General features: G+C 35.6%; 4 protein-coding genes across 6 annotated transcripts; 3 read left to right on the top strand and 1 right to left on the bottom strand.

The window, feature by feature from the left end:
- Nucleotides 1-8160: 8160 nt before the first annotated feature.
- On the bottom strand, nt 8161-40304 carry LOC138307796 (RNA-binding protein FXR1-like). 3 transcript variants are annotated; one of them, XM_069248681.1, is made up of 17 exons: nt 40061-40304; nt 31690-31742; nt 27940-28036; nt 27179-27336; nt 26517-26582; nt 26198-26291; nt 25491-25607; nt 23764-23931; nt 23381-23459; nt 21810-21919; nt 20911-20943; nt 16814-16900; nt 16177-16280; nt 15734-15852; nt 15268-15435; nt 14947-15057; nt 8161-10175 (listed from the first exon to the last, which is right to left on the bottom strand). In XM_069248681.1, the coding sequence occupies exons 1-17, from the start codon at nt 40109-40111 to the stop codon at nt 9610-9612; spliced, it is 2181 nt and encodes a 726-aa protein (XP_069104782.1). In that variant the 5' UTR covers nt 40112-40304; the 3' UTR covers nt 8161-9609. The 3 variants fall into 3 exon arrangements, with proteins under 3 accessions (XP_069104782.1, XP_069104783.1, XP_069104785.1); XM_069248682.1 differs by having other exon boundaries at nt 14956-15057; XM_069248684.1 differs by lacking the exon at nt 20911-20943.
- Nucleotides 40305-40313: 9 nt separating this feature from the next.
- LOC138307795 (WD repeat-containing protein 44-like) lies at nt 40314-67806 on the top strand. Its single transcript, XM_069248680.1, is given in 22 exon segments — nt 40314-40582; nt 42270-42318; nt 43709-43767; nt 45373-45445; nt 46501-47088; nt 47508-47660; nt 47781-47981; nt 48470-48606; nt 49247-49342; nt 50134-50207; nt 50922-50983; nt 51240-51320; nt 52069-52204; nt 54070-54101; nt 54103-54144; nt 58748-58849; nt 59132-59254; nt 61946-62131; nt 62544-62645; nt 62997-63112; nt 63487-63614; nt 64168-67806. Coding segments are annotated over 22 exon segments (2781 nt in total). The 5' UTR covers nt 40314-40520; the 3' UTR covers nt 64347-67806.
- A 9732-nt stretch (nt 67807-77538) lies between these two features.
- Nucleotides 77539-85991, top strand: LOC138307346 (uncharacterized). Its single transcript, XM_069248044.1, has 4 exons — nt 77539-77895; nt 78037-78212; nt 79319-79402; nt 80545-85991. Exons 1-4 carry the CDS (start codon nt 77778-77780, stop codon nt 80848-80850), a joined length of 684 nt encoding a protein of 227 aa, XP_069104145.1. The 5' UTR covers nt 77539-77777; the 3' UTR covers nt 80851-85991.
- Nucleotides 85992-90378: 4387 nt separating this feature from the next.
- Nucleotides 90379-93329, top strand: LOC138308139 (serine-rich adhesin for platelets-like). Its single transcript, XM_069249081.1, has 4 exons — nt 90379-90556; nt 90790-90935; nt 91144-91227; nt 91838-93329. The coding sequence occupies exon 4, from the start codon at nt 91983-91985 to the stop codon at nt 93327-93329; it is 1347 nt and encodes a 448-aa protein (XP_069105182.1). The 5' UTR covers nt 90379-90556; nt 90790-90935; nt 91144-91227; nt 91838-91982.
- The last annotated feature ends 23722 nt before the right edge of the window (nt 93330-117051 follow it).

Raw genomic sequence — 117051 nt, 5'->3', positions numbered from 1 at the left:
TTTTAAATCAGTAGGGAAAATTGTATGGGCTTTAACCACACTCCTGGAATACAAGACTTGGTTAGAATTGTTTAAAAACAAATAACTGTACTTAGCTTTTCTATCAAAATATATAACTTAAGTATCACTGCTGATGCCTACATACTTGTATATTGTGTCTTATAGGAGGTACATCAAAACTTGTAGGTTCTATAGTCCAAGGTAGATGCTTTACTTGAACATCTCTTATAACTGAAAAATATTTTGTCAATTGAATAGATTACATGTAATGGGAGACAATCACAAGGACAAAACATACCCAAGTACAACTTACTAACAAATAAATCTGTACATACAACAGATGTCAACGGAGAAGGAAAAATAACTCAAAAATACATGCAAAGAAATAAACCTAAATTTAATCATAACCATGTGTTTTCGACTTACTATCCAGTTGTACAAGAAATTCATATTTTCATAATATGGTACTAAAATTCCATAAACATAAATAATCAATGGTATTTAAACAAGCCAAGACGAATGAACAATGTACTCTACTGAGTATGACCGCTACTGCTAACTACCCACATTTCATTGGCGTTGAATATATCGTGGTAACTGCTGTTTTTGAGATTCTAATAGGATAAGAATTTGTTTCTTAAGAACTAGCTAAGTCATTGAAAAGAATAGAGTATTGATGAACAGAAATAAATAATAAGAATGTCATTGATGAAGGATAAAATACCGATCTGAATCACAACAACATGATAAATATTATCATAAAGAATTAAATGTGTTTTTATAGTAAAGAACACCAACAACAAATAAGTGCTTATGTTCAAGCAGGCTGCATAAAGGCAGCCAATTCTATCATACAAATCATCAATGAAAGCTTCAAGCAAAATAACCCAGTGGACATGACTGTCAACCACAGAGTCACTTCCCTTTGTAAGAAATAAAGTGAAAGTAAAGGAATATATAAAGATATATCTTAGAACTCTGAAATTTACATTTATGTAACACAAATGTGGCTGATCAAAATGTAACAGAATCCATTAAATTGATTCATAAAATTGACAGGAAAGTAAAACTCCATACCATACCGAATATGTGTAATAAAAATACCTATATGTAGGAACAGTCCATGTGTGGACCAGAAACAAGGTGACAAATGTGGGTAGTCAGTAAGATAATATTATATAACCCTCCAAAGAATCTCACAGATGTACAGACACAGGACGGGCTAGATACATGTAAAATGTCATGCAAAACATTGCAAGTTGTGGGATATGGCAACACATGTAAAATATTGTCCACAACACTAGAACACACAAGACAATTTGTTTAACGTTCATCAGGAACTGTAAGGACATTTTCTTTCAGCACACACACACACTCACACAAAGATATATACATAATAAAAATTGCTTAAAGTGATATTAACTAAAACCATTTAACAAATTTCAATGGTAAAATATGGCCTATAGTCACTAATTTGTCCCTCATTAGTAAATAATACAAACAGCAGAGTCTGTATCAGATACATGTGTAATATGTGTATCGAAGTGCTGCAAATGATGGGAGAAAGTTTCTGTTTTATGGACCATACCTGTAATGTATGAGACACATGTGTTATACACGTACAGGACCATGCTTGTAATGTACCAGACACATGTGTAATACATGTACAGGACCATACTTGTAATGTATCGGACACATTTGTAATACAGGTACAGGACCATACCTGTAATATATCGAACACATGTGTGAACAGGTAAAGGACCATACCTGTACTGTATCAGACATATGTGTAATACAGGTATGCGACCATACTTGTAATCTATCAGACCCATGTGTGAACAGGTATGCGACCATACTTGTAATCTATCAGACCCATGTGTGAACAGGTATGCGACCATACTAGTAATGTATCAGGCACATGTGTTATACAGGTACAGGACCATACTTGTAATGTACCAGACACATGTGTGAACAGGCACAGGACCATACCTGTAATGTATCAGACACGTGTGTAATACAGGTACATGACCATACTTGTAATGTATCAGACACTTGTGTAATACAGGTACAGGACCATACCTGTAATGTATCAGACACATGTGTAATACAAGTACAGGACCATACCTGTAATGTATCAGACACATGTGTAATACAAGTACAGGACCATACCTGTATTGTATCAGACACGTGTGTGAACAGGTATAGGACCATATGCTTGTACAGGTAATATGTCATCAACAGGTGTTCATGGTAACTGCCGTTAGAGCAAACATCAGACTAGCAATCACATAACTCGAAATGTTCCTACACCTTTGATTATGAGTTGATGACACATGATATTAAAGCTATGGTGTTAGTTCTAGTCTACTGCAGCCTTACATGCATTAGTACAAATTTCATTACAAATATGGAAACTCAACAATCAGGTCTACATACAAATCACATAATGGTGTTAGTAACTGTAGGAAAAAAATGATCATCAAAAGCTTTATTAATTACAGATACTCTTGTTTGATACTATAACGTACTGTAAAACAACTTATTTACACAGCGAATTAATTCTGTGTTTTACAGGTATTAAAACACTCTAGATCTGTTTTACTTGTAGTTGAAGCTTTTTTACAGCGATTTAATTTTGAAAATTCTGATCACTCACAAAATACACAAAATAAACGTGGAAATAAGTTGGTTTACAATGTCGTTCATTTCAAACATTTTATAACAAATCATGAATATAAGGTGATGTTTTATGGAACATGGATTCAATACTTGTTCACATGAGGTGGAACATTTGTCGGACATTTGCTCACACGACATGGAACATTTGTCTGACATTTGCTCACACGACATGGAACATTTGTCTGACATTTGCTCACACGACATGGAACATTTGTCTGACATTTGCTCACACGACATGGAACATTTGTCTGACATTTGCTCCACACGACATGGAACATTTGTCTGACATTTGCTCACACGACATGGAACATTTGTCTGACATTTGCTCACACGACATGGAACATTTGTCTGACATTTGCTCACACGACATGGAACATTTGTCTGACATTTGCTCACACGACATGGAACATTTGTCTGACATTTGCTCACACGACATGGAACATTTGTCTGACATTTGCTCACACGACATGGAACATTTGTCTGACATTTGCTCACACGACATGGAACATTTGTCTGACATTTGCTCACACGACATGGAACATTTGTCGGACATTTGCTCACACGACATGGAACATTTGTCTGACATTTGCCACATGAGATGGAACATTTGTCTGACATTTGCTCACACGACATGGAACATTTGTCTGACATTTGCTCACACGACATGGAACATTTGTCTGACATTTGCTCACACGACATGGAACATTTGTCTGACATTTGCTCACACGACATGGAACATTTGTCTGACATTTGCTCACACGACATGGAACATTTGTCTGACATTTGCTCACACGACATGGAACATTTGTCTGACATTTGCTCACACGACATGGAACATTTGTCTGACATTTGCTCACACGACATGGAACATTTGTCTGACATTTGCTCACACGACATGGAACATTTGTCTGACATTTGCTCACACGACATGGAACATTTGTCTGACATTTGCCACATGAGATGGAACATTTGTCTGACATTTGCTCACAGACAGCAGTGAGTGGTCAGTAGGTGGTCAATCTGATGGTGTGCACTTGATACAGTGGTGTGTTGGACCTCCAAATAAGGAGTGACCAAAATAAACCAGGGTCAGAGGGATGCATCTTAATCTCTGAGTGAACTATCCTACATCATATCAATGCTACGTTTCTGTCTAGATCTCTCTATGTGAACCATCCTACATCATATCAATGCTACTTTTCTGTCTAGATCTCTCTATGTGAACCATCCTACATCATATCAATGCTACTTTTCTGTCTAGATCTCTCTATGTGAACCATCCTACATCATATCAATGCTACTTTTCTGTCTAGATCTCTCTATGTGAACCATCCTACATCATATCAATACTACTTTTCTGTCTAGATCTCTCTATGTGAACCATCCTACATCATATCAATACTACTTTTCTGTCTAGATCTCTCTATGTGAAACCATCCTACATCATATCAATACTACGTTTCTGTCTAGATCTCTCTATGTGAACCATCCTACATCATATCAATACTACTTTTCTGTCTAGATCTCTCTATGTGAACCATCCTACTATATCAATCATATCAATACTACGTTTCTGTCTAGATCTCTCTATGTGAACCATCCTACATCATATCAATACTACGTTTCTGTCTAGATCTCTCTATTGTGAACCATCCTACATCATATCAATACTACTTTTCTGTCTAGATCTCTCTATGTGAACCATCCTACATCATATCAATACTACTTTTCTGTCTAGATCTCTCTATGTGAACCATCCTACATCATATCAATACTACGTTTCTGTCTAGATCTCTCTATGTGAACCATCCTACATCATATCAATACTACTTTTCTGTCTAGATCTCTCTATGTGAACCATCCTACATCATATCAATACTACTTTTCTGTCTAGATCTCTCTATGTGAACCATCCTACATCATATCAATACTACGTTTCTGTCTAGATCTCTCTATGTGAACCATCCTACATCATATCAATGCTACGTTTCTGTCTAGATCTCTCTATGTGAACCATCCTACATCATATCAATACTACTTTTCTGTCTAGATCTCTCTATGTGAACCATCCTACATCATATCAATACTACTTTTCTGTCTAGATCTCTCTATGTGAACCATCCTACATCATATCAATACTACGTTTCTGTCTAGATCTCTCTATGTGAACCATCCTACATCATATCAATGCTACTTTTCTGTCTAGATCTCTCTATGTGAACCATCCTACATCATATCAATACTACTTTTCTGTCTAGATCTCTCTATGTGAACCATCCTACATCATATCAATACTACGTTTCTGTCTAGATCTCTCTATGTGAACCATCCTACATCATATCAATACTACGTTTCTGTCTAGATCTCTCTATGTGAACCATCCTACATCATATCAATACTACTTTTCTGTCTAGATCTCTCTATGTGAACCATCCTACATCATATCAATACTACTTTTCTGTCTAGATCTCTCTATGTGAACCATCCTACATCATATCAATACTACTTTTCTGTCTAGATCTCTCTATGTGAACCATCCTACATCATATCAATCTACGTTTCTGTCTAGATCTCTCTATGTGAACCATCCTACATCATATCAATACTACTTTCTGTCTAGATCTCTCTATGTGAACCATCCTACATCATATCAATACTACGTTTCTGTCTAGATCTCTCTATGTGAACCATCCTACATCATATCAATACTACGTTTTCTGTCTAGATCTCTCTATGTGAACCATCCTACATCATATCAATACTACTTTTCTGTCTAGATCTCTCTATGTGAACCATCCTACATCATATCAATGCTACTTTTCTGTCTAGATCTCTCTATGTGAACCATCCTACATCATATCAATACTACGTTTCTGTCTAGATCTCTCTATGTGAACCATCCTACATCATATCAATACTACTTTTCTGTCTAGATCTCTCTATGTGAACCATCCTACATCATATCAATATACTACGTTTCTGTCTAGATCTCTCTATGTGAACCATCCTACATCATATCAATACTACGTTTCTGTCTAGATCTCTCTATGTGAACCATCCTACATCATATCAATACTACTTTTCTGTCTAGATCTCTCTATGTGAACCATCCTACATCATATCAATGCTACGTTTCTGTCTAGATCTCTCTATGTGAACCATCCTACATCATATCAATACTACTTTTCTGTCTAGATCTCTCTATGTGAACCATCCTACATCATATCAATACTACTACTTTTCTGTCTAGATCTCTCTATGTGAACCATCCTACATCATATCAATACTACTTTTCTGTCTAGATCTCTCTATGTGAACCATCCTACATCATATCAATACTACGTTTCTGTCTAGATCTCTCTATGTGAACCATCCTACATCATATTCAATGCTACGTTTCTGTCTAGATCTCTCTATGTGAACCATCCTACATCATATCAATACTACTTTTCTGTCTAGATCTCTCTATGTGAACCATCCTACATCATATCAATATACTTTTCTGTCTAGATCTCTCTATGTGAACCATCCTACATCATATCAATACTACGTTTCTGTCTAGATCTCTCTATGTGAACCATCCTACATCATATCAATGCTACTTTTCTGTCTAGATCTCTCTATGTGAACCATCCTACATCATATCAATACTACTTTTCTGTCTAGATCTCTCTATGTGAACCATCCTACATCATATCAATACTACGTTTCTGTCTAGATCTCTCTATGTGAACCATCCTACATCATATCAATGCTACGTTTTCTGTCTAGATCTCTCTATGTGAACCATCCTACATCATATCAATATACTTTTCTGTCTAGACTCTCTATGTGAACCATCCTACATTATCAATGCTACTTTTCTGTCTAGATCTCTCTATGTGAACCATCTACATATATCAACCTATCCTCTATGTGAACCATCTACATCATTCAATGCTACTTTTCTGTCTAGATCTCTCTATGTGAACCATCCTACATCATATCAATATACTTTTCTGTCTAGATCTCTCTATGTGAACCATCCTACATCATATCAATGCTACGTTTCTGTCTAGATCTCTCTATGTGAACCATCCTACATCATATCAATACTACTTTTCTGTCTAGATCTCTCTATGTGAACCATCCTACATCATATCAATACTACTTTTCTGTCTAGATCTCTCTATGTGAACCATCCTACATCATATCAATGCTACGTTTCTGTCTAGATCTCTCTATGTGAACCATCCTACATCATATCAATATCTCTCTATGTGAACATCTACATCATATCAATGCTACTTTTCTGTCTAGATCTCTCTATGTGAACCATCCTACATCATATCATACTCCAAATGCTACGTTTCTGTCTAGATCTCTCTATGTGAACCATCCTACATCATATCAATACTACGTTTCTGTCTAGATCTCTCTATGTGAACCATCCTACATCATATCAATACTACTTTTCTGTCTAGATCTCTCTATGTGAACCATCCTACATCATATCAATGCTACGTTTCTGTCTAGATCTCTCTATGTAAACCATCCTACATCATATCAATGCTACTTTTCTGTCTAGATCTCTCTATGTGAACCATCCTACATCATATCAATGCTACGTTTCTGTCTAGATCTCTCTATGTGAACCATCCTACATCATATCAATGCTACGTTTCTGTCTAGATCTCTCTATGTGAACCATCCTACATCATATCAATACTACTTTTCTGTCTAGATCTCTCTATGTGAACCATCCTACATCATACCAATACTACTTTTCTGTCTAGATCTCTCTATGTAACCATCCTACATCATACCAATACTACTTTTCTGTCTAGATCTCTCTATGTGAACCATCCTACATCATATCAATACTACTTTTCTGTCTAGATCTCTCTATGTGAAACCATCCTACAGTCTTATGACATCACATCACAATCTACTTTCTTGTCTAGATCTCTCTATGTGAACCATCCTACATCATATCAATACTACTTTTCTGTCTAGATCTCTCTATGTGAACCATCCTACATCATATCAATGCTACTTTTCTGTCTAGATCTCTCTATGTGAACCATCCTACATCATATCAATACTACTTTTCTGTCTAGATCTCTCTATGTGAACCATCCTACATCATATCAATGCTACTTTTCTGTCTAGATCTCTCTATGTGAAACCATCCTACATCATATCAATGCTACTTTTCTGTCTAGATCTCTCTATGTGAACCATCCTACATCATATCAATCTACTTTCTGTCTAGATCTCTCTATGTGAACCATCCTACATCATATCAATGCTACTTTTCTGTCTAGATCTCTCTATGTGAACCATCCTACATCATATCAATGCTACGTTTCTGTCTAGATCTCTCTATGTGAACCATCCTACATCATATCAATACTACGTTTCTGTCTAGATCTCTCTATGTGAACCATCCTACATCATATCAATACTACTTTTCTGTCTAGATCTCTACTCTATCTATGTGAACCATCCTACATCATATCAATGCTACTTTTCTGTCTAGATCTCTCTATGTGAACCATCCTACATCATATCAATACTACTTTTCTGTCTAGATCTCTCTATGTGAACCATCCTACATCATATCAATGCTACTTTTCTGTCTAGATCTCTCTATGTGAACCATCCTACATCATATCAATACTACTTTTCTGTCTAGATCTCTCTATGTGAACCATCCTACATCATATCAATGCTACTTTTCTGTCTAGATCTCTCTATGTGAACCATCCTACATCATATCAATACTACGTTTCTGTCTAGATCTCTCTATATAAACCATCCTACATCATATCAATACTACGTTTCTGTCTAGATCTCTCTATGTGAACCATCCTACATCATATCAATACTACTTTTCTGTCTAGATCTCTCTATGTGAACCATCCTACATCATATCAATACTACTTTTCTGTCCAGATCGATATCTCTCAAACTAATCTTTCTTTCCTGATCATAATCTAACTGATCTTTCTCCTCAAGCCAAAGATTCAATACATCTGCTAAATTTTTTTTTTGAAAAAAACATATTTCATTCAGATCTGTAAATCTTCACAAGAAACTACATAACTGGACAATCGCCCTATAAACCGTTGTAAACCAGTCGTTCAGTTAACCATTCCCTAGGACTCTTGAAGGAGACAAAATAGCTGATTTTTCTCTATCCATGGAACAACAAAACGGGAGCAATTATTCATAAACCCTAGCATTTCTTAACAAATCGGAACAAAATACTCTGCCAGCCTATATATCCTAAATCTAGTTTACATAAAACCTTCAGGATAAGAAACTCTTAAATTTAGAGGAATCAGACCTCACAAGCAGGGGTTCACACAACAGTCCAAACACCTTTAGAACAATTATCCGTCTGGTTTAGTCTGAATACGACTATTTGGTTATGCTTTTACAACTCGTCTACACTTCCTCTGGACCAGAAGCTTCCTCAGGTATCCTTGCACAAGGAAAGGAAACTGTACACATTTCTACTTCATTCAGATTGGAGCTCAGATGACCCATGGTTTACACATCACACTGTAAAGTTCATGACCTCTATCAATATTACTATTAAATAACACATGTAATTAAGAGTTAATGATGTCAAGCAAGTGTGTCACTGCAGTCATTATAAAATCCTTCATTTTGGGGTTCATATATCAATTTTCTATGAGAGAAAATAATACAGTCAGTCAGTTAATGCATCCATTTTGACACAATGTATCGATAACGGTGATTTCTGTCCAGTCTATTTATGTTCCCGTCCGGTGTTAAAGACTTGTCCGATGTGTCTGTCAACGCTAAGTAGGGAGGCCGCGACTAACGGGTGTGTGAAGCACAGGCAGACAGACAGTGATATGTGGAAAGGGCGGGGCACGAGGCCACATCCACTCCCAGCGACGCCCACTCAGGATTCTCCTACTCGCCATTCACCATATGCTCAGTAGACTTGTTACTGTTGCCGTTTTGATAGCTTCCCTTGCCTTTTGATTCTGTTTCACTACCACTTTGTAGATTGCCATTCCTTACTGCGGGAGGAAACTTTGGATTGTTTCCTCCCCCATTCTTTCTAGGCTCCCTCTGTTCCTTGGGAGCAGGGCCCTTGTTTGGTGTCCCCTGTGGCGCCTTATTTTGGCCGCTGGGCGTGTTGGGCTTGCTGCTGGACTGGGGTTTACCAGGGCCAGGAGACTGACGCGCTGGTGATTGTGTCTGTCGCCCAGACGGAGAGGGTGCCAAAGGAGTGCCAGCCTCCGCCTTGATGCGGGGAGGTTGATTAGAATTTTCAGTTTTTACCATGTTGTTGCCATTATTGGCACCAGGACGAGGACCACCAGGTGCACTACCCCCGGGGCGGGGACCACTTGGTCCACCCCCAGGACGGTAATTAGATACACTATTGTCCGTTTCAGTACCAGAAGCTGCACTACTACTTCCACGAAATCTGTTCTTCCTCCTACGTCGTCTTCTCTCGGGCCGTCGCTCTTCTGTCAACAACAATTTAAATCACAGCTTAGTGATCACTCCTGCTACTTTAAGCATTAAAGTGGAAAAAAAGGCAACTTTGTAAACTTCATACATTTAAAGACACATGCCTGTCTTTCATGTTCTATATGTGTAACAGTTTACTGGTAAGATGGTCACACAACAGTCATCACAGAATCTTTTAAGTGTTATAACGATCAGTATGAATAGTCAAAATACATTTTATACAGTTAGGTATTTTAGTTTTATTTAGGTAACATCTTAAATGAGTTGTCATTGATTACTAGACTTTTAATACTGGGTTGTACAAAGAGACTTACAGATTTTGACTAATAGATTTTTTCCCTACCTAGAGGGTGTGACAACAAAATCACAACCCGAAGGGTAATTCATGAACACCAGCCGGAGGCTTGCCGAGGGTTGGACATTCAGGAATTCCCCCGAGGGTTGTGATTTTGTTGTCGCACTTTAATAGGTATGGAATGATTATTTTTCTCCCCCATACAAAAGAAAACAAGAGACCCATGGGCCTTAGCGGTCACCTGAGTTCGGATACAGAATGAAACAAAGACACAAAAACACTATATATTGGCCCATCAGGCCCTTGAAACCAGTCAGTGATTTTATAACTGACTTTTCAATCTATGAAGAGTATCTGGTTCCATCAAATCTGTGAATTCAGAAGATTTTGTTTTCTTATTTTAGTCATTTTGACCCCTTTTGACCCCGCCCATCTACCCCTGGAGGTTTGCCAGGACCTATATGGATATGATGCTAAAATGCTATCACAGGGTAATAATTCTAACCAAGTTTGACCTATTGAAAATTAAGCAAATAATGCTCATAAAGGTGTTTTTCCAATATCAATTAAAATAGATTTGACCCCTAATCAGGGGAAAGTCTGAGATGCCAGGGCCATGAAATTCACAATTTTTGTAAAGGGCCTTAAAAAGAGTGTTTAGTTCCATCAAATTTGTAAATTCAGAAGGAGACTTTTGAAATTTTAGCCATTTTGACCAATTTTGGCCCTTCCCTCTGGCCCCTGGGGGTCGGCCAGGACCAATATGGATATGATGTTAAAATACTATTTCAGGCTAATAATTCTAACAAAGTTTGACTCATTTCCTATCACACATGACCAAATAATGCTCAAAAATGTGTTTTCCCTATATAAACTATAGTAAACTTGACCCCCCTCCCCAGGGGGGAACGCGAGACCCCAGGGTCATATAATTCACAATTTTTGTAAAGGACCTCAAGACCTTTCAATCTATGAAGAGTATTTGATTCTGCCATTTCTGGAATTTCAGAATAAGATTTTTGAAGTTTTAGCCTATTTGACCCCTTTTGGCCCCACCTCTCAGGCCCCTGGGGGTCAGTCGTGGAAAAATTGTTAATAGGATTCAATGGCCTTCTCATACTGATAATTCTGACAACATTTGACTTATTTCCTATTACAAATGACAAATGACCAAATAATGCTCAAAAACCCGTCTTTTCCCTGTATAAACTACAGTAAAGTATTTGACCCCCTCCCCAGGGGGGAACGCGAGACCCCACCCTCAGGGTCATGGGGGGCTGGGCCATAATTCACATTTTTTGTAATTTTTGTATTTTTGCAAATTTGGTTCAGTAGTTTTGGAGAAGAAGTCGAAAAAGTAAATTGTTTATCGCCATTCGACGCACGACGACAGACAAAAGGCGATTAGAATAGGTCACCTGAGACAAAGTCTCAGGTGACCTAAAAAAAAGAGATAATAGCCTAAACAGAAGCATTTTCACCGCAACATGAACATGGTTCCATTGTCTGTACGTCAATATTGAAGACGTCATCGACAATGCACGCCAACCTCACACTGCATGAAGTCACGTAATTGTCTTCAGGTTCAAAAGGTTAGTGTGCGCAATCTGTCATACCCTAGGGGTTGGCAGAGAAATCTCTCATGGCTAAAAGCGGTGACAAATCAGTGAATGGTGGGAGAAAAGAAAATCATTGATTAGCATGATTAAACAAGATTGTACAATGACTTATCATAGATAAAGACGATTATCATCAACAAAGTGAACGGTTATTAATTATTAGGAATTTGAATGGGTTGTATAACATAAGGGTTATCAATTGTTAGGAGGTTGAATGGGTTGTATAAAGAGAAGGGTTATTAATTATTAGGAGGTTTAATGGGTTGTATAAACAGAAGGGTTATTAATTATTAGGAGGTTGAATGGGTTGTATAAAGAGAAGGGTTATCAATTATTAGGAGGTTGAATGGGTTGTATAAAGAGAAGGGTTATCAATTATCAGGAGGGTTAATGGATTGTATAAACAGAAGGGTTATCAATTATTAGGAGGGTTAATGGGTTGTATAAAGAGAAGGGTTATCAATTATTAGGAGGTTTAATGGGTTGTATAAAGAGAAGGGTCATCAATTATCAGGAGGGTTAATGGATTGTATAAACAGAACGGTTATCAATTATTAGGGGGTTTAATGGGTTGTATAAACAGAAGGGTTATCAATTATTATGAGGTTTAATGGGTTGTATAAACAGAAGGTTTATCAATTATTAGGAGGGTTAATGGGTTGTATAAAGAGAAGGGTTATCAATTATTAGGAGGTTTAATGGGTTGTATAAAGAGAAGGGTTATCAATTATTAGGAGGGTTAATGGGTTGTATAAAGAGAAGGGTTATCAATTATTAGGAGGTTTAATGGGTTGTATAAAGAGAAGGGTTATCAATTATTAGGAGGTTAATGGTTGTATAAAGAGAAGGGTTATCAATTATTAGGAGGTTAATGGTTGTATAAACAGAAGGTTATAATTATTAGGAGGTTAATGGTTGTATAAAGAAGGGTTATCAATTATTAGGAGGGTTAATGGATTGTATAAAGAGAAGGGTTATCAATTATTAGGAGGGTTAATGGATTGTATAAACAGAAGGGTTATCAATTATTAGGAGGGTTAATGGATTGTATAAACAGAAGGGTTATCATTTATTAGGAGGGTTAATGGATTGTATAAACAGAAGGGTTATCAATTATTAGGAGGGTTAATGGATTGTATAAAGAGAAGGGTTATCAATTATTAGGAGGGTTAATGGATTGTATAAAGAGAAGGGTCATCAATTATCAGGAGGGTTAATGGATTGTATAAAGAGAAGGGTCATCAATTATTAGGGGGTTTAATAGGTTGTATAAACAGAAGGGTTATCAATTATTAGGAGGTTTAATGGGTTGTATAAACAGAAGGGTTATCAATTATTAGGAGGTTTAATGGGTTGTATAAAGAGAAGGGTTATCAATTATTAGGAGGGTTAATGGGTTATATAAACAGAAGGGTTATCAATTATTAGGAGGGTTAATGGATTGTATAAACAGAAGGGTTATCAATTATTAGGAGGGTTAATGGGTTGTATAAACAGAAGGGTTATCAATTATTAGCAGGTTTAATGTGTTGTATAAACAGAAGGGTTATCAATTATTAGGAAGGTTAATGGGTTGTATAAAGAGAAGGGTTATCAATTATTAGGAGGTTTAATGGGTTGTATAAAGAGAAGGGTTATCAATTATTAGGAGAGTTAATGGGTTATATAAAGAGAAGGGTTATCAATTATTAGGAGGTTTAATGGGTTGTATAAACAGAAGGGTTATCAATTATTAGAGGTTTAATGGGTTGTATAAACAGAAGGGTTATCAATTATTAGAAGGGTTAATGGATTGTATAAAGAGAAGGGTTATAAATTATTAGGAGGTTGAATGGGTTGTATAAACAGAAGGTTTATCAATTATTAGGAGGGTTAATGGGTTGTATAAAGAGAAGGGTTATCAATTATTAGGAGGTTTAATGGGTTGTATAAAGAGAAGGGTTATCAATTATTAGGAGGGTTAAGGGGTTGTATAAAGAGAAGGGTTATCAATTATTAGGAGGTTTAATGTGTTGTATAAAGAGAAGGGTTATCAATTATTAGGAGGTTTAATGTGTTGTATAAAGAGAAGGGTTATCAATTATTAGGAGGGTTATTGGGTTATATAAAGAGAAGGGTTATAAATTATTAGGAGTGTGTATTGGTTGTATAAAGAGAAGGGTTATCAATTATTAGGAGTGTGTATTGGTTGTATAAAGAGAAGGGTTATCAATGATTAGGAGGGTTAATGGGTTGTATAAAGAGAAGGGTTATCAATTATTAGGAGGATGTATTGGTTGTATAAAGAGAAGGGTTATAAATTATTAGGAGGGTTAATGGGTTGTATAAACAGAAGGTTTATCAATTATTAGGAAGGTTAATGGGTTGTATAGAGAATGTTTATCAATTGTCAGGAGGGTTTATTGGTTGTATAAACAGAAGGTTTATCAATTATTAGGAAGGTTAATGGGTTGTATAGAGAATGTTTATCAATTGTCAGGAGGGTTTATTGGTTGTATAAAGAGAAGGGTTATCAATTATTAGGAGGTTTAATGGGTTGTATAGAGAGAATGTTAATCAATTGTCAGGAGGGTTTATTGGTTGTATAAAGAGAAGGGTTATCAATTATTAGGAGGGTTAATGGGTTGTATAGAGAGAATGTTAATCAATTGTCAGGAGGGTTTATTGGTTGTATAAAGAGAAGGGTTATCAATTATTAGGAGGGTTAATGGGTTGTATAGAGAGAATGTTAATCAATTGTCAGGAGGGTTTATTGGTTGTATAAAGAGAAGGGTTATCATTGGGTAGAAAGGTTTACTGGGTTATATAAAGGGTTATTGGTTATCAGTGTGTTAAGACTATAATACAACAGACCCTGTATACCTTGATCCTGACTGTTCACACTGGCATTATCTAGAACAGTATCATCGTCATCCGTCATACGTCTGCGTGACCTTTGATCCCTGGGATCTTCAGAGTCGTAAGCTGTTAAAAATGAAATCAAATACACAATCATGGATCATTCTTTCTTGTTTTGTGACATAAGTTTAGTTTTTACATTAAAATTAAATCAGAACTTTTAAATAAAAGTCATACTGTGCATAAAAAAAAAACAAGACTTTCTTTTTGATATCATGGTAATATTCATATACAATCCAGAGTGTCTGTACGGACCCACCCTCCCCAAGTACTTACCAATAGTCCTATAGGATGGGTACCCATAGCCACGCCCCCGTCCTCGACCACCACGCCCTCCTCGGCCTCGCCCACTGAGAACACTGTCGGTAAGGTATCCTGAATGTTTCTGTTCCTCTGCGGTCACTTCTGCTGACCAATCTGTCACATTATGTCCACTTTCATCACCTGTGAACACACAGAAAACATTACATTGTTAAAAAGTTTTACTGAAACACTTAAAAGTAAACCTCTTACGTTGATATCATATTATATAGTAATAACAAAGAAATGTGTGATATAATGTGTCATTCATATCTAAAGACTAGTTACTTAATATTATTCAATCAAAGCTCATGACATATCTTAAAGTGGTTCAAGCCATACATTGAAAGGAATCAATGAAATTGTCAGATGTATATTATCTGCTGGGCTAAAACACCTTAACAGCAGCTATCTAATGAGGAGGGATAGCAAGGCGATATACCTGATATCAAGCTGCGTCTCTCATTAGCCCATCGACGGCCAGGCCCACGTCCTCTACCGCCCCGACTACCTGACAATCGCCGCCGACCACGCTCGTCAGAGTAGGGATCATTGCTGTCTCTATATTAAAGATATTTTACAATGAGAAAATTTCTGGAAATCAATTGTGGATGGATGGACAGACAGAAGGACACAGTGATTAATGTCTTTCAAATCTCTGGTGCATGGATCTTATATGTAATAGCTGCATAAAAACCATGTAAACGTATCTTTGTTACCATTAATTGATCCAGTTCACCAACCTTTAAGTATCCAAACATAGTATTTCCTTATTGATCTGATTGTAAACAGACTGATTATAAACAGTCTATCATTTTGAACTTGAATTACAGTATTAGCTATATCATGGAAATTTAGGCCTATAGATGGGCAGTTAGTGCTTACCGTCTTTCCCGCGGAGGAGGAAAATAGGGTCCAGGCTGGGCCCCTGATAAACTTTTTAACTGTTGATCTATTTCTAACTTTTCTTTGCGTAACAGTTCTACTTCCTGCAAGAAAACAAACGTTACAGATGACATGCATTACTAATCATTTGTAAAAAGTACTTATATAAGTTACATGAGCCGTCGGATTCTAACTTCTTCTGGTAATCAGTGGTTAAACTACAACCATATTTCTGGTAATCGTGGTTAAACTACAACCATATTTCTGGTAATCGTGGTTAAACTACAACCATATTTCTGGTAATCAGTGGTAAAAGTACAACCATACTTCTGGTAATCAGTGGTAAAAGTACAACCATATGGTTAAACTACAACCATATTTCTGGTAATCAGTGGTAAAAGTACAACCATACTTCTGGTAATCAGTGGTAAAAGTACAACCATACTTCTGGTAATCAGTGGTAAAAGTACAACCGTACTTCCGGTAATCATTGGTAAAAGTACAACCATACTTCTGGTAATCAGTGGTAAAACTACAACCATATCTGTTAATTGTACATGATATTGTTCAAACGGAAATAATTTATTCAAAAGAAACACAGGTTAACATTGAGGCCAATGATCAAAGAGCTACTTACTTTTAAGTGATCTAGGTGATATTCTAAAAGAATTTTAGCATTCTCTATACTTTCTGAAGTTCCAACAAACACAAAAGGCACTTGACCCTGTAAAGAAAGAACATTTATATTACACATTTCTTTGTTTTCCCTACATTTGTTATGTTGAAATGAAAATTTATCAATCATATATGTTCAATGTAAATAATGTAAATGATTGTTTCTTATACTGGTATTGTTAGATGTATGTCTATAAGAGGATAACTTACTCATTCTATATAGGTATGTGTTTGTGACAATTTGTGCATTAAAAACGGAAATATTTAAAAGAAGTTTAACAATCATCCTTTTTTTTTTTCGTTTTTCAATAAAGACATAAAATGACAGCATCACAACTTAGTAATAATTCTGTTTACAAATTTACAACTATGCTAACCAAAAATAGCTTATGGTATTTTATGTTTAAATTTTCTGTTTCCATGATAAAATATCTCCTAATGTTGAGTAAGTGTGTAAGGTGCATGGATTTTATAAAAAGATTACCCTGACTGTAAATAAAGTTAATCTTTAATTTACATATCTTTTTCATCTCTGTTAATGGAAGAGTGCATGCTGTGTGATTCCTGCTTATTTCATTTCATTATTTGTAATTATGATTGAGCATAACATACTGTCTAACACATCAGGTAGATTTACATTTGATTAAGGGGAGACAACTTGCTGTAAATAATGACATTCTTAGGTAGATAAATATAAGCATGCTTAAGAGAGGAAACCAAGGAAGGTCGAGGAAATATTGAGGGACGGATTACAACACCAAGGGGAGCCAATGTAAATAAGATGTTTAAATCTGACCACCACTTCACCTGTGTTTGTAATCTTTATAAGAATCTAGACAGGAGATCCCAGAGGGATCTTGGCGCCCACCAAAGAATGATCTATATCTGACAAAGAAAAGATGGATCTTTTCTCTACTTTTTAAACTTTTTTAAACATACTACATATAAAATTTGAGACAGATCGCTTCAGTACCTTTTGAGAAATAGCGGTAACAAACTTCAACTATCAAAATTAAAACTCCAAGATGACTCCTTGGCGGCCATCTTGTTAATCAATCAGTCCCAAATCACAATATGTACAACTAGGGCCCTAGGGTCCCAAATCACAATATGTACAACTAGGGCCCTAGGGGAACCTACATGTGAAATTTGAGAAAGATCCATTCAATACTTTCTGAGAAATAACGATAACAAACTTTGAAACAAAATCCAAGATGGCTACCTGGCAGCCATCTTGTTGACCGATCGGTCCTAAAATGCAATATGCACAACTAGAGTCCTAGGGGAACCTGTATATGAAATTTGAGAAAGATCCCTTCTGCACTTTTTGAGAAATAGCGTTATAAACTTTAACTATCAAAATCCAAAATCTGATCGGTCCCAAAATGCAATATGCACAACTAGGGCCCTAGGGGAACCTATATATGAAATTTGAGAAAGATCCCTTCAGCACTTTTTTAGAAATAGCGGTAACAATCTTCAACTGCCAAAATCAAAGATGGCTGCCTGGCGGCCATCTTGTTTTTCCGATCAGCCTCAAAATCTGTATGGCACAACTAGGGACTAAGGGTAACCTCCATGTGAAGTTTGAACAAAATCCCTTCAGAAGTTCTCAAGAAATATTGATAACAAACTTCAACTGCCAAAATCAAAGATGGCTGCCTGGCGGCCATCTTGTTTTTCCGATAAGCCTCAAAATATGTATGGCACAAATATGGACCAAGGGTACCCTTCATGTGAAATTTGAACAAAATCCCTTCAGTAGTTCTCAAGAAATATCGATAACAAACTTCAACTGCCAAAATCAAAGATGGCTGTCTGGCCGCCATCTTGTTTTTCCGATAAGCCTCAAAATATGTATGGCACAAATATGGACCAAGGGTACCCTTCATGTGAAGTTTGAACAAAATCCCTTCAGTAGTTCTCAAGAAATATCGATAACAAACTTCAACTGCCAAAATCAAAGATGGCTGCCTGGCTGCCATCTTGTTTTTCCGATAAGCCTCAAAATCTGTATGGCACAAATATGGACCAAGGGTACCCTTCATGTGAAGTTTGAACAAAATCCCTTCAGTAGTTCTCAAGAAATATCGATAACAAACTTCAACTGCCAAAATCAAAGATGGCTGTCTAGCGGCCATTTTGTTTTTCCGATAAGCCTCAAAATATGTATGGCACAAATATGGACCAAGGGTACCCTTCATGTGAAGTTTGAACAAAATCCCTTCAGTAGTTCTCAAGAAATATCGATAACAAACTTCAACTGCCAAAATCAAAGATGGCTGCCTGGCTGCCATCTTGTTTTTCCGATAAGCCTCAAAATCTGTATGGCACAAATATGGACCAAGGGTACCCTTCATGTGAAGTTTGAACAAAATCCCTTCAGTAGTTCTCAAGAAATATCGATAACAAACTTCAACTGCCAAAATCAAAGATGGCTGTCTAGCGGCCATTTTGTTTTTCCGATAAGCCTCAAAATATGTATGGCACAAATATGGACCAAGGGTACCCTTCATGTGAAGTTTGAACAAAATCCCTTCAGTAGTTCTCAAGAAATATCGATAACAAACTTCAACCGCCAAAATCAAAGATGGCTGCCTGGCCGCCATCTTGTTTTTCCGATCAGCCTCAAAATCTGTATGGCACAAATATGGACCAAGGGGACCCTCCATGTGAAGTTTGAACAAAATCCCTGCTTTCAAACTTTCTCATCCATTCCATATCGATTAATTCTGAATTTTTAAATAATCCTGAATATGGCATTTGCTTGAGAAATGACAAATCTAGATCATTCTAGCTGCATAATAGTTTGTACTTAACAAACTGTATAGGATTTTTCTTTCTTCAAATCAATGGCTGAAATTTACTAATGATTGTTTAAAATCACAATATTTCTATGCAAAAATCTGATTGAAGCAGTCAACCAAATCAGCCATCCAGCATGCATGCAAACAGAGAGACCATTTACAACAGTACAACATTATACAGAATAAGAAGTCTGATAATGATACATATACATGTAAGTTCTTGATCGGTTACAACTCACACACAACACAGATCTAAGCATTCAAAGTTGGTAGTTACCAGGTTACTATCTGACATTACTATCTTTTATATTGAGGTCATTGATTGATAGTTGATGATACAAGGCTAATGTTTGACAAAGAGGCCAAGGATTGGAGATTTCTTAACAGCTTGGACCACATACTAAGTGCAAGGAAAGGTCACCCAGACTACTACCGACGAGTGGGACAGTGTGCTCTCTTAGGAATGATGTTTAGAGTATCTGAGTTTGATTTCAACTGAAGATGTTACATTACTTCTGATCAAATATGCGTACATCCTCAGCTGAAGGAAATAGTGAGTGTGTATTAACATATAGCAGAGGTGAACACAACATGGTCAATGATACAATCATGCTATTCAACAATTCTGTTATTGATAAAGCCAATTAAGATTAAATATGAATTCAATGGGTATCTCCATACATGGACAGTGAAATTAAAAAAAACAACAAGATTGCTATAAAAAAATCCAAGTAAATATAATAAAAAAAAATGAAAAAAATAAACAATGGCACTACTTAAACAACACCACAGCTGTTGACTGTTTAAGCATGAGAGAGAATAAGCATTAGTTTCTGTATCAATCCAATCAAGCTAATAAAGAGAACCTTCAACCCAAAGTTTACTGTAAACATAAAGACATCTGTGTGAGAAACTATCTAGGCCAGTCACTAGTAAACAGTTCCTGGTCATGTGACTGGGAGAAATCTACAACATGTATTAGATATGTACCCTGGCATCACTAACAACACTTAGCCGATGTATCGCCATTCCATACCTCTGTCACAACCAACAGTCCAAACAAAGTAACCCACCACTTCGGTGAGCTAACAAAATGATTTCATCTTGAAACTTTTCACGTCTGAAATATGTGAAATAATGTGTTGATTTATTAGACGTGTGCGCGGCGACCAGTAGAGGCTGTGATAAAGGTATAGGATGGCGACGTGTAGGAGCGCCTGGAGAAAGTGGCAGTGAATACGAAGGGACTTACAGTCAGGGGGACCTGATGGCTCCAATCGTCATACTACAAAGGGAAAGGGTGGCCATAGTTTTAATTCATTGTGATTCATTGTACTCAATGAGACGGAACCATTCCTTCACAGACAGTATAATACATAGTAGTTATCTAAATGATCTGATATAAACAGGGCGTAAGACATGTGTTCACCCATTTACAGTGTGTTATATAACTATAGTATCGAGGCCTCAACACTAAATACACATTCAAAAGTTATGTGTTCACATATTATCATGTGTTATAAACATTTCATCATCTTAAGAAAAATAAAGAGATTTCATAAAAATGTATTTAAATACCAGAGATCTGCCAACTAGTGCTAGAAGCTGCTAGAAATACATCTGCTGTATTGTTTTTAGTTTTAATGGGTACAAGTCTTAGTAAAATCTAAAAATGACAATGCTTGCAGCGGTGAAGCAGGCCAACGTCATACTATCATCAGATTCACAGTAAAAGCAGAGTAAAAACCTTACAATATTAAACATTCCTAATAAATTCCATTAGCTTAATATGTAAAGAACCTTCTGTTATTAAATGTAGAGATCTTGAATCATGACAAAAAATAGTTACAAGTTAATAACAAACTGCTGAATGGATTAAAAAAACAAAGTTATCAAAACTTTTCAAATGTTCATAATTTATCGTACTGACAACCCTTATAATAAAATCACCATTTAAAATTTTTGTAATTTGCAGTACATTTTTAATGTGAATGTAATTATTTTCATTAATTTTGTCTTAATTTCAACATAAACAAAGTTTGGAGGAGCGACTGGGAAAGTTGAAGATGACAAATTTGGCAGCCTCACATCAACTCTATAGATACCACACAAGGCAGCAGTATGGAGCTGTACCACCCAGGAATAACTTACCTCTTCTCGTGGTGTTTCACTCTCATTGTCACCCTCAATCTTTACACGCACTACGCCAGATTTGTCTACGATATCTTGGATGTTTTTACCGTTCTTGCCTATGACTTTAGCTGAAACAGAACAAACACAGTAAATTCACCAAAGTTCTTGCCTATGACTTTAGCTGAAACAGAACAAACACAGTAAATTCACCAAAGTTTATATCATCAGATAGGATTTTGTTTGTTTGAGTTTTACAGCCCATCGACAACTAAGGTCATTTAGGATCACACAAAAAGTCATGCATTACTTTCATCAGATAAGATTTATTTGATGTCCTATAAACAGCAGGGTTATTTAATGACGTGCCAGAATTAAGAAGGCGATAAAAGTCATGAGTACCCCAATAAATACCACAGATCTACAATCAGTACCTGACAAATGCTCCACATGAGATTTGAGCTCAAGACCCAGAGGTGAAGGGCGATATTACGTTAAAATCTTTATCACTCAGTCACCATGACCCCATTAATTAGGGCTGAAACGATTAGTCGAATAATCGGAGGCGATTAGATTAATGAAGCTAATTGCTGATAATCGATTAAAGATTTTATTAATCGTTAATCGTAACATGCATAGCCAGTGCATTGTAAGCTGACTAAACACGTTGACAGATCATGGATTTCTGAGTAAGCCATTCCGACTGGAGTTTCATCTCTTTTTGTACATTTTTTGAACTCAACAAAGCATATATGATGTGAGAAATACTTGTTCAATTACGTCTCTGTGGAAGTTAAAGTCATTAATCATTGAAAAAGTGGATGTCATGAGAAAGCTTGCAACAGGCTGTTCGCCAATTTTCACTAGCGATCGACTCCATGTTGTTACGTCACGGAGGCCTAATCGCCGCCGGGACGCTCGGGAGCGGAAGGAGCAGTAATCTTGAACATTTAGATTTTACTATTGCATGTGTTTATCATATAAAAAGAATGTTTTTGTTCATATTCTAATTGAATATAAGAGTTGTTGATTTATTTTATTTTTTTTGATCATGGAAATAAAAAAGTTCATTGACGAAAATTTGGTCATGTCGCTCTGTGGCGATCCAGATTTGGTTGATTAGTCGTACGTGTGAAGGTCACGTCAAAATAGCGGGTTAGCAGACTTGATTTAAACGATGTTACGGAAGACAATACAGGAATGGAATTCAGAGCTTATTTGGGATAAAATACGTTTGTTTTGTTAATAAATCTATTCTTATTTGTTGGTAGGCTTATATTATATAAGGCATGTCCTCTGTCATATTATACGGTAGGTGTTATTATTAGTTGATAACAAAACATGGCGGACGTTTTCAGTAGTCAGTAGTGAAACAATATAGTTGCCTTCAATTCAAACGATTAATCGATTAGTAATCGATTACATGTGACCGAATAATCGAATACAAAAATTACTAATCGTTTCAGCCCTACCATTCTTTAGATAGTACATGTGTTTACCATCTCTAAAATTATGTTATTTGTTTCTGCTGTTGAGAAGAAAAGAAGCCAGGAATAACGGGTAAAATGATATGTTGACACTAAATATCTTACCAACTAGCTCTCGTGGAACTTGAAAGGTCTCCTCAGCATATTCTAGCATAGATCTGGCTTTTTTGACAGCCTCTTGTGACTGAAACAAAGATACAATATTGAAATGACATCTTTGTATAGTACCATTTCTCATATATTGTATAATTGCTAATTTTCTAGTAGGATTTAATTTAACTAAATTTGCTGATTAACCCTATCTCACAAAACTTAAAACCTTACAAAATTGTTAAAATTCCTGGTTTTATACAGCACATCATATAAAGTGAATGACATATTCAAAGACTACATTAGTGAATTGCGAAATTAATAAATTGCAAATAGTAAAATGCAAAAATGTCTGTATAACTTTTGGATAATTAGTGTGTGAAAAAGTATTCCCTTACATCTCCATGAACCTTGAATGTACATGTGTTTTCACAAAGTTCGATTGCTGAGATTCCCTCAACCCGTCGCGCGAGCTGAATGTTGGCTCCGTGTGATCCAATAGCCAGTCCCATCAGGTCCTCACGCACAGTAAACTCCTCCATGTACCCTGACCGGATCTTTGTATTCTGTAACATTATACAACTCATAATAAAACAGTCAGTTGAAAGAATTTGATAAATTTACATCAAGTATGAAATGACTTATAACAGTTATCTTATTAATACATATATACAATTTCACTTTTGTTAGCTGAAACTGGCCGTTAATCTGTGAACATTATTTTACATTAAATCTGTAACTATCTGTTTACCTTTATTGAGTTGCTTTTAAGTATTTATCACACTTTTTTCTCTGATAATGAACATTTAACTCATGAGATCCAAGCACTGTCTGTGCAGTCATATCAGCACGGACAAAATGAGTTAATAGCACACGCTGATATGAATTATCAGCCCAGGCTAATATCACGTAATCCGGATTTTTGTACTGTGGCTTCTATTTGGTTACCGGTGTCGATGATAAATTTAACCACAGAAATCAGAAATAGTGATAATTTGACTGGAGACTTAAAGGTAGGATTAGGTAACACAAGTTTTGTCCACTTTGTTGAAAAATTAATATTCATATTGATAACACAAAAAACCAATTATTTTGGATACACAAGAAATTAATTGCATGCTTCTGTCAAGAAGAAGAGACGCAGAAACAAATTGAACATTTCACTATATTTTTTCCTGTCAAATTCTTAATTCCTGACCATTCTAAAATGAACCCGTTTACCAAAATTTCTTGTTATAAAGTTTGATAAAGTGATAGTAAGCCTCCACAAGGATCTTGTTTACTTTGCTTAAAATACATAAAATCTTTCATTGATGATAAATGGATATTCTGTATATTTAACGCTTCCGCTAACTCATCATTAAATTAGCCTAGGTATTAAATGACGAAATTTTGTAAAATCTCACTATAAATTTAATTGTAAAGTAGAATCTGCTCAATACATTTAAAAAGATATCTTAAATTGTTAGAATTATTACTTTTTTCTTCAAAATTTGTGATAAAAAAAGTAATGATATGACAATTTTGATATCATATCATACCCTATAATAACTCTTAACCTGATATCAGCCTCTGGCATGCAGCCCTTGGGTTAATATGGCAGTCTCGGGCTCATAATGGTTGTGATGTAATTTTTTTATATCATAACCTCTATTTGTTAACCTCTAACCGTTCTTGTTCCTATAACTACCTATGTGAAATGACCTTGACTGATTATTTATCTGTAAATATGTTGTTAATAAAGTTTACCTGTAACTCTTTGTTATCGTTACTCTGTAACCAACTTGTAAGCATTTTTTTTTTACCTTTGATTGCTTGTATGTATAACTGTCAGTTTACCTGTAACTGCTTAACAGCTTTTACGTATAGCTGTCTATTTACCTGTGACCATTCAACAGCTTGTATGTATAACTATCTGTATCCCTTTAACAGCTTGTATGTATAACTATCATTTTACCTGTAACCATTCAATAGCTTGTATATATAACTATCAATTTTCCTGTAATCATTTAACAGCTTGTATATATGTCTGTCAATTTACTTGTAACCATTCAACAGCTTGTATGTATAACTATCAATTTACCTGTAACCATTCAACAGCTTGTATGTATAACTATCAATTTACCTGTAAGCGTTTGACAGCCTCCTCTGTCCTCTGTTTCAGCATTAATTTCTGTCTAAGATTCCTCAAGTGCATATCCCCTAACATTGTCGCCCGCTTAATAACTGAGTCACTTGTTGACTGAAATAAAAATTATATACCACAATGACTGCAACACAGCCTGACATTTTGTGAGAAACTACACTGTATAGAACTGTATTTGTCAGCGGCAATTTGAACATTGGGCCAAATTTGTACTGGCGAAGTAGTTTTATTGATGAGCATCTGTGGGCAATGTGGGCAGGATTTTAAATAGTGATGAAGAGCCCCATATATTAAAGATGCACCATCGCTGACAAAGCATAAATGATATTCATCATTTAAACAATAATTGGTGTTTAATCGTGTATATATATATGTATGCCTAATTAACACAAAAAATAGAATGAAATAATTTATTTCGCCATTGGTGCATGTACAATCATGTACTTCATTCCATATAGGATATAGTGCCACAGAATTTTTTTGGGACGCAATTAATTATTTTTCATATTTTTAATTTGAAGTAAAATAAGAAGCTCAGTCTTTTCAGTGGTGGTAATGGTGTTAAGTAAGTAACATTTGTAACTGAAGAACAATAATAAATTGTCTGTTCCCTTTTTGATAGTAAAAAAAAAATACCATTTGTCAGCTGTGGAGCATCTTTAACAATACAATTATAGAATACTTACCAACACCACTAGAGTACCATCATCGTCATTGTAGGCCACGGACACGGCATTACAGTGCTTCTTAAACTCTGTGTGAGCATTCTCATCTCTGCAGCTGTTATTACAGGAATACAATAAATAACCATTAGAAAATATCACAATAAATAGTCATGTTTTCACACACATGTATCAATGTAACAAGGATTTCAAATTCTTGAGATACTTTAAGATAAAATGTTTTGTTTACAAGCATAAAAGTTTCAAAGTATAAACATCTTACAATATAATTAATTTGTTTAAACATCAGTTTTATTTTTCAAAGCACAGAAATGTTACTTACATTTCGCGTAAATCCATGGGAACCTGTATGACATACTTGTTAAAGCTAGAGCTTGTTAAAGGTTTACTGCAAACAAAATCACACAGTTCAGTCAACTTTATCACATGAAAGTGCATGATTCTTAAAATTACAGAAATGATTTATTATCAACATATATATATATTCACCATTTTGTTAAACACTCCTAACATACATAAGTATGAGATTGGTAGATTAAAAACTCATTAATATCAATTGTGAATTCCTCTAATTTAACTATTTTGTAAATGGCGTTAGCATTTACTTCTATGTACCAGGTATGTAAAATGATTGTATTTTTGTACATTTAAGTGACTTATTGAGTGAAGACCCCTCTAGGTTATCTCTGTATGAAATGATGTGTCCAAGTGACTCTTTCCTGCTGAACTCCTTTGGGTGGATTTCCCTGACATTCTAAAGATGAACTGTTCCAGATGATATACATGACCTTATGACCTAGACCTATTTGGAGATGACCTACTTTATGTCCATTGTCCTATTCATCTCACAGGGAACTATTTCAGTATATATGTCCTAATGACCTTGATGACCTTTGAATATATTTTCCTAACCCTCTATTGAGGGACGTCTATTCCAGTGAGAAATATGCTTGTATGACCTTGACCCATTTGGTTATGACCTACTTAGAGTTCATCGTCCTGATGCGCTCCAGAGGGACTATTTCTGTATAAGATGACGTATCCCAGCCTATGAACTCCAACACAGCAAACTCTCCTTTGAGCATTTTTACACGGGCTTGCCACCAGCCATACTCCTCCGCCTCATTGGCACGGGAAAATACCTGGAAAAATTCATATAACCATGATATATGATACAGAAATGCACTCCAAAATGATATTGACATTTAAATTTATATACTTGTGAAAAAGAGTATTCATTTATACAAGACTCGAGGTTCAAACAATTTCGCTCTAGCTTTAATTAATTTTCATTTCAATTCAATTTTGCAAGAAATAATAATTTGGAAAGAATAATTGCCATAAAATGTTTCAACTACAGTATGACAAAGTTTGTTTTAATGGTGAAACAGATTGGCCAGGCATTTTTTCTGTGTGATAGGGTTTATATATGCTATACAGATCTCCTGCACAAATAACAGTAAATCCACTCTCTCTCCTGATATGACAAACATTAAGGTAACAAAATCTAGCATTGCACAACCGATAAAACACATGTCTACATACTTTTAGTGTATAGGATATACTCAACATATTTTCTTTAGCATCAATAGTAAACATTAATACCCCTTACCAGAGATATCTAACTCGTGTGTAATCGGAGATTATTAATGTAAGGGGGGAATTACTTAATAATCATAAGTAGAAATCCCACATTGCACCTAAACGATTGGCACTGGTACAGCTGAATGGTGTACTACACCTACCTCCACCATTTCTCCCTCCATGTAATCTGTCCTTTTTACAATCATCTTTGGAGGAAGTCTAGCACAACTGAATTTGATTTGTTGTTCTGGCTGCCAGCTGTTTAATCAAATACAATTATATATGCATTGATAATGTGATAGAACAAATATAATTAATTACTTTTTAAGACTTTCTCTTCTCGTTTTTTACTGATCTCTATAATATAAGTAATAAATATGGTAACCAATATATATATATATATATGTATGTAAAATCTTATTACATGTGGTGATATTTGATTGATTTATTTAATGGTGAAATGTGATATATAAATACTCAGACGACTAATCAGTATAAGACATATGTACATACGTCCCTGAGATTATAACTAATCAGTATAAGACATGTACATATGTCCCTGAGATTATAACTAATCAGTATAAGACATGTACATACGTCCCTGAGATTATAACTAATCAGTATAAGACATGTACATACGACCCTGAGATTATAACTAATCAGTATAAGACATATGTACATACGTCCCTGAGATTATAACTAATCAGTATAAGACATGTACATATGTCCCTGATTAAACTAATCAGTATAACATATGTACATATGTCCCTGAGATTATAACTAATCAGTAATAAGACATGTACATATGTCCCTGAGATGATAACTAATCAGTATAAGACATGTACATATGTCCCTGAGATATAACTAATCAGTATAAGACATGTACATATGTCCCTGAGATTATAACTAATCAGTATAAGACATGTACATATGTCCCTGAGATTATAACTAATCAGTATAAGACATGTACATATGTCCCTGAGATTATAACTAATCAGTATATAAGACATGTACATATGTCCCTGAGATTATAACTAAACAGTATAAGACATGTACATATGTCCCTGAGATTATAACTAATCAGTATAAGACATGTACATATGTCCCTGAGATTATAACTAATCAGTATAAGACATGTACATATGTCCCTGAGATTATAACTAATCAGTATAAGACATGTACATATGTCCCTGAGATTATAACTAATCAGTATAAGACATGTACATATGTCCCTGAGATATAACTAATCAGTATAAGACATGTACATATGTCCCTGAGATGATAACTAATCAGTATAAGACATGTACATATGTCCCTGAGATTATAACTAATCAGTATAAGACATGTACATATGTCCCTGAGATTATAACTAATCAGTATAAGACATGTACATATGTCCCTGAGATTATACTAATCAGTATAAGACATGTACATATGTCCCTGAGATGATAACTAATCAGTATAAGACATGTACATATGTCCCTGAGATTATAACTAATCAGTATAAGACATGTACATATGTCCCTGAGATTATAACTAATCAGTATAAGACATGTACATATGTCCCCTGAGATTATAACTAATCAGTATAAGACATGTACATATGTCCCTGAGATTATAACTAATCAGTATAAGACATGTACATATGTCCCTGAGATTATAACTAATCAGTATAAGACATGTACATACGTCCCTGAGATTATAACTAATCAGTATAAGACATGTACATATGTCCCTGAGATTATAACTAATCAGTATAAGACATATGTACTTATGTCCCTGAGATTATAACTAATCAGTATAAGACATGTACATATGTCCCTGAGATTATAACTAATCAGTATAAGACATGTACATACGTCCCTGAGATTATAACTAATCAGTATAAGACATGTACATATGTCCCTGAGATTATAACTAATCAGTATAAGACATGTACATATGTCCCTGAGATTATAACTAATCAGTATAAGACATGTACATATGTCCCTGAGATTATAACTAATCAGTATAAGACATATGTACTTATGTCCCTGAGATTATAACTAATCAGTATAAGACATGTACATATGTCCCTGAGATTATAACTAATCAGTATAAGACATGTACATATGTCCCTGAGATTATAACTAATCAGTATAAGACATGTACATATGTCCCTGAGATTATAACTAATCAGTATAAGACATGTACATATATGTCCCTGAGATTATAACTAATCAGTATAAGACATGTACATATGTCCCTGAGATTATAACTAATCAGTATAAGACATGTACATATGTCCCTGAGATTATAACTAATCAGTATAAGACATGTACATATATGTCCCTGAGATTATAACTAATCAGTATAAGACATGTACATATGTCCCTGAGATTATAACTAATCAGTATAAGACATGTACATATGTCCCTGAGATTATAACTAATCAGTATAAGACATGTACATACGTCCCTGAGATTATAACTAATCAGTATAAGACATGTACCTGTACATATGTCCCTGAGATTATAACTAATCAGTATAAGACATGTACATATGTCCCTGAGATTATAACTAATCAGTATAAGACATGTACATATGTCCCTGAGATTATAACTAATCAGTATAAGACATGTACATATATGTCCCTGAGATTATAACTAATCAGTATAAGACATGTACATATGTCCCTGAGATTATAACTAATCAGTATAAGACATGTACATATGTCCCTGAGATTATAACTAATCAGTATAAGACATGTACATATGTCCCTGAGATTATAACTAATCAGTATAAGACATGTACATATGTCCCTGAGATTATAACTAATCAGTATAAGACATGTACATATGTCCCTGAGATTATAACTAATCAGTATAAGACATGTACATATGTCCCTGAGATTATAACTAATCAGTATAAGACATGTACATATATGTCCCTGAGATTATAACTAATCAGTATAAGACATGTACATATGTCCCTGAGATTATAACTAATCAGTATAAGACATGTACATATGTCCCTGAGATTATAACTAATCAGTATAAGACATGTACATATGTCCCTGAGATGATAACTAATCAGTATAAGACATGTACATATGTCCCTGAGATTATAACTAATCAGTATAAGACATGTACATATGTCCCTGAGATTATAACTAATCAGTATAAGACATGTACATATGTCCCTGAGATGATAACTAATCAGTATAAGACATGTACATACGTCCCTGAGATTATAACTAATCAGTATAAGACATGTACATATGTCCCTGAGATTATAACTAATCAGTATAAGACATGTACATATGTCCCTGAGATGATAACTAATCAGTATAAGACATGTACATATGTCCCTGAGATGATAACTAATCAGTATAAGACATGTACATATGTCCCTGAGATTATAACTAATCAGTATAAGACATGTACATATGTCCCTGAGATTATAACTAATCAGTATAAGACATGTACATATGTCCCTGAGATGATAACTAATCAGTATAAGACATGTACATATGTCCCTGAGATTATAACTAATCAGTATAAGACATGTACATATGTCCCTGAGATTATAACTAACTAATCAGTATAAGACATGTACATATGTCCCTGAGATTATAACTAATCAGTATAAGACATGTACATATGTCCCTGAGATTATAACTAATCAGTATAAGACATGTACATATGTCCCTGAGATTATAACTAATCAGTATAAGACATGTACATATGTCCCTGAGATTATAACTAATCAGTATAAGACATGTACATATGTCCCTGAGATGATACATGATGTTCCTTTGTCCCCACACAAGTTCACATTTAACATGTACACAAGTACACTGATCCAGTATTTGGAAACATTAACAGACTTTATACAGTAAAACAGTTGGATTGAAATATGTTGAAACTTACTCATTTTCAAATTGCACAGTGATAGTTTCTTCATTTATGTTTTTCACAAAGGCCTGGAAAAGAAAATAATTTTTAAAAATTACAAAAACATTTGTGTCAAATAGTACCAAGACACTTGAAAGCATTTATATTTCTTCATCCTGCAAGTATATGACATAACTGTTTTAGTACATATAAACAAATAAATATCTTGGGAACACAGATGATGATTTCAGTTCTGTTAGTCTATTCTAATTAATATTAATTATCAACCCATTAATCATGAGCTAGGTCAATATGGTGTTTAATTAAACTGATGATAAAATCTATATTAAATCTTTCAGTTTTGTTGTCTTCTGATATATATGATGGAATTTATATCTGTAATGGATGGCAGAGTTCCACATGAATTGTTGAAGAGAGTGGATGGTTTGTGGGAGGGTATAGTAAAATATAGGTCAAACGATTGCCAAAAATAAGGTACATGTGTGTGTTATTGTGGCCTGGTATACATTGTATATGACATTTACTGATTTATTCCAGTAGTTTGTTAGCATTAGTTTCAGGTGCATGCACAGCAGACCTGCAGCTAATTTGAGCACACAAAATGTAGTTGAATTGGTTTGGCACATCATACAGATCACTGTTTAATTGGTTTTTAATGATGTGTGCCTCTTTTCTACAGAAGATGTGGGTGGGTGAGGTAAGAACTGAGTTGGTAACATTTCATGACCAGCATAAGTTTAATTAATTAAATACTCGTCTGACAATATGTCAATAGATAAATGGGGGGGGGGTAGAAAGTCTCTAAACATAAATAGTGACAGCTATATATAATCTGGGAGAGGGGGGGGGGAGGTCAGGGGGTTAGGAGGGAAATAGGGAGGTCAGGGGGTTAGGAGGGGCAAAAAGTCTCTAAACATAAATAGTGATAGCTATATATAATCTGGGAGAGGGAGGAGGTGGGGAAGGTCAGGGGGTTAGGAGGGGCAAAAAGTCTCTAAATACATCCAAATAGTGATAGCTATATATAATCTGGGAGAGGGGGAGGTGGGGGAAGGGTCAGGGGGTTAGGAGGGGCAGAAAGTCTCTAAATACATGCAAATAGTGATAGCTATATATAATCTGGGAGAGGGGGAGGTAGGGGAAGGTCAGGGGGTTAGGAGGGGCAAAAAGTCTCTAAATACATAAATAGTGATAGCTATATATAATCTGGGAGAGGGGGAGGTGGGGGAAGGGTCAGGGGGTTAGGAGGGGCAAAAAGTCTCTAAATACATCCAAATAGTGACAGCTATATATAATCTGGGAGAGGGGGAGGTGGGGGAAGGATCAGGGGGTTAGGAGGGGCAAAAAGTCTCTAAACACATAAATAGTGACAGCTATATATAATAATCTGGGAGAGGGGGAGGTGGGGGAAGGAATCAGGGGGTTAGGAGGGGCAAAAAAGTCTCTAAATACATAAATAGTGATAGCTATATATAATCTGGGAGAGGGGGAGGTGGGGGAAGGGTCAGGGGGTTAGGAGGGGCAGAAAAGTCTCTAAATACATAAAATAGTGATAGCTATATATAATCTGGGAGGAGGGGGAGGTGGGGGAAGGTCAGGGGGTTAGGAGGGGCAAAAAGTCTCTAAATACATCCAAATAGTGACAGCTATATATAATCTGGGAGAGGGGGAGGTGGGGGAAGGATCAGGGGGTTAGGAGGGGCAGAAAGTCTCTAAACATAAATAGTGATAGCTATATATAATCTGGGAGAGGGGGAGGTGGGGGAAGGATCAGGGGGTTAGGAGGGGCAGAAAAGTCTCTAAATACATAAATAGTGATAGCTATATATAATCTGGGAGAGGGGGAGGTGGGGGAAGGATCAGGGGGTTAGGAGGGGCAAAAAGTCTCTAAATACATGCAAATAGTGATAGCTATATATAATCTGGGAGAGGGGGAGGTGGGGGAAGGTCAGGGGGTTAGGAGGGGCAAAAAGTCTCTAAACATAAATAGTGATAGCTATATATAATCTGGGAGAGGGGGAGGTGGGGGAAGGGTCAGGGGGTTAGGAGGGGCAAAAAGTCTCTAAACATAAATAGTGATAGCTATATATAATCTGGGAGAGGGGGAGGTGGGGGAAGAATCAGGGGGTTAGGAGGGGCAAAAAGTCTCTAAATACATGCAAATAGTGACAGCTATATATAATCTGGGAGAGGGGGAGGTGGGGGAAGGATCAGGGGGTTAGGAGGGGCAAAAAGTCTCTAAATACATGCAAATAGTGATAGCTATATATAATCTGGGAGAGGGGGAGGTGGGGGAAGGATCAGGGGGTTAGGAGGGGCAAAAAAGTCTCTAAATACATAAATAGTGACAGCTATATATAATCTGGGAGAGGGGGAGGTGGGGGAAGGATCAGGGGGTTAGGAGGGGCAGAAAAGTCTCTAAATACATGCAAATAGTGACAGCTATATATAATCTGGGAGAGGGGGAGGTGGGGGAAGGATCAGGGGGTTAGGAGGGGCAAAAAGTCTCTAAATACATGCAAATAGTGACAGCTATATATAATCTGGGAGAGGGGAGGTGGGGGAAGGATCAGGGGGTTAGGAGGGGCAAAAAGTCTCTAAATACATGCAAATAGTGACAGCTATATATAATCTGGGAGAGGGGGAGGTGGGGGAAGGATCAGGGGGTTTAGGAGGGGCAAAAAAGTCTCTAAATACATGCAAATAGTGACAGCTATATATAATCTGGGAGAGGGGAGGTGGGGAAGGATCAGGGGGTTAGGAGGGGCAGAAAGTCTCCAAATATAAATAGTGATAGTTATATATATAATCTGGGTGAAGGGGGAGAGGGCAGGGAAGTGACAGGGGGTGGGGAGGGTTAGAAAGTCTTTAAACATAAATAGTGATAGCTATATAATTCTTGGAGAGGGGGGAAGGGGAAAGTGTCAGGAGGTTAGAAGGGGCAGAAAGTCCTTACACTTACAGATATAATCTGAAGTGTCAGGATACCAACTTAGGAGGGTCAGAAAGTCGCTATAATCAGGGAGAGCTCGTATATCAACATGATTAGCAATGAAACTGATTTCAAAAACACCAAAAACATAACCTTAAACTGAAGCAGCAATGTTTACGTACAAGATATGAAATCAGAGATTTTGAGTGATAAACATATATGACTGCATGAGTGTAAAAATATATCTCTGGTGATCAAGGCAGAAGGAAAAAAATGGAAGCTGTTCCACAAACCATGAAAGATAATAAAACTTAGGGTTACTCTAATATAAGCCTTAAAGCTTCTTGTTGTATATCATGTAGTGACCTAGTGTTGTACATGTATCTATGTAGGAGCAGCTTTCCTCCCCCAGGGGTACATGGGAGGAATCAGGAGCCAACACATGTGGTACAGTGACACACACAGCAGGCCTGATACACACAGACACCCCATAACAATCTGGATACTCCAGCTGTACAGACAGCCCAAAGTCTATTTATAAGGTGTATGCATATGGGAGATAGACACCTCTATAGCCATAACACTATACATACAGGCTACAGTGGTTTGAAATCAAAACGCATGGCTATTTAATGATTAATCCAGCTATTTATAGATCTACCAAATTCACATGTCATACCTTCTAGCGGCTTCCATCCCACTGAACAATACCAGAAACATCGAAGAGCTTAGAAATCAAAATTAGACTGTTAAAGCAATCACTCTATAGGCATAACTGTAATTCCTGAGAAAATAACCCCAGATATTATTTCATATAGGGTTAGCCTTTAAGCTAGCGTACATGATAATACATATACCTTGATTCTCCTCTCTATACATCTAACTGTTCAGATCTAACATTTATCCAACAAACATTTCAAGTGTACTACATATACAGGCCCTGCTGACCTATGATACCGTTAAGTTATTTACACAATCTAGTACTGGAAATGGGCTTCGAGATTGACCAAATTGTTGATTGTATGATTACAATAAAACATGATCAACAAAACACATGTAAACAAAACATGTAATAAGCTAAAACGTTTTATATCCTTAAACTATATCTGACTGTACATTTTAAATAATTACAGTACATAAAACATGGTTATAACGAACACGCTTACAATGAATTCATGGCTATTACTTAGTAGTTTTCTTGTCCCGTCAAGAATAATATAATATGTTTATAACATTATATAACAAGCTTATGAGGAAGCGATTCTGTTGGTCCCCGGCGGTTTTGTTTTAACCGTGTTTTACTGTAAATAGAGAATTATAACCCAATGTTTTTTATCAGAACGAAGTCTCTCAACAGTTTTCTTCATCTTATACAGTTTAACGACTTCTGTGGTCAGTTTGTTACACCGTCATGTAACTAGTAACATTCAATGATCTGACGGTAATTCATCTGCTGTGTTTGATACTATAGTTGTCTCTGGAATGTATTTACTGAGCTGATGTACTATAATCTGCTGTGTTTATCAGTATATTGCTCTACATCTGTATACAACTGTTGGTCATAAAGCATGTCATCATCCACTAATTATAACTATATAAAAGCTGTGTCTTTATCCTGTACTAAACACTTACAATCACTGATATTATATATATACAAGAATATAGTGACCATTGCATATGGTACTTACCAGGTATAATAACAATCTCCCATCCATTATACTAGTAATTTACTATACAGCAAAATCTGCCTTAGTGACCATGTGATGATCTCTGTACAATATATAAAGACCACCTGCTAAATATGATCACTTTTCCAAGATCACAAATGACCAATTTCAACAGGGCATTATTCAAATGTATAAAGTCCATCTGGCTATATCAAAAGACCACTTTTACTGCGGGCCTCTGTCCCTAGTAGCTCTAGCTGAAACCAATATTCAATATTTTCCTCTCTTCACTTATTATCAGAATCATTGCTAAACATAGACGGTTTTGGGGGCATTCCAGTTTTAATTTAAATCAATCTTCAGCAGAATGATGCAAGTTTATTGCTCATTGTTTTTTACATTCAAAGCACACATATACTGTGGTATGTTATTCTAGACCATCAGTTCATAACTTTGAGTTTTTTTCAAGTCGAGAAAACATATGCCCGGTAGTACTATTAAGTGTTAATCTGTCCTACATTCAGTTTAGTATATATATAAAATCACCTTTTATGAAATATCCATATTAACCCAAACAAGAAACAAATCATATGAATGGTAAAATGTTTCTAACATGATAAAGTGAAACTATGCAAATTTGAAATCTTATCTTTTTTAAATTCATATTCACTTTTAAATGTGTGTCTGTTAAAACTGACTACCTGGTAAATGAAAAATAAGTACAGGTTTAAATCATTTTCAAAGATCTTTGACATTAAGGTTCAAATATATTCCAATTCCATTCAAATACTCAAATATCAAAATCTGCTATTTGTTTCAGATCTATAGCTAGAGCTATATAAACTGACTGTATGACTTACACTATAGCTAGTGCTGTGTCAGATGGTCAGATTGTAGAGCCATACATAAAATTACCCCCGATAACCATATAAATATCATGAAATAATTCAAGTAAAGAAGAACATACATAAATGTATTGTTCTATGAAACATTATAAACAATAAACTTCCCATAAATTTCAAATATTTTGATCATACCTACAATATTGACGCTTTTTCATGAAAACAAATAATTCAAAAATCACCTTTTATGAAATATCCATATTAACCCAAACAAGAAACAAATCATATGAATGGTAAAATGTTTCTAACATGATAAAGTGAAACTATGCAAATTTGAAATCTTATCTTTTTTAAATTCATATTCACTTTTAAATGTGTGTCTGTTAAAACTGACTACCTGGTAAATGAAAAATAAGTACAGGTTTAAATCATTTTCAAAGATCTTTGACATTAAGGTCCAAATATATTCCAATTCCATTCAAATACTCAAATATCAAAATCTGCTATTTGTTTTAGATCTATAGCTAGAGCTATATAAACTGACTGTATGACTTACACTATAGCTAGTGCTGTGGTCAGATTGTAGAGCCACTTATTACCATAACCATATAATATCATTGTAAAGAAGAACATACATAAAATGTCATTATAAAAATAACTCCCATAAATTTCAAACTTTTGAATACCTAATTGAATTTTTCATGAAATAATTCAGGATTATTCCCTTTGATCACATATATATATTATATTGTAACTTTTTAAAAACCTTTCTATACAATATTGCACATTTGTTTCACAGCTCTAAGAAGCTGGTAAACAGCAATTAATGTAGGATGTTTAAAGATGAGTCCAGAACAACTAATTTTCAAATTTTGATCAGTCCCAGTACAAAGAAATAGGACTCTCAAAATTTTGGTGGGTCCCACATGAAAACCACGAGTCCAGGCTCCGATTTCTCGAAACAAAAGTTCAGACTTCAGTCAAAAGTTAAGTTTTTTTTACTTTATATAACTTATATAAATATTTTTGACTGAAGTTTCATCTAGGCTAATCCCGTAAATCACTGAATATAAGTGTATTTTACAGCAATGGAAATGTCATGAGCCAAAATTATTATCAGGTGTCGTATGATGAACAATAATTAATCACAGGTAAGTTTATCTGTTACATACCAGTATATGTCTTCAGAAAAGTGTAAATTGCATTCTAAGTGTTCACTATAGTATATAAATGTATCATAATTAATTGTAAGGTGTTGGTCGATGGTGGGCGTGAAATTGAAATTGTCAGATCTTTCTGCTAATTAAAATTCAGTTACATAAAAGAGTCATTTTGGTGTCGATCATGCCACATTTTTCTTTTAAATTAAGATAAAAACTTTGTTCTTTTATCATACATCTGTATATCAATATTACCGATGATATAACAATTGTTTGTGACACTGACAAGGAACTGATCATGATCAATGGTTATTTGCATAATAAATTTCAATAAAGGCAGTGCTGGAACAACTTTCACTTTCTCTTAAAAATTTTCCAAGAATTCAACAGCAATGTTCCTTATTCCTAATAGAGGACGCTAAGTCCATAAAAAGTCTAAAGAGGAAAACCATTAACATCCATAAAATTATGACAGCTATATTCTTGTAAGATATATGAAGCATCAAGAGCAAGGAAATTAATCCAGGCAACAAACTAAACACACATTGGTACAATAATGACTGCATGCAATATTACATGTTAAATGTTGAGGTGAGCAATACATTATAAGTCAGACTCATTTGATAACAAGACAAACAATTCTAAGCTTAGGAGACCCTTGGTCTCTATAAACAGATCTAAAGGTATCCATAGATGCTCTTCTGCATGATATTGCCAAATTGGTTAGGCAGCTAGGGGGAGATAATCAAACAGTAGAATATACTGGTGAGTACAATGGTTCTTATAATTACACAAAATTGATCTCATTTAGACTTTTCAATTTAAGGCAGAAGATACAAAACATAATTTTAATTCCAGCTATATGTTTAAAGATTACAAGAAACATTATAATTAGCTCAGTATATTGAGCTATATTCATACAAAAGCCAAAAAATATTATTCTTATGCAGAAAAAAAACTTTTAATAATCTATATAAAATGCACCAGTCAGGGACAAATCTAGACTTCTCTTGTCTAAAATCCCCCTCTTACATTAAAAATCCCCTTTTAAAGTAATAGTTATCAAAATTTTACCAATCTGATTAAAATACAGATCAGTGAGATCACCATTATACACTACGTTATGTAGTTAACATAATGTGAAATAGTGATCTGTATTTCGATCAGATTGTTAATTTACGACACTATATTTAGGCAACAAGAAACACATTGTGGACCAACTTTTATATGTCAAATTCACCTTAGTGTTAACAAACTTTTCCCCTATTTTGACAAAGGGTAGTTTTCCCTAAAACCTATATTGATCCATGTAAATGAAAAATCGTATGTTTCAGATTGTGACTTATAAAACTTAAGAGTGTCTGAGATCTAAAACAGGCTGCTGATCGATGACAAGAAAATGTTGGTGAGGCTGGATATCAACAGATAAGAAAGATAGGACGTGACTCATCATTTGGGCATGTTTCTATTCCAGCATGGAAACTACAGAAACTATCGTAAGAGTAAAATAGCATGAACATTCCTGTATATGATTATGTTAGATTTGAACCTTTAACAAAAGGCTATATTGTCCAAATCAGACCTTACCAAACGTTTTCTGAAAGTGAAACGAGACGCCGAGCCGGCCAGATAGAAACACCGTTATGCAAACAATGTTGTAACGGTATACTAAACGGGATATGGCGAATACAGTCAACAATACATCGCTGCATATAATCAAATGGGTATTTTACATACAAACCATATCGGTAGTTAAACAATGCACACTATAATAGTAGTCTATACCTTGTAATAAGCCCCGTTAGCGCCGCAGACCTCGACCACAAGGTCCTCCATTTTGTATGAGAGAAAGGAATTATGGGAAATTCGGATTTATCGGCGATGATATAAATAGTCTGGACTTGACATCGGGTGATTCACTGTCTGATCTTCCGAAACTCGCTTTAACAAAGCATATGCGATGATCGTTTTTTCACAAATGCGTCTAATTGTTGATTTCACGGAGGACACAAAGACACAAACAACAAATTTTCTTTCGTAATCCTCGGGGTTTACCATTCTTTTGAACTAAACTCTCGAGAGTTTCCGAAAAAACAAGTATGGCGACGAGGGAGGAAGATTTTTGACCAAATCAGAGATGTGTAACCAAATTTGGTCAACTTCACGTTTATTTAAATGTATTTTATTTTAACCAGCGTTTCATCATGTAATTTGTAAGTTGTGTTATTTGAGACATTCAGTCAGCATGTCGTCGGATAGCGAGTTGGACGAGTTCTACGATGCGGAGGACAGCACACCAAGAAAAAAGTATGACAGACAAACCTAGTCAACTCGGCCCATACCTGCCATTAGGCCACTTCTACAATAGCTATATACAACTCGTATATAATATGTCAGATATATTAACATATAAATATATATTAACAAGGTATCAAAATTGTCGGAACGTCGACTGGGGATACCCAAATGGCAGAAGCAGAAGAACATTTATATGAGAAACTGATTGATGCACAAGAAATTAGGAAATTATCAAATTTTTAATACACTGAACTGCTGAATAACTTGATTAATATGACACTGTGATTGAACTAGAGAGATCAAACTTCACATAGAATCTATATGTATAGACGATTTCTTAATAATTGGGAGCAATATATATATATTTTTTTTAATTAACAAATGTACGTAGATCTAATAAGCGAAACAAGGATGCAACCACAGGAGTTTAACGTTCTGTCAATAATATATAGAATATAAATATATAAAAGATACCCATATATACTTGTTTTTATATAGTATATAGGAGTATTTTTTATATATTTATACTATGTATTATTGACAGAATGTCAAACTCATGTCATATGTTACATTACATGTTAATTGAACAAATTATCAAGGATTTATAAGTGAGAAGGATTCGTGACTGTCTCTTTACATCACTAAACACCACGCGAGACGCCTATGAACCGAGAATAAAAACCGTTTTTCTCAACAAATACTTGTCTTATCGAGTCAAACGAAACACCATTGTAAACTTTATTAAATTTCACGACGTATATTACTTGCTTTAAAGACGAAATATTTAGAGGATATGTCTTAAATTTTCGTTAAAAATAATCGACAGCTCATGAAATGACGGCCCCGCTTCAGAAAGTAAGACGGTAACCCTCGCACCTGCAAGCTACATCAAAGGCTGCGCCGGCGGATATCAAAGGAAAATCAGTCGTCGCCCAACGTCTCGGTCAGTGCACAAACACAAAAGCACCTGCCTTGGACTTCCCCAAAACCCAGTGTGACTTATCCTTCTCATATACGTCCTTGAAATTATCAATCAATGAACCAATCTGGCAATCATAATCATAGAACATAATCATTAATGTAGCATTTTTCCAAGCTGGTCGTGGACTGGCGCGGACAGCCATCATAGTGTGTATCTCCGTACCTTTCTGCGAGTAGCCCTCTATAAATGCCATTTGTGGTAGCGCCGGACACCCGCCACAATACCTGAGTTTCGTAGAAGAATTATAATTATAATAGTCGTGGGTCGTCGAGAGAATAAATTATCCAACATATATAATAAAAATAAAAAATTATAATAAAAAATCTTTTGAAAAACTAGAAAATTTGATTTATAATCCAGAACAAATTATAAGCATTGGTTGCTTTTGTTAAAAAAAACCCAAATAGAACTTAGCATTTACCCGGTAGTCATTTCATTGACTCTAGCTACTGGTAGCTATTGTATCTTGCTCATGTATTCTTTATTGTACAAATGTACATATTGATCTTAAGAGCTATATGCATATATATACACCCATGATACTTTACGAGGGTTATTTTTCCTATGCCGGGTTATTTTCCTATACCATAAAATAAAATACTTTTACCAAAAATAGTGATAATCAATACATGTTGATACATGATAGTTAAATTAAAATAGCTTTATATCAACATTTTCATTGATTGACGATCAATTGTTTTGGTTCATTTTCAGCACAATGCCTCCAGGAATGGGCGGCATACAAGAGGAGTCATTTGGAATGGTAAGTTTTATAGATCAGCAGATATATCTAGTATATATTATAGATGGTTTAAATCCCATCTTCGATATTCCAGGGGCTACTAACGTTGTCATTATATTCACCCCAGATGAGACAGGTAGAAGTCAATGATAGATCAGCAGATATCTCTATCTGGTATATGGTTTAAATCAGCAGTACAGTACAGTCATTTGATGAGTATAGCGTAATGATCAATTAAATGTATGTATACCCTAGTTTGACTGTATCGTTATTTTATTATGCCCATGAAAAGTGGTAAACCAGCTGCATGTAAGATGTCCCCACATACATATATATGGATTGTATTAACACAATTAAGTCTTGCTCTGCCTCTGGTGCAGGGATCATTCTCAAATTTCATATGAAGGCTCCCCTAGGGCCCTAGTTGTGCATATTGCATTTTGGGACCAATCGGTCAACAAGATAGCCGCCAGGCAGCCATCTTGGATTTTGATAACTAAAGTTTGTTACCGCTATTTCTCAGAGAGTACAGAAGGGATATGTCTCAAATTGTATATGTATGTTCCCCTATAGGCCCTCCAGTTGTGCATATTGCATTTTGGGACTGATCGGTTAACAAGATGGCCGCATATATATAGTTAGAGTTTGTAATCACAATTTCTCAGAATGTAATAAAGGATCTGTCTCAAATTTCATGTGCAGGCTCCCCTAGCTATATATATATAGGGCCATTGTTATGCATATTGCATTTTGGTACCAATTGGTGGACAAGATGGCTGACAAGACGCCATATTGGATTTTGACCATTGAAAATTGTTACCGCTATTTCTCAGAAAATACTGAAGGTATATGTCTCAAAGCAGGGGTATCACTTTTGGCTGTTTTACAGCCACTCAGGGATAAGTAAAATATTTTGCATAAAGATACATTAGGGCCAGCTGCATATTGTATGCTATATTCAGAATATCCAATTTTTTCTGTGCTCATGGTAATTTCAGAGGTCAAAGGGTGAAAATTCACATTTTCATTTATTTAAGTCCTAATTAATTAAAAATTAGAATATAGATAACATTTTTTTGCAGGTTATGCCTGTAAATATTGGGTTTGTGAAGTTCAGTTCAGAAAACTGATGAAAAATTCAAAAAAGGTCACAGTGACCTTGTTAAGCATTTATTCTATTTTAGCATTAAAAACTTTTATATTTTTTCTGGGATCTCTTGTTTCCAGGTAATCTAGTTTTCCTCCACCATCTTAATCCAGCACATCCTTGTAAATGACCCTGGCTGTTAATATATGATAGGATATTTAACTAATCAAACCTAATAAAACCCATTAAAAGGACTTATATTCAGACAATCCGCCCCCCATGTTGTAACATCATGATTTATTTGAAATTTGAATTCTATTTCAGAGTGAGTTAGAAGCAGAGGAAAGAAAATTGCTGGAGTTGAAGAAAAAACAGGAGGAAAGGTAATTAATTTAAATTTATAATGCTGGAATTTCATATAATTAAAATATGAAGACAGGAAGTTTGAAACTCATCAGCGATTCCATAATAAGATGGGATGTTTGTCGGCTTGTCATACATGTACTATTGGGATGTTTGTCGGCTTGTCATACATGTACTATTGGGATGTATGTAGGCTTGTCATACATGTACTATTGGGATGTATGTAGGCTTGTCGTACATGTACTATTGGGATGTATGTAGGCTTGTCATACATGTATTATTGGGATCTTTGTAGGCTTGTCATACATGTACTATTGGGATGTTTGTAGGCTTGTCATACATGTACTATTGGGATGTTTGTAGGCTTGTCATACATGTACTATTGGGATGTTTGTAGGCTTGTCATACATGTACTATTGGGATGTTTGTAGGCTTGTCATACATGTACTATTGGGATGTTTGTAGGCTTGTCATACATGTACTATTGGGGTGTTTGTAGGCTTGTCATACATGTACTATTGTGATGTTTGTAGGCTTGTCGTACATGTACTATTGGGATGTATGTAGGCTTGTCGTACATGTACTATTGGGATGTATGTAGGCTTGTCATACATGTACTATTGGGATGTTTGTAGGCTTGTCATACATGTACTATTGGGGTGTTTGTAGGCTTGTCATACATGTACTATTGTGATGTTTGTAGGCTTGTCATACATGTACTATTGGGATGTTTGTAGGCTTGTCATACATGTACTATTGGGATGTTTGTAGGCTTGTCATACATGTACTATTGGGATGTTTGTAGGCTTGTCATACATGTACTATTGGGATGTTTGTAGGCTTGTCATACATGTACTATTGGGATGTTTGTAGACTTGTCATACATGTACTATTGGGATGTATATAGGTTTGTCATACATGTACTATTGGGATGTTTGTAGGCTTGTCATACATGTACTATTGGGATGTATGTAGGCTTGTCGTACATGTACTATTGGGATGTTTGTAGGCTTGTCATACATGTACTATTGGGGTGTTTGTAGGCTTGTCATACATGTACTATTGTGATGTTTGTAGGCTTGTTGTACATGTACTATTGGGATGTTTGTAGGCTTGTCATACATGTACTATTGGGATGTTTGTAGGCTTGTCATACATGTACTATTGGGATGTTTGTAGGCTTGTCATACATGTACTATTGGGATGTTTGTAGGCTTGTCATACATGTACTATTTGGATGTTTGTCGGCTTGTCATACATGTACTATCGGGATGTTTGTAGGCTTGTCATATATGTAGTATTGGGATGTTTGTAGGCTTGTCATACATGTACTATTGGGATATTTGTAGGCTTGTCATACATGTACTATTGGGATGTTTGTAGGTTTCTCATAAATGTACTATTGGGATGTTTGTAGGCTTTTTATACATGTACTATTGGGATGTTTGTAGGCTTGTCATACATGTACTATTGAGATGTTTGTAGGCTTGTCATACATGTACTATTGGGATGGTTGTAGGCTTGTTGGCTTGTCAAACACGTACAATTGTACTGAATATTTGCTATGTAACCTAGTGAATATACTTTTGGGGAAAATTTGTTTTATATTATGAATATTTTAACAGGAGAATGAAGGAGGATGAAGAATACATGAAGCGGCTGGAAATGCTGCAGAAAAAGAAGGAAGAAAAGCATCTGGTAAATTTAAAGATCAAATTTAAAGTAATCATATCTGAGAATAAAGTTACATGCCAAAGTAATACAGCAATACATGTATATTAGAAGTCTAATTACCAGGTACTGAAATTTTTAAATACAATTACCTGTATGTATATATAACTACTGGTCAATACCGGGGTAATTGATATGTAGAAAACCAATACTATTGTAATAAAACCTGCACAGTGGAAAGACAATATTGAAAATGTTATATTCTATGAATGTAAACAGTATTAATCAGCTTAATTGTGCTATTATTAGTCTTTCACTTGGGATTTTTTTTACATTTTTAGGCCACCATCATCAGATGGTGGGCTATTCAAATCGCCTTTCGTCCGTGGTTTGTTGTCCGTCCTACAGTCCCTCTGTTAACAATTCTTGTAACCGCTATTTCTCAGAAAGCACGGAAGGGATATTTTTCAAATTTCATATGTAGGTTCCCCTAGGCCCCTAGTTTTGCATATTAAATTTTGGGACTGATCAGTCAACAAAATGGCTGACTGTCGGCCATCTTGGATTTTGATAGTTAAAGTTTGTTAAAGCTATTTCTCAGAAAGTACTGAAATAATCTTTCTCAAATTTCATATGTAGGTTCCACTAGGGCCCTAGTTGTGCATATTGCATTTTAAGAACCAATCGTTCAACAAGATGGCCTACCGGCTGCAATCTTGAATTTTGATAGTTATCGCTATTTGTCAGCAATAATTAAAGGGATATCTCTCATATTCCATGCGTAGGTTCCGATTGGAATTTAGTTTTGCATAGTACCTATGGGACTGATCGGCCAACCGGCGGCCATCTTAGATTTCACAGCTTCTCATGATCAGAAAGTAATGAAAAAAAGTAACGAAAGTCTGAAAAGCAGGAAAAGATCCCTCTTTCCATTGTCAGACATAGGTCATTCTTTGGTGGGTGCCAAGATCCCTCTGGGATCTCTTGTTAAAGCTTTAGTACTCTAATAGATACTAACACTTCATTTTATTGAATGAAACAAAAAATGGTTACATCAATGGAGTTGTTTAATTATATAACAGGTGATTGATAGCAAAATTAAAGAGAATGAGAAAAGGAGGAAACGATTAGAAGATCTGAGACAAAGGATGACCGATGATAAAGATGGAGGAGTGTTAACAGGTATGGACAACCTCAAGCTTTATCACGATTCGGACACTGATGACGAGATGTTGAACACACCTGCCGACGAAGACTCAGATTCTTCTAACGGAAAACCATCATCCTTCACTGTTACCAAAGAACCTGAATATTCCTCAAATCGTCTGTCTGCACAAGGTTCAGAAATCTTAAATAGAAAATCACAAGACTATTCTGATAATATCACTACTTCATTTCCTGACAAGGAAAAGCCTAACAAACAGATTCCACATATACAAGTAACAGAGGAGCAGTTAGCAGAGAGGTGTGTCTCAGAAAGTGACGGCATTGTAGACAAACTAAATGTTGATGATACAAATGAACCTGATATTGTACGTAGTACAAAAACTAGAACTCCGCCCACAACACTTGTGGAAGGTGATTTACCAGAGCAGACACAATTTGCAGCCTTGGAGGAACCTAAAGCTCCACCTCGGAGGAAAAAGAAAAGTGAAAGATCTAGCGGAGAGGTAAGCAGTGTATATATATAGAGATATGATAATGTAACCAAGTCAATAAAACAATCAACGGCGAAGATGGGCTGAAGGCCTGAAAATGTTAGCGTTTGGCAGTTATTATACAATATAGATTATATAAATTCAAAATGTCTGCAGTGTGGTGGGCATTAATGTCAATCATATCAACAGGTAATCCTCAAGGTTTAAACATTGATCATTTAGTGTGTAACAGCACATGTTAATAGCAAACAATTTAGAATCTTTTAAATCTTTAATGCAGTGAGTGATTTACAAATGACTAGTGCTTACTTATGGACTTATCACAATACTTTGTGATGTATTATACGATGCATTATGAATATGATTGCACTGTGTTACTATAGGAATTGTAAATATAAGAACACATATATATTGGCTGGAGTTTGTTTTAGCTGAGTCAGACAGGTACCTCAGACTGGCACTCAGGGCCACAGGGCCTGCCTGTACCCACACCAACATCTACAGTAGACAACCTGACTAAGGAGCTGGAGTACGCCCTGGATCTACACAGTGCTCTGGGTGGGGCTCGTCACATCAACGCTGAGGTAAGTATCATAGGCTTTGAAGGGGCAGTTATGACAGATTAGCCATTACAATTACATTGATTACAGAAGTCCTAGTTTCAGTCTGCAGTACAATCAAGACTGTCCTTTATTTGTGAGCAGGATGCAGAGCGTGACGCTGTAAATTCTGATCATGATTCACCGAGACAGAAATATGACAGTCTGCCATCGTCTGTAGATGGAGAAGGAGCAGAGAAAGTAGACGGAGAAGGAGGAGCACGACTTCGTTCACAGGGCCACAGTTCTACTGGGGAGGAAACACTCCGGCCGCGATCTAACTCTGGTCGACTTCTCTCAGACAAGGTAAACTCAAGGGGTGTATTATCACATTTTTATGTAATTACGTTATACATATAGAAATGTGAATTATTATATCACCTCACACATTTAAAGCCTCCTACATATGAGGACCCTGCATCTCTGATATGTGATCCCCATAGGGACCACTTCCTTTCTGATTGTGTGTCTTGGTAGCAGCACAATTAAGTGTTTAAAGTTAAACTGTAATAGCATCAGGGCATTCTAAAGTTTTCGTAGAAATGTACTTTTCAGTTTTGAGTATCGATAGAGTTTATTCTTGTTAGACTTATGAATCATAGTGCAATGCACCATTTGTTTATAAATAGTTGAAATAAAATCACATATTACTCATTTGCTGCCAATAAGGGCCAATTTGGATTGGACAGGACCAGTTCTGAATGATTTCTAGGTTTTTTTTGTCAGCAATTGTGATATAATATTCTTTTCAATCTAAAAGATTTTCCTATTACACTTGTTTTATACACTAAAAGGAGATCCTGCAGGCCATCCGAGTACTGAACCTTGATACAGGGGAGAGTGTTCCACTAAGTATTGCTGAGGAGAAAATCCCCAAGGGGCTTAACCCACTGGACCTTCACCTCATCAAGAGAACGAAAGAGTACCATAGGTAACATATGACTGGTTCTGTAAAGGAAAGAATCTTTAAGTTTTATTGGTATTAATAGCTTCTGGAGAGGGCTTGGTCGTTCACTAGTCGGAAGTCTGCAGACAACGTTTCACACCCCACCTCCATTCATGTACCTGACAGTGTGAATTACAATCCATCTTACTGCCATTTCCTGTAGTATATAACGCTTTATAGTAAAATTTACCATAATGATTGTATATGTTAAGTTGAGTAAAGTCTTAATATTTTTTGTTTGTATTATATTCTGTTTACTTAGTCAGAGGGCAAGGTTATGTATCTGTCCAGAATATGTTTATTGTAACAGTGAGGGGAATCTGTGGTCACAGTACATCAGAGGTCAGCTTTAGGTATTGTGAATTTAAGGTCAGGTGATTGTATTGTTAGCTCACCTGGTCCGAAGCCGTGGCGTCCAGCGTCCGGCGTCCGTCCGTCAACAATCAACTTCTTCTCCATAACTGCTGGTCGATTTCAACAAAATTTGACTGGTAGCATCCTTATGGGCTACTGACTGAAAATTGTACAAATGATGGGGCTGACCCCCTAGGGGCCTGAGGGGCAGGGTCAAAAGGGGTCAAAGGTGGGCCTAATGTTGTATTTTAAGGTTTTGGTTTTGTTTCAGCGATGGGAGCCTGAAGGATGATCATCATCACCGTGACCAACTAGACAATGAGGATACACAGTCTCTGTCTGAGCAATCGGGTGTCAAGAAAAAGGGGTAAGTAACTGTCTGAGCACTGGGGTGTCAAGAAAGGGGGGTAAGTAACTGTCTGAGCATTCAGGTGTAAAGAAAAAGGGGGTAAGTAACTGTCTGAGCATTCGGGTGTAAAGAAAAAGGGGTAAGTAACTGTCTGATCACTTGGTAGTAAAGAAAAAGGGTTAAGTAACTGTCTGAGCATTCGGGTGTAAAGAAAAAGGGGGTACGTAACTGTCTGATCACTCGGGTGTCAAGAAAAAGGGGTAAGTAACTGTTTGAATACTCGGGTGTAAAGAAAAAGGGGTAAGTAACTGTTTGAACTCTAGGGTGTCAAGAAAAAGGGATAAGTAACTATCTTAGCACTCAGATGTCAAGAAAAAGGGGTAAGTAACTGTTTGAACACTGTTTGAACACCTGGGTGTAAAGAAAAAGAGGTAAGTAACTGTTTGAACACTGGGGTGTCAAGAAAAAGGGGTAAGTAACTATCTGAACACTCAGATGTCAAGAAAAAAGAGATAAGTTACTATCTGAACATTTTGATGTAAAGAAAAAGGGGGTAAGTAACTGTCTGAGCACTCAGGTGTCAAGAAAAAGGGGTAAGTAACTGTCTGAACACTTAAGGTGTAAAGAAAAAGGGGTAGATAACTCTCGTGACTCAATTATGGTCATACTGTAAAGTAATGGTAAAATGAAACCATTATCAAAAAATCATATTTTGTATAAGATTAGATATTTGAATCAATTGTTGACAATTTTTAATGTAATTTTATTATTTTCATATCATTGATACTATAATGTTGCTAATTCTTTAGGTCCCGACTGAGGAAGATAATTGGGAAGAAAGTTGGTAAAACCATGAGTAAAGTGAAAAATATGGCTGATACTGGTGAGAGCATTATCAAGTTAAAACAATAATATATTTACTTGTTATCATATTTATTGTTTATTCTACCAATAACTACATAAAAAGTAAAAAAAGTAGAAATAATGTAATTATTATTGGAAAATGATGAAAGAAATACTGAGCAGGATTGCTCAGAAAACTAGTCTACTACACAAGTTGTTAGCTTGGTTAAGCTCAAAGTAGTTGATCAAAGGAAAACAATAACCCACCACTAAACAATTAAACACTTATCTCTGACTAGAAACTTCATCATGATATAATGACAGCTAAAAGTGCTATTATGTTCCTACAAACATAGAGATAAAATTGACTTTTATATGTGCTGTAATTTCTATATTGATGAAGCAAGAACTTAAAAAAAGTTATTCACCATTTAATATTACCAATATTGTAAAAGAAAATTTTCGTCTATTAAAACATACATGATATATTTGAAACAAGAATTTATACAATTCCTATTTAATTCTGTGTTGTAACTATTGTTTTATAAACAGTTAGTAGCATTATTCACGTTTGCCAATGCCTTTTGATTATTTTTTTCCATCTAAATTCGTCAAAACTTGTGGGTGTCAACTGTTAGTTTTCAAAAAGAAAAAAATAGTTCCTATAGAAACATACGACCAGAGAGGTGAAGTTGATTTTCTGTTCATTTTACTTTGATAACTATATCTGTACATGTACCTGGTATGTTGACAGTGTTACACAGTGATGATGTGGCAGTGGAGGAAGAAGTCTCGGTAGACGGGAAGATCTTTAAGGTATGTCAGCAGTAGATCATCACATTAATTTTAATTGTCTCTTTTCATGTCTTTAATGCCAAGTAAACTCTGATTTCTGTCTGTAAAAAAATATCTAGAATCATGATTAAAAAACCTGAAAAACTCTACCTGGTATTCTGTTTTACAATGATTTAAATTTCATGACTGGTTTGGTTTTCTGTATTAGGCTATTATCCTATTAAGAGCATTTTAAGCAAATGAATATCACCAAAAATGATTGATTTTCTGTTATTAGATCAAGGCGTCTAACAACAACAAGGGGCCTTATGATTTTAAACAGCTACGAATGTTACAGGATCTTAGTGGAACCCATAGTGTAAGTTTGTGTGTTACATTATTTATTTAATTGTTCTCTTAGCAAGAAATCCAGGATAGAAAATACTGATCTTTTCTCCTGTTTACATCAGAATTGTTTTTGTTAACCTGTTATTTGATTCTGCTATGACTATAATATTAGAGGTATCTTCCTTGAAGCATCAGAAATTTCATGAATAAATCAATATATACTTGTGTGTTCTGTTTCAACTCCGATGTTGTCAGTAAAATTCAACGAGTGCAATTTACTTTAATTCTTGTTTATAAGAAGTAATTGATATTTTGATTACCTGTCTGTTTTTATTTTTGAATTAGATAATAATTTTGTATTCAGTCTGTTAAATAGACTGGCTATATAAACTAATACATGTAACTATAAACCAACTTTCTTTTGCGTGTGGTTTACTTTAATGAATATCGCGTTCCAAGTTAATTTTCAAAAGTTTATCTCTGCAAACTAAACTTTACATCTACCCTTTTAAGCCCCCCCCCCCCCCCCCCAAAAAAAAAAAAAAACAACAACCTCCGAACCAATATTTTTCTTAACCTTATGACCCACTGATGATAAATCAATATGTTAACATTGCATAAGTTGGAATGAACTTTCGGTTACGACGTCATCAAGATGGCCACCATCTCGAATTTCACTAAAAAATGAAAAATAGTCATAACATTGACATAATGATATGTATACTTTCTGTGTAAAGTAGAATATATTTGTATATTATAGTACATATGTATTTATACAGGGGGCAATCTGGACGATGAAGTTTTCTCCGTGTGGCCGTTTGCTGGCTACAGGAGGACAGGACAGCATGTTAAGGATCTGGGTCATCAAGTCTGCGTCCACTTATTTTGATGACATGCGGCAGAAGTATGCTGATGGTGAGTGCAGTCTGGCTAAACCATTGTATCCTCCCTACTTATTAAATATGTTTGTATACAGCACACATTGAATAATGTTATATTGTATCTAGAAAACATTGAATAATGTAATATTGTATTTAACACACATTCAATAATGTTATATTGTATCTGGCACATATTGAATAATGTAATATTGTTTTTAGCACACATTGAATAATGTAATATTGTATCTAGCACACATTGAATAATGTAATATTGTATCTAGCACACATTGAATAATGTTATATTGTATCTAGAAAACATTGAATAATGTAATATTGTATTTAACACACATTCAATAATGTTATATTGTATCTGACACATATTGAATAATGTAATATTGTATCTAGCACTTATTGAATAATGATATATTGTTTTTAGCACACATTGAATAATGTAATATTGTATCTAATCTAGCACACCTTGAATAATGTTGTAAGTACATATTCAATATATTGATATATGTTCAAACTCAGTACGATTGATGACCTGTTTCACTGCGTATCCTAAAACAGATATTTTTATCCCCCGCTTTCTCCGAAACAGGGGATATTAATTTGGGTTTCTCTGTCTGTCTGTCCGTCTGTCTCTGTCTGTAACACTTCGTTTCCGTGCAATAACTGTAACAAATGTAAACCAATTTTCTTCAAACTTGGTTACAAGTTTAAATGCCTTTAGGGCTCGGCCAAGTTTGATTGTGACTTCCAACGGACCTTATTTAGCGGAGTTATGGCCCTTTGCTTAAATAAAAAAAGTCAGTTTCTGTCACTTACATACAATAACTGTAATAAATATTAACCAATTTTCTTCACACTTGGTTTACAAGGTTGAATGCCTTAAGTGCCTGGCCAGGTTCAATCAACTCGTTCAGCAGATGGTATTTCTCAGAGTTATGGCTCTTTAATTTACTAAAAATGTCATTTTTCTGCAGTTTCTTTGTAATAACTAACAAATGTTAAAACTACTATTGTTAAAACTTGGTAACAATGTTAAAAGCAGAGTTATGTCCCTTTGATTCAATTAAAAAAAAAATTCATTTTCAGCCACTTCCTAAAATAACTGTAATAAATATTAATCGATTTTTCTTCAAACTTGGTAACAAAGTTAAATGTCTTAAAGGCTCGGCCAAGTTTGAATGCCACTTGCGACAGACCTTATTTAGCAGAGTTATGGCCCTTTGATTTATTAAAAAAAAAAATCATTTTCTGCCATTTCCCTGCAATAACTCTAATAAACATTAACCAATTTTCTTCAAACTTGGTAACAAGGTCAAATGCCTTAAGAGCTTGGCCAAGTTCAATTGCCACTTTTGGCCGACATTATGTAGTGGAGTTATGGCCCTTTGATGTGCTAAAAACGTCATTTTCTGCCATTCCCTGTGCAATAATTGTAACAATTGTAAACCGATTTTCTTAAAAGTTAGTATCGAAGTTAAATGCCTTAAGAGATCAGCCAAGTTAAATAGTCACTTTCAGCGCACATTATTTTACACATCTTACTTCCGAATAAGACTTCAGTTTATTTTTTCATGTTTCAACCAAGATTAAACCTAACCTCAATAATGTTTACCTACAATATGTCCTGAAGCGAGGGATAGAAATTCCACAAATTTGCTTGTTGCCATTTAATGAATAAAAAAAATATATTTATGTAAAGATTTTATCATTTACCCTTTTGCTAGAATATTACTGTATTTTCTGTCTATTTTCTAATTAATATTTATACATGTCTCCCTTCTCTCTCACACAAATGGTTTAAGAATAACCCCCTATGAATGGCACATAAAATAACTGTCCATGTAAGATTATTTTAGTTTTGAAATGTTTATTGGTGATTTTTTACAGTGCGGGTATCTCCAGCTCCATCTCAGGAAAGTCTTAAACTCAGCAACGTCTGAGAACTCAGCGTCTGATTTACTGGTAAGGAAGTTTGTAGTTCTCTGTGTCTCCTGATAACTAGGTCAACACAAACCATTTGATGTCAACTCCTATTGAACCAATAAAAAAAAATCCTGACTTTGTAACTGACAATGATAATGGTAACATAACCTTGTTAACTTGGAGTCAATTAGAACAACGTTTATCACAGTAGACTACTTGTAATTTGGAGTCAATTAGAACAATGTTTATCACTGTAGACTACTTGTAATTTGGAGTCAATTAGAACAATGTTTTATCACAGTAGACTACTTGTAATTTGGAGTCAATTAGAACAATGTTTATCACACTGTAGACTACTTGTAATTTGGAGTCAATTAGAACAATGTTTATCACAGTAGACTACTTGTAATTTGGAATCAATTAGAACAATGTTTATCACAGTAGACTACTTGTAATTTGGAGTCAATTAGAACAATGTTTATCACTGTAGACTACTTGTAATTTGGAATCAATTAGAACAATGTTTATCACTGTAGACTACTTGTAATTTGGAGTCAATTAGAAACAATGTTTATCACTGTAGACTACTTGTAATTTGGAGTCAATTAGAACAATGTTTATCACAGTAGACTACTGGTAATTTGGAGTCAATTAGAACAATGTTTATCACAGTAGACTACTTGTAATTTGGAGTCAATTAGAACAATGTTTATCACTGTAGACTACTTGTAATTTGGAGTCAATTAGAACAATGTTTATCACTGTAGACTACTTGTAATTTGGAGTCAATTAGAACAATGTTTATCACAGTAGACTACTTGTAATTTGGAGTCAATTAGAACAATGTTTATCACTGTAGACTACTTGTAATTTGGAGTCAATTAGAACAATGTTTATCACTGTAGACTACTTGTAATTTGGAGTCAATTAGAACAATGTTTATCACTGTAGACTACTTGTAATTTGGAGTCAATTAGAACAATGTTTATCACTGTAGACTACTTGTAATTTGGAGTCAATTAGAACAATGTTTATCACAGTAGACTACTTGTAACTTGGAGTCAATTAGAACAATGTTTATCACTGTAGACTACTTGTAATTTGGAGTCAATTAGAACAATGTTTATCACTGTAGACTACTTGTAATTTGGAGTCAATTAGAACAATGTTTATCACTGTAGACTACTTGTAATTTGGAGTCAATTAGAACAATGTTTATCACAGTAGACTACTTGTAACTTGGAGTCAATTAGAACAATGTTTATCACTGTAGACTACTTGTAATTTGGAGTCAATTAGAACAATGTTTATCACTGTAGACTACTTGTAATTTGGAGTCAATTAGAACAATGTTTATCACAGTAGACTACTTGTAATTTGGAGTCAATTAGAACAATGTTTATCACTGTAGACTACTTGTAATTTGGAGTCAATTAGAACAATGTTTATCACAGTAGACTACTTGTAATTTGGAGTCAATTAGAACAATGTTTATCACTGTAGACTACTTGTAATTTGGAGTCAATTAGAACAATGTTTATCACTGTAGACTACTTGTAATTTGGAGTCAATTAGAACAATGTTTATCACTGTAGACTACTTGTAATTTGGAGTCAATTAGAACAATGTTTATCACTGTAGACTACTTGTAATTTGGAGTCAATTAGAACAATGTTTATCACTGTAGACTACTTGTAATTTGGAGTCAATTAGAACAATGTTTATCACTGTAGACTACTTGTAATTTGGAGTCAATTAGAACAATGTTTATCACTGTAGACTACTTGTAATTTGGAGTCAATTAGAACAATGTTTATCACTGTAGACTACTTGTAATTTGGAGTCAATTAGAACAATGTTTATCACTGTAGACTACTTGTAATTTGGAGTCAATTAGAACAATGTTTATCACTGTAGACTACTTGTAATTTGGAGTCAATTAGAACAATGTTTATCACAGTAGACTACTTGTAATTTGGAGTCAATTAGAACAATGTTTATCACTGTAGACTACTTGTAATTTGGAGTCAATTAGAACAATGTTTATCACAGTAGACTACTTGTAATTTGGAGTCAATTAGAACAATGTTTATCACTGTAGACTACTTGTAATTTGGAGTCAATTAGAACAATGTTTATCACTGTAGACTACTTGTAATTTGGAGTCAATTAGAACAATGTTTATCACTGTAGACTACTTGTAATTTGGAGTCAATTAGAACAATGTTTATCACTGTAGACTACTTGTAATTTGGAATCAATTAGAACAATGTTTATCACTGTAGACTACTTGTAATTTGGAGTCAATTAGAACAATGTTTATCACAGTAGACTACTTGTAATTTGGAGTCAATTAGAACAATGTTTATCACAGTAGACTACTTGTAATTTGGAATCAATTAGAACAATGTTTATCACTGTAGACTACTTGTAATTTGGAGTCAATTAGAACAATGTTTATCACTGTAGACTACTTGTAATTTGGAGTCAATTAGAACAATGTTTATCACAGTAGACTACTTGTAATTTGGAATCAATTAGAACAATGTTTATCACTGTAGACTACTTGTAATTTGGAGTCAATTAGAACAATGTTTATCACTGTAGACTACTTGTAATTTGGAGTCAATTAGAACAATGTTTATCACTGTAGACTACTTGTAATTTGGAGTCAATTAGAACAATGTTTATCACAGTAGACTACTTGTAATTTGGAGTCAATTAGAACAATGTTTATCACAGTAGACTACTTGTAATTTGGAGTCAATTAGAACAATGTTTATCACAGTAGACTACTTGTAATTTGGAGTCAATTAGAACAATGTTTATCACTGTAGACTACTTGTAATTTGGAGTCAATTAGAACAATGTTTATCACTGTAGACTACTTGTAATTTGGAGTCAATTAGAACAATGTTTATCACAGTAGACTACTTGTAATTTGGAATCAATTAGAACAATGTTTATCACTGTAGACTACTTGTAATTTGGAGTCAATTAGAACAATGTTTATCACTGTAGACTACTTGTAATTTGGAGTCAATTAGAACAATGTTTATCACTGTAGACTACTTGTAATTTGGAGTCAATTAGAACAATGTTTATCACTGTAGACTACTTGTAATTTGGAGTCAATTAGAACAATGTTTATCACTGTAGACTACTTGTAATTTGGAGTCAATTAGAACAATGTTTATCACAGTAGACTACTTGTAATTTGGAGTCAATTAGAACAATGTTTATCACTGTAGACTACTTGTAATTTGGAGTCAATTAGAACAATGTTTATCACTGTAGACTACTTGTAATTTGGAGTCAATTAGAACAATGTTTATCACAGTAGACTACTTGTAATTTGGAGTCAATTAGAACAATGTTTATCACTGTAGACTACTTGTAATTTGGAGTCAATTAGAACAATGTTTATCACTGTAGACTACTTGTAATTTGGAGTCAATTAGAACAATGTTTATCACTGTAGACTACTTGTAATTTGAGTCAATATAATAAATGGAGTCAATTAGAACAATGTTTATCACTGTAGACTACTTGTAATTTGGAGTCAATTAGAACAATGTTTATCACTGTAGACTACTTGTAATTTGGAGTCAATTAGAACAATGTTTATCACTGTAGACTACTTGTAATTTGGAGTCAATTAGAACAATGTTTATCACTGTAGACTACTTGTAATTTGGAGTCAATTAGAACAATGTTTATCACAGTAGACTACTTGTAATTTGGAGTCAATTAGAACAATGTTTATCACTGTAGACTACTTGTAATTTGGAGTCAATTAGAACAATGTTTATCACTGTAGACTACTTGTAATTTGGAGTCAATTAGAACAATGTTTATCACTGTAGACTACTTGTAATTTGGAGTCAATTAGAACAATGTTTATCACAGTAGACTACTTGTAATTTGGAGTCAATTAGAACAATGTTTATCACTGTAGACTACTTGTAATTTGGAGTCAATTAGAACAATGTTTATCACAGTAGACTACTTGTAATTTGGAGTCAATTAGAACAATGTTTATCACTGTAGACTACTTGTAATTTGGAGTCAATTAGAACAATGTTTATCACAGTAGACTACTTGTAATTTGGAGTCAATTAGAACAATGTTTATCACTGTAGATACTTGTAATTGAGTAATTGACAGTTTATCACTGTCAATTAGAACAATGTTTATCACTGTAGACTACTTGTAATTGGAGTCAATTAGAACAATGTTTATCACAGTAGACTACTTGTAATTTGGAATCAATTAGAACAATGTTTATCATGTTTTATCACTGTAGACTACTTGTAATTTGGAGTCAATTAGAACAATGTTTATCACAGTAGACTACTTGTAATTTGGAGTCAATTAGAACAATGTTTATCACTGTAGACTACTTGTAATTAAATGTACTTGAAAATAAACTTTGGAGTTTGATCTGGACCTGCAAAATTCTTTTGAGTATGACAAGATTTTCCAGTTCAGAAAACATTCCATTTAGCAAGTTTCAATTGTAAGACGTTTTCTCATTATAAAAATAAATGAAACATAGGAAGATATAAAATTTGTATAATTATGTAACATTCAGATAATTCTATATGGTTTACATGTTATTGATACTTCATACTGTTCCCAGGCCTCAGGCAGCACAGAGGAGGAGTTAGCTCCCTTTATGCCGAAGCCTTTCTGTACGTACAGAGGACACTCTGCTGACCTCCTGGATGTTTCCTGGTCAAAGGTCAGTGATCTTAGTTTTCTACACGTTATAATCAAATATTTTATATATATACATATTTATTACCTTATACCAGAGAAGATGTATTGGTTAGCAGAGATGTATTGGCTATAGTACTACCAGGAAATCTTCTAAAATCTGTGGACATATTAAACTTTTATCAAGTTCATTTCTTGATTACAATATAAATATTTGATTTTCTCTGCTAGATTTATAACATAGCAAAAAAAAAAATACTTAATAGATATATTGATACATGTACTTATTTCTAAATTTTACTTCCAGAATTACTTTATTTTATCCTCTTCCATGGACAAGACTGTGCGCCTGTGGCACATATCTCGTCGTGAGTGTTTGTGTACATTCCAGCATATAGACTTTGTCACCGCCATCGTCTTCCATCCTCGGGTAGGTATAGAATAATAATAGACTTTGTCACCGCAATCATCTTCCATCCTCGGGCAGGTATAGAATAATAATAGACTTTGTCACCGCCATCGTCTTCCATCCTCGGGTAGGTATAAAATAATAATAGACTTTGTCACCGCCATTGTCTTCCATCCTCGGGTAGGTATAGAATAATAATAGACTTTGTCACCGCCATCATCTTCCATCCTCGGGTAGGTATAGAATAATAATAGACTTTGTCACCGCAATCATCTTCCATCCTCGGGTAGGTATAGAATAATAATAGACTTTGTCACCGCCATCATCTTCCATCCTCGGGTAGGTATAGAATAATAATAGACTTTGTCACAGCCATTGTCTTCCATCCTCAGGTAGGTATAGAATAATAATAGACTTTGTCACCGCCATCATCTTCCATCCTCGGGTAGGTATAGAATAATAATAGACTTTGTCACCGCCATTGTCTTCCATCCTCAGGTAGGTATGAATAATAATAGACTTTGTCACTGCCATTGTCTTCCATCCTCGGGTAGGTATAGAATAATAATAGACTTTGTCACTGCCATTGTCTTCCATCCTCGGGTAGGTATAGAATAATAATAGACTTTGTCACCGCCATCATCTTCCATCCTCAGGTAGGTATAGAATGATAATAGACTTTGTCACCGCCATCGTCCTCCATCCTCGGGTAGTTATAGAATAATAATAGACTTTGTCACTGCCATTGTCTTCCATACTTGGTTAGGTATTATACAGTTAAAGTATGGGGTTGAGGGATATAGCAAGTTTCTGGTTTCCCGAGACTTGTCTATTTCCCGAGGCCGATACCGATACATACAAAAGCTATGATTACACTAAAAATATATTTCTTTCATACGCTACATGTATATATTCCTGTCACGTATGGCAATGGCCATTGGAGATTGAGATAATTTTACATTGTAAACGATCTACGTAATCTTCAAACATACAAACTATTCCGAGATGATAACTGTTAATCCATGTCCGTTTTGTTTTGCTTCTATTCAAACCGCAGGTTAAAATTTGATTCCGCTATGATTTCTCGATATTTCAACATTTATACTACTAGGCATAATATTAAATTTATATATAAATATTGTTGAAATTCCGAGACGTTAACCACTTACAGGTAGCCTAAATATATACATAACAACTGTACGCACATGTAAAATGTATTGTCCTCTGACCCCATTACATTTATCACAAGCCTCTCACTTACAAGATAAACATGACGACGTGTTCGGTAACAGTTTCCGATCGATACTAACGTCGTCTGAGTACGTCAACGGAGATGTCGTGATCGGAAACTAGCTCTGTCCAATTGTTACGTCACCTAGCAACTGATGGCGTGATCGGAAACAAGTCCCGCCCACCTCAAATCTGATTGGTTAAACGGAAATATCCGAGTGCAAGGGTGTGCTAGCTTCCAAGGGTGTGCTAGTTCGATGACTAACACACAGCTTATAATGAGGAAAAACGGTATAAAGCTAGTATATTAATAATCCGAAATAAAAGGCCAAAATAAATTCAAAGTAAAATCTTACTTGAAAATGTAACACACAGCTGAGAGAGGTTTTTGGAAAAAGCAGGGAGCTAGTAAATTTAACAAAGTATCTTTATATAGTGTAAATAAAGTAGAGGTATATTAAAAAATAATAATAGACTTGTCTAATAGGCAAGTTCGAGGGAAACGGTTTCCAATCGATACTAACGTCGTCTGAGTATGTCAACAAAGATGGCGTGATCGGAAACTAGCTCCACCCAATTTTTACATCACCTAGCAACTGATGGAGTGATCGGTAACAAGTCCCGCCCACCTCGATTCTAATTGGTTAAACGGAAATAGCCGAGTCCGGGTGTGTGCTAGCTTCCAGGGGTGTGCTAGTTCAAAAGACTAACACACAGATGAGCGAGGGTTTTGGAAAAAAAGTAGGGAGCTACTCAATTTAATCAAGTAACTTTTATTTAGCGTAATTAAAGTAGAGGTATAATAATAGACTTTGTCATCGTCTCCTGTATAGAGTATACAGCTATCAGACTACCTTAAGTCTTTTTCATAGATGATCTGGGAATACCCCATGACAGGAAATATTTTGAAATACATTGCCGAGCTTTAAGTATTCTTTTTTGAGTATGTAGTCAGTTGCATAAGGAATATAGTTAGTTACATGAATGCTGAGTGTTCAGGGCTGATGTACATGTAGCTAGATGGAGAGTATGCAGTTGATACAGTATAAGTACAGGGAGAATAATTAAGAACATGTAAATAAAAAATTATAAAAAATGACCAAAAAATGAAAAATTTAAAACATGTCTTCTTATGAGATGTTGTTAGATCCTCTATGAAACATACCTAGTGAGAATATGATTTATGAGTGTGCATTTTCTAATTAATAAGCACTAGCATCCTATTTATCTTTTTGTAGAGCTGAGCAAACTATTCAGTCACCTATATCAAGATGACTAAACGCTGACAGTATGAACTGAATATAATCTAGTTGTAGGTGGAGGTATATAGGTGATAACAGTATGAATAAGTAGTTAAAGCTCCACAATAAAATAGAGATATAATGTCCCGCCCTTTTCCATTCTGATTTCATATGGAGACAGGAAAACTGATGTCTTGCTGGTACAGACATATCCAATAGATATTTTTTTGCTTTTTAACAGGATGACAGATACTTTTTGAGTGGATCACTTGATGGAAAACTCCGTCTGTGGAATATTCCTGAAAAGAAAGTAACAATGTGGAATGAGGCACAGAACTGTTTAATCACCACAGCTAACTTCTGTCACAATGGGAAATTCGCTGTGGCTGGCACTTACGACGGGAAGTGTATATTCTACAATACAGAGGTCAGTAAACTCATAGATCATAGGCTAATTTTGTTATCAAAACTAAACGCAGATGTGTCTGTAGGTTTGTCCGAAAGAGTTGTTATGCCATAAAAATCATATTATAGACTGCAATGTTTTATTTGTAGTCTGTAAAAATATTTTGCTGAAAGACTGACCGTAAAATGATTTATTACCAACTTAGGGGAAACCTGTACATGAAATTGGAGACAGATCCATTTAGTACTAAATAAAACTGAAAAATTTTGCTGATAGACTTAAAACATTGTACTAACTTATTTTATAAATAATGTTTTACTTAATTTGCATATTTAACAATATGTCAAAACATATATGATAGCCTTATTGTTTCAGTAACATCACACAGTACTGATGATAGCTTAACTGTTAAGTATTCATTATTTGTTTACAGCAACTGAAGTACTACACACAGATCCATGTACGATCCACACGGGGTAAAAATGCCAGGGGTCGTAAAATCACAGGAATCGAACCTCTCCCTGGTGAGGATAAGGTAAGTACATCTACATCTCCCCAAATAATGGAGGAACAAAATCTTGGGGGTTGGGGGGATAGAACCAAAAATCTTATGTCAAGTATTTTATGATCAGTCTGAGAGATTATTTGGTGGAAGGGCAACATATTTCCATGTGACGCATTGCATTAAAGAAAGTTTTTATTACTATATGGATATATCAATGATGTTAATAGTTTTACATTTCACATGAGATGCACAGAAAAAGTGATTGATGTAGGGCATCATGAATTGTACACATGAGTCATTTTGAACTCTGAACTGTGTTATACTTCCCTTATATACAGGTGACCTCTGAACTTTGAACTGTATGTGCTATACTTCCCTTAGGTACTGGTGACCTCTAACGACTCGAGGATCAGGATGTATGACCTTCGAGATTTGACCTTGACCTGTAAATACAAAGGTGGAGCTAACAATAGCAGCCAGATTAAAGCCAGTTTTAGGTATCAAATGTTATTGCTGTAATACAGTGTGCTTTTAAAACAGAAACAAGAAAAGTGGAAACCTCAAGGTCACATTGTGTAACTGATTACTGACTTGCATTAATTTGAATTTAGTAGATTATGTTAAATATGTCTCTACAGACTCTAAAGCCTATTGCCAAATTGCTTTCACAGAAATATATCCAGTTATCATGGTTATCATGCTAATTTTAAATGTCCTACTTTAATATTATGCAGGAAGTATTACGATGATATCATGTTTTGTATTCTTTTATTTTAAAATATTTTAGATGGCTGGTGGAGATGAATTGATTTATACATGTTCACAAAGCATATTATCAGTGAATATTTATATTTTGCATTATATTTTGCAGTCCTAAGTGCCGATACATTGTGTGTGGATCAGAGGACCATTTTGTTTACATATGGAAGACCCAACATGAGTACTACAAGTTCTCATCCGCTCGACGGGATCGTAACGATTATTGGGAGGCTCTTAAAGGTTAGACAAAACATCTTACAGTAGTCATGAATTCCTCGTATATAATGAAGATATGATTGCATGGTAAACAATTTAATTATTCTGACATATTTCTTACTTGAAATATGATGCATAAATATATTATACTGAATTGAAAAAAAATATTGAAAGAATTCAAAAAAAAAGAGAGAGAAGATAGGAAAAAAACTTCAGATGTATGTAACAAATTTATTTAAACTTTAAAATAATAAAATGTACTCAATTTGCTAACCATTCATTTAGTAATCTCCTTTACCTTTAAACCATACAATCTAAATTAAACATTATTACCATCAAAAACATTCATTAATTATCACATAAATATGTTTTGTTGAAAGCATATTTTCATTTAATAATTGATTTTAAATAAATAAAGTAGTTTATCTTTTCCAGGAAAAATTATATTGAAATTTCACTTCAGATTTTATTTCTTGTAATGTAATATTTTATTTCCAATGCAAAACGTATAATAAAAATGCTTCATTTTGGATTTAATTTTATCATTATTTAACCCCTGATCCAACATTGTTTTCAGTACATAACGCTGTGGTCACAGCTGCCATATTTGCCCCAAATCCTTGTCTCCTAATGGCACCGTCTCAACAAGCCAGTAAGGACGAGGATAACAGGAGCCAAGTGTTAGTCACGGCTGACTTCTCTGGGGCGATTAAGGTCGTACAGAACACCAGCTCAGTCACTCAACCATCACAATAATGAGGTACCAAGCCACTCCATTGTGACATTATAAAGGAGCTACAGAATGGTACCAACTCCACACTCTGTAAACTGCTACATGAGGAGTTGATAGTGTACCACGTCAGAATCAACAAAGCTTCGATTCAACAGCGACCATGATGGCATTGAACATTTTTTAACATCAAACTGATCTCTGAAACTGACCACCAGGACATACCATAGTGACCACCTCTTTTTAAAAAAAACCTGCTTAATAAGACCACTTTCTAGAGTCCAATACAGCCAATTGTAACACAAGTCACCTTGTGTATAGAGACAACCTGACTATAAAGACATTTTTTCGCTGTCCCTTGTGTGGTGTTTTACATGTTTTACTGTGAACCTTAAACAAGTGTGTAATAATTGATAGAATTGTAAAAGTGATGAAAGAGTGAACACATTACTGTCCACATCAGGTGACAATTTAACTCTGGTTAAAGTCTCAAAATGACTCGCTCATCTGATTAGTAAAATCTAACGAGTTACCCATATGTATCGGATAGTAGAATAGATATTCTTTTGGCATTATTTTTGCGTCAAGTTAATAGCTCAAATGTTCCCAACAAGGATTGATAAATCTAACAAGGATGTTGAAGTTCATTACTTTATTACAGGTTAGCATGATAATAAATTAAATGTACATATTAATATGCAAAACTTTTTATTAAGTGAGAGATATGTTTCAGTCTGTGATAGAATTGCTCAATACTGTTTTTTTGCCTTCAATTCTTGAAAATGCATGTAGTTAGAAAATGTATTTAAAGTGAAAGTTTAATTTCATGGGATTTATTTTAGAAAATACACCAACATGCTCTACTGCACCAGTAAAACCTCTAAACTGTATGCTTTATGTATATGATGTATATCCTCTGGCATTATTTTGCTCTGTGAAAATAGCGCTATAAAAATGAGGATTGTTGAATATGATAAATTTAAATAAAAACTAATTAAATAGTGTTATGGTACCACGTTTTTAGTAGTAAATAATATTATGTAATTATCGTGTAATTGTAAATGTTGCATAATGCATTATTATATGTCCATGTAAGGAAAATTAGGGTATAAGAAGCAATCATACTTAATTAGTAATGATTTATATGAATCAGATATTAATTGATGTGTTTATCCTGTGTTTTCTATTTATTTGAACACTATTTAAAATGAATTTGTAAAAAATATAATAACCTGATTCTTTATTAAATTATATGTTTTGGATTAAAATATGATTATGATATAATAGTTGAAGACCTTTCATGGTTAAACAATGACTAAATTCTTCCCAGGCATGCACTTAATGTTTTGTTCAAGCGAGACTAAGTAAAGATAAAAGTTGTCTATAATATGAATCATAATCTAAATGACAAAACAGGATAATTAAAAGTTGCATCATATAATTATATAAATAGCATTACTTTAAATGACCTAGTTTGGTCGGTGTGTATTATTATTACATTACATGTTGATTTATTTTTAGCTAGATAGAAATCCGATGACCTTACAATATTTTTAACTTTTTTCGTAATAGTTTAATTTCGTTTTAGCCACAAAATGTTATTATTATTTATCTCAGTGATATAAGTTTGTAATTAATGCACTTTTGTGTGTTTCTATCAACTCTGCAAAATAGTCGAAAAATATGTGGCATTTTATAACTATATAGTATTAAGTCATTCTTTTTCACTACGCCCTTGCAATTGGCATGCCGAGGGTAGAAAAACATAATCTCGCTCACCAGTGAGAGTTGGCCTCATTTGAAATAATTAGAAATGTACATTACTTAATGTGTCCAATATGTGTTTATTGGCAAAATTCATCAATTATTTTAAATAGGTATATTTTTTTGCACTTAAAATTCGAGTATTGTCATCAGTATAACAATTAAAGTATTTTGATTATCATTGTCAGCAGACTGACAGCATAATCTCGTTAACTACTTTGTAAGCTACTGAGGTAGTTATATATCCAAACAAACCTCTTGAATTTAAGTCATTACTTGAAAATTAAAACAGAAACTCTCTATCTGTATAATAGTGCTGTATATATGTTGCTTTAATTTAATATTTAGCGGGTGAGAAGGTCTATTCATAAAAAATGTAAACCCGAATAACTTGCAGATTTCTAAGGACTTAATGTTTCATTTCTATCCAAAGCCATAAATAGGTATTAACATTTCAATTTTATACATTATATGTATTTGTATAGCATTTCCTTGTCGAAATTGTTGATAAATGACAAGGAAAAAGGATGATGTGCAATATTTTCACTTTTCCCAAAGAATTGTATTAGTGTGTGTGTGACCGTGTGATATGTCTATATATTTATATACAACAGGTTTTGTACATGTATACTGAAAGAAAGGACTACTGACAGAAATTGCCATGCTTAATGTTAAAACTTCAATGTGTTAATTTGAAAGTTGTTTAATTTAAGTTGTTATGAAGTTCTCAATATGGTATTTTTCAGGCACAAGAAAACAATAAACGAAACCAGTTACAGTTCTCAATTGTTGGTTATATTACTGCTGAAGAAATTGATAAATTATGGTATTTTCTAAAATATATCCAGCTAATATCTTCCTGAAATTCAGCTTTTCTGTTTGTCTTTATTGTGCTGCTTTGTAAATAACATTTTGGATTAATTTCAACATGTAATCTACATGTAAAACAAATTCTAGTTAGACATATTGCCACCAGTATATCCTTATATGTTAAGGTTTTTACCATTTTGTACTATGTATTAGCTAAATGGTTTTATAGTTTTTACATGTCCGGCAACTGTGAACCAGCTGGTTCTTGCAATCAGACTGTTAAAAACTTACAAAACTAAAAAAAATGATAAATTATTGAACTAGAAATATCAATTAAGAATAGTCAATTTAAGAAATAAAGGACTATTCAAATTCATCAAATTAATGAACAATTAAATGCTTACAGGTAAATTCAAAGGTGTTTTGGCCAAAACGTGCAGATGAAATTTAAACCACACAATCCTGTAGACTTTAAATCAGATATTCCTTCATTTGGACTTTGGACTTCAGGACAGTGTTGAAATTCTTTATGATTTTTTTTATACAAAAATGACGACTACAGACCCACAGAAATATATGAGTAATAGAATCATTATTACTATTAATTGTGTTTTAAGCATATAAACATAATACTGGTAGGTAATGTAAACATTAGAAATTCCTGTCGGGTACATAGTACAGCAACCGTGTATGCTATATAGATTACACACTGTTTACAGCCTAGGTTTTAGTTATTTGTGCTTTATCTGTATGCAATGTAGTCCAATGTCTGTTTAGTATACCTAATAATATAAGAATGTTAAACAATATGAATGTTGGAAACATCAATACCTAAAAGTGAACATTTGAATTACAAGATGAATATATCGTTTCAACTTGATCATGTTTATATAAAGATTATTTCATTACCAATTTCACATTGTTTTGTAGTTATTAGAGTTGTACAACATAACACACATATATTGTATAACATGTCTAGATCTCTTACTACTCTTATTTCATTTCATGATTTGAAAGAAAAAAGACATATTTGTCAGGATTTGCGTTGAAGCCGTGCCCATATACTTTTTAAGCATAGCAAATAAAAAGGTCTCCACTTTTTTTTCTGAAAGCCCATTCCTATTACATAAGGGGAACTGTACTGTGCTGTACCGCCAAAGTGTAAAATTTCTAATCGATGTTGTCTTAAGGTGTTGATAGTCAGATCTGACCCACTAGGCTAAGTAGGGTAACGAATTTGGTTATGAAAAGCCCAATTATGTTTCGGTTAGAACAGGCAATTCGTGAGTAGCCCGTCAACCCTTCGGTGTGGCAGGGCCATATGTACATACATTAAGTTAATAAATGGAGTATAAGATATGGAGTATATGTTAACATTTCGGCTATACATTTATTTGTATAACCTGTATGCTTGCAGGGTATATTCCAAAGTATTTAAGGTGAATAGTACATTACATAAATGTACTTTTGGAAGCGAAGGAAATCTCCATCGGCAAGCATTCGTTCCCTTAGTAACATATTTTCATAATTTATCAACGAAATTACCAGTCTTTTCCACACAATATTGGAGGGAAATGGTGCTGTCTTGACATATTCAATCAGATGTATTTTTGAAGATTTAATCTTCTAAAGTCTTAATAATATCGGGTATAAATCCAGTTAGTACAGCTGAATTATCAAGATACTGTACTGGTATAAATGTGACAAAAATATCTGCTTTGTTAACTGTTTTGCTACATGGCAAACATGTCTCAGCCATTCTAAATCGTAATATATTTTTCCCGGTGAGACCCCTGACCCCAAACACCAAAAATCTCGCGCCTTTGGCGCTCGCACGCCGATTTGGCCAATTTGCGTATTCGTTAATTTACTGTTAGTGATGCCACTGTTTACAGATGTGTACAAGGATTATATGTACATGTAATGATATATGAACAAACAAATCCGTGGAATTTCCATCCACCGCTTTCAGGAAATATTGCAGGTAAACATTATTGAGGTTAGGTAGATGCTCCATCGCTGACAAATGGTATTTTTTCACTATCAAAAACAGGAGCAGTCAATTTAGTATTTTTCTTCTGTTGCAAAAGTTACTTACTTTACACCATTACCACCGTTGAAAAGTTTGAGCTTCTAATTTTACTTCAAGTTAAAAATATGAAAAATAATTAATTGCATCCCGAAAAAATTCCGTGGTACTATGTTCTATATGAAATGAAGTACTGATTGCGCATGCACCAAAGGCGAAATAAATTATTCTATATTATTTTTTGTGTTAATTAGGTTTATATATACATGATTAAACACGAGTTATTGTTCGAATGATGAATATCATTTATGCTCTGTCGGCGGTGGAGCATTTTTAACCTTGGTTGAAACATGAAAAAATAAACTGAAGTCAGATTACTGTCTTATTCGGAAGTAAGATGTGTAAAATAATGTCCACTGAAAGTGACTGTTAAACTTGGCTGGTCTATTAAGGCATTTAACTTCGATACTAACTTTTAAGAAAATCGGTTTATATTTGTTATAATTATTGCACAGGGAATGGCAAAATATGACGTTTTTAGTACATAAGTATATATTGTTGTGTGTTGAATCAATCTCCTCCTGTGGGTGCGGGGCGTGGGGGTTACCAATATTGAGGACCTTTGCCCCATCCCCCCCATTACGTTCCATCTTCCTACGCCACTGTATATGGACTATCAGAAGGCCTTTGACACCGTACCACATAGACATGAAGCTATACACATTTTCAAACCAGCAAGTTGTTCCGTGGAAAACAAGCTTCTGAGGACGTAAACTACGTGTTTCGATAAAAGAAATAAATTCTGAATGGACAGACGTAAGTAGCGTCAGACATTCCATAAGGTTCGGTTCTAGGTACTCTATTCTTTGTGATTTTCGTAAATTCCAAAAATAGTGAATTCGTATATCTATCTGTTCGCAGATAACACGCAGATTTTTTAAAATCATTATAAAGAGCGAGGACGAAGAAACACTGTAAGATGATCTAAATACGATGAAGACCTGGAGTGATACCAGAAAAGTTTAAATATATGCACATAGGCAAGAAACAAGGACCAGTAACCGGAGCATCAGGATCATACAAACTTCTTGGAAAAGACCTGAAGCGTACGAAAAAGGAGAAAGATATCAGTGTAATAAGCGATACAGAACTAACATAAAAAAGGCAAATCAAATATTTGGTATTTTACGAAGAACATTTAATTACATGGATGGAAAAATCTTTCATTCCGCTGTACAAAAGTTTAGTTGAAATACAACCAGACTACGCAAGTTTGGTGTGGGCTACCTACAAAATCAAGGATATCGACAAACTAGAAGCGGTGCAGCGTAGGGAAACAAAAAGTCTTCCGGGAATGAACAATTAACATTATACAGAAAGACTCGAAATATTAAAGCTCCCAATGCTGTCGTATAGACGAATAAGAGGGGACATGATTAAATTATACAAAATAACAGATGACATTTGTTATAAAGAAAGCTTTACTTTCTATAGAAAAGTCAGAGAGGATGTCACTCCTAGAAAACGCTCGACATATCCTGAAAAGTGACCAAACAAATACACAGCGAGAAGAAAGAAAGAAAAAGAGAGAAGAAATAGGGGCACCTAAAAAGCCTCCCTCTAATAGTGCTGAAACAATACCAAAAGATATAGAACTGTTTACACCGAGACGTCAATCTAAAGGCACTCAGGGTAGATAAAGACTGAACTTAATGTCAAATAGCACAACAAAGAGGTCCAGGACTACACTACTAAATATCCATCCTCCCCCACAAGGATCTGTCACCAAAGAATCCTTAGACACTATATCTATCATCCCTATTGATCCAACTATGACGACACGATTTTCTAACCACGATACCCCAATGTCAGATGATCTTTACTCGCAAGATACCCTACTAGATCATAGAGATGACGTAACCTTTCCATATACGGAATCATCAACTTTCGCTGACACAACAGGAAACACCACAGTTACTGAGGTCACAGATGATGAACCAACATCACCAACAGTAGAGAGGGCTTAGGATACGATTTTTACCAATTTTAACCGCTATTTTTATACAGTAATGTGGACATGTTAACACTATAAAAAAACTGACCTGGAAGTAGAAATTACAGAGAGAAACCCTGACATAATATGTGTAATGGAACTATATCCAAAATATTTCCTTGATGTCATCAACAACCAGTTATATTCCATAGACAAATACAGTGTTCACTTTGGAGGCGTGACCATTTATAGTGGCGTAGCGCCCGTGCATGCTTGCATGCAAGCATGCAAAAAATATCTGACTTACATTTTATACAGTCAGAAAAAACACAACATTTGAATACACGTAACGCTGCAGAATATAAATTACGTATTGTCCAACTGTATGCCTAACATAATTTTGTGCACATTTGAAAGACTTGAAGATTGGCCATTCTGGAAACTTATTAGAATAGTCTATATATTCCCGGTTACCAAGTTGTAAAATTTGATTATGTTTGAATCTTGTCGAAGACAATATTAGACTTCTTCACCAAAATCCATCAAGCAAATGTGGATTTTGAATCGGGTAACACTTACGAATACCAAAAAAAACAACATCGCATGAAAAGTTAGAAATATTCTAAAAACGAATAATTATATTAAAATGATAGCAAAACAACTAAAATAGCAATTGCAACATGTTCTTGGCCTTAGTAACGAAAAAGTGAATTTTTCAGTTTTGGTTCGCTTCCCGCCCCGTTAAAACGCGTGATAATCCATTTTGACAGTGGTCTTTGAATCGCTGTCATAAACAAAACAACACGTAAGCTTAATTTTAATTTTGTATAAAATATTCGCCATAAGTTTTTCATCAGTTAAAATAACACAAAATACTCCCATTGCTTACAAATTTGATTTTTACAGCCAAAATCCGTATTTTTTGTTCGAGCACTTGTCAGTGGAGTCTAGTATAGTACGATTATATGTATATAACAAATCAACACTGTTCTAATTTTGTGTATGGTTTTGCATGGTTGTCACCTAAATGTCGTGACCTCCATTTAACCATTGGTATATACGTTAAAAGTTACCATAGTTCTAAGTAAAATGGTTACTACATTGTAACTACATTCCCGTCAGCCTCTGTGGGGGCTTCGCCCCCCCATACCCCCTACCGGGGCTTCGCCCCTGGACCCTGAGCAAAGAGCAGGGGGCAACAGCCCCCTGCACCCCCAGGCATGCAGGCCTATCCAGACCAAGCTACGCCGCTGAATTTAATTTACCTATGATGCAGTAGACATGAACTACACATTCGAAGAGTTTGTTATATGTAGAATAAAACTGAGAAGAGGAGACAACTAAGCTATATGCTGTATTTATAGAAGTCCTAACAGTAATGAAGCTAACGATAATAACTAACAAACCTACTGGAAACCGTCTCTAGTGGTAGCTTCTCGTACATACTACTGGTGGGTGATTTCTACTGTAAAGAAATCGACTGGAATACCAACACAACCTCTGTAGGTGAGGCACACATCGCTACGAGGTTGTTGGAGGTAAAAAGGGACTGCTTTTACACCCAACATGTCAAAAGACCGACAGGAATTAGGGAGAATCAATTACCATCTTTACTCGACCTCATCCTAACAAATGAAGAAGGAATGATTGCAAACATTAACTTCACCCCAGGCTTAGGTAAAAGTGATCACCTACTGTTAATATTTGACCATTTACTGAAAACATGGAACAAAACATCGATAAACGCAACTTTCTTAAAGGTAATTATGTATCTATCAACAAAGAGTTGTCAGAACACGCATCAGTAGGTAATTCAAATATGGATGTGAATGAACATTGGAAACACCTTATGAATTTCCTATCTATCAGTATTGAAAACTGGTGATCGGGTGGTGTAGTGGTTAAGCCGCTCACCTTTCAACTAGCCGGCCGGGGTTCGATCCTCGGCACGGACGTGAAGGTTAGGGATCACCAGTCCGATCACGTGGGTTTTCTCCGGGCACTCCGGTTTCCTCCCACACTAAGACCCCTCGCGCGCTTACATCCGGGCAACCGAGAGTGATTTACATAAATTGTATAACATTTTCGTAATCGACGTAAAAGAAATAAAGTTTATATATTTATTGAAAGCCATGTACTATTATACAAGAGGCGATCCAATGAAATCCACAAACCATATATTGATAAAGATGCAATTTCTGCTGTAAAGAAGAAACACCAAGAATGGACAAAGTATCTCCACTGCAAAACAGTTAAAATTGTACAAAAGGGAACAAAGCCACAAGATTGTTGCGACTATCACAAAAATCTTATGAAAAATCCATAGCTTAAAACGTAAAGGACAGTCCAAAACTCTTCTGGAATTATGTAAGATCAAAAACAAAAACAAAATCTACGATCACAGTAGTCACTAACCTAAGTGGAGACCTTACAGAAACAGAAGAAGAAATCGAAGTTATCAACGGTTTTTTTGTCAGTGTATTTGTGGAAGACGGAAATACCCATCTACCCCCGTTACCCATGAGAAATATAACTCCACTGGTAAACTTTAAAATCATGGAGGAAATAGTACTGAAGGCACTATCTAAACAAAAACCAAATAAATCACCTGGTCCGGACGGAATTCACCAAAAACTTGTATTAGAAACAAAGGACACCATAGCAAAGACATTGACCTCAATATTCAAAATTCAATTGAGGAAAGCGTAGTGCCAAAACAATGGACCACAGCGAATGTCTGTCCAATACACAAGAAAGGTTCAACAAAGGATCCAAACAATTATCGTCCTATTAGTCTGTCATCTGTACCCTGTAAAATCCTGTAGAGGATAATACGTGACCATATCATGGAACACCTAAATATCAACAATCTACTGTCATCAGAACAACGTGAATTTACACCAGGCAAGTCTTACACAATGCAGCTACTGGGGTCACTAGAACACTGTCCAGACACATGACCTTGCCGACAACAACAACATGGACGTTATTTATTTGAACTTTAGCAAGGCCTTTGATAAAGTGTCACATAGACTCCTGATACATACATTTAAATCCTATATAATTGAGGGCAAAATTCTGTCATAGTTACAACAATTTCTATCGGGACTACAGCAAAGGGTAAATATAAATGGAACAAGCTTCAAAAATAAAAAAGTGAAGAGCGGTGTACCTCAAGGAAGTGTACTCGGGCCCATACTATTTCTTATTTATGTCAATGGCATCTCAGAGGTTATGAATTGTGTTGCCAAATTATTTGCGGATAATACCAAATTGTATTCGAAAATCAGCACCATACAGGATAGTCCGCTAAAACTGACCATAATCACAGGCTCAAAATTCTGATCGATCGCCTGTTTATGGTCAGCTACCTACTGCTCTTGAAAAGCCGGGGATTGTTACAAATCTGGCGACAGCAGTTATGGGAATTCTACATGTTGGTTTTGGGTCAAATTAGAAACGAATATACGTACCCGGCCTACTATACCTTTCGGCCGGGTACGAATTGGTCCCTATGTGACCTAGTGGAGCACTGCCTCCGAAAATCACTCGAGCTCAACTTTCTATACGTTTTTGTAGGTTTCCAGTTAATTTGTACGTAAACAAGCATTTATATATCTTTTTTGTCGAAAACAAACATACATACTATTCTTAATATCTACCGTACCGCTCACAAAACGTCAAATTCATACTTTATAGACTTGCTGTATAAATTCTCTTCAGAAAGGTCTTCATATGTACATATGTAAAACCAAATGTCTCGCCGAGAATTTGATATTTTATATGGTTCAGTTTTATTGCCTAGTGGGTAAGCGATATAAAAAGTACGATAAAATGCATGAAAACGTTTAAATAATGGTTTGTATAACCATTACTTTGCTCCATTAGCAGTAATAGGCACTAATTGTAGCTCTAAACATTTTCTGTCTAAAAGTCTTTTGGGCTACAATATTGCAGCTAGGGTCAAATATGCCTTTACAGTTAAAAGAAAACGTTTGGGACTCACTTTAATACATATCACATCCCAACGAATTACATTGACGATGCTATGTCCCTAGTTATGTTCGAGACGTCCAAGAATCATTGTTTCGGTAGCCATCTTTGAAGACCAAAAGTTAATTTTAACAGCCAATCAGAATCGCCGAATTTCACCGGAAATCGATCCCACCTGTCTGATTGGGTATTAAAATTAAATTTCAGTCTTCAAAGATGGCTACCCAAACACTGATTCTAGGATGTCTCGAACATAACTAAGGACATAACATCATTAATGTGATGAGTTGGGATGTGACATGTCTTAAAGTGAGTGCCAAATGTTTTCTTTTAACTGTCAAGACCTCTTTGGTCCCAATTCAACCTACAGAAATCCTACAAACGCTGTCGCCAGATTTGTAACAATCCCCGGCTTTTCAAGAGCAGTAGGTAGCTGACCATTAACAGGCGATCAGTCAGAATTTTGATCCTATGATTATGGTCAGTTTTAGCGGACTACATACATGACTGTGAAGAGCTGCAGAGGAATATTGATAGAATCTCCGATTGGACTAACATCTGGTTTATGAAGCTAAATAAAGAAAAGTGCAAACATATGGAAATGGGTAATATCCCCATTAACAGACAGTACAGTATAAAGGACGGCAACTACAGAGTCTAGAACGAATATACGTACCCGGCCTACTATACCTTTCGGCCGGGTACGAATTGGTCCCTATGTGTCGTAGTGGAGCACTGCCTCCGAAAATCACTCGGGCACAGTTTTCTATACTTTTTTGTAGGTTTCCAATTATTTTATGCATATAAATGCATTTACATATTATATTTGTCCAAAACAAAACATGATTACCATTCTTAATATCTACCGTCCCGCTCACACGACGTCATATTCACAATTTCTGGACTTGCCGTGTAAATCCCCTTCAGAAAGATCTTCATGTGTATTACGTAAAAAATAATGCCTCGGTGGGAATTTGATAATCTATGTGGTTCAGTTTTATTGCCTAGTAAGCAAGCGATATCGAACAAGTAAGATGAAATGCAAACAAACGTTTTATAATGGTTTGCATAATCATTACTTTGCTCCATTAGCAGTAATAGGCACCAATTGTAGCTCTAAAGACGACATCATTTTCTGTCTAAAAGTCTTTTGAGCTACAATATTGCAGCCACTACAGAGTCCAGCTTGAGAAAGACCTGGGAGTCACAATGGATAACACCTTGATATTTACAAATCAAGTCAATAAAGCTACATCAAAGGGAAACCAAATCATGGGTATCGTTTTCAAAACATTCACATATTTTGACAACGAAACCGGTTAGACCTCATTTGGAACACTGTTCTGTCGTTTAGTCCCCCTGGACAAAAAAAAAAGATATAAAAAACATAGAAAACGTGCATCGAGGGGGTACAAAAAGACTTGTTAACCTTAAGGATCTCTCCTATCCTGACCGATTAAAGACCTTGAGTATCCCAACACTTGAGTATAGAAGACAGTATAGCGGAGACCTGGAATTCTCTCCCTGTTGATGTGTTCAATGCTGAGAAATTGAATATTTTCAAAATTAGATTAAACAAGCACTGGAAAAACCACGCCACGAAATGTCTACCATCAACCTATATATATAGCTAGGAACAATAGTATATTATACAAACCTAGGACTTACTATTAAGGATTTTAAGCAATCACTTAAAATATTTTACCATTATTGTAAATATTACTATAAATCACTACAAGCCTGTTTTGGCTTTCCTAATGTTCAAATTATAACGTAAGACAGTTATGTGGGGATTACATTCCTGCTTACTATACAAGACATCCCAGTCATATTAAAATGGGGGAACGGGAGGGCAATTGCATGTTATCTAGACCTGGGGATTTGTTCGGTTTTAGTTTTTTCATAACTGAAATGATAGTTTCGCTTGTAATATTTAGTTCTGGAATATCGTTGATGGTGTGTTTCTCTACCAGCTTCGGTGTCTCTCCCTCCCCCCCCCCCCCCCCCCTTCACGAAAACGCTTTGGAAAAAATTGGCCAATATATCTGCATTTTCCTAATTAGCTGTTGTAGCTTTCATGGACTTTGTATCTCTTGGGTTTACGTTGAGGTCTCCTATTTCCACTATGAACTATACATATATATCATTTGGAATGCAGGCCTTTATCATAGAAGATTGATTGATTGGTAGTTGTTACCTTAAAATCATTCGAAACAAACATGTTTGTTTAAAGATGCTCCACCGGTGACAAATGGTTTTTTTTCTCTATTAAAAACTGGAGCAGACGATTTAGCAGTTTTCTTCAGTTAAAAGAGCATCCCGACCCGTGGCACTGTGTCCTACAATGTATACGGAATTTAGTACTGATTGCACATGCACCGAAAGCAACATAAATTATTTTAAATAAGTTTTTATGTTAATTAGGCATATATACGCGATTAAACACCAATTATTCTTTAAATGATGGGTATCATTTATGCTCGGTAGGCGTTGGAGCATCTATATGAGCTGTAGAATAGTGCTAAATCTATAGAAGAATTAATGTAAAATCAGTAGTTCCGATCCATCATCATTGCCCTCCGCTTCTGGGATGAGAGTACAAAACAGAATTGTGTCAGTTAGTAACGACTGCAGCTCTATCTCCTACAGCTGACCTGTCCGTTAATGACTCTAGCCGTTTATCAAATAACCAAACAATGCAGCAAAGTATGTGTTTTGTTGTTTACCCCTGTACACGGATGGCTAGGCTTCGGGTATAATGGCGGCGTTAGGGCTTCCGTCTGTCATTGTGTATATGATAAGGACGGATCTCGGCATACTTGTTACAATCGGATCAATATAACGACAGGGAAGATGTGGACGTAGAGGATGGAGTCGGCCTATTACATCAAGTCTGATGGTCATTACAACACCAGTAAACAACCGGTCCACCTCACAGTGGTAAATGATCGGCATTGGCAGGTACCGAGACAGATCCAAACTGAGGGTAGGTGGTTTTGTTTACTAACACAGGTAGGGATTGTTGTCTACCTGAACTTTCTCTGTACACATACACATTTACGTATCATTTTAGTGTGTATAATCAGCAGTAGAAATAAGGTATAACTATACATTTCTCACATTACAGAGGCATACAGAAAATATCGTCCCAAGCGAGGAGAAATATCGAGGAGGTTCAGAACCAGGGGTGTGATTCAATGTTTACTGGGCAGTCTATTGGGGATCATTGGAGCGATCGGTATTTACTATGGAGCCCCAGACGTACCATATGTTATACCTATACATATCATCACAGGGTTTGTGGTAGGCATTTCTCGATATCCCAGAGTTTACTTTCACTGTCGATATATACACGTGCATCCTCGATATCCCAGGGATCACTATCACTGTCTATATACACGCGTACATCCTCGATATCCCAGAGTTTACTATCACTGTCTATATACACGCGTACATACTCGATATCCCAGGGATCACGATCACTGTCGATATATACACGTGCATCCTCGATATCCCAGGGATTACTATCACTGTCGATATAAACAAATGGATCCTTGATATCCCAGGGATTACTATCACTGTCTATATACACGCGTACATACTCGATATCCCAGGGATCACGATCACTGTCGATATATACACGTGCATCCTCGATATCCCAGGGATTACTATCACTGTCGATATAAACAAATGGATCCTTGATATCCCAGGGATTACTATCACTGTCGATATAAACACGTGCATCCTCGATATACCAGAGATTACCATCACTGTCGATATACACACGTGTATCCTCGATATCCCAGGGATCGCTGTCACTATCGATATATACACGTGTATCCTATATATCCCATGGATTACTATCACTCTTGATATAAACACGTGCATCCTCAATATACCAGGGATTACTATCACTGTCGATATACACACGTACATCCTCGATATCCCAGGGATCACTATCACTGTCGATATAAATATGTCGGCGAGTTCCAGTTTTGATATAGCACTGTGCTCTGGCCCTACATCAGACATCTATCTGTCATAATTTCTAAGTCTGGTGTCAGGGCCAGAGTATTTCGGGCTACAATTGTAGCCCTAAAGACGACACCATTGTCTTTCTAAAAGTATTTTGAGCTACAATATTGCAGTTAGGGAAAGTGTATCAAACTATAATAATTTGTTTTTTTGTTAATAATTGTCTTCTTCCAACAAATGTTGCCTACAATTTCATAATCTATGTATTATGTTCTCATGTAATTACCAATAAAAGTCATATAAGATGTTATACGTTTTGAAAGTCAATCTCGATAAAATTAAATACACGTATATTGTTTGTCATTTTGAGAAATTAATTATGAGGAGACATATTCAGCCTGTGGCATTACATTGTAATGTTGTTTTTACTCCAGTTGATAGCCGCCGGGATGTGCTCGTTCCAGGGCGGTAAACGGATAGAAGATGAAAACACTGTCACACAGAAAACTAAGTGTCTCGTGAGTAAATACAATATCTAATAAGGCAATGGTTGAAAATATGGAATCACGGCTTTTCAAAAAGTTACCAACTTAATCGCTACCCTAGATCTATTTTTATCGCGAATTTGCTGCGTAATTATATTTTTACTAAATTCAGGGAGTAGATAATATAATAATTTATCAATCTTTTAAAGATACTCCAACGCTGACAAATGGTATTTTTTCACTATCAAAAACAGGAGCAGACGATTAAGTATTACTTTACACCATTACCACCACTGAAAAGTTTGAGCTTTTAATTTGACTTAAAGTTAAAAATATGAAAAATAATTAATTGCATGCCGAAAAAATTCCATAGCACTATATCCTATATCGGATGAAGTACTGATTGCGCATGCACCAAAGGCGAAATAAATCATTTTATATTATTTTTTGTGTTAATTAGACATATATATGCACAATTAAACACCAATTATTGTTCAAATAATGAATATGATTTATGCTCTGTCGGCGGTGGAGCATCTTTAAAAACATTTGAAGTTAGTACAGTAGAAATCATTTTGATTTGTAAATTTTCGTTCATCATTGCTTTTAAGAAACTTTTAATATTTGTTTCGCAAAGGTGGTCGGTCTTTAAGTATGATAAGTCTAATTGCCTTTTGAATAAGAGAGCCCAAAATATATAAAACTTATGAAACTTGCATGGTTTTCCCTCTTTCCTCTATACTTCACCATTTGACTGTATTGAACATTTCAATATGATTTAATTGGTACCTTCTGCTTTTCAATAGCAAATAAAATTCATTAAAACATAACTTAGCGTAATGCACATGATTTTATTGTATGGTGTATGTTTTCTCTCAGCAATCCTAATTGATCATTTACATAAACCCCCTAGATTAGCTTGTATCTTTATCCGTGACGTAATCATCCATCAGAGAGTGATCAGCCCATGACTATTGTGTAATCTGTTCTGTATGCATCCTTCTGTCCTAAATGGGATGGGACATGGTGTTATCCATGTTCATTCTGTATCGTCCCGATTCCCTATGAATGTCGGACATTTATACCTATGGTTATATTCTCTATTCTTGTGTTTGGATGTCGGACATTTATACCTAAGGTAATTATAATCTCTTTTCTTGTGTTTTTCTTTCCAGATGATTGCAGTATTCTCTCTGAACATTGTTGGAATCACGTTTAGTTTTCTGACGGCTGCCATAAACGGGGGTATGGGCGTCGGGTTCTGCCTTGGGACAGAATACTCACGGACAACAATTAATGGCCGAGTGTTTCAGACGGAGAATGACCAATGTACAGAGAACAAAGACGTAAACATTGCTATCTCAGCTACCTACATTGTCATCGGCGTGCTGGCAGGCATACACTGCATTCTGGGTCTGCCATTCTTTTGTATTTACGGCCCAGTTTTTGGAATTTACAATAATAAGAAAACATGCATGTAAAATGTTCTTCTGTTGGTGTGTAAACCGTTTTTCTACTGGTGTGTACAGCCAAGTCTAACATCGAACGTCATAATGTCAGGTGGCTTTTGGCAACTATATGGAAGAATGAATGCCAACAATTGGACAATGCCAGATTTAATTATGACGGCGAAATAAGTAACTGGCAGTTAAAAACTGAATAGGACTGCAATGAAAATGTCATTATACAGCGTATTGACTGTACTCAGTGTCGCATATATTTACGTTTACACGGCATTTGTTAGTATCACTTTTCTGCATTGTCGATTTTTTGTTTGTTTGTTTGATTAATTAACGTCCTACTAACAGCTATGGTCAAGTAAGGACGGCCTCCCATGTATGCGGTGTGTTGCATGTATGTTGTGCGAGGTGCGTGTTCTGGGAGACTGCGGTATTTGTCGAGTAGATAGACAGTCAGAAGATTAAATCCCGGTGATACTATCATCTTATTTGAGGACAACATACTTTTTTGTTCGGTATAATTTATTTTCCACGTGCACCAAATTGTTTTCGCAAATATATTTGTTCATGTGTTCAGTTGATTATTTAAAAACCGCAAGGACATTTTCTTTGCTTTGAAGAATCCTACTATATATTAATTTAGTGTCGACATGGTTGATTTATATATTTTAGCTCACCTGGCGCGAAGGGATGGTGAGCTTATGTCATGGCGTGGCGTCCGTCGTCCGTCCGTCCGTCAACATTTCCTGTAAAGGAACTAAATCATTAAAAAAATCATGTAAAAAAAGATAAAACGAATTGTAGAACTGAAAATGATTGTAAAAGTTGTGTACTTTGTGTTAATAACAAAATTTAAAAGTTTGTATAACAATTTTGTTCAAAATGGAGAAAAAACTGAAATAGATAGAAACGACCTAGTCACTATTTCATATTATTATCTTTCGGCGAGGTAAACAATCCCTGTGAGCATGCGCGATGTGGGAACATTCACCGAAGGAAATCTCATCTGTCTAATGGACATATCTGCTATCGACTGAAAACACCAATTTATCGACTACAAATTCCTCATTACTGTGTTCAATCTAATAAACGTTGAATCTTATGCAGAAGTTTTGTGAAGAGTTTCTCAGTGTAAATATTCATATATTGTACATGTTTTTGCAGCTATAAAGAAGAGTTTTCGTTATATTATATGGTTTTATACTTGCTTCTACCATTATTTTATTTTCATTTGTCATGATATTAGGTACTAGCCCGCTAAACCTGCCAATACTATTAGGTTTAAAAAAAATTGGTCAAATATATACACTTTATAATAAGGAGAAACTAATAATATAGGCATGTTTAGCGGACTAATGATGTACATGTATTTCTTTTATCATTATATCAATATTTGACAGTCCCTATATATCCTTAGTTATAGTCTCTATCCGTATAATGGACATTCCCTATATATATTCCTAGCTATAATATATATCCGTCTAATGGAATTCCCTATATATATCGCTAGTTATAATGTATATCCGTCTAATGGACATTCCCTATATATATCCCTAGTTATAATGTCTATCCGTCTAATGGACATTCCCTGTATATATCCCTAATTATAATGTCTATCCGTCTAATGGACATTCCCTATATATATTCCTAGTTATAATGTCTATCCGTCTAATGGACATTCCCTATACATATTCCTAGTTATAATGTCTATCCGTCTAATGGACATTCCCTATATATATCCCTAGTGATAATGTCTATCTGTCTAATGGACATTCTCCTACATGTATCATAGCGTATTTTCGTAAAATTATTATTCTTGCATAATTGTTTGTGATTTATATCTACCTGTACATGTTTTGATAGATCTACCATATGAACCCCTTATATAACGTTCAATTCTTCACGTGTCAATCAAAGTGCTTACAGTCGATATCTACCCGAGGCGATCGTGTCATCCATAGGCTTGGGCAGTTGTCTTGTCAAGTCTTTTAATTGTAATATGTAATTAATCTCACATCCGGATTTACCTGTCAAACTAACAATGACCACTTCTGTCATATAACCGCGTTTTGATATTTTGGAGGCAGTTGAGTTGGATTCCAACGATCAACCGGACAGGACGGTCCATCATCGGACATTTATTTCATATTTCAAATTTGGATTTCCAAATAGTGAACAAGTGTGAAACTGTGGACTTATTGATGGATTGCCATCTAAGGACATATTATACAGTGTCTACATTGGATTACCAATGTCAGTGAACTTTAAATTTACCTTCTAACCAATGTGCCACTATTTTGTTTATTTATGATATGAAAACCAATTCAAATTACCAATACAAGAAACCAGTACAAGCCAATCGAACTCTTTGTTTTGTGTCCTGCTAATTAAACCCAATATCAACGGTTCGAAAACAACCAACAATCATCATCAACAATCATACACAGAAAAAAAAATCTTATGAAACATGTCACTAGTTATAAAACCCTTTTCCATCTGATTTACTTAAGATGCTCCACCGCCGGCAGAGCATAACTGATATTCATCATTTGAACAATAATTGGTGTTTAATCGTGTACATATGTCTAATTAACACAAAAAATAGTATAAAATAATTTCTTTTGCCTTTGGCGCATGCGCAATCAGTACTTAATTCCATGTAGGATATAGTGCCACGGAATTTTTTCGGGATGCAATTAATTATTTTTCATAATTTTAGCTTGAAGTAAAATTAGAAGCTGCAACTTTTCAATGGTGGTATGTGTAAAGTAAGTAACTTATGTAACTGAAGAAAAACACTAAATCATCTGCTCCTGTTTTTGATAGTTTTTTGTCAGCAATGGAACGTCTTTAAAAAATCAACCTAACTATATATCTAAATTGTATGTGTATTTTTATGTATCCAAAGCAAAAATATATCTTACATAATATGTTTGCTTAATAAAGTACATGTACTCCTATTTACATGTATAATAAATACATAATTAACGGGTGAAAATACCTCTCATTTTTTGTCATATTTCCATCACATACTCTAAAACTTCATAGAACGTATGCTGATTTACTTGTCAATGTATGTATCGGCTATTTCACTGAATCAGGCCAATATAATCGATAAAATATAAGTGACTTCTTATAGTGGTGTTTTTACATCTATATCCATTAGCCGGATGAGATTTTCAGCGATCCCGATATTGAACTCAAAGCTGCACTCGGTTCTCTCCGTTGTAAGCAGCCAATGCCGACAGGTACAGTTTCTTGTTGTGTTTGGCGATATTTTAACGTTGATAAACATTGCCAATATTTCAAATAAGATGTTGTAATTTTGAAAACTTTCTAATTTCAGGTATAAGTACGTTTGTAGGAAGTCAAAAACCATAAAAAAATCTATGTAAATCTAATGATTTAGTCCCTTTAAACGTAGAGTTCAGCATGGATTGTTATCAAATTTGGCCAGAACCATCCTTGGGGGAAGGCGAACAGAGTTTGTTATTTGTATACATTTTGGCTCTGACCCCCGGCCGCAGGAGGGGCGGGGTCCAATAGGGGAAATAGAGGTTAATCCTTTAAATCGCTACCAGTCATTGAATTCTGCATGGATTCTAAACCAAATTTGGCCTGAAACATCCTTGGTGGAAGGGGAACAAAGTTTGTATAAATTTTGGCTCTGACCCCAGGGGCAGAAGGGCCGGGGACTAATAGGGGAGATAGAGGTTAATCCTTTAAATCGGTACCAGTCATAGAGTTCTGCATAGATTCTAACCAAGTTTGGCCAGAAAATATCCTTGGGGGGGGGGAGGGAACATATTTTGTAAAAAAAAAATGGCTCTGACCCTCTGAAGAAGAAAGAATGGGTCCCAATAGGGAAATTAGAGGTAACTCTTTAAATTCCTTCAGAAAAGTAACAATGATGCTGTAATCAGAACATTACTTGGTATTACAATAACCAGGTGAGCGATACAGGCCATCTGGGTCTCTTGCGAAGGAAGCGTTAAACTATCATTGTATGGAGTCTATGACCTGTATAGATGTCATCAAAATCTAAGTTTTTTATGCTATTAATTACAGACTTATAAATGGGGAGCTTTCGATAAATACTATCAAAGCTGGTCACTGTAATTGCTGACCAGTAAAGGTTTTAACGTTTCAGCTAAAAACAAGCTGTGAACTTGTGTTATAAAATCTTATGTGATGCCTGTCTATACATGTACGGTATGTATATTGTAGCTTTCATAAAAGAATACCCCTTAAGCTTGGTTACATGTGCTCCTACAATTATTCATTAAAATAAAAAAAAATTCAATATTCAAATTAACATTATCAGGTATAATACCTGCTACAAGCTAAAATAATATTTGGAATTTTTTTTTCAAATGTCAGACTTCACATATTCCAATATTTTTTTTACAAAACTTATATATGTATACATTATTAAAATAGCTCGTGTGTTCAAAACGTACAATCCGTCAACTAAAATTTGTCATGAGCAACTACTATATAATTGACATCAATTGATCACTTGTTTTTCAATTAATTATCCCTAAATCCAGCATTTTCCCGTTCTGTTCTACGCGTTTTTGATCCTTTACATATGCTGCCCAGAAAAAGGCGACTAAATTTGGGACTTTGCTTCTTTGCCAACATTGCATCTTATACCAATGAGCACTTTAAATCAATTTCGCCACACATTTGACGTCACACGTGGCACGCTTTCCAGTCATCGCTCCTATTCTTAGCGTTCTGCCAAACATCATTGATACATTTGTGTAGATCCGGCCTTCAGCTGCCACTTGCCGAAGGGTAAATTGCGCTCCATTGTGCTATATTGTTTAATATTTGTCTACTTTGTCCCGCATTACTAATCGTATCCTATTATGTAATCGTGTTCGTTTTGTATGTCTTGATAAAGGGCAGATCGCCTCGAAAATTTGACAATTTTGTTTTGTCCACACGGTTGGAATCACTTTCTTGTCCGATATTACTACTATATATACTCACCCGATTTCCCAAGTAGACCTGTATTTTAGACATCAGAACACATTAGACTAAGGTGTATCTGCCTGGATGATATGATATTAAACAAAGGTACACATACCTTAACCGAAATGGCCTTTGATTTTTGAAATGTAAATGTAAAACGAAAAAGTTCTACTCACCGTTATTATCACTTATCGTCGCTTCAAAAAATATATTAATGTTACATAACACAGGTCGACTTATGTTTCCTTGTGTCTGCCACACAGCAGTACTGGCTGAATGCGGAAATTACACAAGGCATTTGTAACTTTATCCTTGGTCTTCAATTGTAATATATTAACGTTATACACTTATTTGTTCTTGTTAAACTTTTATTTTAAACTTTTTTTTTCGGAAATGTAGTGGGGCTTTAAATGTAATCAGAATTCACCAAATCATTGAGGTAATCTGTTTAAAACTGTATTTAGAAATTTATATAAAAATTGTTAAGATATCAAATTATAATTATGAGTCAGCAGGCAGTTGGGTCGCAAGGATATTACATAGATAATTATTCAATAACATATACTGTAATCATTAATTTACAAAAGAAAGTTTTGGCAAATGTTCTATTGAAATGACACCGGTTGACTGCCACCAAAGAGCCATTTAACAGTGAATGTCTGTGTACATTCTGTGTATGGTCAGTAAGAGCATGTCTTAGTGATCTAGTATTTAATTTCTTGAGTTTGAAAACTTAAAAAACTCGGTATCTAATTACAAGTATTCATTAGCAAATAAATGTCAGGCAGCCTTTTCTATAAAAATGTCCCAAGTGAGTTTTGATTGATAATTTAATTTTGCAGAATGTGCACTAACTAGTGCAACTTCTGTAAAACTACCAGAGATCTATTATTAAACAAAATGTCTAAACAACAACGTGCACTTGTCTGTTGATCACAGAAACATTTACAAAGACAATATGTAATGATATCTAAAACATGTTGCTTGACACAATGATATATATATACATGTACCTATTAGAAGTAGCCTACTTAAAACAAGACTTCCCCTTTTTGTTTTAGGACATACAACCTACTCTGGTTAAACAACGCGATATAATCGTATATAGATACAATTGTCGGATAATTTCCGGAGAGGGTATATGTTATTTTCCTTTGTTTTAATAAAAATTACGGAACAAAAATTTGTCATTAAGAAAGCCTCTCTTCACTAACAAAAATCCCATAGAAAACAGAACAAGTAGATCGTTGTGAACCGTACATGAGCGGAGTTCACTGAATAATACGTACGGCGGGGATCGATTGAATTGGACAGTAATGTCATTGGGCTTGCTTTTAAACTTGAAAACTTCAAAATTGAAATGTTATTGGTTTACATTTTAGCCTTGATTTACAGAAGAATTTAATCAAATCAAAATAGTATCCCCTGAGCTTGCACAGTCTTTCAACTTTCTGTAAGGTATAATAACGATGATTTATTTCTAAATATTTTCATTTATCAGCCACTACATTGTATCATTATTATAAACTTCCACATGCTAGTCCTCCAAAGGGAGAATATATAAATGGATTTCACCTAGCTTTTCCTGTGGTTCTATGCACCCGAAGATTGCCAAGAGGCCGAAAATTTGTGAGAGAGACATTTACACTCTTTGAAGTTTATTACTATTATAAACTTATCAAATTAAGTGAAGTATATCATCCTAAAATTAACACCTAAATATAACAATTAGGACGTCACTAATTGTGATGTGTACATGTCTACTGATTACTGGTCTATGGCTGTCCCGTCGTCAATAAACAACCTGCTTGGTTACACCACACCATCTGTGAACCATAGACCTCCAGAATACCTAAATCCACCACCATTTTTATCAAATATATACTTTACTTTTGGCTTGTTTAGGTTATATCGATAGTAGAAGTGACAAGTTAATGTAAAATATATCGATTTTGATATATAGGAAAATGTTTAATTATCATGCTAATACATTTGTATGTTGGATTTCTTTAAACGGGCATTGGACGTCCACGTCCCTTAAGTTATTACTTGAGGCTTATTGAAGCTGATGAATAATGTCCATACTGCCGATTTTAATCTACTTAGTCTTAAAAAAAATCATTTATGCGACGTTATTTATTGGATTATGTGGACATGCACTTATGATATCACCATGGTGCTTTACCACGTGTCATTACGATACGAAATAAAGCCATCGCTTCACTAAATCATCGAGTATATTATATATAGAACACAGCCAAGAAACTCTCGCTATTGTTCACCTTACCTCCATCTAACTTTATATAAATCTGCATTGCAATGTATACTTCCTATCCGAGTTAGTATTGTGACACACATAAAGATTAAAGCTATGTACAACAGTAAGAGAAACGAAAAATTGCGTCGTTTTTTTAATTTTTAAGTTATTCTTAAAGGGACGATTCGCTCATGCAAATTCCCTTACATAACCAAGAAGCAAAATGTGTGGCATAAATGTAATTGTTTCTACATTTCATATGAAACATTTAACTCAATATATTGACAAATTCCTCGTCATGTTAAGAATTTTAATTGATACCGTTGTATTTACAAATCGTTGATCAATATGATTAAGCAGGTACAGTATGTACTCTGTAACCATATCCGAGCCAAAGTCACGCATGTTAAACACATGAACTAACATAACCACTGAGGAGGTAATAAAAATGACTTTTAGGCAAGACAATTCACCTAATAATGTAAACCACTACTGTCAGAGCGATTTGAGCAGTTCTAGACAAAAGTTGCATTACTCTACGAGCAAAGGATAAGAAGTTCGTCCACAATGTGTAATGGCGGACAGCGAGTGAGTTTGGACATCTGCACACATGTCACCACCATGGGCTTTTCAGGCATATCACAGTAACTGGTTTTTCCTCGATATATGTACAAATCTTAATGTTCTCTAAGATTGAATTGTCCCTTTAACTGTTACGTTATTTGTAACCTTAATGTGTTGACGTGGAACACTCTTAAGACCTAATCGGCGCTTCGGTGGAGCAGACTTGTTATTCAAAAGTACTAGTAAAAAAGTATTATTGAGATTATCGTCAGGTGAAATGTATTGTAGGTGTACACCAACAATCTTTCACAAAAAAATTTCTTGTTATTTACTTGTCAAATTACTGATTATTGTTGGCTAAAATGTGTCAAGGGATCCGTGGTTAAACAACATCGGGACGATACACGGAAGTTTAAAAACCTTTGCTGTGTATACCACAATAAACTATATCAATCAAGGCCATACCCGCTATTAATACAGGTATAACACATAACATTATATATTAGCAAAGATGATTCTAATTGCTCATTAACATTTGGTTAACATTCGTTTATCTTCTTCAGTGTACGATTTGTTTACTGTTGCGTTTTTTACTTAACATCGGTGAATTACCTTTTAATGTTCACCGAATACGTATACAAAGGAGCTTATTATGGTCGACTGTCAGGTGCTTCTATAGCGGAAATCTACCACCCCTCGACTCATTAGGTTATATTATTAATGGAATTTTACGAGTAAACAGACTGCGTAGAATATTGTTCTGGAATTAACTACTGCAGAGTAACACGAAATGTTAATTGTTAGAAGTATGACTGTGTAGCATCGAAATACCAAGAAAAAGAAAAGAAAGAGTGATACAAATAGTAATATTTTCAGTATTTTCTGGTAAATCTTAACAATCTTAACACACTATATATCTTATGGAATCTAGTTACAACGAGGCTTTAATCTCGTTTGCACCTACGTCAAATAACTTTCAGTTTTTTAAAGTAGAATTGTTCAAATTTATTGTTGGCATATGAAAACAAATACAAAAAATATCGATTGTAGATTAAAAAAATATTCAATTTGTTATATATAGATCATTTTTGACGACATGTGAAAACGCGTGTTATTGCGTTTTGTATAAAGACAATATCTCACTTAACATTTACTTAAATCTTTAAACATTTACACATATCAGGCAAGCTGATATCAGTAAAGAATTCAATTTAGTCAAAACTACAATATTTTTAACACTTCAAATGTAATGCAAATATAGCTACATCTTTCCTTAATTGAAAATAACTCAAACATCGAACACAAGAACTTGTAATTTTTTCTATCGTTCGACCATATGAAATCACATTTACAAAAAGCTACTTCTAACTATTTACCCTTTTGGATTTCACTTTGGACAGACATATACGGACACTCATTGCAGGACAGAGGTTTTGCTTAATTCTGATTGCTCCTTCCCTACGTGATTTAAAATCAAATCGAAACCGAGTCTGTATGCTTAAAATTTTGCACAACTATCCTAACAAAATCGTTTTTTTTTTAATATAGTAAACAACAAAATATATATTGTAAACCATAATAGAGGAAGCATGATATATTTTTCCAGAGAAATGTATAGGTTAGTGGACCATTGTGATTGGCTCCATGCTGTTAACCAATTCTGACAAGGGTAAAGGTTTCTAACTTCCGTGTCACGGTTCTGTTGTTACCGACAGTAATTTCTCCCCTAGACTTTATAAACCAGCGCATTAACAGAGTTAACCATAAATGATAAAGCTGGTGATATACACACACCTCGGTGTCCACGATACAACCAAACTCTTGGGTCAGGTCTCAGAATGAACTTCCGAATTCGTCTGAACAACAGACACAAAACCAAACAGTGTCGAATAGTTTCTCAGGGTGTACCACAACCGCAAAGTAAAGGTATTTCATAGATTTTTTTTTTTTCACGAAGTGGACAGAAAAATGTTTTTGACTTTGCTTCTAATGTTTGTATTAATGCTACAATGTTATATTATTACAGTATACTATTAAAACTTAAAAAACACACTAAGAAAAATCATCTCAATGCTATAATGTTATTATATTATGTATATGCATTCAAAGATGTATCTGTATTACAGCAATAATGATCGGGAAACTAATATGCATTTCAGAGTCATCTGAGAAAAAGCGAAGGGAAATATCGCGAAAGTTTAAGATCTTGGCTTTTAATCCAATGTATACTTGGTGGTCTGCTGGTGATCCTGGGAGCCATCGGTATTTATACGTTATTCCCCTTCATGTCATCACCGGAGTAATGGTAGGTCTTTATTTACACTTTGTTCTCATATCGTTATTTCTATCGTTTTCGTTATTCTATGATATTGTAATAGAGAGTATAAGTCAGTGGTGCAAGTACTAGACTTTTCTGATTATTAACATCCTAAGGTTATATCAGAAGAGATAATTTATTTGTATGGAGCCGGTTTACCAGAATTTTTTTCAAATAAAAGGAACTGCTGTTTCAGATGTTACCCGCTGCGTTGTTTTTGCGGCTGATCGGAAATCAAATAAATAAACTGGAGAGTGCGACGGGGACAACCATATGTTTTGTAAGTATACCGGAAGTCAGATAAAGATTTCCCAAAGTAATTAATGTCCGAACGGACATTTTCGAGAAAATATCGACGTCTTTTAACACTCACAGTACAACTGCGATGATTTTAGTTAAGTGAGGTACCGCTATACCATCGGCTTATATTATTGTGACACGATGTGAAGATTTAAGATATTTTAAATATTTTCAACCAAATTTCTATATATAGTTAGACTAACATAATCAATAAAGCAGATGGTTAATCTTTTGGAACATACAGTACTTCACTAACAGTTTTCTTTTCACGAATCTACAGACGGCTTTTGATTTTTGAAATGGGAGTGTAAAACGAGATTGGTAATATTTTAGAGTCGCACAAGTTGATACTAGACTATCATCACCTTCTGAACAAATTGTTGTAATCTCATCTTAAGCCATCGATATACTAATTTTTAACTGATGCTACTTTTTTTTTATTTCGGAATAATAGTTGGTCTTTCATATTTATTGATATCACATCAACAGAATCATGTGATAGATTATTATCGTACTTATTTAATCCGAATAATCGAAAACTCTAATTATTTGTAATATATGTGTATTTAAGGTTTCGATTCCGGTTTCAGATGGTAATGGCCTTCCTGCTGAACCTCACAGGAGTAACGTTTGCTCTGCTGACCGCTGGAATCAATGGAGGTATGGGGATAGCGTTTTGTCTGGGGACGGAGTACTCCACGTCCACTGTAAATGGTGTAGTGACCAACACAAAGAATGATATGTGTACACAAAACCAGGATGGCAACATCGCCTTCTCGACTCTCTTCATCGTCCTCGGTGTTCTGGCTGGGATACTCTGTACCCTGCTCTTACCATTCCTCTGTGTGTATGGGATGGCCTTTAGCACCAAAACTCGACAGAAAACATATCGGCCTAGTAAGTGGTCGTATAACGTTATCTGGTTCAACATCGCCTTCTCGACTCTCTTCATCGTCCTCGGTGTTCTGGCTGGGATACTCTGTACCCTGCTCTAACCATTCCTCTGTGTGTATGGGATGGCCTTTAGCACCAAAACTCGACAGAAAACATATCGGCCTAGTAAGTGGTCGTATAACGTTATCTGGTTCGACATCGCCTTCTCGACTCTCTTCATCGTCCTCGGTGTTCTGGCTGGGATACTCTGTACCCTGCTCTTACCATTCCTCTGTGTGTATGGGATGGCCTTTAGCACCAAAACTCGACAGAAAACATATCGGCCTAGTAAGTGGTCGTATAACGTTATCTGGTTCAACATCGCCTTCTCGACTCTCTTCATCGTCCTCGGTGTTCTGGCTGGGATACTCTGTACCCTGCTCTTACCATTCCTCTGTGTGTATGGGATGGCCTTTAGCACCAAAACTCGACAGAAAACATATCGGCCTAGTAAGTGGTCGTATAACGTTATCTGGTTCAACATCGCCTTCTCGACTCTCTTCATCGTCCTCGGTGTTCTGGCTGGGATACTCTGTACCCTGCTCTTACCATTCCTCTGTGTGTATGGGATGGCCTTTAGCACCAAAACTCGACAGAAAACATATCGGCCTAGTAAGTGGTCGTATAACGTTATCTGGTTCAACATCGCCTTCTCGACTCTCTTCATCGTCCTCGGTGTTCTGGCTGGGATACTCTGTACCCTGCTCTTACCATTCCTCTGTGTGTATGGGATGGCCTTTAGCACCAAAACTCGACAGAAAACATATCGGCCTAGTAAGTGGTCGTATAACGTTATCTGGTTCAACATCGCCTTCTCGACTCTCTTCATCGTCCTCGGTGTTCTGGCTGGGATACTCTGTACCCTGCTCTTACCATTCCTCTGTGTGTATGGGATGGCCTTTAGCACCAAAACTCGACAGAAAACATATCGGCCTAGTAAGTGGTCGTATAACGTTATCTGGTTCAACATCGCCTTCTCGACTCTCTTCATCGTCCTCGGTGTTCTGGCCGGGATACTCTGTACCCTGCTCTTACCATTCCTCTGTGTGTATGGGATGGCCTTTAGCACCAAAACTCGACAGAAAACATATCGGCCTAGTAAGTGGTCGTATAACGTTTCTGGTAACCTTACGACTTTCGTGTCCTTAGCACACTCGACAGACTATCGCTATGTATACGTTATCTGGTTCAACATCGCCTTCTCGACTCTCTTCATCGTCCTCGTGTTCTGGCTGGGATACTCTGTACCCTGCTCTTACCATTCCTCTGTGTGTATGGGATGGCCTTTAGCACCAAAACTCGACAGAAAACATATCGGCCTAGTAAGTGGTCGTATAACGTTATCTGGTTCAACATCGCCTTCTCGACTCTCTTCATCGTCCTCGGTGTTCTGGCTGGGATACTCTGTACCCTGCTCTTAACCATTCCTCTGTGTGTATGGGATGGCCTTTAGCACCAAAACTCGACAGAAAACATATCGGCCTAGTAAGTGGTCGTATAACGTTATCTGGTTCAACATCGCCTTCTCGACTCTCTTCATCGTCCTCGGTGTTCTGGCCGGGATACTCTGTACCCTGCTCTTACCATTCCTCTGTGTGTATGGGATGGCCTTTAGCACCAAAACTCGACAGAAAACATATCGGCCTAGTAAGTGGTCGTATAACGTTATCTGGTTCAACATCGCCTTCTCGACTCTCTTCATCGTCCTCGGTGTTCTGGCTGGGATACTCTGTACCCTGCTCTTACCATTCCTCTGTGTGTATGGGATGGCCTTTAGCACCAAAACTCGACAGAAAACATATCGGCCTAGTAAGTGGTCGTATAACGTTATCTGGTTCAACATCGCCTTCTCGACTCTCTTCATCGTCCTCGGTGTTCTGGCTGGGATACTCTGTACCCTGCTCTTACCATTCCTCTGTGTGTATGGGATGGCCTTTAGCACCAAAACTCGACAGAAAACATATCGGCCTAGTAAGTGGTCGTATAACGTTATCTGGTTCGACAAATATTGTAATAAATAATATACAACAGACGCAATAGACTCTGAGAAAACCGAGAGAAATGATAGCAAATCCTCCACATGCATGTACTTTTGTAAAATACTATATGCCTTTTGCACAAAAACAGTTTTGATTTATATATGTAAATGCGATATTATTTGATGTATTGTTTAAAACATTTGTTGTCTTTTCACTTATTCGTCATGATATATGTGTGATTTTTCAGTCGGACGTGTTAATAGTTTGTTCGTTGATCATAAAGTATAGTTCACTACCTCCATGAAGTTGAGGCCTAGTTACTAGTTTATCATTCCACTACTCATTCGATTCCCTGATTAAGTATTCAATTTCCTGACTACGTATTCGATTTTCTGAATCCCTATTCGATTCTCAATCACTTATTAACATGAAATAAACATAAACAAGAGACAACTAAGCACAATGATATCATATTCTTATACAATCAACAATACAATTGTATTTGCATACTGTTTTGATTGCTATACAATGAGGTAAAGTAAATATGATGTACAAATTAAATTCGACTCCCTTGCAAGGAAGTGACATCTAAACAAGATACATTATATTATTTCATTGCGGGACAATTTTATATTATTTCATTGCGGGACAATTTGTCAAGTTGATTCCTAGTTCCTTATTACATTTCTCATTCGATTCCCTAATTTCTTATTCTTATTACTTATTATGTATTATACCTACATGTACATTGTAAATACATTATATATATGCAATACGTACTGTGTCACCGTATTTTATATAACCAAATGCCTGTTCATGTACATTTTAATTGTCCGATTTTAATGAAATTTGTAAATATGATGTATATAAAAATTAAATGTTTTATTTCAAGTATATGATAATTCGATCACTGCTCTTGCACTGTTTGTCTATAACAACCAAAACAGATTTTTTAGTATTATTCTGAGGTTTTACTCTCTCGAAAATAACATAAAAGGTCTAATGAGTCGTTTAGTCCAACACATGTAAATCAGAGTTTAACGTAAGAAAATAGAAACATATGTGTATTACCTACATACACATTGTAAATACATCATTCATAAAGAATGTTCAAAAGTAAATAAGGTTGTACGGGCATTGTTAATTCCTTTGTCACGGCATGAGAAAAAGTATTTTACTGGTGACATTACATGAAGTAAGAAATAAATGAATAAAATAGTTTTCATAGCATTACCCCATCAGGGTATGGGACAGTATCGGGACAGCTGCAGCATTTCAACGGGCAGATTGCATTTATAATGGTTTGACTGCGGTAAATACACATATATATCATACACAAACTTTTATTAACAACACTCAAATCATATGCCCAAAGAACACATTATATTATACGGAACTGCATTTGCTAACTGATATTTAAAGCCAGTTTATTTAAAATAACTTGTGTTTTTAAAGTTTATTAATCAGTGCTTCAGCGATCTCTTGAATTTTAGGTAGAAAAAAATTAGCATTGGCGTGGGGCCCAAATACTCATTATATTATTAACTCTACCATAAGTATCTGAATAGCAATCATTCATTCATTACCAAACAGAGACAACCACGCACATGCTACAACTATTCAAAGTTGTAAACTTACATGTAGAAGTATTTTTTCTTACTCGTACCAACGGTAAGTTTAGCGTGATTGATGTTTATCATGGCTTAAACGGGTCACGAGTTCGATATACATAACATCAACACAATTATAATATCATGCTATCTATTAAATCAACTGAAATTCAGTCTTTGATTGTGTTTGATGCAAAAATCAAAATTTTACTCAAGCTCTGAAGAAATGTCCGCCATTATGGAATACGCTGGTTATGTTTGTTTTGTCAGGTCGCCCGGTGGTCACGTGACCGGCACCGGCGTTCGCCGGTAGCCGCTCTTCAGAACGAATCGAGCAGGGGTATTATACAAACAAAAAAGTGCAGTGTTAATTTTGACGATTAATCGTTCACATTCATTCATTCATTCATTCATGCTTTATTTCCTCTTAAAGAGATATAATAAATGTTCAATAAATTCAAAGGGAAAATGGGAAAAAAAGTTCAACACATTACGTTTTCGCGAAGGGAAAAGAGAATAAACAAAGTAATGATTTACACAGTCATTTCAGTTAGAACTTGTCCTCAGCCGCCAGGAATGCGTCGGACGCCGCTCTGATGAAGCGTGTGGCCATCAATTCAAAGCCTTTGTCAGGATCTGTGTTTGGGTCACGTCTTCCAAAGATAATTTGGACAATTCTTCATCTGAGGCATTATCTACCATTAAAAAGGTATCAATCCCACAGATATCTAGTACTTCTGTAGTGAATCTGTCCCTAACATAGGCGGTGACGTCACAACGTGTGACGTAATGGCGGATGAGATCTGTGAATATTTTACCACATTTTTACATGCTTTTTCTTGAGATTGCGGTGGATATGTTAATAATTTAGATACAAATCTTGCACAATCGAGATCTGCTGTGGATGTTGCGTTGATCCATAATCCACGGGGATATATACAATAAGACTCTTTCATATGTGCATATGAAGTATAGGGATATTATACCCGAGGGTCACAAAATGTGGTAAAACCCGAGGCTTACCGAGGGTTTTGCAACATTTTGTGATCCCGAGGGTAGAATATCCCTATCCTTCATATCAACTTATGAAAGAGTATTTTTCTTTCATTCCTCGACGTTTTATTGCAATTTTACAACTATAACATCCCGCCATTTTGAAATAGATTCGAAGAAATCCACGACTGGAATCCATTTTCCTGACATGAAAAATTACGTGATATTTTCAACCAGAATTCCGTTGTTTGCATCTTTTATAGTAAAACCAATCAAGTTTGTGAAAAAAATGTTGAAATTTTACCGAGGATATAGACATTTTGTTAAGACGCCGTGACGTCACGAGGCTTTATTGCATGGGTAGCCATGCAATACAGCCTCAGGCGACATGAGTGTATTGCCCTAGACCAGCCAGTATTGCATCCGTAGGTATGAAAGAAAATTGCTTGTATCTGAATCTGTCGAAGTCACTACGATTGTTAATTCTATCAAGCCACACATCAGTTTCACGGTTTCTCATTGTGTGCTTAATATATAGTTTCCAAGTCGATTTTGGTGGAAACTCTGTCTTGGTAGTGATATAGCTAGTGAATAAATCCATTCAGTTGTTCTTTGTTAAGATATCACAAATGTCTGGTATGAATCCTTTTTGTTCCGGAACATCGCTGTTCAGATAGGTATAAACACGCCCTAAGAATACTTTCTTGGCAAGGTAACCGTTCGTTCGGTAATTTTTAAGTCGATGGAGAAATTGTAGTTTTCGCTTATCAATTCCTGCTCCAATACGTCTCATTTCACTGTTTTCGTACTAGGACCATAAACCTTTTTGAAGATGTTGAACGTGGAGGTCCAGATATATGTATTTCATGAACTCCGGATATTACTGGTCCACTGAAATTAACATGCAAAATTTTATGAACCACATATATTTTCAGTGCAATTAATAGATCTTATTTCTCATGCATTTAGATAACAAGTCATATCAGTACTTTACATGGGCTGGACTTACACTATTTTTGATTTTGGTAAAAAAAGTAACAATAAATACCTTTAGCTATTAATTGATTGGTGGTGATGAATCTTCTGATGAAATGTCCAATTTTATACCATACAAAGACACGTTAGATGGTCTGAAGGTAGTCCCTTTGTCAGGTGTTGATGTCATATTGGATGCAGGGGCCTGTCTCACTTTTTTATAGCTATCATAGCTAAAAGAAAAAACATACATGTACATGAACAATTATGTATAGTATTGTAACAGGCCGAGAGTAGTGTGCGGCAGCGGGAATCGAACGTGTGACCCCAGACATACTGGTCCGCCGCTATACCGAATGAGCTAGGTAGATGGCAGAAGGCAACCGTATCACTATCCATATGTACAATAAAACCTGCTACAGGATTAAATATATACATGTATTTTGTAATGTAAATGAAAAGATGAAGAAATACATGTACATGTAGCAAAATATATGACATTACGTTAAAGTGATAATTACAGGGACACGCTAAAGATTTTAAACATTCTAATGCTATATTTTACATCTAAGAAAGTGTGATTGTGGATACTCTGCTCGAAGTAAACGTTGGCGAATACTAACTTGCTTTGGGATTGAGATTGGTCACTGTACAAAGTAATGGTGTCAGAAGCTCCAGAATTAGCGGTTGCCTGCAAAGGCTACTCTGGTTATCGGTACGGTGTGTGTGTCGCTGGTAGCTCCTGAGTAAGGGGTTGCCTGCAAAGGTATAGTCTGGTGGCGTGCACGTTGTATAGTGGTGTCAGTACCAGTGTGTGAACGGCCCTGGGTACGCCAGAAGCTCCTGCATAAGGGTTCGCCTGAAAAGGCTACTCAGGTACGCCCTGACCTGCAACATTCTGGTACTGGTGGTTGTATTCAGCAGAGGTCTGTAAAACAGGGCACTGGCGATTGCGCCAGGGGTTAGTGACAGCGGTATTGTATAATTACCTCGGAGCAGGACACTACGTCTTTCCGCGCTAAAATCGCTACTCCACCACTATTTAGATCATTGAGTCCTACATTAGGATAGGCGATGTATTCGGGATGCAGTTTATATAGGTACTCAACGGAAGTCTCGGTAAGTTTATGCTCCGCCAGTTGTCGAGAACAGGCTGATAAGAGACAAGTTGTACATCAGCTGTAGAAAGCGATGAACATATAAAACAAGAACAGCCAACGCAGCAGTACAACCAGACCGCCAATCCAGGCGATAGTCAACAGCGACACCACCATCTCTCGGACCCTCCAAGACGCGAACAAATCGACTATAATATATTACTTGGGTTGTACATATATCCCACCTGAAAATTCGAAATACTCGTCATCTGATGCATTTATGGAAATTGAGTCGGAAATGATCAACCTTTGCAATAATAGCACAAAGGTAGGTAGCCTTTGTGGGAGATTTTAACGCGAAAACCGAACAGAAACAAGATTATATTGTACCAGATCTTCATATTTTGAACATAACTGAAAATGATGATCTCCATAAAAGTATGGCTGTTTGAACAGAACATAAATAATCATGAGACGCCAAATGATAAAACCAGTAGTTATGTGAAATGGAAGGAAGAACTGAAAAATGATTTCACTAATTTCATAACAACTGACGAAAATAATCAATTCTCTGAGTTAGAAGAATCTTTAAAAGATCTTTAAACTAAACAAACTAATCTGGTAATAGGCACAGAAATTGATAATATTACCAAAATATTAGCGCCTTATTCACTCCCGCTGCTAACAAGTCATTTGGACGTAAACCAATACACAAAGTCCAAAGAAATGGTAATAATAAACCATGGTTTACGGCTAATTATAAAACACTTCGTAAAGAATTTCATACTGCCAAACAAAATTACAGTAGATTAAAAAACGCTGAGAATAAGAGTGAACTAAAAAGGAGAAGTCGTAATTATAGAAAGGTAGTAAATAACACATACAAAAATATACATTTAATACGAAAAAGAAATTAAGAGTTTCTGTGAAAATTAGTCCATAGTTTTTTATGGGATATGCTGAATAAGGCATCAGGACGATAAAAAACGCGTCATAGTAAAATACCAATAACTGAACTTTACAATCACTTCAAAAAATTTGAATTCGGCTAATTATGAAGATGGTCATACCGATATTACTTTTCCGGATAATGAGGATAATTTATCTAAACTCTTAATACAGAAATAACTGCAGAGGAAATAATAAACGCTATCTAAAAACCTGAAAAATAATAAAGCTAGTGTTATTGACGGAATACAAAATGAATTCATAAAAAAGTACTATAAATATATATTTGCCTCTACATACAGATCTATTCAATATAATCCTAATACCGGAAGTGTACCCCGTGAGTGGACTGTAGGTATAATTAAACCAATATATAAAAATAAAGGAGACCCTAAGGACCCAGATAATAATAGAGCGATTACACTAGTATCTTGTTTGGGAAAGGTATTTACTTCTATAGTTAATGATAGGTTGACCAAATTGGCCGATAAAATCAATCTTGTATCACCTGCTCAAGCGGGGTTCCGTAAAGGGTACTCTACCACAGAAAGTATTCTTATTCTGCACTCTTTAAATTTCGCGAAGGGTAAAAAACGATATTGTTCCTTTATCGATTTCAAAAAGGCGTTTGATACTGTGTGGAGAGCGGGGCTGTGGAGAAAACTACATTATAATAGAATAAGTGGGAAAATATTCAAGGTAATTTATAATATGTATAAGAATATTAAATTCTGTGTAATTAATGGAAATGATAAGTCTGAATTCTTCATGAGTGATGTCGGCTTAAAACAAGGGGAAAATTGGTCGCCATTTTTGTTTTCCCTGTATCTCAATGATTTAGAAAATTTTCTTGACCAGCGTAATGTCCCATCCTTGAATGAAGTAAATGTACTAAGTGAACAAAATCTGGATTTGTATGTAAAACTGTTTGTTATATTATATGCTGATGACACCGTACTTATAGCTGAAACACCCAATGGTCTTCAGAAAGCATTAAATGAATTTAAAAACTATTGAGATGAATTGAAACTTTCAGTTAACACACACAAAAAAGAAGTATTAATATTTGAAAAAGGAAAAAGCCGAAGAAACGTTAATTTCTTTAATTTCACAGGACTCCTATATATACATATCTTGGATTGATATTAAATTTTAAATGGTTGTTTCACAAAAGCCAAAAGTAAATTATCTGAACAAGCAAGGAAAGCCATGTACGCATTGTTTACAAAAATTAGAAATGTTTCATTATCGATAAATCTACATTTAAAACTACCTGGTGTACTTGTGATGGCAATTTTATTATATGCATGTGAAATCTGGGGTTACGAAAATATTAAGAATATAGAAAAAATACACATACAATTTTGTAAACGGATTTTAAATGTCCGTATAAGTACACCAAATTATATGGTATACGGTGAATTGGGCAGGTTCCCTTTAGAAATTGAAATAAAAACAAAAATGATTTTGTTCTGGCCTAAACTCGTAACGGGGGAAACGAAATTATCTACTACAATGTATAAATTATTGTATAAGTTGCATCAGGGGTCAATATTCAGTTCTAGGTGGTTATTATATATTAGAGATATATTGAATAATACTGGGTTTAATGATATTTGGTCAGATCAACTATCTTGTACAGTTAATAGAAATTATCTTAAAACAATTATTAAACAAAGACTACAAGATCAATTTATTCAACAAGAGGCCCAAAGGGCCTTAACGGTCATCTGACTACCTTCGCAATAGTAAAATTAATTTCATATGGTGTCACTTTGTCAGGACCATGTCAGGATCATTTTCCATTTCCTTCAACAAATTTTATTTCAAACAAGAGGCCCAAGGGCCTTAACATGTAGGAATTTAATTAGATATAGTGTCATAGTAGCCTTCTTCAATTTGGGATCAACCAGAGATGTAACAATACTTTGTCGATCCATGTCAGGATCATCTCAGGCAAGTTTCAGCCAAATCACACAGGCAGAAGTTGAGAAGAAGTTCAAAATGTGTTTTCAAGATGGCGTCTGTGGCGGCCATCTTGGATTTCGGATCGACCCGAAAAATAACAACACTTTGTCGGGACCATGTCAGCATCATTTCATGCAAGTTTCAGCCAAATTGCACCGATAGAACTTGAGAAGAAGTTCAAAATGTGTTTTCAAGATGGCATCTGTTGCGGCCATCTTGGATTTCGGATCGACCCGAAAAAAAAACTTTGTCGGGACCATGTCAGTCAGGATCATTTCATGCAAGTTTCAGCCAAATCGCACCGGTAGAACTTGAGAAGAAGTTCAAAATGTGTTTTCACGATGGCGGCTGTGGCGGCCATCTTGGATTTCGGATCGACCCGAAAAATAACAACACTTTGTCGGGACCATGTCAGGATCATTTCATGCAAGTTTCAGCCAAATCGCACCGGCAGAACTAAAGAAGAAGTTCAAAATGTGTTTTCAAGATGGCGGCTGTGGCGGCCATCTTGGATTTCGGATCGACCCGAAAAATAACAACACTTTGTCGGGACCATGTCAGGATCATTTCATGCAAGTTTCAGCAAAATGGCACTGGTAGAACTTGAGAAGAAGTTCAAAATGTGAAAAGTTAACGCACGGCGCACGGCGGACGACGACGGACGAAACATGACGACTTCGGGTCAGATGACCTAAAAATGGTATCATGATATTGACAGTTCCTCGCGAGGACAAATGTATTCTTTATTTAAGTATCAATTCAATTTTGAACCATACCTTTTGAAACTGAAATATAACCAGCGTAAATATCTATGTTAATTTAGAACTTCTAATATAAAATTCCCTATAGAGTCAGGCAGATGGAATAACATCTCTCGCGAGGAAAGGTTATGTCCTCTCTGTATTGTGTTGGAGATGAGTACCACTATCTATATGTATGTAATCATGAAACTGTTGTAGCATTACGAGAAATTTATATACCAAGATACTACTTTACTAATTATAATTCTCACAAAATGAAAGGAATGTTTACTATATGCAATAAGCTTTATTAAGTAAAATAAGTAGTTTTATTCAGAGAGTAATTAAGCTTCTTTAAACTATATAAGGAAAAAATAGAATTGTTAGTTTCAATGTATCTAAAGTTCTCTATTGATGACTGTGTCCATCTATTATTTCTCTCTTTATTTTTATTTTATTATTATCTATTTTGTTCCTGTTGACCTCTTGTTGCATATGTACATATGTCATGAGTGAAAAAAAAATCTTGAATCTTGAAATCTTGTTATATCAATTATACCACAACGTAAAGTATCTAGTAAGTTACATAAGCTCATAGCATACGACATGAGGCCGCGCACATTCCAGGTAAGTATGGACAGACTCATGGTAAGTATAAGGAAAGACAGATATGTATTTTGACTAAGCGTTTAATATCCATGATTGTCATACTTTCTGCTTTGTTGTTGGTTTGATTGGTCAATATCCAGATTTTTTTCCTCAAATCTCAATCTCCAATCATGTTCACTTAGCCATCGGCGGCACCTAATTTTGCCAAAAGTTCAGTGATTCAATTTTCTCCGTATCCCCCGGGATGACGTTTATTTTTGCTGATTTCTTATTTCTTCGGTTTTCAAACATCACTAAATGTGTCACCATTATTCTCCTTTGCCGGAGGAAATGTTCAAGGCCGTTATTATTGCTGATACAATAACGAGCGTTGCGCACTCGCCTTGGTGTAGCTGCAAAGAACAAATCGTCCGTCTCGCAATCATTAGCGTCAACTTCGTCATGTAATGGTTGTGCTTTGGGTACGTTCCGGTCAATACAAACAGATATTTTGTATTCCGTTATCGGGTGTATAGAGTCGGGTGTATTTGTTTCAGTCATGGTTGAGGAATTGCATGTTGATGCATTCTTGTTGCTATGCATTACGTTATCGTGTTCAGTTATGACGTTGTTCTTATGACACTGTTCATTGTTTTCAAGTGTCCCAGTGCTGTTGGTTTGTTTACACACGCTTGCGTGCTATTTTTGTCAAGTTCACGGTCAGTGACATCTAGCTGCTGAACAGGTTTACGGTGCTCAACGGTAGCGCGTTCCTGTTCAGATTCGTTCGAGCGTGGCGTACCTTTCAATTGATCCGGAGAGGACATACGTACGCATATATATGTGTGTTGTTTCCTTCAATGTGGGGCTCCGTGCGGGGGCAGTGGAGCTTCTCGAGTTGTTCTGTTTTGTTGTAAGATTACCAATTTGATCGGAAAGTTTTTGTAACAGTTTTTTGATAAACACCGTAATCGAATTCCCCAATTGCTCGTAAATCGTTAGAGATTCTTTTATTGAAAGCATCATAGCCGGCATGCTTCGAATCAACAACGGACTGTAAACGATCAATGTTCTATCTTAGGGTTTTATTTTCACCCTCCAAGCTGGTGATTTTTTATAATTCGCGCTCACTTGTTTTGTAGGTATCAACTGTCTTTTCAAACGCCGTAAGATTATCGGTCAACGTATGTACATTTGCACAAAGTTCGATATAGTTGGGGTATGGTATTCCGTAGCAATGTCCCTGTGGGTGGCCTCTCACATACCTGTACACACATTTAGGTCTGTTTCGATATCACAAATTAGCGTCCGTTACACAGACAGACAACGTGTCTACAAAGGTAGATCCCGTCTCAAAAATCACCGAGATCACATCTTTATAAGAGAGAGTCTTACTAGACCAAGACAGACATTGGTCTCCAGTCTCAACATGTTACGCAAAGATGGCAAGATTCATTCGTTCAGGACAGCTGATGGTCGAATATTTTGTAAAAAAAACCAGCCACCTCTCGGAAAACCGAGATTTGTTCCCCGCAATACATCGAAAAGCTTGAACTCCCCGTCTCCGGATCATCATCATCATCAGCAGTAGACAGGTAGCTGTTTTTTGTTGCACACAGGTGTGAACAATTCGTTTATCAAAGATGAATCCCAATTTATAAAGGCTTGAATTTTGAAACAATCTCTTGCGTATTTGTCAATGCTCGTACATTTATTTGTATTTTTTCGAGTCACTAACTTTCTACTGGGAAAACCATCACAACTTTTGGCTCTTTAGGCTAATGCATTTCTGTATAATATGATCTGTTCCTCCGAGTCATTTGATAAGGATTTCAACTTTTCAATATACTGATCTTGTGGAATGTTCATTAGATAGCTATCCAGTTCGGGCAACAAATTATCGTGTTCATCAATCGATGGTACTGTTTGAGAACAGTTTTGAGAGCAGAACATATTGTCATTTTCAATACATGATTGCATACGGCTACGTGCATATACACTGGGTGTGGTAGGGATAAACACAGGTTGGAAACAATAGTCCAAGTTTTTATGCATGCTTATACATTCATGGTCAAACGTTTGTCTGTCATCAGTTTCACAATCACCAAAGGATACATTTGACATATTCATATACCTCTTAGGACTTCCAGAATGTCCAGAGTTCACATTACCATTGCTCCGATCATATTCACCGTCGCTAGTATCCGCCGTCTTGTGTCCTTTTGACGTCCATTAACACTGCCATATCATCTTTATCAACATTTATTGTTATAAATAGACAGTCTTGTGGAACTTTGCCATTAGTGAGACGATTTTTGAAATGCGTGTTTCAAACACGACCAGCTTTACCAAGATATACTTCAATATGGGACCCGCAAATAGTTCTTATTTAAATACAGTTGAATGTGTTTCGTAAAAAATGTTGATATTGAAAGTGGTAACTTTGCTGGCACTAGTGACAGGACAGCGTGCCCAATCAATTCATGTGATGGACACTAAGAACATCTACTTCCGACAAAATAGCGTGAATATCGTTTTTGGTGAAATGTTAAAGCAATCAAGACCAAATCTCCATCAAAGTGATCTGTCGTTTGAGGCCTTCAAGGAAAATCCCTCTCTCTGTATTGTCACACAATTGCAGGAATACCTGAAATGTACAGCAGAAATTAGAGGAGAACATACTAAGCTGTTTCTTAGCTACCAAAAACCACATTTGCCCATTTGCAAAGGTACCATTTCCAGATGGATAAAAACTGTACTTGAAAAAGCTGGAATCAACATCAACATGTTTACACCACACAGCACAAGAGCTGCGTCCATGTCGGATGCTTATATATAATTATCGGGCCAATGTTCCAATCGCAACAATAAAGAAAACTGCAGGCTGGAGCAACGTATCAACTTTCTCCAAATTTTATCAGAAAGCATAACTGGAGTAAATTTGGAAGTTTCATCCAGTTCATGGACATATAAATATATTCTTGGCGACTTCGCGCGTGTTTACTGTGACTTACACTATATGTGTATGTTTTGTTTATCGTGACATTTTAAAGTGAATACATGTGTGTATACCATATATGAAGTTTTAATGTTTATGAACTTTTGAGTGCTTGTAACTTTTGTTTGAATGCATATAGTGAGTTATCTGTTTATTATGGTTTTAGTATTTTTGTTTCATGAACACTGTCTTTGAACATCTCACGGGATCTCGTAGTACTAATTAGAAGTGAAGACAAAATTGGAAAATTAAATGAGACTTACTTGTAAGTTGAAATTTGATTGGAATTCTGTCTTCACTCCTGATGGTACGTATTTTATTTGCATACTGTGTTCATAGCTATACAGTGAGGTAAAGTAAATATGATGTACAAATTTAAATTCGATTCCTTTCCAAGGAAGTGACACCTCAACAAGATACATTATATCATGTTATTGCGGGACAATGAAGTAATTATCTAGTGGTGTAGACACAAATGCAATCCGTCAAGTTGATTCCTAGTTCCTTATTCCGTTTCTCATTCGATTCCATCATTACTTATTCTTATTACATATTATGTATTATACCTACATGTACATTGTAAATACAATATATATATGCAATACGTACTGTGTCACCGTATTTTATATAACCAAATACCTGTAGATGTACATTCTATTAGTCCGATTATAATAAAATTTGTAAATATAATGCTTATAAAAATTGAATGTTTTATTTCAAGTATATGATAATTCGATTACTGCTTTTGCACTGTTTGTCAATAACAACAATGACAGAATTTTAAGTTTTATTCCGAGGTTTTACTCTTTCGAAAATAACATTAAAAGGTCTAATTAATCGTCAAACACATGTAATTCAGAGTTTAACGTGAGGAAATAGATTTATATTATGTATTATACCTACATTTACATTGTAAATACATTATTCAGAAATAATGTTTAAAAGTGAATACGATTGTACGGGCATTCTGTTAATTCTTATGTCAAGGCATGAGAAAAAGAATTTTACTTGTGACATTACATGTAGTAAAAAATAAATAAATAAAATAGTTTATATTGCATTGCCACACATTGGTATGGGACAGTATCGGGACAGCTGTAACATTTCAACGGGCAGATTGCATTTATAGTGGTTTGACTGCGGTAAACACACATATATAGTGTAGTGTATTGACATGTGTGTTGTCGCTACATCATGTGTAACGTTGTTGTCCGCTTTTGTCTATATCCGGTTTCCTGGTTTTACCTGTTACAATAAATAAGTTGTTAGATCACCGCCATTTGCATGAGTTGTGTTTTGAGTATCGACAGAACCCAAGATATTACAATTGGCGACGAGGCTGATTTTGTCGAATAACCAACTCAGTGTTTATGTAGATAAGCACTATGGCGAAAGTAGGACGGATAGGCGAGTTCGTGGAGGGGAAAGAAGATTTCAATTGTTACATCGAACGGCTCGAGCAATTTTTTGCAGCCAATGACATTGCCGATACGTGTTGCTGTGTTTCAAGCCGTGGTAGGGGCTGACACATACGCGTTATTGAGAAACATTCTGATCCCAGACCTCCCAAGCACGAAGTCCTATCATGAAATAAAGACTGCATTGTCAGGACATTTCGCCCCAAACCCCTCGTAATAGCTGAACGGTTTAAGTTTCAAAGTAGGAATTAGCCAAAGACTGTGACTTTCAAGATTTACTTAATCAAGCCCTACGTGATAGACTGGTTTGTGGGTTAATGAGTGAGGTAATCCAAAAGAAACTGTTGGCCGAAAAAGATTCGGATCTTGCCAAGGCAACCGAGATAGCGTTAGCTGTAGAGATGGCGACCAAAAACACAGAGGAGATGGGGCAGCCTGTATCGGTAACTCAGTCGGTCAATTATGTAAACCGAAAGTCTAATCGTAAGAAACTAGGTCAAAGTGAGAAGTTTAAAAAGCCGGACAATCCAAAGTCGTGTTTGCGGTGTGGAGGAAAGCATGCACAGTCGGACTGTAAGTTTTATCAAAGAGAAGTGCTACTCTTGTCAGCAAATTGGACATATCGGAAAAAATGTACAAACAAAAGGTCCAAAGGTCATTTAGGTGCTCAAAATAAGTACGTTGAAGTCGAGGAATGTGACAGGAACAATGACAATGAAGATGGATTCTTATTCGGACTACATTCAGTGAATGATTCGGACAATTCAGGATACAAGGTAAATCTAAAGCCGGACGGTAATCCGGTCAAGTTCGAGATCGATACGGGTGCGGCAGTAACTGTGTGCGCGGATAATGTGTACGACCGGTACTTTTCTCATCTGCCCTTGCAAAAATCGACCGTGAGACTTAAAGACTATGGTGAAGGACGCGCACCATTACTTGGTGAGATATCGGTTCCGGTGAACTATGGTAGTCAGAATTATGTGTTACCATTACGTGTTGTTTGTGGCGATCGACCGTCATTGCTAGGTAGAAACTGGCTTAAACACGTGAAGTAAGACTGGCCAAGTATTTTTGCCTTGAAATGTTATCCGAAATCCGATGGTGTGATATCGACAAGCTGCTTGCGAAGCGTCATAAACTGCTTGAAAAAAGTCTAGGAACCATAACCGAGTTCAAAGCGCAAGTCAAGGTCAAAGATGGTGCGCAGCCGATATTTTGTAAGGCAAGACGGTGCCTTTCTAATTGAAGGAACTCGTCGAGAAAAAACTCGAACGACTACAGAGCGAAGGAGCTTTATCGAGAGTGGAGCGAAGCGATTGGGCGACCCCGATAGTTGTCGTGCCAAAATCGGACAAATCGATACGCCTCTGTGGTGATTTCAAAGTGACTGTGAATAGGTGTCTGGACGAACAGCAATATCCACTACCAAATGAGGAAGAGATGTTTGCTCAACTTGCCGGTGGACAGAAATTTACGATCTTGGATCTATCTCAGGCATATCAGCAATGGAGCCTGGACGAACAATCAAAGCAATACCTGACAATCAACACACATTTAGGTCTGTTTCGATATCACAAATTAGCGTCCGTTACACAGACAGACAAACGTGTCTACAAAGGTAGATCCCGTCTCAAAAATCACCGAGATCACATCTTTATAAGAGAGAGTCTTACTAGACCAAGACAGACATTGGTCTCCAGTCTCAACATGTTACGCAAAGATGGCAAGATTCATTCGTTCAGGACAGCTGATGGTCGAATATTTTGTAAAAAAAAAACAACAGCCACCTCTCGGAAAACCGAGATTTGTTCCCCGCAATACATCGAAAAGCTTGAACTCCCCGTCTCCGGATCATCATCATCATCAGCAGCAGCAGCAGCAACAACAGACAACCAGCAATGAAATCCCCCAACCGCAAAAAATTACTGATTTATCTCCAGCATGTAGTGAAGTATACTTATCTAAACATGAATTTCGAAATGCATTTAGCTGCAAGCTATTTTGTTCGTAACGACATGAAATAATGCTATTTGTGTAAACTGATTACATTCTACTAGAAACAGATACCCGACACTCTTGAGGGGACCTGAATTTTTCACCTGTATTTTATACATGTGAGCACGCGCTTGTACATTTTTATATTAAATTGCGCTCCAATACTGAGGTTTCCTATGGGTACCCATCGGTTCACCAGTCCTCCCGGAGTATCGGAGCTCTGTTTCTATACTTGAACGCATGTCTACAAAAATGGTTAGAAAATTGCGATAATCGAATTCTATATATATACGTATTCATACACTTTCTACCCCTGCCCATGGCCACCAGGATTCATACTTCCCCAAACTTAATTTTCCATGCTGAAAATTCCTTAAACCATGAAAAAGTTTGTTGGTGTGTTTTCAAAATCCATGTCGATGACATTGAGAAAGATCGTAAAAATTGCATTATCATTGTTCACATGTTTTTAACGCTCATATGTATATACCATCTGCCTATTGATCTATGTACATAAATATAACTACACTAATAATGTTATTTACGTAAACTGACTACATTCTACTAGAAACAGATACCCGACGCTCCATAGGGGACCGGAATTTTTCACCTGTATTTTATAAAAATATACATATATTTTTTCTATAATTCATATTCTTGATTAAGTTCCTACACCTTTTCAACCCTCAGACTATGTTAACATATAGTGTTCTCCACCTATTGTTTTCAGTTCCCTACCCCCCCCCCCCCCCTCTCTACCCCTCGCTCTAACCTCTTAGTTATCCTGGTTGTCCGACATGCACACGTAATAACAATTAACCTATCCGTTAGCTGTCTCCACGTTCCTACTTTATACTCTTTCGATCCCCCATGACAGGGTGCTCTGTATCCACATGGAGATGTGCTATCGGACTATATTACTCTAAGCAAACTCGTATATATATAAAATACAGATCACATAACAACATTCCATCTTATTACGATACCTTCAAACTACAGTTCATACATTTGCCTATAGCATTCGTTTTCCTTACTTTCCTACAAACATATAGCAACCCTAACAATATTGCCCTATTACTAATCCTCATCTTACTCTTGTCAGGGGATATACATACAAATCCAGGGCCAGTGAACAGTTTTCTTCTTGTTTTAACGACTCCGACAATTTATCTTCTTCTTTTTCTGAAGACAACTCATTAAAAATTATTCACTTAAATATCCGCAGCGTTAGAAACAAAATTGAATTTCTTTAAAGTTTTACCGACGACATAGATGTATTGTGTTTGACAGAAACTCATCTCGACCCTTCCATCCCCGATTCTGATCTTCTTCTTACCAATTTTACGACAATATACAGAAAGGACAGGAACTCTTTTGGTGGAGGTATTATGATTTTTTCTTCTAACGACATACTGACTAAACGGAGACTTGACCTAGAATCACCAAATGACGAAATAATGTGGATTGAATTTTTTACTGACAATAAGAAGTATCTTTTATGACTGAAATATTCTTTGGACAAAGCTTTTGACTATACGCCTCACATTATATTAACAGGGGACATAAATATTGATCTATTGACAGCAACTAATAATGATCTTAGCAATCTCGCACAACAATATAATTTGACTAACCTTGTAACCAGTCCAACTAGAATAACACATACAACTCAATCTCTTATTGACCCATTCTATATCAGTGATACTGTATTCTCCGAATCACCCATGGTTATACCGGTTTTATAAACTATCAGTGATCATAGAGCTATTATCGTGTCATTGTCATCCTATCTACAATGTACCTATACTTAAATCTTTTAAGAGGAAAATATGGTTGTATAACAAAACAGATATACTTAGCCTAAAATCAGTGGTGGGACATGTAAATTTGGCTGATTTATTTTCTCAAACGAATAACGTAAGCGACAAGTGTAAATTGTTCTCAGATAAACTTATGTCTATTTTAGAAAAACATATCCCTAAAAAAACTGTAACTGTCAACAGAAACGACAAACCATGGATGAACGGAGATATAAGGAAAGAAATCAAACGTAGAAACAGACTAAGAAAACACTTCATCAGAGTTAAAACCCCAATGTCCGAAATAAACTTTAAACGCGCTCGAAACAAAGTAAACAATATGCTAAAACACGCACGAACACTATTTTACGCAAATGTAGACGGATTCATCAATAACAACTCAGCTAAACCCAAAGTATACTGGAAACTAATGCGCATGCTTTGAAAAGGAAAAACTTCAACCGACATTGCCCCTTTACTAAACCCTACTAATAACCGCTTAACTTCAGACGACTATGAAAAATCTAACATTCTAAACAACTTCTTCAAATCTGTTCCTGACCTTGGCGACCATGACGACTCTACACCCATTTTGACAAACAAACTAACATGTGCCTTTCTGAAATTGTAATAACTAACCAAGATGTTTTAGATATAATTAATATTTTAGACGTCAACAAAGCTGCTGGTCCTGACGGCATAAGTCATAAAATGTAAAAAATGTTATCCAATGAATGAATGCACCTTTAACACTCCTATTTAATGAATCCCTAAACACCACTGTATTTCCTGACTTATGGAAACTCGCCCACGTGACACCTATTTTCAAAAAAGGGGAACCTGAATTGTCAAATAACTACAGACCCATATCCCTACTTAGCTGCATAGGCAAACTTTTCGAACGAATAATCCACAAGCACATTTACAATTTTTTCTTCCAAAACAAACTTCTATATAATTTGCAGTCTGGCTTCCTACCTAATCACTCTACAACTCACCAACTTATAGAACTCTACCACACCATACTTACAGCAATGGAGAACCATGAATATACTGCTCTTGTTTTCTGTGACTTTTCCAAAGCTTTCGACCGTGTCTGGCACAAAGGGTTACTGATTAAATTAGAAAACTACGGGATAAAGGGTAAACTACTTGATTGGATAAAAAATTACTTAAGCAATAGACGCCAGTCAGTCGTACTAAAAAATGTTATATCCTCTGAAGTACCTATCAAAGCCGGAGTCCCCCAGGGCTCAGTTTTAGGACCACTTCTTTTTCTTGTTTACATTAACGATATTTCAAATAAATTATTATCAATTACTAGACTTTTTGCAGACGACACAACATTAGCATACTCCTCTAAAAACTTACATGACATAATACAAGTAATACACTATGACATGGAACAACTACACCTCTGGTCACAGAAATGGCTAATGAACTTTAATCCTAACAAAACAGAAATACTCCTAGTCTCTAACATGCATATTCCTGCAAACCCCCAATTTATTTTCAATAACACACCTATACCTATTGTTAGAAATCACAAACACCTAGGAGTCATTATGAACGACAACGGTACATGGAACACCCATATTGAACACATACTATCAAATTCTACCAAGTATATTGCAACTCTAAGGAAACTAAAATACATCCTAAATAGAAAAAACATAGAACAATATTCCTTGTTTTTATAAGACCACTTTTTGAATATGCCTGCGAAGTATGGGATAAATGTAATATAACACTCTCGAATAAATTAGAAAACATGCAGTACGAAGCTGGTCGAATCATAACCGGTTTACCAATATTTTCGAAAAAAGAATTTATTTACAGAGAGCTTGGATGGAAAACATTATCAGATAGGCGTAAGGACAGAAAATTATCAATGTTTTACAATATTTATCATACTTCCTCACATTAAATGCTTTCTCGAATATGGCCCTAGAAAAACTAACATTTTACATTGTCAACTACGAAATCGCTGCAGCCCTCTACATTACGACCTCTATAAAGCTAATCTTCGAGACGACTCCTATTGCGACTGCGGACATTACCCAGAAGATGCTTCCCACTTCTTACTATACTGTAAAAATCACGATCAGTCCCGCATCTTAATGCTCCTGTCTCTTAACTGGTACAAGGAAATCACTATGGAACACCTTCTTTTTGGAGATACAAATCTAGACGCTAATCTAAATATTCAAATATGTAGATCTGTCCAACTTTTTATTTCTAACTCTAAACGGTTTAACATGTAACTCCCACCAACCATACCGGAAGGCCAGGATACTCTCAGCTTTATCTGCCCATATCTAGGCCCTACTCTCCCTCCTCTCTCCTCTTTAGCACCAACGTCTCCCACTTTTACTTCAAGCTCGTAGATTACTTATTAAATGTTAATATAACAAATTCATTTATTTTCATAAATTTATCCAACAATAAAGAGCGTGTGCCTGGTTGATCTTATCTAGTCAGCTAAGTACGAAAGACAGGAATTCGTAAGGACCCGGAGTATCATGGTGAAAGGCAAACGCGGCACGGGATGTGACTGAACATTATAAAAGCAGAAGGCTATGTGTGTGTAGACAAGGATTATACTTACGCCGCCTAGTTAAGAATAACCACTCACACGGTCTAAGCAAAACCCTCTATAACAAACATAAATATGTGTTGGTGTCTCTCATCCCTCCTTTATCTCTTTAGCTATATCCTAATTTGTAACATTTTGTTTTGTTTTGATATATAAAATAAACATGTATAGACATATTTAAGCTATCTCGTGACAAACTATCATTGTAATTATATATTTATTTGTTCGGAAAGGACGTCAGTAAGTTGTAATAACTTTTGTCCAATCCATTTGACTTTTGTTACAATAAAATTGATTTAAACTAAAACAAATTAGCGTTTGGTGTGTCAGCAGCTCCAGCCATCCTCCAGTCAGTCATGGATCAAATACAGGGAAACAGCATGTAATGTGTTGTATATACGATATCTTGATAACTGCTCCGACCGATCGTGAACACATATGAATCGTGAGCAAGGTATTGAGCCGACTCGAGAAGCACAGCGTTCGGTCGCGTAAAGACAAATGTCTGTTCACGCAAGATTTTGTGGTTTATATGGGCCATAGGGTTGACAGTGATGGAATTCACCCTACCGAGGCTAAAGTTGAAGCAATCAAGGAAGCACCAAGTCCAACGAATGTGACTGAACTGAAATCGTTTCTCGGGCTTTTGAACTATTATGGTCAGTATCTTCCAAATCTCTCGACTACGCTACAGCCATTACATGAGCTGTTGAGACAAGACAAACCATGGAAATGGACATCGGATTGTGAAGAAGCGTTCAAAGCATGTAAGTTTCAGTTGTCCGATGAGCGTGTTCTAGTACATTACGACATCAACAAGCCTTTGAGATTGGCTTGTGACGCGTCTGCATACGGGGTAGGAGCAGTGATCTCCCATATCAGCGAAACTGGTGAGGAACGACCGATAGCCTATGCATCGAGGACACTTTTGAAGAGTGAAAAGAACTACGCCCAAATCGAAAAAGAGGCACTCGCGTAAGTGTTCGAGGTTATGATATTTCACAAATACCTCTATGGCCGTAGTTTTACGTTAGTGACGGATCACAAACCGTTGACAACGATTCTGGGTCCGAAGAACGGTGTTCCGACGTTAGCTGCTGCTCGCATGCAGAGGTGGGCTCTCATCTTATCCGCGTATCAGTACGATATTGTATACAGGAAATCCGAGGATCATGCGAATGCTGATGCCTTATCGCGCTTGCCACTCAAGTCTGATGAGGAGTCTGAAGAATTGGACATTTACCATTTTCACACTACTGGACGACTTGCCGATTACGTCTGATGATATAGCGACAAAGACGCGACGCGACCCTGTCCTCTCGTAAGTACTTGACTACAACCTTAGAGGATAGCCGAATTATACACAAGATAGCGATCTACAACCGTACTTCCAACGCACAGATGAACTGTCAAGTGAGCAAGGATGCGTGTTGTTGGGTTTGCGTGTTTTTATACCACAATGTTTCTACAACATTGTTTGGGCTTTACCATTCCAGCTACACTGTGTCATTTATTTTTGGTTTGTTAGTTTAACGTCCTATTAACAGTTAGGGTCATTTAGGGACGTGCCAGATTTGTTGTTGGAGACAATCTTCAGAACCCTGGGAGAAAAATACCAACCAGTGGTCAGTATATGGCAGCTGCCTCATATGGGATTATGTCGGGACATCTTCACCACTCTGCCAACGCAGCCCCTAGAGGGTACCATGAGATTTGACAAATGATGCTGGTGTCACAGACACACCAGGCATATATACAAGTCCGATTATTCGGTTACGAAAATTTGTAACTGGTTAGCAGACTTTCAATCGATTTACCGGTTAACGTTGACAACCCTAAAATTTAAACACAGGCCTGCAGTTCACTATACTTTTTAACAACCACTGCTGATCAAACGTAAATAGGTGAGTTATAACATGTAAACATGTTTACCAAAACATGTTAACAACTGCTATTGGATGACAATCCTGATCTGTCTTATTTCGGGAATAACAATCCGCCTGCACCATTTTGTACCAGAAAATATACGTTATTTACAACGTTATCTAATATTCCATTTGTTTGTGCATTAACACATACAAAAAAGTTTGCCCACACCATTTTTACAACTAGACTAGAACTCTTCCAAACTCATACGGCAGCGTCCAGCATGTTAAAAAAAATGTTTTTAATTTTCATTTAAACACATTGAAAAGTGTGGCTGTAAAGGCTCAATGTCGAAAACTATGTTCACAGTGAAGATTAATTTCGCTGTTTTGCCGTCTGACGCAATGATAGTCATGATCAACTATCGCTCGGTAATTAGGACGACGGCGTGAAATGTAATACGACCCGCGTTATGAAAATTAATAGTTGTCTTATTTCAATTTAATTGGTCAGAAGGTGATGATAAGTGCAGCATTACCGATAAGCTTGTAATTTTGGCAACTCTACACAATTACTTATCTCGTTTACCATTCCCATTTTAAAACGTAAAAGCCGTTTCGTGAAGCTAGTGTCCCTTTAACAGAAAATGCTACCTCAATTAAGGTTTTTTCTCAATATAACACCATGACCAAGCCTTACCCAAACCAAGCCTTACTTAAACCAAGCCTTACTCAAACGAAGCCTTACTCAATTAAAAATGGAAATGAATAAAGGACTTAGCTGCTTAATAAATATACATTTTATTCTGTATTATACATGTATATACATGTTCTTAGAAAAAATAAGAGAGGGCGTGCAAAAATATTGTTTGTACTCAGTCTTATAATATGCCTGTTATAACTATCATTTTGTGAAACTTCACCCAATTTTCTTATTCATTAATTGAAGCTATAATTGTTGTCCGCATCACAGGGTTTCATCTCGTATGCTCACATACACACTATGATCAGTACAGTGGAAAAATGAAAATTAATTCTGTGTTCACTTATGACTTTTGTTGTATTAAAACAATACACTATTATTTTATTTGAGTGTCACACGTTATAAAATCACAGTACAATAAAAAGCCATAGCAAAAAATTCTTTAAAAAGGTTAATAAGTGTTACAGTGGCTCTGATGAGTTTCTCTTATTTGCATGAAACTTTCACCTAATGTATTCTGTTATAGCTTTGCCATCAACACGTACAAAGAGGACAAGTAGAAAAAATGTAAACAAAATTAGAATATTTTCATATAA

Source organism: Argopecten irradians, chromosome 14 (assembly GCF_041381155.1).
Source record: "Argopecten irradians isolate NY chromosome 14, Ai_NY, whole genome shotgun sequence".
NCBI classification, from domain to species: domain Eukaryota; kingdom Metazoa; phylum Mollusca; class Bivalvia; order Pectinida; family Pectinidae; genus Argopecten; species Argopecten irradians.
Note: the sequence above shows the minus strand (reverse complement) of the source record. Positions and strands in the feature narration are given on the sequence as shown.

Bases quoted from the DNA above. Each gene is read 5' to 3' on its own strand.
- LOC138307796 (XM_069248681.1), bottom strand. From the start codon at position 40,111: ATGGAGGACCTTGTGGTCGAGGTCTGCGGCGCTAACGGGGCTTATTAC. The intron at 27,337-27,939 runs GTAGGTGTAGTA...GAATTTTTCCAG, and splicing joins TGGAGGGAGAAATGGTGGAG to GTATTTTCCCGTGCCAATGA. The intron at 16,901-20,910 runs GTAAGTCCCTTC...CTTTCTTTACAG, and splicing joins GCCATCAGGTCCCCCTGACT to GGTCAAGTGCCTTTTGTGTT.
- LOC138307346 (XM_069248044.1), top strand. From the start codon at position 77,778: ATGGAGTCGGCCTATTACATCAAGTCTGATGGTCATTACAACACCAGT. The intron at 78,213-79,318 runs GTAGGCATTTCT...TTTTTACTCCAG, and splicing joins ATATCATCACAGGGTTTGTG to TTGATAGCCGCCGGGATGTG. The intron at 79,403-80,544 runs GTGAGTAAATAC...TTTTCTTTCCAG, and splicing joins CACAGAAAACTAAGTGTCTC to ATGATTGCAGTATTCTCTCT.
- LOC138308139 (XM_069249081.1), top strand. From the start codon at position 91,983: ATGATATGTGTACACAAAACCAGGATGGCAACATCGCCTTCTCGACTC.